Genomic DNA, 144,179 nt, shown 5'->3' with positions numbered 1-144,179 from the left:
GACTGGATGGCAGCGTTCTGCTGCGGTCCAGCCAGTCATCTCGATGTAGCAGAGCTGAAGCTGTCGTGGGAACCATGGAAAGGTAAGGATGAGGTTGGTTTATTATTTTTCTTTTATTGCAGGAGATCGTTGGCTTCAGCTGGAATGGGTGTGATGGTAAGTATGGTTTAATTTAGAACAATAAAGAATTGTGTCTTTATTTCAATTAAAGGACTTTATTCTGGGTGTTGTGTTTTTTTTAAATACTTTACTAGAAATTCATGGCGGTCATGTCTAATACTGGCGTGACCCCATGAATTTTGGGCTTGGGGCCAGCTGATAATACCAAGCTGGCCCTAACCCCTTTATTACCCAGTGAGCCACCGCACCAGGGCCCTGGATGAGTTGGGTACAGCGCCAGAAGATGGCGCTTCTATGAACGCGCCATTTTCCGGGGTGGCTGCGGACTGCAATTTGTAGCGGGGGGGGGCCAGAAAGCTTGGGCCTCCCTGCGCTGCCGATTCCAGCCCCCAGCTGCCTAGTTGTACCTGGCTGGACACAAAAATAGGGCGAAGCCCCACGTACTTTTTTTTTAATTATTTCATGAATTTCATGAAATAATTAAGAAAAAAAGGGCTTCCCTATATTGTTGTGTCCGGCCAGGTACAAATAGGCAGCTGGTGGATGGGGGCAGCCCGTTCCTGCCTGCTGTACCTGGCTGGACACAAATATAGTGCGAAGCCCCACTTCAATTTTTTTAAATTATTTCAGGAAATTCATGAAATAATTTAAAAAAAATTGACGTGGGGCTTCGCACTATATTTGTGTCCAGCCAGGTACAGCAGGCAGGAACGGGCTGCCCCCAACCACCAGCTGCCTATTTGTACCTGGCCGGACACAACAATATAGGGAAGCCCTTTTTTTCTTAATTATTTCATGAAATAATTTAAAGAAAATTGACGTGGGGCTTCGCCCTATTTTTGTGTCCAGCCAGGTACAACTAGGCAGCTGGGGGCTGGAATCCGCAGCGCAGGGAGGCCCAAGCTTTCTGGGCCACCCCCGCTGCAAATTGCAGTCCGCAGCCACCCCGGAAAATGGCGCGTTCATAGAAGCGCCATCTTCTGGCGCTGTACCCAACTCATCCAGGGCCCTGATGCGGTGGCTCACTGGGTAATAAAGGGGTTAGGGCCAGCTTGGCATTATCAGCTGGCCCTAAGCCCGAAATTCATGGGGTCACGCCAATATTAGACATGACCACCATGAATTTCTAGTAAAGTATTTAAAAAAAACACAAACACCCAGAAAAAAGTCCTTTAATTGAAATAAACACACAATTCTTTATTGTTCTAAATTAAACCATACTTACCGTCACGCCCATTCCAGCTGAAGCCAACGATCTCCTGAAATAAAAGAAAAATAATAAAGCAACATCATCCTTACCTTTCCATGGTTCCCATGACAGCTTCAGCTCTGCTACATCGAGATGACAGGCTGGACCGCAGCAGAACGCTGCCATCCAGCCTGTCATCCCGCAGACACTGAGAAGCGCAGGCTTGCTTGCGCTCCACAGTGTCTCTCTGTGAGGGCATCCAGATGAGCCGAGTTAATGTCCAATGAACTCGGCTCACCTCATGCACGTCACTGACAGCGTGGGAAAATTCTCCTGCACTCAGCGCTTCAGCGTGGGAGAATTCTCACACTGAAGCGCTGAGTGCAGGAGAATTCTCCCACGCTGTCAGTGACGTGCAGGAGGTGAGCTGAGTTCATTGGACATGAGCTCACCTTATGCACGTCACTGACAGCGTGGGAAAATTCTCCTGCACTCAGCGCTTCAGCGTGGGAGAATTCTCACGCTGAAGCGCTGAGTGCAGGAGAATTCTCCCACGCTGTCAGTGACGTGCATGAGGTGAGCCGAGTTCATTGGACATGAACTCGGCTCATCTGGATGTCGTCACAGAGAGACGCTGAGCAGCGCAAGCAAGCCTGCGCTTCTCAGTGTCTGCGGGATGAGAGGCTGGATGGCAGCGTTCTGCTGCGGTCCAGCCTGTCATCTCGATGTAGCAGAGCTGAAGCTGTCGTGGGAACCATGGAAAGGTAAGGATGAGGTTGCTTTATTATTTTTCTTTTATTGCAGGAGATTGTTGGCTTCAGCTGGAATGGGCGTGACGGTAAGTATGGTTTAATTTAGAACAATAAAGGATTGTGTCTTTATTTCAATTAAAGGACTTTATTCTGGGTGTTTGTGTTTTTTTTAACTTTGACTATGGGGTTAGTAATGGGGGTGTCTTATAGACGCCTCTCCATTACTAACCTGGGCTTGATGTCAGCTGGCATTATAAGCTGACATCAACCCCAACCCTATTACCCCCTGCCACCGCACCAGGGCAGCGTGGAAGAGCGAGGCTAAGTGCCAGAATTGGCGCATCCTATGAATGCGCCATTTCTGGGGCGGCTGACGGCTGGTGTTTCTAGCCTGGGAGGGGGCCAATATTCATGGCTCCCTTCCTGGGCTATTAATATCAGCCCCCAGCTGTCTGCCTAGCCTTTGCTAGCTATTAAATTAGGGGGGACCCCACGTCATTTTTTTTGGGGGGTCCCCCATTTTAATAGCTAGTAAAGGCTATGTATTCAGCTGGGGGCTGATATTAGTAGCCTGGGAAGCTCCGTGGGTATTACCCCCTTCCCAGGCTTCAAACATCTGCCCCAGCCGTCTGCTTAACCTCCGCTAGAGCCTAAAATTAAGGGGAACCCCACGCCAATTTTTTTAATAATAAATCCTTTGTTTTAATACTAAATGACAAGTACAGTAACCAACACTATCACTGTACTTCATATATATGTGACTGACATGTTTCTATCTATCTAATCTATGTGTGAAGCTCTATTCTGTCTGTTATAAATTGTTGGGTACAGATGCTGAATTGCCGGCCGGCTTTTTTAAAGAGACGGTGCATGAAAACACTATTATTTTTTTTGATAAATCCTTTACGCTAAATGACAAGTACAGTAAGCAGCACTGTCACTGTACTTCATATATATGTGACTGACATGTTTCTATCTATCTAATCTATGTGTGATTCTCTATTCTTTCTATTCTAAATTGTCGGGTACCGCTGCTGAATTGCCGGCCGGCTTTTTTTAAAGAGACGGTGCATGAAAACACTATTATTTTTTTTGATAAATCCTTTACGCTAAATGACAAGTACAGTAAGCAGCACTTTCACTGTACTTCGTATATATGTGGCTGACATGTTTATATCTATCTAATCTATGTGTGAAGCTCTATTCTTTCGGTTCTAAATTGTCGGGTACAGGTGTATGCCGCTGCTGAATTGCCGGCTTTTCATGTTTCACTGTTGGCACTGTTCCCATCGATTTGGGCAATCACTGTAATGCCACAACCACCATGGCTGTGGCATTACAGTGAGTGGCAGACAATCCCTGCATGATTGGTGCTCTAAATAGCGCCAGACATGCAGGACACGCTTTTGGTGCACGAACAGTTATCGAACATAACCTCGAACAGCCGAATTTTTTGCAAATCGTTCGGGTTCGTCGGACAACTCGAACACCGCCCAAAACAGCTCGAATTTGAGATTGGCGAACAGTTCTAGTCGAACACCGCTCATCTCTAGTAAGGATGAGGTTGCTTTATTATTTTTCTTTTATTGCAGGAGATCGTTGGCTTCAGCTGGAATGGGCGTGACGGTAAGTATGGTTTAATTTAGAACAATAAAGGATTGTGTCTTTATTTCAATTAAAGGACTTTATTCTGGGTGTTTGTGTTTTTTTTAACTTTGACTATGGGGTTAGTAATGGGGGTGTCTTATAGACGCCTCTCCATTACTAACCTGGGCTTGATGTCAGCTGGCATTATAAGCTGACATCAACCCCAACCCTATTACCCCCTGCCACCGCACCAGGGCAGCGTGGAAGAGCGAGGCTAAGTGCCAGAATTGGCGCATCCTATGAATGCGCCATTTCTGGGGCGGCTGACGGCTGGTGTTTCTAGCCTGGGAGGGGGCCAATATTCATGGCTCCCTTCCTGGGCTATTAATATCAGCCCCCAGCTGTCTGCCTAGCCTTTGCTAGCTATTAAATTAGGGGGGACCCCACGTCATTTTTTTTGGGGGGTCCCCCATTTTAATAGCTAGTAAAGGCTATGTATTCAGCTGGGGGCTGATATTAGTAGCCTGGGAAGCTCCGTGGGTATTACCCCCTTCCCAGGCTTCAAACATCTGCCCCAGCCGTCTGCTTAACCTCCGCTAGAGCCTAAAATTAAGGGGAACCCCACGCCAATTTTTTTAATAATAAATCCTTTGTTTTAATACTAAATGACAAGTACAGTAACCAACACTATCACTGTACTTCATATATATGTGACTGACATGTTTCTATCTATCTAATCTATGTGTGAAGCTCTATTCTGTCTGTTATAAATTGTTGGGTACAGATGCTGAATTGCCGGCCGGCTTTTTTAAAGAGACGGTGCATGAAAACACTATTATTTTTTTTGATAAATCCTTTACGCTAAATGACAAGTACAGTAAGCAGCACTGTCACTGTACTTCATATATATGTGACTGACATGTTTCTATCTATCTAATCTATGTGTGATTCTCTATTCTTTCTATTCTAAATTGTCGGGTACCGCTGCTGAATTGCCGGCCGGCTTTTTTAAAGAGACGGTGCATGAAAACACTATTATTTTTTTTGATAAATCCTTTACGCTAAATGACAAGTACAGTAAGCAGCACTTTCACTGTACTTCGTATATATGTGGCTGACATGTTTATATCTATCTAATCTATGTGTGAAGCTCTATTCTTTCGGTTCTAAATTGTCGGGTACAGGTGTATGCCGCTGCTGAATTGCCGGCTTTTCATGTTTCACTGTTGGCACTGTTCCCATCGATTTGGGCAATCACTGTAATGCCACAACCACCATGGCTGTGGCATTACAGTGAGTGGCAGACAATCCCTGCATGATTGGTGCTCTAAATAGCGCCAGACATGCAGGACACGCTTTTGGTGCACGAACAGTTATCGAACATAACCTCGAACAGCCGAATTTTTTGCAAATCGTTCGGGTTCGTCGGACAACTCGAACACTGCCCAAAACAGCTCGAATTTGAGATTGGCGAACAGTTCTAGTCGAACACCGCTCATCTCTACTGAAGAGCAAACAAATCTCCATTAAAACACAAATGATGAGATCGATGGAACCGATGCTCTGTGCTGGGAAAGTCTGCATCCCTTAGAGCCGTGAACTCCGCTCATTGGTCTAATAGTCTTTAGTAAGTGGCCAGCTCCTCACAGATACGATTTTGCTGTACATTAGATGTTTTGATTTCGTCTGTTACATTTGTTTTTGCAGGGGTGCACTGCTCAATAAAAAAAACTCTGGCAGGTAGAATTCTTTTTTGATTTACAGCATTTACGGTACGGGTTAAATAAATTTAGATTTTTGTAGATCGGATACTGCGATATTTTGTGTGTTCATTTTTTAATATCTTTATTTTTAGATGGGGAAAAGGCGGGTGATTCAATTTGTATTTTTTTTTCTTTTTTCCTACTTTTTTTTCTTGAACTTCCAATCTGATTGCTTGTTCTATATGGTGCAATACAACTGTATTGCAGTGTACAGATAAATATACAGACTACAGGCTGGACTTCACAATAATACCAATCTGGCAGTTATGGGAGCCATTCGCAGGCCCCCTGACTCATGGCAACACACTGGCACCCAGCATGCCTCCTGGACTGCACAATTTAAATGCCATTGTCAGAGATTTAGGGGTTAACAGCAGCAACTGGTGCTCAGCTCCAATAGATGCCGTTACAGGCAGGTAGTTGTATAACGCATTTCCTGGGTACATGTAAGGAGGAAATAGGGAAGGTAAATGCACTGCTCAAAAAAATAAAGGGAACACTCAAATAACACATCCTAGATCTGAATGAATGAAATATTCTCATTGAATACTTTGTTCTGTACAAAGTTGAATGTGCTGACAACAAAATCACACAAAAATCATCAATGGAAATCAAATTTATTAACCAATGGAGGCCTGGATTTGGAGTCACCCCCAAAATTAAAGTGGAAAAACACACTACAGGCTGATACAACTTTGATGTAATGTTCTTTAAAACAAGTCAAAATGAGGCTCAGTATTGTGTGTGGCCTCCACGTGCCTGTATGACCTCCCTACAACGCCTGGGCATGCTCCTGATGAGGTTGCGGATGGTCTCCTGTGGGATCTCCTCCCAGACCTGGACTAAAGCATCCGCCAACTCCTGGACAGTCTGTGGTGTAACGTTATGTTGGTGGATGGAGCGAGACATGTTGTTCCAGATGTGCTCAATCGGATTCAGGTCTGGGGAACGGACTGGCCAGTCCATAGCTTCAATGCCTTCATCTTGCAGGAACTGCTGACACACTCCAGCCACATGAGGTCTGGCATTGTCCTGCATTAGGAGGAACCCAGGGCCAACCGCACCAGCATATGGTCTCACAAGGGTTTTGAGGATCTCACCTCGGTAACTAGTCAGGCTACCTCTGGCGAGCACATGGAGGGCTGTGCGGCCCCCCCCAAAGAAATGCCACCCTACATCATAACTAACCCACTGTCAAACCGGTCATGCTGAAGGATGTTGCAGGCAGCAGATTGCTCTCCACGGCATCTCCAGATTCTGTCACATGCGCTCAGTGTGAATCTGCTTTCATCTGTGAAGAGCACGGGGCGACTTTGCCAATCCTGGTGTTCTGTGGCTAATGCCAAGCATCCTGCACGGTGTTGGGCTGTGAGCACAACCCCCATCTGTGGACGTCGGGCCGTCATACCACCCTCATGGAGTCGGTTTCTAATCATTTGTGCACATTTGTGGCCTGCTGGAGGTCATTTTACAGGGCTCTGGCAGTGATCCTCCTGTTCTTCCTTGCACAAAGGCAGAGGTAGCAGTCCTGCTGCTGGGTTGTTGCCCTCCTACGGCCCCCTCCACGTCTCCTGGTGTACTGGCCTGTCTCCTGGTAGCGCCTCCTGCCTCTGGACACTATGCTGACAGACATAGCAAACCATCTTGCCACAGCTTGCATTGATGTGCCCTCCTGGATGAGCTGCACTATCTGAGCAACTTCTGTGGGTTGTAGAGTCCGTCTCATGCTACCACGAGTGTGAAAGCCCAACCAACATTCAAAAGTGACCAAAACATCAGCCAGAAAGCATTGGTACTGAGATGTGGTCTGTGGTCCCCACCTGCAGAACCACTCCTTTATTGAGGGTGTCTTGATAATTGCCAATAATTTCCATCTATTGTCTATTGCATTTGCAAAACAGCATGTGAAATTGATTGTCAATCAGTGTTGCTTCCTAAGTGGACAGTTTGATTTCACAGAACTTTGATCTACTTGGAGTTATATTCTGTTTAAGTGTTCCCTTTATTTTTTTGAGCAGTGTATATAGCAGCATAGAGTGAAAATTAAAATATAACCTTTACTTCAACGGTTAAAATACAATTAGTAACCTAAACACACACTATAAAATATAAAACCATACAAAAAGTGCCCTTGTCCCTGTATGGGATATACAAAAATGGTAGTCAATTGATTAATTGATTAGAGGTACTGGGTGAAGTTATATGATAACATCAATATTGCACAGCAGTTATCAAGTAGAGTTAGTATTACCCCTCATAACTGATCAATAAAGTGCAATGCAGTATCATTCCTTTCAATCTTTGAAGAACAGGCGGGTGACCTAAAGAAAAGGTTTTGTGAAAGGGGGTACCCTAAGAAAGTTTTGCAAGAGGCGTATAATGTCAGCAAGTCCAGAAGAGCGAGCCTCCTATCCACACAGAAGAAAGACAATAAGGAGGAGATAGTGAGGATTATAACAACCTTCAGTAATGGTGCAAAGGGGGCGAGAGAGATATTTAATAAATATTGGCCACTTTTGGAAATAGATAATGATATTGCCCCATTCCTGGGAAGCTACCCATACATAACTTATAGAAGGGGTTGTTCCCTCTGCGACAGACTAGTTCATAGTAATTTTTCTGCCCCGAAACATGACTCTTGGTTAAAGTCAGATGTAAAGGGCTACTACAGATGTGGCAAGTGTATTGCATGTCCCCCTATCCAGTGTGGAAAGATATTTAGGGGGGACAAACCTTGACAGGGAATTTGTGATATTGGACTTCATCAACTGCCTCACACAGGGAGTCGTCTATAAAGGTACTTGCAGATGTGCTTTGGAATACATCGGCAAGACAAAACGGGAGCTTAGACGTAGGATTGGGGAGCATCTCTCTGATATTGGACACAAAAGAGAGACCCACATTGCGAGGCACATTAATGAAGTCCATAAAAGTGATAAGATGGCAATAAAATTTATGGGCATCGAAAAAAATCACCAGACCCCAGAGGGGCGGTGACTGGGACTGTCGGATACTACAAAAAGAGGAGAGGTGGATATTTAGATTGAATACTGTATCCCCGCATGGCCTCAATGAACAGCTGACTTTTGGCTGTTTTGTGAGAGGCCCGATTTCGGGCTCGTTACTACCTTCCCTTATGTGAATGAAGTTCTGTTGAATATCTCTCTTCTTTCTAAAAAAATGTTTTTTAATAAATTAATCTTATGGCCTTTTGCTGAATCCTAATAAATACCAATGATCTCTACTTCACATCATGTTGTAATAATGATAGAGCCTATTAGAGTACTTAATGGAGTATGGGGGCCTCCCTTTCCTCTTTTTATTCTATATATATTTGTAAAATATCTTATTGTTAAAATAGCTTATAATAACTAGGAGTGCAATGAAAGTCTAAAGATATCCCCCTTCTTTAATTTAGTATAATAATGACAAAATATTTTATGCAATCCATCCCACTGGATGTGGTATGCTATGTTGTGTGGTTGTTTGCTAATTGAGAGCGCAAATAGGCCTGGGTAATCCATCCCACTGGATGTGTTATGCTGTGTTATTTGTTAATTGAGAGCGAAAATAGGCCTGGATAGATGATGGAGGAGCGCAGTTCTTCGTTCTACAGAATTGAAGTTAGAAGGTTGAATGTGCTAGCGTTCCACAGAACAGGACACGATGTGGCACAGTTTGGAGATATTTGTAGCGCAGGTTGTGCTCCATAGGATTGAATATGACGTATAGTTCCGGGTTGATACCGGATGTGACGTCACTTGGAGAGCATGTTAGTGTTCCATTGTGCCGGAAGTGACGTTGACTTCCGGTTAACTACCGAATGTGACGTCATTTAGAGCGCACGCTTGCGTTCCGGCTCGTACTCCAAGACACATGGTAAGCATTGATCTTAATCGAGGGTTTTTTTTCCCAAGTAAGGAGATGGCCCTACTTATTTCCATTGGCTCTTGAGTAGGATAGGCTCGCTCGATAGTGGGTGGCACCGTTTTACCCCTGACATGCATGTGACCCTGGGGTAATTACTCCAGGTGTATAAATAGATTGACCCATGTTGTTGAGGTTTGCTGCCCTCATTGCATCCTGATGGAGGAGTGTTAAACCCTGTATTTATGAATCTCTGTGCCATTTCCCCTGAGGAATCATCAAATTATGAAGAGGCACGTCTTCGGGTCGATCCAAGGCTGACTAGCAAATAGGGTCAGCTGTGGACTATCCTTCTAAGGGCAGGAGTCTTGAGGTCCTAGGGTCAGTCATCTGGATAGGGACTGACCGGATCAAGAAACATATTATCCTGAGATTTATGATGCACCGAAAATAGGATGACCCATGCTACAGGACGGGTGAGACTGTTCCAATTCTTTCTTTATGTTAAAAGAAATGATACTGCATTGCACTTTATTGATCAGTTATGAGGGGTAATACTAACTCGACTTGATAACTGCTGTGCAATATTGATATTATCATATAACTTCGCCCAGTAGCTCTAATCAATTGACTACCATTTTTGTATATCCCATACAGGGACAAGGGCACTTTTTGAATGGTTTTATATTTTATAGTGTGTGTCTAGGTTTCTAATTGTATTTTAACCGTTGAAGTAAAGGTTATATTTTAATTTTCACTCTATGCTGCTATATATTGGTAAACTAGCGAAATAGATTCTGGTACTATACTTTTCTAATCTGTGAAGTAAATCTTTGCTTTTGCACAGAAGTAGGGAAGGGGTTAAAGTAAGGCTGTGCAACTCTGCAAAAAAACAAACAAAAAAAAACAACACAATTTTTTCCAAACTTAAGGATGATAGAATTTACTATAATCGACACCAAATTTCTGATCATGCTGATGCCATACTATTTTTTTGAAGAATTGAAAGGACTGGTCAATGCAAGAAAGGGGGGTTAAGTGACAGGCAAAGGGTCAGAAAAGTCTTAGTTACTTACCGGTAACGTGATTTTTCTGAGCCCATGACAGCACCACGAGAGAGAGAACCCACCAAGGACAGGAAACCTACAGGCTTAAAAGGGGGCGGTTCTCTCATGCTCTGTTAACCAAACTGAGGTGAGAGGGAGGACCGCCAAGGTTAGTAAGAGCAAAACATCACAAGATACACAGAACAAAACGACACCTACTCGCTTTTTTTTTTTTTCTTTTATTGGCAAAAAAAAAAAAAGAGGCAACAACCAAATACCTATATATCCATAAAAACACCCACTCCAAAACACCTTATAAGAGTGAGTGAATACCCAACTAAAAGGGAGTGCTCCCACAAACGTGAAGGGAGGGAATATAAGGGTGCTGTTATGGGCTCCGAAAAATCAGGTAAGTAACCAAGACTTTATTCGTTCTCCCATGACAGCACCATGAGAGAATTACAGAGAATGGAGAAACTAGGGGAAAAACCACACCCTGGAGAACCCTTCTCCCAAAGGTAAGGTCGGAAGAGTCATCCATGTGCAACCTGTAGTGTTTGAAAAAGGTATTTGGAGAGGACCAGGTAACAGCCTTACATATCTCCTCTATGGAGACGCCCGTTTTCTCTGCCCAGGAGGTCGCCATGCCTGAGTAGAATGGGCCCTCAGACCCTCTGGTACTTCCTTCTCACTTGATGAATAGGCCAGAGCAATAGCGCCCCTGATCCAACGAGCAATGGTGGGTTTCGAGGCCCTACAACCTTTTTTAATCCCCTGGTTACAAACAAAGAGGGATCTCTCCTTCCTAAACCCTTCAGTGACAGACAGGTATCTGATTATGCACCGCCTAACATCTAGAGTGTGTAGCTTGTCCTCTACCGGATTTTGGGGGTTGGGACAAAAGGAAGGTAGAATAATCTCCTGGGTTCTGTGGAAGCGGGTAGCTACCTTAGGGAGGTACGCCGGATCTGGTTTGAAGACTATCCTATCCTCCAGGATCTGAATGTAGGGTGGAACCGAGGAGAGACTCTGGATATCACTTACTCTCCTAGCCGAAGTCAGTGCTACCAGAAGAGCTGTCTTAAATGAATTGTCTATTAGGTAGGCCAAATCTAAAAGCTCGAAGGGAGCGCCAGTTAATGCTGTTAAGACCAAATTCAAGTCGCAAAGCATTATGTTGAAACTTGAGATGGGTCTAGATCTAAAAGATGCCCTAATAAACCGAGAAACCCACAAATTTTTTGCTAGATCACAGCTACAGTAAATAAGGCTCCCAGTGAAGATACCTGTACCTTTAGGGTACTTGTAGACAAACCCGGCTCTAGCCCCTTCTGATGAAATTCCAGAATCTGTCCCACAGGGGCCTCATCCTCCACCTTAGCCCCTGAGAAAGTTAAGATTTTTTTTCCAGATTCTCACATAAATGCACGTGGTGATAACTTTCCTGCTACGTAAGAGGGTGTCCACTAGATATGATGAGAAATCCCTTTTTCTCAATAACGCCCTCTCAAATTCTACGCCGTCAGGTGTAAATTCGGAGCGTGAGGATGGAAAACCGGCCCCTGAGAGAGGAGATCCGGAATCTCCGGAAGGACCCACGGATCTGAAACTGACATCTCCCTCAGGCAGGAGAACCAAGGCTTCTTGGGCCAGAAGGGGGCTATCAGTATCACTCTGGCCTTGATTTTCCTGATGACAGCTGGAAGAAGGGATAACGGAGGGAAGGCATAACCCATGCTGAAGTCCCAGGGGATTAGGAGGGAGTCTACTACTAGAGGATCTTCCCTCGGGTTCAGGGAACAGAAAACTTCCAGTTTCCGATTCTGTTTTGTGGCGAACAGATCCACCACAGGGAGTCCCCAACTCTGAGTAATCTGAGAAAAGACTCTTTGATTGAGAACTCATTCTCCTCCTTTTAGCGTCTTTTGACTTAGAAAGTCTGCCTTGGCATTCTCTTTCCCCTTTATATGCAAGGCAGTAAGGGAGAGGAGATGTTTTTCTGCCAACTGAAGCAACCGGTCTGAAACCTTCAAAGTTTTTGATTTGGTGCCCCCGGTTGTCCGACAAAATCTTGACATACTGGCCCTGTAGGGACACAAGGAAGCAGTTTACAGCTCATTCCACAGCTAACAACTCTTTAACATTAGAGGAAAGATTTCTTTCCTTCCTAGACCAGACACCCTGGATTATATCTTCCTCTAGATGGGCTTCCCAACCTGTGGGACTTGCATCCGTGGTGACTACACAAGATGGATATCTCACCCATTGGACACCTCTGGACAGGTTCCGAATATCTATCCACCACCGAAGAGATAAAACTGATGGGGGGACATGTCAAAAAACCCTCCAGATGCTCCTTGAGGATAAACTCATTGTGCAGAACTTCCCACTGCAGGGTCCTGGAATGGTACTGTGTGCATAAAACTGCTGGGAAACATGAGGTTAAGGTTCCCAACAGGGACATTGCTCTTCTGAGAGACATGGAGGGGTTCTGAATAGCCGCCTCCACCAGGAGCTGTATCTTACTAATCTTTGAGTCTGGAAGATGGGACTCCTGCAGTTCTTAGTCCAGCACGACACCCAAATACTGCCGGGTCTTCATGGGCTTAAGTCTAGATTTTTCTAAGTTTAGTAACCAACCAAGGTCTTTCAGAGCGACCATTACTTGCTCTAAAAGTGTACTACAATGAAGGAAGGAATTTCTCACCACCAGGAGATCGTCCAGGTAGGGAATGTTAAGCACATCTTTCTCTCGAAGATGAGCCATAACCTTGGTAAAAATTCTAGGAGCCACCGCCAGACCAAAAGGAAGGGCCGCGTACTGAAAGTGTCTTACCACCCCCTGTAATTTAACTGCCACCCTGAAGTATTTTTGATATCCCTCATGAATGGGTATGTGATAATACGCATCCTTAAGGTCCAGGACCGCCATGTAACACTCAGGAAACAGAAGTTTTATTGTGGAACTTAAAGACTCCATTTTAAACGAAGGCACTCTCAAATACTTATTTAGGGCTTTCAAGTTTATAATCGTTCTGAGGGAACCATCAGGCATTGGGATCAGAAAGAGAGGGTAATAGAACCCTTTCTCCTTTTCTGGACCCGGAACCTCCAGCAAGACAGACCTCTGTATGAGTTCCTGGATTTCCGATTCCAGAGCTAATTGCTGCACATGGGAAGAACGAGAGGAGGTTACCATAAATTTCTGTGGGGGTGCATATTGGAAATCCAACCTTAACCCCGAACTGACCAGACCTAGGATCCAACTGTTGTTGGAAATACGTTCCCAGGCGGGAAGAAAGGATGACAGCCCCCCCCCCACCTGGGGAACGAGTCATTGTCCTTTCTTCCGGGGTCCTTGGGAGGAGGAACCAAATAATAGCCCTCTACCTTTCCCCCTGTGGGGCTCGTATCTATCCTGTTCTTTAGTTGATTTTCTCTGGATGAACTTTTTCTTCTGGAAAGAACGCTTATATGATGGTAGGGAAACTGACGGAAAGCCTTTAGTGTCCCCTGCCTTCTACAGTATCTCGTCCATTGACTAACAAAAAGGTAACCTCCCTCACAAGGGATGGAGCAAAGTCTCGCTTTAGCTTGGAGATCCCCGGGCCAACATTTTAGCCATAAGGCCCTGCGAGCTGTGTTGGACAAGGCCGCTGACCGGGCCGCTAACCTCACCACATCTGCAGAGGCATCTGCCAAGAAGGTCACTGCCTGGATTAATGGGAAATTAGACAGGATGTCCTTTATAGAAACCTTAGACTTTAGCTGGGACTCCAATTGCTGCAGCCAGACCATGAGAGATCTGGAGGTACATGTTGATGCTACTGCCGACCTTAGGGTTCCTGCTGCCGTCTCCCAAGCCCCCTTGAGGAAGGCATCTGCCTTTCTATCAAGTGGGTCCTATAGAGCCCCTATATCATCAAATGGTAAAGAGGATGACTTAGAGGCCTTGGCAATGGCAGCATCCAGTTTTGGGGCTTTATCCCATGAAGAGGAAGAGGACTCGTCGAAGTGATACTTGCACCGACCTCTCCGCCCTTGTATCCACAATTCCCATTGTAGAGCGGACTGCTTTTACTAAGACATCCACCTCATTCAGGGGAAAGCAATGGCGACTTGAGCCTTTGTCTGAAGAGGATGCTGACTCAGATGAGGCCCCTGAGCTAACTTTACCCTCCGAAAATGGGGAACTGTCTGAAGGGTAGTCCACCGGACTTTTCCTGCTTGCCAGGGCTATGGAGTTTTCTGTTTTAACCAGGGATTTTAACTCAGCTGAGAGGTTGGGGGTCTCTTCAATCACCATTTCTCTAATACATGACTGACAGAGCCTCTTAGGGCAGGCGTCTGGTAATGGGGCTCTACATAAAACGCATTCCTTGTGTTTTACTTTAGAGGCACACTTCTTCCCCTGAAAGACAGGAAAAAAGAAGGGGACGCTATTACCCTAGTGAACTTTCACAAAGCAACAGGTTAGTACCGGGATGGACGAAGGATCTCTCGCAGCCGAGGGTTCTTCCCTAGAGGCTGCCGAATCATCACGTCTGCCGCAGCTCCGATGACTGCCCCCAGGCATGACTCCAGACTGGTCACTCCTACTGCTAGAGCGAGGGCGATTGTTTTTAACCATGGATTTTACCGAGCCCTCATGGTGCTTCCCAGAAAGCAGCTGATGCCAAAGCTGCTCTTGTGGCTCGTGCTCCTGCTGCATGTGCTCTGCCTGCACTTCCATCATGCAGACCAACAGGAAGCAATCTTTCAGTAAATCCGGTTCATACATATACCGGGCACTAAAGATTTCCGCGTCACGTGACCGCGACCCAAGCCCCATCCCTCTGCCCCTGCTGACGCGCTCCCCCTCGCCGGCATTCTGCCGCTGCAACACATGTGAGGGCACAGGAGGATGCAGACCCAGAAGTGCGTCAGCCGAGGACACGACCCCGGATCTGCGTCCCTCGATACCGGCCCGTAACCACGCCACACCACGTGGGGGGGGGGGGGTCCGGAGAACATCAGCGAGCTCCAGGGCAGCAGGGGATGATGGGCTGCGCCGGAGTTTCTCATCCCAGGCAGGGAGAGCTGCTCCCAGGCGCGCGCACATGGTGCAGACCCCCTAGAGTCCACCGTGGCACCATAAACTGAGCCAGCCGGAGTGGAGAAGGCATCCCCACTAAAACCCGGCCAGTCAGACAAGGCATCTGCAGGTAAGCCTGAAGTGTCCCATCAAGGAGAGGAAACCAAACTGAGGCAAGAGGGAGGACCGTCCCCTTTTAAGCTTGTAGGTTTCCTGTCCTTGGTGGGCGGATTCCCTCTCTTGTGGTGATGTCATGGGAGAACGAATAAATCTTTATTGCAGTTTTTGGAGCTCATAGCTCAGAGGTGAGAATCCACAGGGAACCAATAAAGAAGAGGGCACACAATGGGGTTAACCCTTACGGTCTCTTCTGCACAGGACAGACAACAGAAGAAAACAAGCTTGATACAGGAGGGAAGGAAAGGGTCAATCCTCTTACATACTGGAGTTACTAATAATACAATTAAGCACTTAGCAACAGTGGAGGCAGGTAGACACGGTTTTATGGAGAAGCAGCAACTACTTATTTGCTTCTCTCCTGACACTGAAGCAGCATTCTAAGTGGTACTTTGGATGTTAGGGGGGATAAATACAGGCAGTATACTTGCAGAAAAAAAAAAGGCCAGGGCAGAATTCACCACCTGATAGTTTATCGGCTTGTACTCGCTGCTCTCCAACACAGTAGCCGCTTATCATGTTTAAAGAGGTTGTCCACCACTTTTTGATTGATGACCTATCATTAGGATACAGTGCATTGTGAAAGTATTCGGCCCTCTTGAACTTTTCTACCTTTTGCCACATTTCTGGCTTCAAACATAAAGATATAAAATTCTATTTTTTTGAGGAAGAATCAACAATAAGTGGGACACAATCGTGAAGTGGAACAAAATTTATTGGATATTTTAAACTTTTTTAACAAATTAAAAACTGAAAAGTGGGGCGTGCAATATTATTCAGCCCCTTTACTTTCAGTGCAGCAAACTCACTCCAGAAGTTCAGTGAGGATCTCTGAATGATCCAATGTTGTCCTAAATGACTGGTAATGATAAATAGAATCCACCTGTGTGTAATCAAGTCTCCGTATAAATGCACCTGCTTTGTGATAGTCTCAGGGTTCTGTTTCAAGTGCAGAGAGCATCATGAAGACCAAGGAACACCAGGCAGGTCCGAGATACTGTTGTGGCAAAGTTTAAAGCCGGATCTGGATACAAAAAGTTTTCCCAAGTTTTAAACATCTCAAGGAGCAGTGTGCAAGCGATCATATCGAAATGGAAGGAGTATCAGACCACTGCAAATCTACCAAGACCCGGCCGCCCCTCTAAGCTTTCATCTCGAACAAGGAGAAGACTGATCAGAGATGCAGCCAAAAGGCCCATGATCACTTTGGATGAATTGCAGAGATCTACAACTGAGGTGGGAGAGTCTGTCCATAGGACAACAATCAGTCGTCCACTGCACAAATCTGGAAGAATGGCAAGAAGCAAGCCATTTCTCAAAGATATCCATAAAAAGTCTCGTTTGAAGTTTGCCACAAGCCACCTGGGAGACACACCAAACATGTGGAATAAGGTGCTCTGGTCAGATGAAACCAAAATCGAACTGTTTGTCCACAATGCAAAACGATATGTTTGGCGTAAAAGCAACACAGTTCATCACCCTCAAAACACCATCCCCATTGTCAAACATGGTGGTGGCAGCATCATGGTTTGAGCCTGTTTTTCTTCAGCAGGGACAGGGAAGATGGTTAAAATTGATGGGAAGATGGACGGAGCCAAATACAGGACCATTCTGGAAGAAAACCTGTTGGAGTCCGCAAAAGACCTGAGACTGGGATGGAGATTTATCTTCCAATAAGACAATGATCCCAAACATAAAGCAAAATCTACAATGGAATGGTTAAAAAGTAAACGTATCCAGGTGCTAGAATGGCCAAGCCAAAGTCCAGACCTGAGTTCAATCGAGAATCTGTGGAAAGAGCTGAAAACTACTGTTCACAAATGCCCTCCATCCAACCTCAATGAGCTCGAGCTGTTTTGCAAGGAAGAATGGGCAAGAATTTCAGCCTCTCGATGTGCAAAACAGAGAGACATACCCCAAGCGACTTGCTGCTGTAATCGCAGCAAAAGGTGGCGCTACAAAGTATTAACTCAAGGGGGCCGAATAATATTGCACGCCCCACTTTTCAGTTTTTAATTTGTTAAAAAAAAGTTTAAAACATCCAATAAATTTCGTTCCACTTCACGATTGTGTTCCACTTGTTGCTGATTCTTCCCCAAAAAGATCCTAGTTACTTACCGGTAACGGGATTTTACAGAGCCCATGACAGCACCACCTGAGAGAGGGTATCCGCCCACCAAGGACAGGAACCTACTGAATAAAAAGGCGGTACCTCTCTTCCACATCAGTTTTTGTTTCAGAGCATGAGAGGGCCTCCGAAAAATAGGTTAACACATAACTGCCACCTCAACATTTGTAATAAAACACCTTAAAAAGTGCACAACATAGTGATAAAGGGGAGGGAATTAATAGGGTGCTGTCATGGGCTCTGTAAAATCCCGTTACCGGTAAGTAGCTAGGATCTTTTCCCCTTCTCCCATAACAGCACCACCTGAGAGATTTATAGAGATCAGACACCAGAGGGAGGGATCACCGCTTGCAACACCTTCCTTCCAAAGGACAGATCAGAAGAAGAAGAAAGGTCAAGACGGTAATGTTTGTAGAATGTAGCGGGGGATTACCAAGTTGCCGCCTTACATATAATGTCGATGGGAACATCCGCCTTCTCAGTCCAGGAGGCAGCTACCGCTCTGGTGGAGTGGGCCTTCAGGTTCTCTGGAACCGGCAGATGGCTAGAAGAGTATGCTAAGGTAATGGTATCCCTGACCCATCTTGTAACTTTAAGCCCTTTCCTAGCCCCCTGAAAGGAGATACAGTTATATGAAAAAGTTTGGACACCTCTATTAATCTTAAGCTTAATGTTTTATAAAAATTGGTGTTTTTGCAACAGCTATTTCAGTTTGATATATGTCATAACTGTTGGACACAGTAATGTTTCTGCCTTGAAATGAGGTTTATTGTACCAACAGAAAATGTGCAATCTGCATTCAAACAAAATTTGACAGGTGCATAAGTATGGGCACCTTATTATTTTCTTGTTTTAAATACTCCTACCTACTTTTTACTGACTTACTAAAGCACTTTTTTTGGTTTTGTAACCTTATTGAGCTTTGAACTTCATAGCCAGGTGTATGCAATCATGAGAAAAGCTACTTAAAGTGGCCACTTTCAAGTTGTTCTCCTGTTTGAATCTCCTCTGAAGAGTGGCATCATGGGCTCCTCAAAACAACTGAATTTTCCCTGAAACTTCCTCTAAGGGCTCAAAGGGAGGTTTGGTTAATGCCTCTAGAACCAAATTAAGGTCCCAAGGAGGCATCCTTGGAGTAGGAATAGGCCAGGATCTACCACAAGCTTTAATGAACTGGATGATCCACCTAGTCATAATTATATAGTGCCCCCAGAGCTGACACTTGAACCTTAAGAGTACTGGTGGCCCCAATAGGAACCCTCCCTTTGGCGGACTGACCCGAGGTAGACAGAAACTTAGCCCAGGTTCTACCATAGATCCTAGTCGTAACTGGCTTCCTACTCGCCAGTAGAGTAGTTACCAGACCCGGAGAAAACCCCTCTTGCGTCAGTAGTGACCTTTCAAAATCCAGGCCGTCAAATGCGGGCCCGATCTTTGGGGATGGCAGACTGGGCCCTGTCTGAGGAGATCTGGGATGTCCGGAAGAACCCATGGGTCCGCTTGGGACATTCTCCTCATCCAAGTGAACCATGGTGTTTTGGGCCGGAACGGGGCGATCAATATAACCCTCGCCTGCTCTTCTCGGATCTTCCTTAGGATGGTAGGAATCAGCATCAGAGGGGGAAAGGCATAGGCCAGAGTAAAATGCCAAGGAATCCGCAGCGGGTCCACCGCAAAAGGCCTCTCCTTCGGATTCAGGGAGCAAAAGATTTCGGTCTTTCGATTGTGTCTGTTTGCAAACAGATCTATTTGGGGCTGTCCCCATCGGCCCACAATCTGCTGAAATACGGCTGGATTCAACTCCCATTATCCCTGTTTTAAGATGTGACGACTTAGGAAATCGGCCTTTATGTTCTCTTCTCCTCTTATGTGCAGTGCCGAGAGCGTGAACAGCTGACTCTTGGCAAAACGAAAGATCTGATCCGCTACTAACATCAGAGGGAGAGATCTGGTACCCCCCTGATGATTGATGATTGATGTAGGCTACTGTCGTTCGGTTGTCCAACATTATCCGGATGTGATGACCCAGGAAAAAAGAATGAATTTTACTAGAGCTTTTTTGGCTGCCAACAGCTCCCTCATGTTGGAGGAGATGCCCGTCTCGCTGTCCGACCAGAGGCCCTGTACAGAATGATCTCTTAGGTGAGCACCCCAGCCTTCTGCGCTTGCCTCTGTCGTGATTGTATCCGACACCCGGAAGGACCAGGGAACTCCCAAAGATAGACTGACCGGAGATCTCCACCAGTCCAGCGAGTTGATTACTCCCTCCGGAAGAGACATCCTTCCATCCAGGCAACCTCTGAGCCGCCTGTCTGCTCTTAGGATCTCCTGCTGAAGACGTCTGGAATGGAACTGGGCCCACTGCACTGCTGGGATACAGGATGTCATTGTACCCAATAGAGACATTGCGCTCCTCAAGGTCATGGTTGGATTGCTGATAACCCGTGATATTAGGGATCTGATCTTCAGCTTCTTGTCCTCTGGTAGAACACAGGTTTGATTTTTTGAGTCCAAAATGAGACCCAAGAAAGATTGAACCCTCCTTGGCTCCAGTCTTGACTTTTCTAAATTTAACAGCCAACCCAGGCCCTTCAGACTGGTCATGACGTCCGCCAGGGCCAGAGCACAGAGTTGTTTTGATCTGCCTACTACTAAGAAATCGTCCAGATAAGGGATGACCAGGATATCTTTTTCCCTTAAATGTGCTGTGATTTCCAAGATAATCTTTGCGAAAACTCTTGGAGCCATGGAGATGCCAAAGGGAAGAGCTGCAAACTGAAAATGCCTTACGTGCTTGCCGAACTGTACAGCTACTCTCAGAAATTGTTGATGTGCCGCAAAGATTGGGACGTGGTAATAAGCGTCCTTCAGATCGAGGACGCACATATAACAGTCCTGGAATAACATCTTTATGGCTGACTTTATTGACTCCATCTTGAACGGCCTGTAGATCAAATGGTCGTTCAGCTTTTTCAAGTTGGCAATGGTTCTGAAGGAGCCATCCGGCTTCTTTATTAGGAAGAGAGTCGAGTAAAACCCTCTTCCTTGCTCGGGTACCGGTGTTTCCACTAGGACCCCCTTCATAACCAGAGAGAGAACTTCTTGCTGCAAGGCCATCTGTTCCGTTAGGCCTCTGGGGGCTGAAATCCTGACGCTGTTCCTGGGCATGTACTTGAACTCCAATTTGAGCGCCCTCCTGATTATCCCTAAAATCCAAGTACTGGGCGAGATTTTTTCCCAAGCGGGCAGGAAGTGGGACAACCTTCCTCCCACCTGGGGAGGACTGTCACTTAGGGGCTTTCTTACTCTCGGAGGATGGACCCCCGAACATGAAGCCTCTGTTATACGGCTTCCTATCTCTCCAGCTATGCTGGTCTCTGGGAGCTTTGCTGCGGCTGTACTTTCTCTTCCAAAAGGAGCTTTTAAATCGGGGAACAGACACAGTGGGAAACCCATGCTTCTTGTCTGCGGCCTTATCCAGGATATCATCTAGGCCCTTGCCGAAAAGGAAGTACCCCTCACAAGGGATCGAGCACAGTTTGGACTTTGACTGCACATCCCCCGGCCAGCTCTTGAGCCATAATGCCCTACGGGCTGCATTGGAGAGATTTGCGGACCGGGCAGCCAGCCTAACAATCTGCCGATGCATCTGCCAGGAATGCCGCCGCCCCCTGCACAAGGGGAAGGTCTGCCAGAATCTTCTCCCTCGAGACATTCCCCTTAATCTGGTCTTCCAACTGTTGAAGTCAGATCATCATAGACCTGGCGGTGCAGGTTGCTGCCACTGCTGGTTTAAGAGCCCCTGCTGACGACTCCCAGGCCGGTTTAAGGAAAGACTACGCCTTTTTATCCAGAGGGTCTTTTAAGGCCCCCAAATCCTCAAAGGGCAGTGTGGATTTTTTTGAGGACTTTGCGATGGCCACATCGATCTTAGGGGCTTTGTCCCATCTAGCTGCATCCTCTTCTTCAAAGGGGTATCTCCGCTTAGAGGAAGAAGGCAGCTGACCCTTCCTCTCCGTTTTTTTCCATTCTCTCTCTATAAGGGATTGAATTCTTTCATTAACCGGGAATGTGCGCCTCCTTTTCTGGTCCAAGCCCCCGAACATGACATCCTGAACTGTTCTGGGAGCTTTGGTATCAGTAATACCCATAGTCACTCTAATGGCCTTCACCTGCCTTTCAGTATTATCTACCGAAAAACAAGGCCTACCTCTCCCATCATCACCCGAAGACTCCGATGACGATGATGAGGACAGATCAGAGGAGGAAGGGAGTTCTTTAGTAAAACGGGACTCTACTGATTCCTCAGAGTCCGAGGAAACCTGCTTCTGCTTCCTCTTCCTGCGTGAGGTTAAGCCTCTTAAAGAATCCCTGACCTCCGTTTGGATTAGATTTTTTAATTCCAAAGAAAACCTGGGGGACTCCTCTGCTATGGTTCTCTGAATACAGTCCGAGCAAAGGTTCTTGGCGTAGGAGGTGGGAAGGCTGACTTTACATAACGCACACTCGTTTTTACTTTTAGAACTACACTTCTTTGCCTCCTAACACCCCAAAGAATTGAAAGGAGAGAAAGAGAAAAAAACAGAGAAGAGCACATTACTTAGGGTGAGACTTTCACGTAGATCACTCACCACTCTGTCGTTCAGACTAGGGTACCAGAGGCGGTGGTTGCCGATCATATGAAGGCTCCCAACTGGCGGAGGTGGATGGACGAGGTTTTTTCTGACTGGTTCTGCTGGCACTCGTACGACCCCCACTGCTGTGGCTCTGACGATGGGAAGACTATCGGCGTTCCGGCTGCTTGAGCTGCTTACGCTACTTTGGCGGCTGTGGCTGCTGCTGTTCCTCCTGCGGCGGTGACAGCTGCTGCCCAGGTGACTGCGGCTCCTCACTCATGATGATGGGAATGCAGACACCGCCATCTTGACTGCTTCCCATCCTTTTAAAGCGTAAGGGTTCCATCTTCTTTTAGGCTCCTCCCCTTCCGGCAGCGTGCTCTCTCCTTCTCTCATCTTTTTTTTTTTTCTTTTTTCACCGGTGGCGCACTACGCCGCAGGACCGCCCCTGCGAATGCGCAGCCCAGCGGCTCCCTTGCAGCGGGAATGACCCGGCATCGCACCCCGCGCATGCGCAGACCCGGTGCGCTACGTAATAGGGTGCATCGCGACCCCGCACGTGCGCAGCCCGGACTTCCGGCGCGCTACGTCACAGAGTGCGACGCTACCCCCACGTGCGCAGCCCGGAAGACCTGCCGGCTGGCGCGCTCAATCACCGTTCCATGTGAGCGCAGACCCGACTGCAGGACCCAGCGCTCGCGGGAGAGGACCCCAGAAGGCAGCCCCCCCCCCCCCAGCACGCAGACCCAGGTAGCAGCCAGATGGGGCTGAGAACAGAGGGCCATCTGCTGCATCTTAACGGCCTCCAGGCCGCACCGATCCCGGGATCCCAGGTAGGCGAGGTACCACCTAGCGAGGCTCCCATCAAGGACAGGAACCAAAACTGATGCGGAAGAGAGGTACCGCCTTTTTATTCAGTAGGTTCCTGTCCTTGGTGGGCGGATACCCTCTCTCAGGTGGTGCTGTCATGGGAGAAGGGGAAAAATTGGAATTTTATATCTTTATGTTTGAAGCCAGAAATGTGGTAAAAGGTAGAAAAGTTCAAGGGGGCCAAATAGTTTCACAATGCACTGTAAGTCATCAATGTCTGATAGTCTCGGGTCCGACACCCCCCGCTGATCAGGTGTAATCGGTGTCGCTGGCCGGAAGTACTCACTTGTTGAGTTGGCAATCTTCTGATAGTGGCAGCTGCATGGTACTACACAGCCACCTGCTACTGATTTGAATAGGATGCGGATGTGTGGTACCCAGCGGCAGGCACTACCAGAAGAGGGTCCCTTACATGCGGAGATCAATCGATCCAAACTCAAATGGCAAATTAATCTGTTAAAAAAAAAAACATGTAAGGGAAAAAAAAAAAAAAAAACATGTAAGGAAAAAAAAAAAAATGTTTTCCCCTTGCAGCTTCTTTATTATGTCATAAAAAAATTGTATATAACTGGTATGCCAGTTTGTTATAACCCCAGTTATAAAAATGTAAAGTTATTTAACTTGAACAGTGACTGAAAAGTTTTTTGTAACAAATCAATCTGTAAAAAAAGCACTCACACGGGTCATAGCATAGGGTGACAAAAAAAGAAGAAAAAAAAACAATGATCGTAGGAAAACAAATTTTTTAAATAAATTTGAAATCACTATAATCCGAGTGAAACGCAGTTAACATGTCACTTCATGCACACAGCGAACATTGTTTTACATATACTACAGAATGGCTGTTTTCTACACCCAGATATAACAAATAAAAGTATATCACATTTTATCTAGCCTAAAAGAGCACAATTAAAAAATACAAATCCTACAGCATAGAACAAAAAAACCCCCAAAAAACTGTCCTCATATGGCTACGCCGAGTGAAAAATTAAACCACTATGGCGGCATCTTTAAGGGGTTAAAAAAAAAGATTGAACACACAGGTCAAGAGAAATAACACAATTTCTTTGCGATGGAAACTGAAACCAAATTGTCATTCATTTATTCGGTTATAATGTTCAAGGAAGTTGTGACCTGCAGAAAGATGGAAACTATACAAGTGCGTAGGGTCTTGTTTTTTTTCTCACAGCTTTTTTCAAAATGTGCCTAGCTGATGATGAAACACAGGATATAAAAACTAAAATAGAATTCATTGGGATCATAAAATGTTATTATGGCTTGTATACAAATCCAGTTCTTTAAGCCTCACGTGCTAGGGTGTTAACGACGGCGCTTCTCAAAAGGAGGAGAGACTAAAACTTATATATTAGAAAATGTCACAAAATCATATTCCTGACACATTTGTTAATATAAAGATAAAAGTAAACAACCCTTTTAAGTGGGCTTGTGATGCAGTGACCCATTGTAAACGATAAATGAAGGCTCCTAGACTTTTACACCCATTTCCTGGCATGGCACTTGACTTCTAGATGTGGTGAACTTGGCTCCTCTGCACACCTGTGATCGCCATGCATGCAACTTATGCTTGGGTCCACAATTGGTTGCACTTCAAGACACTTAGGGAATCTGTCACCCCCTGGGAGATATCAGACCTCTACTACGGGCATACAGTAATATGGGCACGCTTTGCTTCCTCTCGGCTCTGTCTCTATGTGCACTGCGCCGCAGGGCTCTATTACGCAGGCATCGGGTGGGGGTGGGTCGCTGTCACGGAGTGCACAGAGACGGGGCCGGGATGAAGCAAAGCGAGCTCTATGTGAGCGGCGCTTTGTGCATGTCCGGCAAGCGAGGGAGCACAGTGCACGTCACAGGGCCCTGTGACTTGCAGGGGAGGGGGGGGGGAATATGGTAACTAAGCACATAGGCGGGGATTTCGGGGAATAATAAACACATAGGCGGGGATTTCGGGGAATAATAAACACATAGGCGGGGATTTCTTGGTGTCCAGGAGACGCCAAGCCTGTGCATAACGGAGTTTATAAAAACAGATTTCTCTGCAATCAAACCTCTACTATAGGCCATACAGGTATGTATAGATTTACATTTCTATCACCTGTATGTCCATAGTAGAGGTCTGATATCACCCAGGGGGTGACAGATTCCCTTTAAAACAACCTCCTATGAGGAGCGACAGATGCTTGCTGATCTCATCTTCAATGGCTTGCTGCGCCTACACCAGAGATGTGATTCTACATCTTCAAATTAGTCTAAGGCTACGTTCCCACAATGAGCTTTTGGTGAGTTTTTGTTTTTTTTGATGATGCATTTTCTGCACCCATTAAGTATAATAGGTTACTTGCATTTTTTCAAATACAGGCAGTGTAAAAAAAAAAAACTCATCAAAATTTAATTGTGGGAGCATAGCCTTACAGTGCACAGCTCCTATTCTTAGCCCATATAAGCTGTGATATTTTACTCTCTACCCCAACATATCAGACTGTCGCCTAACGTGGATACGTTCAAAAGGAACCTGAAGACTCACCTCTTCCAACAAGCCTACAACCTGCAGTAACCCTCGCTCCACCATGCAGCTGCACGACCAACAGTACCCTCACCTACTGTATCCTCACCCATCCCTTGTAGACTGTGAGCCCTCGTGGGCAGGGTCATCTCTCCTCCTGTACCAGTCATTTACTTGTATTGTTCAAAATTATTGTAATTGTTTGTGCTATGTATATACCTTTGCATATGTAAAGCGCGCCATGGAATAAATGGCGCTATAATAATAAATAATAATTTGTCTGTCTTCCATTGCTTATAATTTATTAACTTTTGGCCAGATTCAAAGTTTTTACGCCGGAATGCTGGGTAAAAATCGTTAAAGTTGAAAAACTCTGGATACACTCAAGCATGCGCTAAAATTTATCATCGTTTCAAAGTGGGTGGAGCCGTGGCAGGATGGAGGTATAGCTACATCTCAAATCTGACTCTAGCAGGGACTGGGGTAACATTTGTGGCAAGGGACAAACTTTGCGCCTTGTCTGATTTATGAGTCAGGAACCTCACACTTCAACCCTCCACCTCATCGAAACTGGAGAGAAGATTGTTGGTCTTGAAATCAGGGCCAATGTCAGTACCTGCACTGGAGTGTTCTGTGGATCCATTTTCTCCAGTACCCATCATATGTGCTATATTTCAGATACTGAGCCTAGACCTCTAGCATTCTTGAAAGTAAATTTTGTAAATTAGAAAATTGTATGCTTTTTTTATTCTAGTAAGTATTAAAATATGAACACAGCAGCACACTTAATATTAGATTACAAAAGTGATAACTTAATAAATCTTACCATTTCCGTTACCATGTCCTTTCTTTATTCTTTGATGGCTCTGTTGCCATACTGAGCATGCCGTCCTAAGAAAAGTCTTTACCTAGTCTGCATTACTCTACTGTGCTCAGCGCAATTTTTATACTCTAGTAACTTACCGTACTCATTTTTAGAAAGGTGATTACAGGTAGTGTTATATTGATCGTTACTTTCACCCCTTCAGCACCAAAGCCTGTTTTCACCTTCATGACCAGGCACAATTTTACATTTCTGACCAGCGTCACTTTATGTGGTAACTCTGAAAACGATTCAACGGATCCCACTGATTCTGAGACTGTTTTTTCGTGACATATTGTACTTCATGATAGCGGTAAAATTTCTCTGATATTACTGGTATTTGTGAAAAAAACCCAGAAATTTGGCGAAAATGTTGAAAACTTTCAAACTTAGAATTTTTATGCCCTTAAATTAGAGAGATCTGTCACACAAAATAGTTAATAAATAACATTGCCACATGTCTACTTTACATCAGCTGCATTTTGAAATCAAAGTGTTTTTTTTTGTTTTGTTAGGAAACTATAATTTCTAATTTTTCCACCAAAATCATTTTTTTTTTTTAGGGACCACATCACATTTGAAATCACTTTAAGGGGTCTATATGAAAGAAAATACCCAAAAGTGACACCATTCTAAAAACTGCACCCTTCAAGGTGCTCAAAACCACATTCAAGAAGTTTATTAACCCTTCAGGTGCTTCACAGGAATTTTTTGAATGTGGAACAAAACAATGAATGTTTAACTTTTTCACAAAAATTTTACTTTAGCCCCAAATTTTGTATTTTCATAAGGGTAACAGGAGAAATTTCCTACTTCTTCTCTGCTAGATTTCAAAAACTTAACACGGATAAAACAGAATTCATCATCTTTTCCCCATCTCATTTAACCCCCCCCAACTGACCTATCCATCATAGTCAATGGCTGTTCACTCTCCCCAGTCCCGCAAGCTCGCTGCCTTGGGGTAACCCTGGACTCTGATCTCTCCTTCAAACCACATATCAAAGCCCTTTCCACTTCCTGCCGACTCCAACTCAAAAATATCTCCCGGATTTGTACATTCCTCAACCACGAGTCTGCAAAAACACTAGTGCACGCCCTTATCATCTCCCGCCTCGACTGCTGCAACCTCCTGCTCTGTGGCCTTCCTTCCAACACTCTCACACCCCTCCAACCTATCCTAAACTCTGCTGCCTGCCTAATCCACCTATCACCCGCCAATCCCTGGCCTCTCCTCTCTGGCAATCCCTTCACTGACTCCCCATTACAAGATTTCTCCCCTGCATCCCCCCTACTCTGGAAGTCTCTACCCCAACATATCAGACTCTCGCCTACCGTGGAAACCTTCAAAAGGAACCTGAAGACCCACCTCTTCAAACAAGCCTACAACCTGCAGTAACCGCTGCACGACTAGCTCTACCCTCACCTACTGTATCCTCACCCATCCCTTGTAGTATGTGAGCCCTCGCGGGCAGGGTCCTCGCTCCTCCTGTACCATTCGCCGTCATGTTTTGTTCAAGATTATTGTAATTGTTTTCGCTATGCATACCCCTTTCTCACATGTAAGGCACCATGGAATAAATGGCGCTATAATAATAAATAATAAAATTGCACCATACAAATTGTTGTGCAATTTCTCCCGAGTACATTGATACCCCATATGTGGGGAAAAACAACTGTGCAAAACAAAGCTCAGAAGGGAAGAAGAGCCATATTCGAGTTCAGATTTTGCTGGACTAGTGTGAGGGTCCATTAACCTATCGTAAGCTTTCCTTGGGCAGTATTTGTTGTAGCAGTTTTGCCACACTGACAATGCTACGCCCCAAAATGACACTTTCTTTAACGCAGATCATTTTTCTAGTCTTGGATAACCCTTAAAAGGAGTTTTCCACAACGAAAGCTCATATCTTGACTGCAGGAAATCAAGGAGCTCAGTGGCTCTGCCAATGTCGATCTCGCAAAACACAGCCAAAACACAGAGCCGCGATGAAGAGCCGCTAATATTTTGCTATTTTACACATTTTCTATCATTTGTGGACCACTTGAAAAAAAAAAAAAAAAAAGTGCAAAACCTCTTTAAAGTAAAATCAAGCAGTGCATTTATAGAAACATGAAATATGATGCTAATATTTAGTTTTCACATCATCCGTCCTTTTTTGCCATAGCAAGGCAAAGATCAAAGATATGCACTGCTCAAAAAGATTTAATGCTGGCCATATATAAAATAGCAGTCAGCATGCAGCTCTTTTCCCCAGTAGGCAGAACAAACTTGTTATGTCTATGAAGGAAGAGATGAGCTGCTGCACTATGGGCATCTCAAGGGGTATTTAAACTGCAAGTTCATGAATGACTGTTTTAACACTCGTTTCACGATTATCTTGCTGTGTTATCCGGTCGCTGATCGCTTGACAAACAAGCAAAACACTCATCCGGTGAAATTATCTTTTGTGCAGTGCAAAAGATCATTGTTCTTAGTGGTGCATTGTTCTGTGTAAACAGGACTAGTTGCATCGAGATCAGTTTCAGCCTATGCACACTGATCGATCTAGTATTGCTCAAAGCGCATTTTTTTTTCCTTTGGTCTGCCTGTGTGGACAGGCATTTAAATGACTGCTGATCGATTTTACTGGGAATACCAAAAATATTTATCGTTCTTGTAGCTTTCATTGGAGGGCACAGGAACCATAGGTTTATATGCTGCCACCTAGAGGTTGACCCTCAGAATACATCTTCTGGGATGGGAAAACATACCAGCACTGCAGAAGGAAGAATAGTAATCCTTCATGTTTCTACCAGAGCAACTGCCTTTTGATGTACCTTTCTACTAAAACTTGCATCCCTAGAAGCAAAGATGAGAGCTCCACAAAAAAGTAGACAGAAGACTAAGTAACGACACTATGAAACAGAAGAACAGTCGCATTGAGGCATCCTAGATTAGCCAGAGCTATGATGTGTCACGTGACATGTCACATGATCCCCTTTGAGAAATCATGTGATAGGTCATGTGAGCAACACACAGGTGGTTTGGTGCATATCTGTAGATGGAAAAAAAAAAGCAGATAGCGCAAATTTTTCCCTTGTGTACAGCATTATACATAACATAGCGTTATACAAAATAGAGCCGGGTGGGAGATCAATTTTCCCAAGGGGCCACATTAGAGACCATGACTGTTGTGGAGGCCGAACCAATAGGCTGAAATTAATTATGCTCAATATTAATATTAACATATTATAATTATTTGTTTACATTAATTGTATGACTTAATATACAGCAGAATTAAGTATGCTGACATCCCCCTATATACAGTATGAACCCCCCATAGCTGGTTATATACAGTGTGAGCCCCCCATAGCTGGTTGTAGAGTGAGCCCCCCCCCCCTTCATAGCTGGTTAGACACAGTGTGAGCCCCCCCATAGCTAGCTGGTTATATACAGTATGACCCCCCCATAGCTAACTGGTTATATACAGTAAGAGCCCCCCCCCCCCCCCCCCATAGCTGGTTATATACAGTATGAGCCCCCATGGCTGCCTATATATGGTATGAACACCCATAGCTGGAGAGAGATATATATATATTTAAAAAAATAAAACAACACATACTCACCTCGCTCCCGTACCCCCGACACTGCGCTCCAGACGGTACCCGGGGCCATTCCCGCTCTGCCTGACGTCATGAGGCAGGGCGGGCCCAGCATCTGCGCACGATGGTGACAACATGCGGCCGGCTAGGAGCGGCTGTGTCGTGACGTGAGTGGGCACTTAACTGTTAAATAGACGCGTCAGGCCACCTGCGCTGTGTATGCTGGGTCCGCTCTGCCTGACATCATGCGGTGCGGCAGGGCGGGCTCAGCATCATTCAAGCAGCCTGCGGTTGCGAGCCCGCGGCGGTGACTTAAATAACACATGGGATTGCGAATTATAATGGGGGAAATTCATGGGCCCCCCTGGAGCCTCGGGCAGGAGCCCAGATTGCCCTCATTATAATCCACCAATGGTTGAGGGGATGGTAGATAGCAGTATACAGGGGAATGCAAAGGGAGTGGTGATTCTCAAACAGAAGGAAATATAGGGACGTAGAGAACATCAAATATATAAACAGCACTGAAACAATAATATTAGCAGATTCAAAATGGTAGAGAGTGAACAAAAAGGGTAAGATCTCAAATACACAAGGAAAGGATAATGTACAAAATAATAAAATGGAGAATACATGGCCAAATAGAGCAATAAAATAAATCATGGCCTGAGCGCATCGGCTCAATAGCATACCTGTGCCCGGCTTGTGGAGGAGGTAGAGGGTAGTAGGCGCTCTGCAGGCTGAGATGTGTGGGGAGCACAAGGAGAGCGCGCTGATGTGGGGAGAAGAGGAGGGAACTTCAGGCTCAGGTGAATGCTGGTCAGGAAGTGTGTCATAGCTGGGGAGCACGTCGCTACGGGGCGTGTTGTAAACCGCCCTGTAGTAACCAGGGAGCGTGCCGAACCAGAAGTGCGGGATTTGTAGTATTAGCGGTGCAGTGCAAGCGTTGTTTTCCTGCGGGCCAGCTCTAGTAGATATTTGTTAATTTCTCATGGGCTAGATAGGATTACACTGCAGGCCAGAATTGGTCCGCAGGATTGAGTGACATATATGGTCTAAGATATAACCAGATTGAAAACACAAAAAAGAGGTGGTTAGTGCCTACCCTATCAAGGCTAAGACCCATGTCTGCCTCTAATTGACACTGAGCTAAACTGAATAACTGGGTGTTGGCTGCCCAGGTGCAGTCTGGTGGGAAGGAATCAGCTTTTTTTTTTCTCCAAGATGTATTCTTAATGTCAGCCTCCAGGTGGCATCATTTTAACCCATGGTTTTGGTGTCCCCCAAAGAGAAAAGTTTATTGATCGATGTACACATCATGCCACTGGTTGCTCATATACAGTGGGCAAAAGAAGTATTTGATACACTGACGATTTTGCATGTTTTCCCACCTACAAAGAATGGAGAGGTCTGTAACGTTTATCGTACATACACTTCAATTGTGAAAGACAAAATCTAAAAAAAAAAACAAAACCAGAAAATCAAATTGTATAATTTTAACATAATTAATTTGCATTGTATTGCATAAAATAAGTGTTTGATACAATAAAAAGATGGAATTTAATATATGGTAGTGAAACCTTTGTTTGCAATTTCAGAGGTCAGACATTTCCTGTAGTTCTTGACCAGGTTTGCACACACTACAGCTGGGATTTTGGCCAACTTCTCCATACAGATCTTCTCCAGATCTTTCAGGTTTCAGGACTGTTGCTGGTCAACATTGAGTTTCAGCTCCCTCCAAAGATTTTCTATTGGATTCAGGTCTGGAGACTGGCTAGACCACTCCAGGACCTTGAAATGCTTCTTACGGGGCCACTTCTTAGTTGCCCTGGCTGTGTTTCGGGTCATTGTCATGCTGGGAGACCCAGCCACGACCCATCTTCAATACTCTTACTGAGGGTAGGAGGTTGTTGGCTAAAATCTTGCAATACATGACCCCATTCATCCTCCCTTCAATATCGTGCAGTCATCCTGCACAGGATGACAGGTGAGGGATATTACTTTTTTTTTTATTTTTGGTTTGTTTTCAGGAGACAATGGCTTCAGGGAATTAGGTGTAAACGTATGTGTTTTTTATTTTATTCTTATTTTTACACTTGTTGGACACAGCGGGGGCAGAATACTACTCTCAACATTGTCCCTTGCTCACACTGATCACAGCACAAGCAGGGGACAATTATGGGAGATTCCTTCAGCACCCAGTGCTTTGGAACAGCACAAACTGTACCGCGGATTCCCAGGCACCTGTACGTGTCACACTGATGACACACGGATGTTATCTGTGTGCACATGTGTAGGATGTTTTGTGGCCCATGCACAAAACGGACATGTCAGCAAGTCTTGCCCATGGACACATGGTCCGTGGAAACACAATTATACAGTTGCGCTCAAAAGTTTACATACCCCCGGCAGGATTTTTGCTACCATCTAAGAAAATAAAGAACCTCATCCACAACTACCACAAAAGACTTCAAGCTGTCATTGATGTTAGAGGGGGCAATATATGGTATTAAGAACTGGGGTATGTGAACTTTTGATCAGGGTCATTTGGATGTTTTTGGTTGTCATTAAGATTTAAAAAGAGAAAACACAGTAGTTTGACAATAAATTGCTCCACCCGACCAGTAACCATGAGTGGAGGAAAAGTTTATTTGTTATCATTCATACTCTCTGAAACAAGGCCAAGAAAGCAAAAATTCTGCCGGGGTGTATGGAAACTTTTGAGCACACCTATTGGGGGGGTGTGTGTGTGTGTGTGTGTGTGTGTGTGTGTAAGTGTCTCCAGTGCGTGTGAAAACTATCACCACACGTACTGGAGACACTGACGTGTGAAAGCGCCCTTAGGCTGAGTGCCCACTATGTATTTTTCAAGCGTTTTTGCCGCCGAATTTCCGCAGCGAAAACGCTTGGTAATACGTGCCCGAGCTGCCCTTGGTAATAAAAAAGAAAGATTATACTTACCTTCCGATGGCCCCCGGTCTCCTCAGCGATGTGTCTGGTGTGTTGGGCGGCTCGCGATTGTCTAAAAGGACCTTCCATGACGTCATTTAGTCATGTGACAGGTCATGCGACCAAATGACGTCATGAAAGGTCCGTGGACCATCAGAAGGGAAGTATAATCTTTATTTTTTACCATTCTTTTTTTTTAACTATTACTTGTTCACACTATATAAATCCATGCCGGTTGCATGGATTTACATAGTGTGACCAAGTTGTCAAGCACTTTTCTAAGTGATGATAAAATCGCTTGGAAAAGAGCTTGATAACCCGCATGCAAAAATGCATGCAAAAACGCTTGACAAACGCTTCTACCTGGCAGGAAAAACACATGTAAAAACCGCATGCCTTTTTCCTGCCAGGGAGATGCGGAAAAAATATGAAGCATTTCTGCATCGTGGGCACTAAGCCTTAGACTGCTTGGTAATTTACTATTGAAAGAAATCTCCTGTTTATTGCTGAATTTGCTGTCTGCATACTTGGTAGAGTGGGACTATATTTGCCTGCAATCTCCTCTTTGCGATCTACTGAATGTGCACATGTATGCACCCACATACATACAAATCAAAATGTATGACCCATTCTCCTGCTAATAGTGGTCTATTGAGATAATACGGTGGCACAAATGAGTCAACAAAATAAAAACATTTATTTTTTTGGAATGGGGAGATAACAGAAATATATATATATATATATATATATATATATATATTTACATACAGTAGATTATATACTCAATACATTAAAGTGTGTTTTATGCAACAATCAAAACACTCGAAAAGAGCAACGTAAAACAGTCCAAAGTTGTAGCAAGCAACCGTGTCTCTTCAAAAACATTTCTAGAAAGCTTGTCATATTCAAGTGCTGTTTTGACACCACAGGTACTTAAATGTGAAAACTACTTTTTATTTTAAATTGCTTCCAGGATGGCAGAATGTTACTATTTCCAAACATGCCCGCTACCCCACAAGTGCAATTTCTTTAGCTTTATAAATAATCTATACATGACAATATGCAGATTTATAGCAGGAAACACAATCCATAGGTGCACACAGTTGGGAGAATTTATTTACGCTGGCCTTAAAAACGCACACTGGAGTAACATCCACTTCACTTATTAAGAGGCCCATGCATCTTAATAAATGAGGTGCATCTCTAGTCTTGGATGGCATAGATCTGCAGTAAAATCTATGCCGCTTTCAGCCTTTAATTACAGTAAATCAATTGGGCTGCACATGATCCGGCTCCTTATCCTAAGTTCTGTCCACTTAGAAAAGTACCGTGAGCAGTGAAATTATACTTTTACAAAAATGGTGTTTACAACAAGCAATTAAGAAAATATAATAAACTATATTAGGTATTCTACATAAACTATGCAAACTCCTACATACAACAAAAAAAAACAAAAAACCTCCACTGTCTGTTACATATAGGTAGTGTGAACTGAGTCCGTGTTCTCCAAGATAAAAGGTACAAGTTGTAAGAACACTTAATGCGTAAAAGAGCGATACTGACAAGAATCAATAAAATAGTCAGTAGAATTCTTACAAATTGTACCTTTCTTTTGCTTTTACATACTGGCTGCATTCATACTAATTGGCATTATCCACCATATTTTTTTTCTTTTCAATTAATCTTAATTTAAAAATGTTCTCAACAGAGGAAAAATGAATGGAAGTGTGAGTGTGTGTGTAAGTGAGTGTGAGAGAGAGTGCGAGAGAGAGAGTGAGAGAGAGAGTGAAAGAGTGAGAGAGTGTGGCGGGGAAAGGTTGATACCTGACTTTTTCCACCATATGGTACTTTGAATACTTGATAGTGTTAGTCAGTGTTAGTCGGCATTATCAAGGACTTTGAAAAGATCACGGTCTCAGTACACATAACCTCTATGTGACCAATAGTTGATTGCTTGCGGTTTTGAATGTTTTTATCCGTATAAGGGAGTTTGCGTAGTAATGCTTGGTGTGCACACAATTTTTCTATTGGATTTTTTCCAGTATCGGTCCTGGTAGAAATGCTGATGTATCAATCTGCATAATATTCAGGGCTGTGCACATAGGTCTTTTTTCTAGTCTACATAAAAAAAAAAGTTACAAAATGATAGCATAAATTTGGCATGCTCAATAATTTTCTACTTAATTACATCATAAAACTGGCGTGCGGTCAATGATAAATTTCCCCAGTATGTTAGGCTGCATTTACACTGACAGATCATCATGAACGAATGAGTGTTCCTATGATTACTCATGATAATTTTTCTGTGTAAACAGGCTGCCAATCACCTGATGAATGAGCAAAACACTCCCTGGGGTGAAATAATCTTTAGTCCTGCACAAAAGATAATTGTCCTTAACAGCTCATCTTCCTGTATAAACAGGACTCTCACTGCCAAGAACAATGGCAGCCTATGCGCACTGAGCGATCCATTACCGATTGCCCAGTGCGCATCATTTGCAGCGGTCTGCATGTGTAATCAGGGCAGTTGTTTAGATCCACCAGTCGGTCCATGTAAACGTATGCTTTCCAAACTCCAGTCCTCACAGCCCCCGACAGATCATGTTTTCAGGATTTCCTTTGTATAGCCAATTTCTGATGTTTTGACGATAATTCCATCACCTTTGCAATACTGAAGAAATCATAAAAACAAGACATTTTTGGGGGCCGTGAGGACTGGCGTTTCGGAAACACTGGTGTAAATGGATCATGACATAAACCACCATTAAAGGGAAAAGGCAAAGTCATTTTGCTTTTAACTCACTATAATCAAAAGCATTTTCTACTATACTTGCTTTAAAAATTCCTTACCGTTCCCCTACTATATTATCTAACAGCTATTATTTTTCTTTCCCCCTACTTCTTGTGTGATGACGATTCGTTCGAGTATCCCAGTGCATGCTGGGATACTTAAAAGAAGCATCATCAGAGCAGGGGGCAGAGGCTGGGGTCACTGGGGCAGAGGCTGGGGTCACTGCTGCAGCCCTTGCCCCCTTCCTGAAACAAAGCATCAGGGACGCTCATTTCAGGGGCGGTGCTGTCCCTGCTGTGCAGAATCTGCTTAGATTAATTGTAATAAGCCGAAAACTATACCTGGCAGAGACCAGTGACGTCACTTGCGGGGGCGGTATAGCGACACCACTCAGTTCCCAGCTTATTCATCTAAGCAGGCAACATAGCGCACACAAGGGAGAAAGAGCGCTGCGAACATCTCACGGGGAGGGGCGGGGGGGAACACAGCGCGCGGGGGAGACAGCAGAAGTAGCACTTCCCCTAAAACAAGCGTCACGCTTCATTTTAGGGAGGTGGCAGGGGCCGTGACAGTGACTGCAGCCTCTGCCCCCTGCTATGATGACTCTTGGCTTGAGTATCCCAGCATCACACAGGAAATAGAAAAAAAAATACAATAGATGTTAGATAGTGTAGAGAGGGAATAGTAGGGAATTTTTAATGCAAGCATATTAGAAAATAGCTTAGATTATAGCATCAAATAGGGAGTTAGGAGCAAAATGACTTTGCCTTCGGACCACCTCTTTAAAGCATAGTGATAATGTATGTAAATAAATGCAACACAATTGCTGTGTTTAGAGCATGCATGGCACATACAGTTCTTGGTGTTTTTATCTGGAGTACTATATGGACATACCTTGTGGACTTTACTTTCTACTTGCTGAAAAGGCAGCTGCACTTTTTACATATGTTGAGCAATCATTTCTGGTTCCAGAAAAGCTTTTCCATCAATAAGTTATTGGAGGTATTTCCAACTGCATGCATGCAAGTGTCTATCAATGAATGAAACTAAAGGGTTGATGATTAGTGTAAAGGTTCCTGGCTACGTACTAGCAATAGGAAGGTGAAATTCTTTGTTGTCAAAGATGAGTGGTCTCTTGGGTGGATTAGGATCCTTGTCTGCCCTGTGCAGAAGCTTAAAGAGCCCAGTGCCGATGTTCATAGGGATGCCCATTATTATGCATTCTGACACTCCTAGGAGAGAAGCAGAAGGTGAAGACAAGGTTTCCGGAATGAGGTGTTCAGATCACACTGGAATGAACTGTGTTTATTCATAGAACAATCTCACACTGAATTTTTACAGCTAAAGCTGTAAAAGGATAGCTTTCAGAAATCTCTCTCAGTACAACGCACAAGTGTTTAGATGCATCTCACTACATCTATTAAATATGTAATTTCCACATATATATGCAGTAATCCAATGCCAAACATTGTATGATTGTTACCTTGTTTTCAGAATGTGCTAATAAATCTGGACTACTCTATCAACTTAAAGGGTACTTGCTGTTTCCATACACTCTTGACAAGTTGTAATGACATATCAGTTTTGATGGGATTGTTGAAACCAGAACAATCTCTGGACCAAAAGGACAGAAATGCAGAATGAGCAGTGTTCATGGTCATAGACAATCTATGGCCTATACAGCACCTTTTCCCCAAATCAACCACACAAACCTGCTTTACTCAAGCAAACTGCCACCGATATAACCTTCTGCATGATAGTAAGACACTTAGCTGATTAAACATTGTAACACAAATTTACTCACCACAGACTGAATCTTTTTGCCCAAAATATGCTGCATCAAAGAGGTGGTCAGCAGTCTTTTCAAAAGAAGCCAACATTAGGACACTTTCTTTCATCTTTGCCAGCCCAAATCGAGTAATACCAAGCACCTCTCCCTGTAGCAGTAGGGAAGGGTAAATATGAAAGGTGATCGGCATAAATGGTTAGGAGGATGGGGACCTTTAATGAAACGCAGGATTAGAACTTACCTTGTAAGTCATGAGGTCTGCAAGAAGCATTACATGTCGCCGATCAATACTCATTCCGTGGTTCACCATTGTGTATTGGATTTCATTTATAATGGTTGAGCGAGCTGCTTCAATACCAATAGTCTTTTCCACCTAATTTAATGAGAAATTAAAAATGTCTAATAAAAAGGTGTATAAACAAAAAAATAATTGAGAGATTAAAAAAAGTCAATTCTAAACATCACATTTACATTTTGCATTGGAAACAGCTTTTTAATCGTATCTAGCATGTAGTATTTTTTGAATATCCGGATTTTATTGACTTGACTCCTCGTCATGCCCAATTTTCATTTCTGTGATTTCATTGTTTCTTCCTTTTCTACTGAGCATCCTAACTTTTTTATTTTTCCATGATACTAGCTGTATGAAAGATTGTTTTGCGGGATGAATCGAAGTTATGAATGAGTCCACTAATTTTACCATATAATACACTGAGAAATAGAGAAAAATAAGCAAGTACAGGGAAAGGGTAAAAAAACCATCCACCCTGCTTTATTTTTTAGTTTCCTTAAAGGACTTGAATCTGCTGTTGGTTGATTGCTTTTTTATACACTGCAATACTTCTATATTGCAGTATACAGAGAAAATAGCATTCAACTATGAAGCCCAAATACAGGATAGCTCCAGGTAGCGCAGCCAGTTTTTACCATGTATGATGTGGGCGCAACTCGGAGAATGTGTGATAAAATTATCTATTATTTAAATCAAGTTTTTGTGTTACATGTATCTTTCTGTACCTTTTGGCAAATTGTAATATGGAAAAAAACGAATTTGACAGTTTTCACAGTGGCCACTGGGACTATTATAGACTAGACTAACAGAGTTTTCAGCATGCTCATTATCATCAGATACTGGAATAAAGTTACAGATAACAACTCCATACACAGCCGAGTCAGTCTGCTAATGTGCATGTATGCTTCCTGGAACAGGAAAAAGCTCCAGTAACCAGTGTGAAAATTGCAAGACTTCTAATTGTTATTTTTAATATAGATTATGATATGGGAAAAGACCACTTGCAAACATTTAACACAAAAAAACTAATTTAAAACAGGTAATTCTCTCATGACACACATCCTTTAACCCCTTCTTCCTAACATCTGCCATACATGTGCGGGATTTATCGGCTATAGTTATATTCGTTCTTTTAAAGCAGATTTAATTCCAGGGCACTGTACAAGTGGGGAGGTGGGGGTCACATACATATAAAACGCAAGTACAATTAAACTAACAGTGACAAAGTGGTAAAGAGGGGGAGAGGACTCTGTCTCAGGGGCTTACAATCTATTATGTTTTAGGGAAGGGGACAATAGGTCAGGGGGTGAGAGGTGGACAGCTCCAGTGATAGAGAGGGTGGCAGTGAGGTCATTGCAGGCTTTACTTGAAGAGATGCGTTTTCGGGATACTTCTGAAGGCTTAGGCTATGTTCACACATGTTGTGTTTTGCACCAGATTTTTATGAAAATTTTCAGCTGTGTCTTTCAGTACCAGCAAAGTGTATGAGAAACCAGAATTCTCTGTTCACACATGTTGCTGTTTGTTTGCTGCGTATTTTCTGCCTTGCTTGCGTTTTTGGAAAATAGAGCATGTCACTTCTTTCAGCGTTTTTTCACCCATAGGAAGTAATGGGTAGTGAAAAAACCACTGAAAAAAAAGAATCAAAAAATGCAGCTAAGGGTATGAGTCCACGTAGCGTTTTAGGTAATCCGCCCCCCATGGTCCCCAATGAGAATCTGCAATTTCAAAGCCCATGCTGCGGATTTTTCCGCAGCGCTTCTGATGCGCTCAAAAATAAGCAGCAAGTCCATTAATTTTGCGTTTACGCATGCGGAATTGCCTTGTCAATGCAATAAAAAACGCAAGGCAATTCCACATGTCCCAAAAGCATCATAAACGCGCGAAAAACGCTTGCCAAATTCCGCAAGCGTTTTTCCGGGAGAGGACATGCGGAAATGAAGCAGACATTTTCTGCAACGTGGGCACATAGCCTAAATTTTTTTCAGCGTTTTTGATGGCAAAATATGGTTTCTATATTGTGATTAACCATCTTGTCTTGGTCACCCACATGGTTGTTTGTTTTTGGAGAATTTAAATAAATTAGTGAGGCGTACAGTGTAAATATTAGCTGAGCCATGTGTGAGATTGAACAATACCTGTGGCCCAGTGATGTGTGAAATTTAAGAATGCCTGTGCAAACTAAATGGCAAACCCCTTAGTGTGAAAGTAAATAGTGTTATACAAACTCAATGCATTGCCAGTGTCTAAACTATTCTTGAACAATTCACCTCCCCCACTATGCCAAAAACAGAATGAGATTTTTTCTTCTACAGAACCTTATGTACATGCATGAATAGAGCCAGAAGGACAGTGAAAAAAAAACGCTGAAAAATGCATAAAAAACGCAGCAAAACCTGCATTTTTGACGCAACTGTTTTCCTGCCAGAGAAAAGTTGTCAGCAGCTTTAGCTACAGAAAAAAACACAACCTGTGTGAACATAGCCTTAGTTTGTGGAAGACAATCTGATGGGCTGTGCTTGTGAAAATGTGTTTGTAAAAATCAGAGATTGTGTGTGGAGAACTATCAGAAGATAAGTTCGGAAATATATGGGGGACACAGATTAGACATTCTTGTAAGTCATTGTAATATGTACTGGATTTGTTAGGCAACTGAAAGCCAGGAAAGAGATTGGCAGCGAAGAGAGGCATATGATTAGCAAAAGTATAGGGGGGAGGTGGAGGTAAGGGTAGATCAGGGAAGTGAGAAATTTTCAGATGGGAGACTAATTAGGAGGCTGTTGAAGTAATCAAGGCAAAAAAATAAGGGAATGTAGTACATGTTTGTTGATTCAAGGTTGAGGAGACAGAGAATTCTGGAAATATTTTTGAGTTTAAGGCAGAAGGAGGTGGTAAGAGCTTGGATGTGTGGTGTGAAGGACAAAGAGTCAAGGGTTACTCAGAACTGTGGACTTCCGATACAGGGGAAAGTGTGAGGCCATTTATTGTGATACATAGATCAAGTAGGGAAGTTGAGTGAGATGAAGGAAAGCTGATCGGTACATTTTTGTCCACAAAGCTTTAGGAAGTGTGTTGAGAAAGAGGAGTATATGGCTGATAGACACGGAGGAATTCTTGACAGCAAAGAGGTGACGTCTGGGCCAGAGAGGTAGATCTGAGTATCATTAGTATATAGATGGTACTGGAAGCTATGGGTATTTAGCTGTCCCAGGCCAAAAGGTATAGATGTAGAAGAGTAGGAGTCCCAGGACAGAGCCTGAAGGAATACTGAGAGAGCAGGCAAGATGAGAAGGTAGTATGAGAATGGGAGATACTAAATATATGGTTAAGTGAGATATGAGGAGGTCCAGGAGAGGGCGAGGTATGTGATGCCAAGGGAAGAGGAGATCTGGTAGGATGGAGTGATCAACTATGTCAAAGTCAAAAGACAGCAGGGGAAAGTAATATCATTTAGCTTTGGCAGTTAGTATGCTGTTTGTTACTTTGGCTAGGGCAGGTCAATAAAGTAGAGCAAAAACTTTAAGGGCAGATGTGAAAATATCTTCATAGAATGCTGATGAGAAAACAAAGTGAAGTTATTTGGAAATTGTTCTCACCTTCTGTTCACGTCTGTGTATGGAGCGAGTATAGGAGCTGAACTCGTAACTTACTCCAGCAAATGCTGGGTATGTAACTAAACCAGCATCTGAGTGTAATAGCAGTAATTGGGGCTAAGCCTAGATCGCTGCGGTTAACACCTTGACGTTTTTATTATTATTTATTTATATAGCGCCCTTGATTCCATGGTGCTGTACATAAGAAGGGGTTACATACAAATAAGAATATCACTACAGTAAACAAACTAACAATGATAGACTGGTACGGAGGGAAGAGGACCCTGCCCTTGCGGGCTTACATTCTACAGGAATGGGGAAGGAGACAGTTGGTTGAGGGGTTGCAGTAGCTCCGGTGTTGTTGAGTTGGCAGCAAGGTCATGGCAGGCTGTAAGACTGTTTGAAGAGATGGGGTTTTCTGGTTCCGTCTGAAGGATCGAAATGTGGCGGATAATATGACGTGTTGGGGCACAGAATTCCATAGGACGGGGGATATTCGGGATAAGTCTTGGAGGCGATTGGGTGAGGAATGAATAAGTGTGGAGGAGAGGAGGTGGTCTTGGGAGGACCGGAGATTACGTAAGGGAATGTATCAGATTAGTTCAGAGATGTACAGAGGAGAGAGGTTATGGATGGCTTTGTAGGTCAGTGTTAGTAGTTTGAACTGAATAAGCTGGGCAATTGGGAGCCAGTGAAGGGATTTGCAAAGGGGGGTAGCAGAGGAGTATGCACCTGTCAATCTCTGACACCATCATTTAAAGTGCACAGTCCAAAGGGCGGGCTTTGCCTCAGAGGGTGCCGATGGGCTGCCATAACCCCTAGGGTCCTGATGAAGGCCACAATGTTGGTACTCCTGTAAAACCCAGCCAGAGGTTGGTTTAGCCATATGCTGCAATACAGAGGCTGCTGTCATTTGCAATGTAAAATATGCAGAACATGGACACATGAACTTGCCTCATAGGTGTTGTTTGATGTGGTATGAGAGCCCTTCACTCCATGGGTAGCCATTACAGCACGCAGATTATCTCCTTCCACCAAAAGTTTATACTTTTCCTTGCCACTCTGTTCATCAATGTGTATAACAGCACGTGCTACTTCAGGGATGCCTTGTACCACCACCTAAACCGGGAAAGAAAGAGGAGACCATAAAGAAAATGTTTGTAGTAGTCCATCAAACATGGAGCTATATCTAGGCCAAAACTAGAACTTGACATTTTCCTTTTAACAAAATGATTGTAGATATGTTAGAGCTTTATTTTGTGCAGAGCAGTAAAGAGAAACTCCAGAATGAAAATGGATTCATCATTTAGTTTTGGTCATACTTTTTATTTCATGCATGTGTTTGATGTTCAGTGTATTAGCATTTTTTAATCTACTAGAAGATCTTAAGAAGGTCATTCATCACTTCATATGTTTTACTATACTAGTATTTGATTGAGGGTGTCCATAGGGATACTGTAAAGGCAAACAATCCCCAGTGGTGACGTTAGTCATTGTCAACGTTGCCTTGGAAAGACCAAGAAAATCAACCATCCAAAGGGAAACTGGCAATCAAGTGGATCAATCATTTGATCAGCAGGTTCAATAGAGGCAGCAGCTTACAGCGGAAAAATCTGCTTTTGCTACATATACACTGTAAAAGGCATATGGCTAAAAATTCAGAAGCGAAATCACAAGGTATGTCAGGGATTTGGGTTAAAATCACATCATGTTACATTCTGATTGCTCCGATGCTGAAGGAAAATGCAGTTTTCCCAGTAATAACATGCCTTGATCATGGGGATCCATGCAATAGTGCCCCAGTAAAATGTCTTTAGAAGCAGGTTTCTTTCATGGAAGGAATTTTTGACGATTTTGGGGTGGAAAATAATATTTTTTATAAGACGGTGGTCCGTCTTATAGTCCAAATTGGGGGCGGTGGAGAGGGGGTCACAGGAGGCATGGACCCTCAGAAGACCAGCAGTGGTATTAGTGGAGCAATGCTGTGGGCCCAGGGTGGGTGAAGGGGGTGCCCTAACAGCAGGGGGTTGCGGCGGTGGTGGAGTGGGATCACAGGAAGAAGGGTCCCTACCTCAGGAACCTAGGGGCAGCAGAAACTGGTGAGATGCTGCGGGGCCGGTGTTGATGGTGAGGCAGAGCAGAGTGCATGGCTTTTCCGGTGGCCATCTTCCTGAAGCTGTGGTCTACAGGGAAATAGCTGCCCAAGCTGGCGCATGCGCAGACAGGGATCTCGGAGGCCATTTCCCTGAGACCCACAGCTTCAGGAAGATGGTGGCTGGAAGCTGTGCATGTGCGGTTGATATCTCAGCTGGGCCGAGAACCCAGTCTGTGCATGCGCCCCACAGCTTCAGGAAAATGGCCGCCAGGAAAGTTTGGCCTGACCGCTGATACTGGACCCGCAGCATCACACCGCTGCTGCCGCCGAGTTCCTCAGGGAGGAACCCTGCTTCCTGCGATCTCGCTCCACCACCACCGCAACTCCCCGGTAAGCTACATTCGGGCCATAAGACGCACCCCCCATTTTCCTCTCAAGTTTTGGGGGAAAAAATTTGTCTTATAGTCAGAAACATAAGGTACATATACACACTGCTCAAAAAAAATAAAGGGAACACTTAAACAACACAAAGTAACTCCATGTCAATCACACTTCTGTGAAATCAACCTGCTCAGTTATGAAGCAACACTGATTGTGAATCAATTTCTCCTGCTGTTTTGCAAATGGAACAGACAACAGGTAGAAATTATTGACCATCCCTATAAAGGAGTGGTTCTACAATTGGTGACGACAAACCATTTCCCTGTTCTCATGGTCAATTTTGCATTTTGTCATAGCTCTCATCCCTAGAGGTACAGTAGCATGAGGCAGTGACTACAGTACAACCCACAGAAGTTGCTCAGGTAGTGCAGCTCATCCAGGATGGCACATCAATGCAAGCTATGGGAAGAAAGGTAGCTGTGTCTATCAGCACAGTGTCCAGAGCATGGAGCAGATACCAGGTGACGTGGAGGGGGCAGTAAGGATGGAACAACCCAGCAGCAGTACCGCTACCTCCTCCTTTGTGCAAGGAGGAACAGGAGGAGCAGTGTCAGAGCCCTGCAAAATGACCTCCAACAGGCCACTAACATCCATGTGTCGGCTCAAACTGTCAGAAACAGTGAGTGGTATTAGGGCCCGACGTCCACAAGCGGGTGTTGTGCTTACGGCCCAACACCGTGCAGGTCGATGGGCATTTTCCAGAGAACACCAAGACTGGCAGATTCGACATTAGCGCCCTGTGCTATTCACGGATGAGAGCAGGTTCACACTGAGCACATGTGACAGACATGACAGAGTCTGGAGACCCCGTGTAGAATGTTCTGCTGCCTGCAACATCCTTCGGCATGTCCGGTTTGGCAGTGGGTCAGTAATGGTCTGGGGAGGCATTTCTTTGGAGGGCCGCACAGCCCTCCATGTGCTAGCCAGAGGTACCCTCACTGCCATTAGGTACCGGGATGAGATCCTTTGACACATTGAGAGACCATATGGAGTTGCAGTGGGCCCTGGGTTCCTTCTGATGCATGACAATGCTAGGCCTCATGTGGCTGAAATGTGTCAGCAGTTCCTGCATGATGAAAGCATTGATGCTTTGCACTGGCCTGCCCGTTCCCCAGACCCGAATCCAATCGAGAACATCAGGGACATCATTTGTCGGTCTATCCACCAATGCCTTGTTGCACCACAGACAGTCTAGGAGATGACCGATGCTTTAATCAAGGTCTGGGGGAAGATCCCGCAAGAGAATATCCGCCGCCTCATCAGGAGCATGCCCACGCATTGTTGGGAGGTCATACAGGCACGTGGAGGCCATACACACTACTGAGCACCATTTCCTTGTCTTGAGGCATTTCCACTGAAGTTGGATCAGCCTGTAATTTGATTTTCCACTTTGAATTTGAGTATCATTCCAAATTCAGACCTCCATGGGATATTAAAAATGATCAATGTAAATCAAAATTATGTTTTATTGTTCTCAACTCATTCCACTATGTAATGAATAAAGATCTGCAACTGGAATATATTATATTCAGTGATATTTAGGATGTGGTATTTTAGTGCTTCCTTTATTTTTTTGTGCAGCGATATATAGAGATATCTATATAGCTACATCTATCTATCGCTCTGTATATCTCTCTGTCTATCGCTCTGTATATCTCTCTATCTCTATCTATCTATCTCTCTATCTGTATATCTCTATCTATCTCTATACCTATCCATCTCTCTCTATCTCTATTATATATACACCATACAGACCTTAAGTTTGGACACACCTTCTCATTTAAAGATTTTTCTGTATTTTCACGACTATGAAAATTGTACATTCACACTGAAGGCATCAAAACTATGAATTAACACATGTGGAATTATATACTTAACAAAAAAGTGTGAAACAACTGAAAATATGTCTTACATTCTAGGTTCTTCAAAGTAGCCACCTTTTGCTTTGATGACTGCTTTGCACACTCTTGGCATTCTCTTGATGAGCTTCAAGAGGTAGTCACCAGAAATGGTTTTCACTTCACAGGTGTTCCCTGTCAGGTTTAATAAGTGGGATTTCTTGCCTTATAAATGGGGTTGGGACCATCAGTTGTGTTGTGTAGAAGTCTGGTAGATGCACAGCTGATAGTCCTACTGAATAGACTGTTAGAATTTGTATTACGGCAAGAAAAAAGCAGCTAAGTAAACAAAATCGAGTGGCCATCATTACTTTAAGAAATGAAGGTCAGTCAGTCCGAAAAATTGGGCAAACTTTGAAAGTGTCCCCAAGTGCAGTTGCAAATACCATCAAGCGCTACAAAGAAACTGGCTCACATGAGGACCGCCCGAGGAAAGGAAGACCAAGAGTCACCTCTGCTTCTGAGGATAAGTTTATCCGAGTCACCAGCCTCAGAAATCGCAGGTTAACAGCAGCTCAGATTAGAAACCAGGTCAATGCCACACAGTTCTAGCAGCAGACACATCTCTTCAACAACTGTTAAGAGGAGACTTTGTGCAGCAGGCCTTCATGGTAAAATAGCTGCTAGGAAACCACTGCTAAGAACACGCAACAAGCAGAAGAGACTTGTTTGGGCTAAAGAACACAAGGAATGGACATTGGACCAGTGGAAATCTGTGCTTTGGTCTGATGAGTCCAAATTTGAGATCTTTGGTTCCAACCACCGTGTCTTCGTGCGACGCAGAAAAGGTGAACGGATGGACTCTACATGCCTGGTTCCCACCGTGAAGCATGGAGGAGGAGGTGTCATGGTGTGGGGTGCTTTGCTGGTGACACTGTTGGGGATTTATTCAAAATTGAAGGCATACTGAACCAGCATGGCTATCACAGCACCTTGCAGAGGCATGCTATTCCATCCGGTTTGCGTTTAGTTGGACCATCATTTATTTTTCAACAGGACAATGACCCCAAACACAGCTCCAGGCTGTGTAAGGGCTATTTGGCCAAGGAGAGTGATGGGGTGCTACGCCAGATGACCTGGCCTCCACAGTCACCAGACCTGAACCCAATCGAGATGGTTTGGGGTGAGCAGGACCGCAGAGTGAAGGCAAAAGGGCCAACAAGTGCTAAGCATCTCTGGGAACTCCTTCAAGATTGTTGGAAGACCATTTCCGGGGACTCTCTCTTGAAGCTCATCAAGAGAATGCCAAGAGTGTGCAAAGCAGTCATCAAAGCAAAAGGTGGCTACTTTGAAGAACCTAGAATATAAGACATATTTTCAGTTGTTTCACACTTTTTTGTTAAGTATATAATTCCACATGTGTTAATTCATAGTCTTGATGCCTTCAGTGTGAATGTACAATTTTCATAGTCAAGAAAATACAAAAAAAATCTTTAAATGAGAAGGTGTGTCCAAACGTTTGGTCTGTACTAATATATATATATATATATATATATATATATATATATATATATATATATATATATATATATATCTATCTATCTCTATGGAGAGGGATATATATCTATCTATGGCAGCAGTTACTTTATCTGTTTCGCAGATACATTCAGCTTCTTTAGTTAATGAGAAAATTGAGACATGAACCAGTAAAGCAGACAAGCTGTCACACTGACCTTTGGGAGCTCCTCTTTAAGTGACTGTAAGACATAGTACATTGAGCTTTTGTTGTTCTCTCTTGGTGTGACACAAACCACAGCCTCGCCATGAACCGCAATGTCTCCAGGCTTCACACGAAGTTTTGACATGCAAATTGAGTATCTCACAGTCTCTGCATTCACCTGAAATACAGCCAATTACATGTGTAATTCACCTGAAATATAGCCAATTACATGTGGACAATGGTCAATGAGAAGCATAGGCAGCCACTCAGAGCATGGGATTTATCTCACCTCAAGCCTCAACAAGCGGATACGTTCTAGTGAGAGCTTCACCAGCAGGAAACAGTCATCAGGAAGAAAGACCTCTTCTATGTACTCTGATATCTGTGTATAGATGTCAAGAGATATAGTTACTAGCAAAATTGTGGTTAATGTGTGATATGCACTACAGATATGCCACCTCAAAATATTGTCAATTCCTATAGCAAACAGTCCAGGACGAAGATCCTACAAGACACCATTATAACATAGTGCTTTGAACAGGATATCAATGAGCTCTCTAATCAATGACCATTATTGACAATTATTAATGACAATGTTACTTACACATTTTAAATGTTTCTAAGGTGCTATTCCAGATTTCACTGATTCAAAGCAATTCACATAACATTAAAGGTTTTTTTTTTTTTTTTTTTTTTTAAGAATACCCTCCCCCCCCCAGTTGCAGTTTTCTGTTATTAAACAAAAATAATTTGTGAAACCTCACCTTACTCACCTTCCCTGTGTCCTGTGCAGAGTTCTTTGCGGCTGGTGTGTTATTGTCTTCAGCCCTGACATCACATTAACAGCGCTCAGTGGCTCAGCACGAATTGATGGCACGAGCCGCTCTGTTCACTGATTGGCTGTATTGCCGTTAACATGAGGTCAGGACTGAAGACAACAACATATGCCGGGAGCAGCGACAGGGACTCACTCATGCTGGTCCTGGGGATGGTGGGTAAAGCAGAGTTTTATGTATTTTTTTTAAACAATTTGCAGCCGGGCTGAGTCCAGATTAGTCAGGAACGCTGTCTTGAAGTTCTTAGGGAAAGCCGATCTCTCCAACACAGTCCTTAGAGATAGGCTAGGCCACGTGAGGCCTTAAGATGCTGCATACTCTGTTGTCCTCACTGAGTCGGCTCATGTCACGGCGAACAACGCGTTACAAAGTCACCAACAACAGTTCCAGAGTCGCGCCGCAGGGTCCAAGGACTCAGCTTCTCTCATCCTTTGTAGTTGCAGCTCTGGTTTGGATGCCAGAGCTGCACTGTCTGTTAAACTCTGCGTAGAGTCCGCCATTCGTCATCATCATAATCTTCCACCAGCGGTCTTTTGTTCTTGCTGGACTCAGGCCGAGGTTCTCTCGGGATGCGAGGGTTGTCGATGGAACGACAGGGGCGAAGCATGTTCCGATGTACGCCGGACTGGAACAGTCTTCTCGCTTCACATCGTACACTGGTCCATTCGGAATTACTTGAGTCAACACCTTGTAGTGTTCCGACTCCAAGCGAACATCCAACTTTCCTACGGTAGTCTTTACACAGACTAGCAATCTGTACCCAGGTGTGAACGATTCAGTTTGGATTGAACCATGGTCTCAGGGTAACTGATAATACTGCATCTCTCCTACCAACTGGTGAATTAGTTTTCACTTTGATTTGGTGCTCCTGCACCCATGTGTCTGGAGTGCTGTGTTTTTCTTCAGTTGGAGTACTCAAGTTAACTTCGGACACTTCTTTTCCCGACTATTTGAATAGTAACATGTAGGGAGTGTAACCAGTGGTGCTATGCATTTATTGCAGGTCCAGAGCAGTTCAGGCAAATAATTAATCTAGCCACCATAATTTCTTGTCTCCCTCCAGGGTTCGAAGCATCTGCAGCAGTGATTGATTAAATTGCTCACAGGTGCCATTTTCCTCTGGGTGATACCTCAGAATCCCATAGATCTCACAGCTTTTCCATGACTGCCTTGAAAGCATGCTCCTTGGACAGAGTGAATCATCTTTGGACATCCATATACTTGAATGAAGTGTCTACAGGACTCTAGCCGCCATCTGTGCAGTTTGGTCGCGGGTTGATACAACCACCTCAAACTTTGAAAAGTAATCCGTCATTACTAAAAACAGTACTGTAGCCCTCCTGCGGCAAGCCAGACCAGTAGATAATTGATCATCAAGATCTCCACGAGTGCAGTTGGCCGGATGACTTGAGAAGACGCCCTCTGCTCCAGTGTCTCCGCCAGCTCGCAAGCTCTGCATTGCTGGCAGACTTCTGAAAATCTGCTCCAGCTGAAGACAGTACACAAATCGTTGAATCCATTTGTAAGTTTTCTCTGGACCGAAATAGGGACTTTTCTCATGGTACATGGAGTAATTAAACTTCGCCATTCGGGCGACCCACCTATGTTCCAGGGCCCCCAGTTTCGAACGTTTCAGATGAGCCAATGGATTATTGTCAGTCCGGACCAAGACTTGTGCTCCAGTGAGGTATTCGGCGAACTTGTTGGTCAGAGCCCAGACAAGCAACAACAGCTCCAGCTTAAACGAACTGTAGATATCTGGGTTTTGTATGGAGTTTCTCAAAGACAGACTGCCGTAAGCCATTACTTGTTCCTGGTCCCCGGCTCCTGGGCAAGCACTGCTCCCAATCCGTGAAGATTTCCGCTCGTATATAGAATGAATGGACAATCATATTGAGCGTATGCCAACACCAGGGCATTGGTCAAGGATTCTTTCCGCTGATCCAGGGTTCATTATTCCGAGGGTCCCCAGGCAATGGACTGTTTCTTTGGGCATTTTATGATCCACTTCAGTAACTTGTGAAGAGGCTTGACTATCTTAGCGAAGTTCGAGATGAAACCTCAATATCATCCTGTTAGTCCCAAGAAGGCTCACAGATCTCAAAGTTTGTGGTGGAGGCCAGTTCCTTACAGCTTCCACTTTGCTTCCAGCCAGGCTGACTCCACCTGAAGATACCACGTGCCCTAGATATTCGATTTCTATCTGAAACAAATGACATTTTCGAGGCTTCAACTTCAGACCGTGGGCCTGTAAATGGGTCAGCCCTTGTTGCAGTCTTCATAGATGTGGCTCGAAGATGGGTACATGAACGATGACGTTGTCCAGATAGATCAATATGGATTCAATATTCAGCTCTCCCAAAAAGCGCTCCATTAACCGCTGAAATGTCCCAGGTGCAATGGTGAGATCGAAAGACATTCTATTGAACTCGTACAGGCCCATTGGTAAAATGAAAGCTGACTTGGGCTTGTCCCATTCAGCCACCGGAACCAGCCAGTACCCACTTGCCAGATCTAAGTTGGAGAAATACTTGGCCTGTTGAAGCACCGTCAGGGACTCTTCCACTCTAAGCAAAGGGTAAGCGTCTCGTACGGTAGCACTATTCAACTTGCGATAGTCGACACAGAATCGAAAGCTTCCGTCCTTCTTTTGGACGATCACTATCAGTTTAACCCATGGACACTGGCTCTCTCGCACTACACCACTACTCAGCATCTGTGATAGCATGACTTTTACCTCCTGGTACAGGTGAGGGGGAATTTGTCGACATCGCACACGCATCGGAGGCGTGTCTCCTGTCGGAATCTCGTGTTCAATGCGGGTTGTACATCCAAAATCATCCTAATTTCTGGTGAAAGCACCTTTAAACTCCCATAACAGGTCTTGTCCGGTTCCTGTTGGCTTCTGGGGCTCTATAATCACTTCTATTCCATTGAGTCTTCGGTGGCTACCCACATCCATCTGTACGATTTGCTCCTGACGAGGTGAGATAATATTTTGACGCCCAGGTGGGACGGTCGCAATCCCCACCACTTCATCTTCGGGAACACAGTAGCAAATCCCAAATAGTCAGCTCAGTCTGTGGAACGCCTCCTGTGTAGGCCACTGTTTGGTTACTCTCTCTGCCAGTATCCCGGGCCATCTATGTGGAACATCAACCGGTCTAGATCACACAGGATAGTCATTCCTAACATAATCGAGGTTCTTGACCGTGAATCACCATCCACCAGCACGACCCTTTTTCATCCACATCCACGCTATCTGGGGGACTGGAATCTTAGTCTGGTTAATAGCCAGCTTAATCAGTTTTCCTTGCTCGGGTTTGATAAAGTGACCAAAATGGGTCTCGAAGTACTCCAGTGGTATTGTGGAGACTTCAGCTATAGTATCTACTAGGCTGCACACGGTCTTGTCTTCAATCAGTACGCCCATCATTGGACTTAGGGACATGAGATTCTTAGGGCATTTTAGGCCTTGCCTACATGGGATATTTCCTCTATTGCACCCTACCACTGGAGGTGATCCTCGTTTAAATGTCCTGGCTCGCACTCTACCATGCGTTGTCTGAACTGAGGGCAGTTCCGGGAGACATGTCCTCTTTCTCGGCATCTTCAGCATATTGGGCCCCGGGGTACAGTGCTCAGGTGTTTTCAGGTTTGGACGAGGTTGTCCTTGGAAACGGGTCAGGCCGTGCTGGGGCCGTCCGGTTCCGAGTCTCTTCAGGTGATCTATACGAAATGAAGTTTGTCGGATGTCTCAGTTTTACCCCCACCCCATCTGTCGGGGCGACGGGTCATACGCCAAATGGACTGGCTTCCCCCATCCCACTTGATGGGGTCAGTTCCTGGATTGCCCTCATCTCAGCCAAGGAGTCGGACTGCTGATTTTCAGCTGGAACTCCCTGCCCTGTGGGGCCATACATCCGCACAGTGCTGGAGTCCATATCATCCTCCCCTTCACGAGCCAAAGCTTCTGCGGCATACTGGGCAAACTGAAGTGTCTCAGTTGCCCGTATCTGATCCCGCAATGTCTACCTCAGTGATGAATCTATCAGTCCCTGAACAAACTGTTCTTTCACGATGGTGTCAGGATCGGTTTAAATAGAGGCTCCAGCCTTGCAATTTTTTTTTTTTTTTTTTGGCAGGTCTGTAACATTCTCTGTAAAGCATTTATATACTGTGAGATGCTTTCGTCCTCTTGCTGACACTGATTAAAGAAGTGCATCTGGAAACTAGTGGCCGAGCCTCTCTCTCCATAAACCTCCTCTTATATGGCCACAATGTCTTCTAGAATTTTTCATGTTTATGCGGGACACTACGTTACCATTTCTCGGGCTTCTTCCTCTAGAGCGGGCAGTGTGACATCAGAGTGCAGCTCCTCAGCTAGGTTGTACAGTCTGTATATACTTCGCATACGATCAGCCCATTCTTTGATTAGCATGTCAAATTTTGCAATTTATCTTCGCATGGACCCTGCTGAGAAGCTCGGGCTCGGAGCGTTTAGAGTCAACAGGAAAACGACTGGGACAGGTGCTCCCGCGGACCCTGCGGCCTGTATAGCACTACAATCCCCAGTTGCTTTCTGCATGGTGTTGCTGTACCCCGCTCGCAGCGCCAAATGAAACGTGGATGAGGGACAGCCACTGGACGTGGGGTACAGAAACAATCAGCAGACACGCACAAAGATTAGATAATGTAGTATGAATATCTACTAATCAGTTTATAAAACAAAGGAAAGAATGGTAGGTAAGCAGTGTATAAGTAACATACAATGACAGTAGTTACTCTCAATAACACCAAAAAAGAGCATAAGCAGGTACACAAACAGAATTAACAGTTATATGTGAGCAAAATACAACATGATAAACCCTTTCTATGCATAAATCAATAAAACAGTGTTGCGCCAGCACTTTAGTAATCTCCTAGTCGGAGCAGTTTTCCAAGTGTCTCTTACAGAAGAGGCATTTTCTCCTAACTACCTGGACCTCAATAAGGTTATTTATATAAGCGCATATATATTCAGATATAAGATAGTACTGGTATGTCCTGAGACTGAAGTAGAAGGGTCCTTGTTGGGAGGCGTCCCGAATAATCAGAAACAAGTTCTTTAACTTCTCAGTGAATGCCGATCTCTCCAACGCAGGGATTTCCTAAGTCCTTAGAGATGGGGCCTCATGTGGCCTAGCCTAAGATGCTGTGTACTTGGTTGTCCTCACTGAGTTGGCTCATGTCAAGCCGAACAACGCGTTACAGAGTAACTAACAGATCCAGACTTTCTCCAAGGATGCGCAGCTTCACTTCCACCGGGACTCCTCCCAACCACTAAACCCCTGTGCTCCAACTCCGGCCTCTCGCTGCCAGATTATATAATTACATCACAAATCTCCAACAATACAGTAAACGGAGATCAACCCCTTACAGGGTGACCAGGTCTGACTGTAAAAGATTTAAAGCAGCAATCTTTGGTTGTGAGAGACTGCATCAGGTCTGGGTGCAAGTATATTTGGTGGGCTGCAACAGACTTGTTCTGACTTTTTTTCCCTATCTCTTAATTCTGTTCCATTTTGCCTGTATTACAAGCGTCTCAAAAGCAGCTGGGTAAATGGGCTATGAGTATGAAGGGCTGTGTTCTTTGAGGGAGATTACTTTTTCAGTGACACTATTATTTTTTCGACATGAGTTTTTGATGATTTTTTAAAAAAAAAATTTTGGCATGTTTTTTTATTTTTTTAATGGTGTTTATCATATGGGTTATGGTACAAGTCTTCTATTTTACTTCAGTTTTTACATAAAACAGCATTTTTAGTGGTCAAATATTTTTCTGCTATTTTTTCATTCTTTATTTTGAATATTTTTACAAAAAAAAGGTTTTTCTTTTTTTGGTCTCCCAATTTAGCCCCTTATAGTAATAATGTCCCCTGTCCTGCAATAGTGTCCCTCAACCTGTAGTCATGGTCCCCATCTTGTAGTAATGTCCCCATCCTGGTTGCCATCATATAGTAATGTCCCCATCTTGTACTTTTAACAATGTCCCACATTCTGTTGCTCTTTACACACAAAAAATTTCGAACCTGACCTCGCTCCCTTGGAGAACAGTGTCCTCTTCCTCCTCCACAGCCGGGGCGGCCGTTGGCAGTGACGGCATGCGGCCTTTGAGTGGTCGGTGGATGGTACTTGCTCTGCGGTGCAGAGAGCTGGTCTCTGCACTGCAATACATTCAGTTTAAAAAAAAAAAAAAAAAAAAAAAAAAACAACAACAAAAAAAGCTGACATCTGCGGCCCCTGGACTGGGCCGTGACTTGTTTCAGGGGCCCGAGGACAGCACAATGGAGCCTTGAGGGGCGCATGCGCCGGCGTGTTTCAGATTCCTGCCATACAGGATATACCACACATAACCAGCAGATAAAAAAGTAAAGTAGTTAAAGCACTAAGGGCTGTCCTTCGAGACTTTGGCGTTTTGTGTTTCAGAGTACATGGAGAGCACTTCCCCCTAAAAAAAGAAACTTCTTCCATAATGCTTCAGGAAATGAACTTCTCCAAAAAAGGACCAAAGAAGGAGCGTTTCCTGAAGCAGTTTCCACTTGAAAAGCCTGTCAGCACAGAGCCCAATAGGCTGAATGACATAGGGCTTAAAAGATGCGAACAAGACCGAAAATTATTAGACTGGTCCTTGTTGAAACCACTATTAGTTTTTCAAATATGCATGTTACATTAATGCAGCTTTTTAAAACCAAAGAAAATGTTGTTACTTCCAATACTTTGCTTACCTCACCTAACAGGGTCTTCTCAATTCTGCCTTTTACCAGACGAGCAAAGTCTGAGTCATCATCTCTGTCCAGGTGGGCAGTAATGATTGGAGTACTGAAGGGAGAAATAAGAACGGTTTCATGCACTGGTTCATATCACTTATATTGGTTTAGAGTGGTGTACAATGCATCTTTTATAATTATGCCAAGCAGTACTCAGCTGATTCATTCAGTTTGCAGAAACTCCCAATAACCAGCAGTTACCAATGGGTGAATTTGCAGCCATTCATACATTTCTCCTGCAATGGATGCTTCTGGGAAATGTAGTATTATATGGAGGCCATGACATTATGTGCCTCCCATCTCTAAAGCATAGAGGGGATCTTGAGAGGCTATCACTGACATGCATAAGGCATGCGGAATGGGATCTTAGTGAAACAGCATCCTTTCACCCATGGCAAACATCACACAAACAATTTAGTTATCACAAGCCTGGTAACAATTTTTTAGTTTAATGCCTGTATTTGGGGCTAAAATCTTTTTTTCTCATTGGCGTCCGTTAAAAATTTTGCCGAGTTTGGCTTTTGCAGGCTCTTTGTTTCTCTCAACATTCAACTCGAATGTAGTGTGTGCCATAAATCAGCTAAGAGGAGTTCAGAAAAAGACAGATAAAAGAGTTACAAACTCCCCATGAGACTGTCACAGCGGGCTGACTGATGGAATCTCATCTGCTTCTGTGGCCAGCAACAGACCGTGCAACATAAGTGCTATAGAAGGCAAGTGGTGCACGATTTTTTATGCATATCAGTTGCAAAAATTATTTTTGTCTCAAATTCAAGCATTTAGGAAAATAAAATGTTTCCCAAGGTGGACAACCCTATATTACAATAATTATTACAATGATATAATACTAACTACACACCGTCGCTCAGCTTCCCACCAGCCTCTAGAATTTCTGACAACGCTCATACTCATCACATACCTGATGTTCTTTGAAGCATTAATAATTTCTTTGATACGAGGCACACCCAAAGTGATGTTCATGGAGGCGACACCAGCAAAATGGAAGGTCTTCAGAGTCATCTGTGTTCCTGGTTCCCCGATACTTTGAGCACACAGGGCTCCTACTGCGGACCCTGGTTCCATCTGAGCTCTGGGAAAGTTGTAAAAAATAAAGCAGGAAATTAAATCACAAAAAAAAGATGATCAAACATTTTACCCCTCTAGAGCAGGGGTTCTCAAACTTTTTATTTTGGGACCTCCTCATTCAGACCAAGATTTTGTTTTTAGAGTGCTTGTAGATGTAAGCAGTGGAAGAACAGGAAAAATATTTAATATATTAAATACACATAACTATTGAATTTCTAAAATACAAGTTACAAGAGATTTATAACTTTCACATGGAATTTAGAATTTATTTTCTGTTTCCAAGTGGATTTGCACCCATAAGGTTAGTGCAAACATTTAACAATATTTGGTATTCGGCGGCTTCTACTCCAAGGGTGGGGAATTTTATCTGCCAAGGGCTATTTGGACATTTACACCATCCTTTGTGGGGAAGTACAAATCATATGCGAACTACATCCACAAAATAAGTGTGGACGCTGGCACTGGTGTCAGGATGTAATTTGTCATTGCACACGCCTCAGCATTTAGTACTGAACACAGCGTGTGCGTGCTCACAAAGCAAGCAGAAATTAATGGGCCAGCGGCCGTCAAAAAACAGCTGCCGGCCCAAGCACTGTGGCCCCCGGTAATCGGCCTGGGGGCCGGATAAAAGGTCATTGAGGGCTGTAAACGGCCCATGGCTCTGAGGTTCCCCACCTGTGTTCTACTCAGATACTGGCATTTTGCTGCTACACTTAAACAGGACACAGGAGGTTGTCCTTTAAATTACTTTAAAGAAATTGAACACAGATGATATAGTAATTTGCAATAAAGGAATGAATTAATGACTGCATTCCCATAAATGAGAGTGATAGTAATTTCATGGAGACAGATCATATTGTTCCACTTCTGCAAACACAGTTGCCTTAACAGATTGTCTTATTTAGCTGCAGACATAATATTAAACGTTGCTGCAGCTTTAATTTCCGATTTACTAAAACAGCCAAGTTTGTTTTGGGTGGAAATTCAGTTAAAAGGTACTAATACAGCATGTTTTTGCCATTTAATATGAGAGCAGCATAAAATAATCACTTAAGCCTAATTACAGGGATGTGTCACTTATTAGGCTGTGTGCTATAGTTTTACTACAATCAAGCAAAACCAGGAGCAAGGAAAAAGTACAGAAGTGGTGACGTGTTTCTATTATACTTTTCCTCTGATTGTGCCACTTCTGATTTTGGCTTATAAATACTGAGGTAAAATACTGACCATGTGAACGTGGCCTTAAAGGGAATCTATCGGCAGGTTTTTGCTACGCTATGTAATCTGGCAGGAGCATGAGGCAGAGATTGAGAACCCGATTCCGGAGCTGTATCACTTAGTTTACTGGGTGCAGCAGTTCCGATGGAGCCACAGTTTTCTCTGCTGCAGATCTAGCAGAGCATAGTTGTTAAGCTGCGTATAACCTTAAACACAGAGAGACAGAGAGCTGCTAATCAATGCTGGGGGCATGATTAGAGTAAAGGCCCCGTCACACTTAGAGACGCTGCAACGATCCCGACAACGATACGACCTGTCTGGGATCGTTGCTGCGTCGCTATGTGGTCGCTGGTGAGATCTTCCCAAAGATGCAGCAGCGATGCAGTGACCCGTAACGATCTGTATAACGATGCACGCCTATGTGTTTCTGTGTCCGAGTTGCCAACGAGGTCGTTTGTAAGGTGTCAAACACACCGATGCATGCTACCCAGTGGGACCTCAACGATCAAAGAAATGTCCAGACCATTCCGACACGACCAGCGATCTCACAGCAAGGGCCTGGTGACTCAGCAGCGATCTTGCTAGCGATCTCGCTTAGTGTGACGGGGCCTTAAAAAGCACAAGGAAACTTGTCCTATAGTGATTATCTCCTGCTGATAAAACAAGGATTGGATTTAAACAGCCTAGTAAGTGACACATAGCTGGAAACAGGCTCTCAGCCCGTCCATCATGGTGCTCTCAGATTTAATAAACTGCTGACAGATTCCCTTTAAAAAAAAAAATCAGCCCAGTGACCAGGTCCTGTCAATTTCTATGGAAGAAATCCCAAAAAGTAAGCTCATTACACCTCATGTACTTATCACGACACGTCTCCAAAAACTTTTCCAGCTGAGTTGGTGTAATCCTGTCCAGCTGGTACAAAACGCGTGGCTGTTAATAAAGTAAAAAAAAAAATAAGTCAGGGGTTATTCAGTATTTTACTTGTAATCAAGAAACAATTTTCTTACTCCCCTTCTGTTGACCTGAGGTCTCAAAAGTGACGCAATCATACAGTGTACAAATAGCTGGATTTTCTGGTATATGTGGAGTAAAGGTGTGTATTCTTTTGTTGTTTGGAAAACATTTTTGTTGGAAATACAATTTTTATAGGCTTTTTAAAGAGAGTCACCCTCAAAATGTCTATTAAACCAGCTTTACAGTAACTTTACAGTGGACGGAGCTCCAAGAATAAACATACTATTCCTGTATAACATGGTGGTACAGTGCCTAAGAAAATTACTTTAACTCTAATGTAAATGAGGTGGCTTAGGTGCGCTCTTGGTGTAACCAAGAGCTCAGTGCACCATTTCGCCCCCTTAATTTGCATTTTTTTGGTACTTCTGCTTCTGATTCACAGTACTCACTTACCAAGCACAAGCACTGAATGACCTCAGCCCACCTATCTGCGCAAGTGCACTGACACGTGTTCTCCTCCCTGGCATCTCTCTGGTGCTCACTACACCAATACAGCCAAAGTGTAGCAAGCAAGCAACTTCAGAGCAAAAGAGGGAGTAGAGGAAATGTTATACTTCATTCCATCTGCCCTCTCCTCCTCTCTGAAGCTGTAGGGTGTATCGGTGTATAGAGTTGTGGCAGCTCAAGCAGTGTCCGTGGAGCACTCGCAAGCGTTTTCATTCAAAAGTGGGGAAAGTCCCCAAAATGAAAACTTTAGATTCCTTAGAGTACAATGAGCCTTTGGCCACACCAAAGGTAAAAAGAAGACCCCTCATTTGCATTTGAATTAAAAGTAATTTTCTCAGGCAGGGTATCACTAAAGTGTACAGTGCTAGTATGAATTTTGACCCCTTTTCCCCCCCAGAGGGTGGTTTGCACGTTAATGACCAGGCCAATTTTTACAATTCAGACCACTGTCACTTTATGAGGTAATTACTCTGGAACGCTTCAACGGATCCCGCTGATTCAGAGATTGTTTTTTTATGACATATTGTACTTCATGATAGTGGTAAAATTTCTTCGATATCACTTGCGTTTATTTGTGAAAAAATTGGAAATTTGGCGAAAATTTTGAAAATTTAACAATTTTCAAAATTTGAATTTTTATTCCGCTAAATCAGAGAGATATGTTACACAAAATAGTTAATAAATAACATTTCACACATGTCTACTTTACATCAGCACAATTTTGGAACCAAAATTTTTTTTTTTATTAGTGCGCTATAAGGGTTAAAAGTTGACCAGCGATTTCTCATTTTTACAACAAAATTTACAAAAACATTATTTTTAGGGACCACATCACATTTGAAGTCACTTTGAGGGGCCTTTATGACAGCAAATACCCAAAAGTGACACCATTCTAAAAACTGCACCCCTCAAGGTGCTCAAAACCACATTCAAGAAGTTTATTAACCCTCCAGGTGCTTCAAAGGAATTTTTGGAATGGGGAAGAAAAAAAATGAACATTTAACTTTTTTCACAAAAATGTTACTTTAGACCCCAATTTTTTTATTTTTGCAGGGGTAACAGGAAAAAATGGACCCCAAAATTTGTTATGCAATTTCCCCTGAGTACGCAGATACCCTATACGTGGAGAAAAAACACTGTTTGGGCACACAGCAGGGAAGGAGCCATTTGACTTTTTGAATGTAAAAGTTGCTTGAATAATTAGCAGATGTGCCCATGATGTGCCTAAACAGTGGAAAACCACCACAAGTGACACCATTTTGGAAACTAGACCCCTGAGGTAACTTATCTAGATGTGTGGTAAGCACCCTTAACCCCCAGGTGCTTCACAGAAGTTTAGAATATGAAGCCGTGAAAATAAAAAAATCAAACTTTTTCCACAAAAATGATCTTTTTGCCCCAATTTTTTTAGTTTCACAAGGGTAAGAGGAGAAAATGGAACCTAAAAACTGTTGTGCAATTTCTCCTGAGTACGCCAATACCCCATATGTGGGGAAAATACACTGTTTGGGCACACGTCTTGGTTCAGAAAGGAAGGAGCACTGTGTGACTTTTTGAACACAAAATTGCCTGGAATCAAGAGCGGACACCATGTCGCATTTCGGGAGCCCCTGATGTGCCGAAATAGTGGAAACCCCCCACAAGTGACCCCATTTTGGACCCCTCAAGAATTTTATCAAGGGGTATAGTGTACATTTTGAACTCAAAGGTACGACAGAATTTGATAACATTAGGTCAACATATTGAATAAGTTGTCATTAGTCTTGAGCGCAAGTGCTCGCTACTTGAGTTTGCATCGGGTACTCGGGTATGCACCAAGTATCGCGGGTGCTCGAATGACATGCTCGAGTCCCCGCCCCGCATGTTTCACAGTTGTTAGACACCCAAAGAAAAAACATGCGGGGATCGCTCGTGCATGGCAGGCGATCCCAGCAACGTTTTTTTTCGCCGCAAAGCATATGGGGCAGAGACTCGAGCATGTCACTCGAGCACCCGCAAAACTCAGTGCATACCCGAGTACCCAATGCAAACTCAAGTAGCGAGCATTTGCCCTCAACACTGGTCGCCATATCGTCATCATTTTTTTTTTTCCTTACTTTTGAAAAAAACCCAACCCTAGCCCCAACCCTAATACAACCTCAACCCTAACCCTAACCCAACCCTAACCCTAGCCCAACCCTACAGTTTATTTTTTTACACCATTCCTCGCGTGGTATAAGTGATTAGACTACTTTATTCTTCGGGTCGATGTGATTACAGCAATATCAGATTCATATCGGGTTTTTATGATTGACAGCTGTCACACACTAAAAGACGCTTTTTTTGCAAAGACTAGCATCTGCATCACCATATTTTGAGAGCTATAATTTTTCCATATCTTGTGCGACGTTTTTCTTGGTACCATTTTCAGGCACGTGACATTTTTTGATCGCTTTCTATTCTGATTTTTGGGAGGCAGAATAAACAAAAACCAACAATTCAGGAATTGTTTGTTTGCGTTTTTTTTTATGCCGTTCCTAGTGTGGTAAAATTGATAAGGTAGCTTTATTCTTCGGGTCAGTACGTTTACAGCGGTACCGCATTTATATAGTTTTTTTTTTATGTTTTGCCGCTTTTACACAATAAAAACGATTTTCTAAAAAAAATTTTTTTGTACCGCTTTATTCTGAGAGCTTTAACTTTTTTTTTTCCGGACAATGGAGCTGTGTGGTGGCTTGTTTTTTGCGGGACAAGATGACGTTTTCAGCGGTACCATTTTTATTTACATTCGTCTTTTCGATTGCGTGTTATTCCATTTTTTGCTTGGCGGTATGATGATAAAGCATTTTTTTTTGCTTCGTTTTTTTTTTTTTTTTTTTACCGTGTTCACTAAAGGGGTTAACTAGTAGGACAGTTTTATAGGTCAGGTCGTTCCGGACACGGCGATACCAAATATGTGTACTTTTATTGGTTTATTTTATTTTTTTCATAATAAATAAATATTATGGGTTAAATATATTTTTATTTTTTGGGGATTGTTTTTTTCTTTTTTTTAATATATTTTTACAATTTTATTTTTTTCACTTTTCTACTTTTTTTTTTGTTTTTTTTTTACTTTTACACATTGTCCCACTATGGGACTTTCACTTTTTGCAGCCTGACCGGCTGCATGGCATAGAGAGCAGCAGCTCCCTTTGTCATGCAGCCTGTCAGCGCTTCACACAGGGGAGACATTACTTTGGTCGTGTACTGCACATGACCAAAGGAACGTCCTGCCTCCTGGTGACCCGGATGTTGTCATGACGACATCGGGTCGTCATGGCAACATCCGGAAGCCGCCGCAGACATCGCTGGACGCCGGCAGGAGAGGTGAGTATACATATCACCTCCCCTCTTGCCACCGCAATGCTGCGATCGACTTAGATCGCAGCATTGCGGGGGTTAATGTGCCGGGAGCGATGCGGGACCACTCCCAGCACATAGTCACAGCTGACACCCGGCGGCGATCGCCCCGCACCGCTTGTGTGCGGGCGCGATCGCAGCGCGTGTAATAATAAGTAGCTGGTCCAAAAGGCCCAGGGCGCAGCTACGTACTATTACTGATATGGTCGGAAAGGGTTTAAAAGGTCAAAGTTGACTATCACTGTAAAACTAGTTTAATATTCACTATGGGAGTGACAAACTACCTTTATGCCATTTCTTCATTCTAAGATGGACACAGGGAGAACATAGAAGCTCCAAAAATCAATCTAATGTTCCCATGTTGTGTTTTTGCCTATAAAAATGCAGCATTTTTCTGCCCCAGCAAAGAGAATGAGATTTCTCAAATCTCAATCACATGTTGCTTAATTTTTCCTTGCAGATTTGAAGCAGCTTCAGATCTACATCATGTCAATTCTTTCAGCATTTTTCAATCATTGTAGTGAATGGAGAAAAAATAAAAAAAATAAAAAAAACACGCAAAATGTGCATTTTTTTATGCAGCTTTCTTCCTGCCAAGAGAAACATTCTTGATGCAGAAATGCTTACTGTATTTTTCAAACTACAAGATGCACTTTTCCCCCAAAATTTTTTGCTGGAAAGTGGGGGGGGTGTCTTATTGTCCGGACGTACGGTCCTGTTGTGGATGGTGGCGGGTGTTGGGGGGAGGGGGGAGAGCAGCGGCGGAGGAGCGGGTCAGAGGAGGCAGGAGCCGCCGGCTGCAGCTAACACTCGATCCCCGCTGTTAAAGAAAATGAATATTCACTGCTGCCCACGACCACGGGCGTGCGGAGCACTGAATATTCATTTTCCTTAATAGCGCGCACAATGTCAGCCGCTGGGTGATTATGTGTGCCTGCCATTAAAGAGAATGAATATTTATAGCTCTCCACGCTCATGGGAGTGGGGGAAAATTAATATTCACTCGCTTTAATAGCGGGAACACGTAATCGCCCAGCAGCTTCCGGCGTCTGTGGCTGACACTGTGAGCGCTATTAATTAGAATGAATGTTCACTGCTCCCCATGCCCCAGTAGTCCGGGCGTGGGGAGCAGTGAATACTTCGACAGCTGATCTCGGCAGTGATGTCATGCGCTGCTTACACGCTGAAATCAGCTGCTGGGATCAGAATAGGACACAGCGCTGGAAAAGAGGGAAAGTCTCCATCCGTGCGTGCCAGGGATGGAGACGGTGGTGCCAAGCGTGCCAGGGATGGAGACGGTGGTGCCAAGCGTGCCAGGGATGGAGACGGTGGTGCCAAGCGTGCCAGGGATGGAGACGGTGGTGCCAAGCGTGCCAGGGATGGAGACGGTGGTGCCAAGCGTGCCAGGGATGGAGACGGTGGTGCCAAGCGTGCCAGGGATGGAGACGGTGGTGCCAAGCGTGCCAGGGAAAGAGACGGTGGTGCCAAGCGTGCCAGGGAAAGAGACGGTGGTGCCAAGCATACCAGGGAAAGAGACGGTGGTGCCAAGCATACCAGGGAAAGAGACGGTGGTGTCAAGCATACCAGGGAAAGAGATGGTGGTGTCAAGCATACCAGGGAAAGAGATGGTGGTGTCAAGCATACCAGGGAAAGAGATGGTGGTGTCAAGCATACCAGGGAAAGAGATGGTGGTGTCAAGCATACCAGGGAAAGAGATGGTGGTGTCAAGCATACCAGGGAAAGAGATGGTGGTGTCAAGCATACCAGGGAAAGAGATGGTGGTGTCAAGCATACCAGGGAAAGAGATGGTGGTGTCAAGCATACCAGGGAAAGAGATGGTGGTGTCAAGCATACCAGGGAAAGAGATGGTGGTGTCAAGCATACCAGGGAAAGAGATGGTGGTGTCAAGCATACCAGGGAAAGAGATGGTGGTGTCAAGCATACCAGGGAAAGAGATGGTGGTGTCAAGCATACCAGGGAAAGAGATGGTGGTGTCAAGCATACCAGGGAAAGAGATGGTGGTGTCAAGCATACCAGGGAAAGAGATGGTGGTGTCAAGCATACCAGGGAAAGAGATGGTGGTGTCAAGCATACCAGGGAAAGAGATGGTGGTGTCAAGCATACCAGGGAAAGAGATGGTGGTGTCAAGCATACCAGGGAAAGAGATGGTGGTGTCAAGCATACCAGGGAAAGAGATGGTGGTGTCAAGCATACCAGGGAAAGAGATGGTGGTGTCAAGCATACCAGGGAAAGAGATGGTGGTGTCAAGCATACCAGGGAAAGAGATGGTGGTGTCAAGCATACCAGGGAAAGAGATGGTGGTGTCAAGCATACCAGGGAAAGAGATGGTGGTGTCAAGCATACCAGGGAAAGGTATGGTGGTGTCAAGCATACCAGGGAAAGAGATGGTGGTGCCATGAATACCAGGGAAAGAGATGGTGGTGCCATGAATACCAGGGAAAGAGATGGTGGTGCCATGAATACCAGGGAAAGAGATGGTGGTGCCATGAATACCAGGGAAAGAGATGGTGGTGCCATGAATACCAGGGAAAGAGATGGTGGTGCCATGAATACCAGGGAAAGAGATGGTGGTGCCATGAATACCAGGGAAAGAGATGGTGGTGCCATGAATACCAGGGAAAGAGATGGTGGTGCCATGAATACCAGGGATGGAGATGGTGGTGCCATGAATACCAGGGATGGAGATGGTGGTGCCATGCGTGCCAGGGATGGAGATGGTGGTGCCATGCGTACCAGGATGGAGGACCTTGTATACCAGGATGGAGAGCCATGTATACCAGGATGGGGACATATATATACCAGGATGAGGATATTCGTACAGAATTGGGGGACATTACCCCTATATCAGTATCAGCACCAGACCCCTTCTCACATAACAGTGCATCATGACCACATTTTTCTATTTTCCTTCTCTAAAACCTAGGTGCGTCTGATGGTCCGGTGCGTCTTATCAGAAAAATACGGTAATCTGTGCACAAAACCTAAGCATGTTTCCTCCCACACTCCAATAACAAAGATAGGATAAATGTATTCCTAAGCAGGTAAGATTGAGCATGCTATATGAAATTAGATTGGGACCAGCGATTGATGTGAGAGCAGATGACGTCTGTACAGTGAGCAGGAAACAATGGTTCTATTTGAGCAGTAGGAAAAATGGCTAAGCCAACATAGAAAAGCAAAAAAAACAAGCAATGTCACTTGTTGGTCAGTGCATCTAAAGATGGTCATATACATAAGATAGCTCTTGGCTCAAAGTCTTTTCATCTGACAGCTGGCTTGGCCAACATCAAAAGTATACTCAGCCATGATGTAAATGCAGGCAAGACAGATACCAACCAGTGCCAGTCCCATTTTGTCAATTGTGCTGACAGATCACAATGTACCCTGCTACCAGTCAATCACAGCTGCTCAGTTTTCGGCTCTAGGGTAAAGAGCTTAGAAAGGAAAGGTTACCCACCCAGGATTTCTTCTGAAACAGTATCCCAGTGTTTCCAATCTCTAATACAGCGGTTCTCTTTGAATACTCAGGACTGCTCAGTATGCTAAGTTTACCCATAATGGACTTTAATCAGTAGTTTCTAAAATCTCTAAATATGGCTACAAGGCATTATACCTCCGTAGTTCCATTGTCATTGATCCCATATTTATCTCTGGTCTTCTTGATGCGATCTGAAACGGACTGTACAAACTTCCTAATTTCCTGTAAGAAAAGAAAAAAGATCAAAAAAGAAACTCAGTTTGAAATGAAAGTATAGTAAGATATTACAATTGTGCAAAGCATTGAACTCTTGGTGATTAAAGGACTGTCAGCACAGAATGACTGCTCTGTTTCCCTTAATATCCCCTATCCCTCCTCAGCTTTAATTGACAGCTCTGGCTTCATAGAGTCAGAGAATGGTGGAGATAGATGGAAAACATGCAGGTGGGAAGGTGTAGTTAAAGGTTTGGCTGCGCCACGATGCACAAAGCGTCTGTACTTGGCTTACACAGTTATTCTGTGCTGACAGAGTCCTTTTAACTAAATTAAAGCAGTAACATATTAAATAGTTTATAATTTCGGGAGACCACCATATTTAAAGTGGTTGTCCTCTTTCAGTTAAGTTTTGTCCCTGAGCACAGTATGGTATAAAATAACAAACCGTGCAATACTCCCCTTCCCCGGGTCCACCAGTGAGTCTCAGTCACGGATTCCATTGTGTGGCAGTGGCTGCGGCGCTGATGTCACGTTCACAGCATGGAAGCCAATCAGTGAGCTTAGCAGCTCTGTCAGTGTAGATGGCATGCCCTGCTTAGAGCCACTGATCAGCTGCAGTGCTATTGACGTGATGTCAGCGCTGCAGCCAATGACAGACAATGGGTGCAACAGCAATAGTGGACATGGGAAAGGAGATTGCAGCGTGGTATGTTTTTTTTATACCAAACTGTGCTCCGCAACTAAATTTAACTGTGAACAAGATGAGAGCGAGTGAAACAGCTCAGGAGATTTAGCTAACCCTCTGTCAGCGGTCTAAATGAATTCCAACACTGATTAGAAAGCAATGACTATATAAAGGATTCCCAATAATCCAAGGGTTATTCCCATGTCCTGAAGTAGGAGAGCGCCATTCCTCAACCAATCCTTCCTGGGAATCGGGCACTCCTGCTTGAGTGACAGTTCAGGCCAGTGGCACCATTGTGGCTTCCAATGCTGCCATATGAGGCAGCTCTACTTCTGCAACATTAGAAGTGCAGTGGCATTGAAGCTGACAAGGATCGGGAGCCAACAGTGCACTCCAGTGATCCTGGTCAGCTTCAGTGAAGAGCTTACAAGCTCTATAGAAAAGAGCTTGTAAGTACTGCACATATTCAGCCACCTCTGCTAGACAGCGGATGTTGCCTGTCTTCTAGGCAACCATTTCTAAACTGAAGAAATCAGAGAATATCTCAAAAATTTTAATAAACTGAAACTCTGAGTATAGTAATCTCTGAAGAATAAGACTTTAAGTTTGATTTTTGGTCCTTGACCTGTAGTACTTTTAAACTGAAGGGCACTGAACATATGAAATAAAGGGCTTTAAATATAAAACGTGAATAAACTATAAAAAAATATTGTAAAACATAGGGAGCAATAAGTAATGAGAGAGGGGACTGGTAAATCTGTCATGAAAATGTGAAGGAAACACAAGGCAACAATAGCATTGCACCCATAAGGCAGAACAAAGTCTGCATAGTATGCACTTGCAGCCTCTACTATGCAAACACATGTAAGATTTGAAAAAAAAATCATGCTTTATGAGTTGGACTTTTTTGCTGAGTATAGATTCAAAATCGGTCTTTTGGCAACTTCTGCATCTAAAAGCATTAGGTGCATTTATGTAGCCATCTCCCCTAATATGTCATCAACAGTAGACAACAGTATACAGTCAGTAGACCAAGGGAATGCTACAAAAATGTTTAAAGCGCACCTGTCAGCAGGATTGTGCTCAGTAAACTACATACACTGTCAGGTGGGCGACATTACACTGATTAATAGGATAGTTGGTTGATGAAATCAGTCCTGTGGTTCTTGTGTAATCATTACTTTCAGTTTGGAGAGAATGATATGCTTGTGCTTTGGGGCGGCCTGTGGCTATAGAGATCGAGGGCCATCAGAAGGTGAGTATAATGTATTTTTTTTTATTTAATTTTTTTTTTTTAACAGGTACTATGGTACCCGGGTCTGGATTATTATTGTGGAAAAATCCGCAGCACTACCAAATATCTTGCATAATCGCGGCGTTTTTCGCCGCCATAGACTTGCATTGAATTGCATAATATCCGCATCACTACATGTGCACATGCGGATATTATGCGATTCTATGTGCGGATGTTACCCGGGTTTGGAGAAGAGGAGACTCTCCTCCAGACCCGGGTACCATAGTATCTGTTAAAAAAAAAATGTAAATAAAAAAAAATACATTATACTTACCTTCTGATGGCCCTCGGTCTCTATAGCGATTTGTCCTGGCTTCCCGGCAGCTCGCGATTATCTAAAAGGACCTTCCATGACGTCATTTAGTCATGTGATGTATCAAGAGACCACTGACGTTGGCGGTCGCGTGACCCGTCACATGACTAAATGACGTCATGGAAGGTCCTTTCACACCACCGCGAGCCGCCGAAGACACCGGACGTGAGACCGAACGCAGCGGAGAAAAGACCCAGGGCCATCAGAAGGTAAGTATAATGTTTTTTTTTTTTTTTACCATTTTTAATCTTTTTGGTCACACTATATAAATCCATGCCGGTTGCATGGATTTATATAGTGTGACCAAGTTGTCAAGCACTTTTCCAAGTGATGCTAAAATCGCCTGGAAAGCGCTTGACAACCCGCATGCGGAAATGCAAGTGAGGAACGCTTCACATCCGCATGTCCCTGGCAGAAAAAAACGCATGTAAAAATCCAGAGCATTTCTGCATCGTGGGCACTTAGCCTAAAGATTACACAATAACCACTGACGGATTTCACCAACCATTGTATCACTTTAATCTTTGTAATGTCGTCCACTTGACAGTGTATGTGGTTTACTGAACGCAATCCTGCTGACAGTTGTGCTTTAAAAAACTCTGTTAAGATTATTTTGAAGCGACACAAAAACACAGTGTAGACAAACGTGGCCATGTTACAGAATGTGCGCACAGCATCCCCACAGTAGAGATTTCATTCCATGCTTCATTTACCTCATAAAAGTGAGTGAACCCTGTATCTGTAAGGGACTTCAAATAAAGGGTTTCATAAGTCTCATGGATCAAAAGAAAAATAACACCACCTTAAAAATGTTCATATTTTACCACAGGTTTGCACTGACCAAAGAAATAATAATAATAAAAAAAAAAGCTTGCAGGGGTTAACTTACATACAGGATGGGTGACAAGTTGATAATTTCTGGGAGTCCCAATGCAGAGACACACACTGATCTAGAGAGTCCCATGTTTGTATGTCACATGTACCAGATATGACCAAAGAAGTCTATTTGACACCTAGCGATCGGCAACAATTTTGTCAATCCATAATGGCTGCATGATGAAAAGTTCTGCAACTTTGATATATTGGGGCTGAATAAGCTGTGGCTTTACTTCTGCCAAAAAACTGTCTTTCATGCCTTGCATTACATTTATTATGCGTTTAGACATGTTTTTTCAACACGTGCGGCCTGCCTGAGAGTGGTTGGAGAAATGGTGTGGCCCACATGGTGATCCCCTGCATCAAAACGGAGCTGAAATTGGATCACAATTTGCTTATTAACTTTGCGGACCAAAGTAAGCCAACCAATGTCAGACTGGGGACATTAAGCCCACCAGAGCAATTGATATGATGGGCCCATCTTCCATCTATTGGTTGCAAACGCAAACCTTTTTCTTGCAAGATTGTCTTAAATCAGGATGGTCCCAATGTTCTCCACAGTGCTACATTCCTGCACTGCTAACATTTATCATAACACAGGATTACAGAACAAGAGCTGCAGATAATGGTCTGCATGTATTCGTATAAGATCAGCCGCACTCATAAATTTGTTTTAAATGATTATTTTTATTTCAAAATTAATTCACCACGGTGCCGGATATATTGTCAAATAACGAGGGGTAATGCGATAGGTGTTATATTTTGACCCAGGCAGGGTCTTTTTCAAGAATCGCTATGTCCAAAGAGCCAGGTACATGTGGGATAACGCGCTCTCAGCAATGGTATATAGCATCTGTAAGGGCGTAACGTATAACGCCAGGAGGAGACCGTGTATAAGCACAGCCAGCGCTATAGGAGTGACTGACTCTCATATTACGCCCCTACAGATGCTATACCATTGCTAGCAGCGCTGAGAGCGCGCTATCCCACATGTATCTGGCTCTTTGGACATAGCGATGTTTGAAAAAGACCCTGCCTGGGTCAAAACATAACACCTATCGCATTACCCATCGCTATTTGATAATATATCCAGCACTGTGGTGAATTAATTTTGAAATAAAAATAAGCAACATTTGAAACAAATTTGTTAGTGCAACTGATTATCTATATTGACTATTTGGATTTTCCAGTCCAGCCGACACCCATATACAGGTGCATCTCACTAAATTAGAATATCATCAAAAAGTTAATTTATTTCAGTTCTTCAATGCAAAAAGTGAAACTCATATATTATATAGAGTCATTACAAACAGAGTGATCCATTTCAAGTGTTTATTTCTGTTAATGTTGATGATTATGGCTTACAGCCAATGAAAACACAAAAGTCATTATCTCAGTAAATTAAAAGCATTAACAAAAACCACCTGCAAAGGCTTCCTAAGCATTTAAAAAGGTCCCTTAGTCTGTTTCAGTAGGCTCCACAATCATGGGGAAGACTGCTGACTTGACAGATGTTCAGAAGGCAGTCATTGACACACTCCACAAGGTCACAGAGTTCCAATTTTCATTTGGAAATTAAGGTCCCAGAGTCTGGAGGAAGAGTGGAGAGGCCACAATCCAAGCTGCTTGAGGTCTAGTGTGAAGTCTCCACAATCTGTGATGGTTTGGGGAGCAATGTCATCTGTTGGTGTAGGTCCACTGTGTTTTATCAAGACCAAAGTCAGCGCAGCCGTCTAACAGGAAATTGTAGAGCACTTCATGCTTCCCTCTGCCAACAAGCTTTTTGGAGATGGAAATTTCATTCTCCAGCAGGACTTGGCACCTGTCCACACTGCCAAAAGTACCAATACCTGGTTTACAAACAACAGTATCACTGTGCTTGATTGGCCAGCAAACTCGCCTGACCTTAACCCCATAGAGAATCTATGGGGTATTGTCAAGAGGAAGATGAGAGACACCAGACCCAACAATGCAGACGAGCTGAAGGCTGCTATCAAAGCAACCCGGGCTTCCATAACACCTCAGCAGTGCCACAGGCTGATCGCCTCCATGCCGCGCCGCATTGATGCAGTAATTGATGCAAAAGGAGCCCCGACCAAGTATTGAGTGCATTTACTGAACATACATTTCAGTAGGCCAACATTTCGGATTTTTAAAAACATTTTAAAGCTGTTGTTATAAAGTATTCTAATTTACTGAGATAATGACTTGTGTTTTCATTGGCTGTAAGCCATTATCATCAACATTAACACAAATAAACACTTGAAATAGATCACTCTGAAATGACTCTATATAATATGAGTTTCACTTTTTGTATTGAAGAACGGAAGTAAATTAACTTTTTGATGATATTCTAATTTAGTGAGATGCACCTGTACTTACCCTGAGTGCGCATCTTATTTTCTACATACTGTATTAGTATATGGACTCCGGCTAACCTACCTACATGCACTGTGATTGGTTTACTGGAGAGGGAAGGAAGCTAAGAGAAAGCTGAGACTACTTGGATTAGGCTCAACGCAAATTATTATTTTTAGACACCAAAAGGTTCCTATTTCTATTGGGGTTTTAGACCCTACACCACCAGTTCTAGTTTAAACAGTTAGTCTCATTTTCAAGGCATTCTCTGGGCAAATTATATTGTTACCCATCTTTAGGGTAGGTCATCAATATATTAGATTGGTGGAAGTCCAACACCTAGTACCCCTCACGTTGTTAGCCCCAGAAACCTTCCTGGCATACTCATCCACAGAGGGAGACTGAATTTGAGGGTTTTACACAGGGGACTTGAGGAAGGTACCCTGGAAAGTCCAAAAAGGTACAGTAACTACTGGTTAATTTGGCCAGTTAGACAAGTACCACCAAAGGGAAAAAAATATCTGCCTGGGGGTTTTAACTGGAGAAAAAGTTCAAGCGTTTGGAAAGAACTTAAGAAGTGTAGGGTAGGGTAGCCTCAGCAATGGAGAATCTCAAGCAGTGACCAGGTAAGCTCCCATATGAAAATCAACCGAGAGCGCTCTGATATCAGCATCTGAGTCAATGTACTGTCCTTTTACTTGCCAGGTATCTGCGCATCATCTGGAAGTAGCTGGTTGGAGACCAATGGAGGAAGACTCCAATCTGACCCTTTGTATGCTAAATGCCCTGAAAACTGCCTTTCTTGGTTGGCTAGATGTTTCAGGTTGCCCTTGACCTCTAAAGAGACCTTTCAAAGCTGTCCTCAGATCATACATGGAGGTGGTGTGAACTACCATTCTGGCATACCCAGACATTAGATCATTCACTATTCCTGACTAGTGACTGACTGGCCTCAAAACTGTTTAGTGTGATGCACCAATATAATTACCCCCCCCCAGCTAAAAAAAAATAAATAAAAAGGAAATGTGGCTGCAAGGCAAATGTAAGTAACAATATCAGTTACATTATCTTGAAAGATGGGATATTCTGCATAGGACAATTACTCTAATAATAAAGGGGCTGTGTGTGTAGCAGTATCAGTAACTGGACAGTGTAGACATTGCAGTTACCTGTTGGAAGGAAAAGTTGACTGCTGAAACCAAGAGGGAAGTGGACTGTTACATTTTGGCATCTGTGCCAAAAAACAGCTGGCCCACAATGGTACTATTACAGAGCCCCCAAAAAGGTGATATTTGTAGAAACTGTGTAGTCACCTAAGGAAGATGGTCCAGTAATTCTACACTAACCAGAAAGGATACATGGTTGCCTGAAGGGTTAAATAACTGTGTTAGAAAGACAATACAAGGAGTTGACAATTGTTTTTCACCAGGTAACTGAGTAATTTGGTTGATGCTTGCTAGAGTTAGTGCGAATCGAGTTGCCCGACCTGGTCCATCTGCCACAACAGTAAACTCTTGACATTGGACAGAAACCTCAAGGACAACCACTTACCATACATACGTTGCTCTTCATTTCATTAGCAGCCTGGTGCAACGCCACATGAGTGTAATGCCACAGTGATGAAGTCATGCCAAGCTAGCTAATCAACAGAGATGTGGATCTTAAGGCTCTCGTCCAACAGGAAGAATACTGTCATGGCAGATGGACCAGGTCAGGCAACTCAATAGCTCACGATATCTATGTAGCCACATCAGGCTCCTGATCCGGTGATCAAACAATTACTTCTCCCATAGACCTGCGCAATATGGCTGACCTCTGCCTTGTGCGTGCAATTACTGTGCAGATGTGTTCAATACAGACTCTAGCTATCTCTTGCTTGCAATAGCAGCACAGATGTGTTGGATATAGTGTCTGGCCACCTCGTGGTTGCAGTAGCAGCCGCCTTCCCCGGTTACAAAAGTAAGCACTTTTGTTAGATCACTTTATTTAACGTGAGATTTAATCACAGAAAAGGGTGAGGGTCTGTACCTGAGGACCCCAACAAATGACACAATCATTACCTGCAGATAAGAATCTTGACAGGATAAAAATTCCGTTTTCTTCAGTATTGACTCAGTTGTCAGAACAAGTTCATTTTTACTTAAGGCTGGTTCATCTGAGCAGGGAAACACTGCCTATGAGAGAAATAGGTCCCATGAACACAACAGTATGAGGCAGGGTTAGGATGAGAACATGGTTCTTAAATTCACACTCCGATTAAACCCAATGCAGCAGGATAGCAAACCTATTTAGCCGACTACCACATTCATTATGCCTAAAGGTGAACTTTACGTTCATGCAACTTTTCACAAAATAAGGACTGAAGACTAGCGCTATATCTGGCCATTGTGTGACTTGTATCCTGCATTCTCACCTGTTTTCACCCTGCAGGCTTTATTTCTTAAAGGGAATGTGTCACAATTCATATGTTTGTATAATTATTATGTAATCAATTATTTGTCATGTTTTAACATTGATTTACTATTATTCTTCTGCAGCCACTGGGGGCTGCCCTTTCATCTGCCGGTCTGAAAGTGTCTGAGCACGACACATACACAGCTAAAATACAGGGCATAGGAGACCGCGCTCGGTGTCCGACTGCATCTCCTATACTGTAACTGGCTGAGCTGTGAACTGGACACACTCCTGGGCCGTCCAGTTCTCAGCAGTGGGGGGAGCCAGCCGCCATTTTGTTGTTGTCTGAAGCGGTGCTCTGAGCTACAATTACCAAGTCACTGCTCACAGTGGTCTGCAGCTAGAGGTGATGGGAGGTCCAGGCTGCAGTGTTGACCAGAGCATCAGGGCGACGAGCAGCAAGCACAGGTCGGCACCCTGGGATAAGTAGTACAATGCCAGGCTTAGCGACCTGTACGCACTGCCACTGTCACCAGTGTTCAGAGTATAGCCTAGAAATCCTCATGGTACTGTAATCTGATCACTGACTCATATCTGCTATGTCCGCATAAAGCCTCATTCAGATATCTGTAATGCAGGCTTTATGATGACATAGCTGGGCCCTGTATCTAATCCCATCTTGTGTGACAGTCCGCTGAGCCCTGTATCTAATCCTATTCTGTGCGATACAATGAGCATCACACACATGGAGCAGATCCCACCCACTGTATGCGGAATGCGAGCTAGCGCTCCGCTGGGTTTTCATGGCAAATTTCAGCAACTGTTTCCCCTAGTGTTTAATCCCTTCACCCCGGGGCCATTTTCGGTTTTTGTTTTTTCCTCCCCTTCTTCCAAGAGCCATAACATTTTTATATTTCAGTCAACAAAGCCATATGAGGGCTTGTTTTTTGTGGGACGAGTTGGATTTGTTAATTATACTATTGATTTTTCCACATAGTATAGTGGAAAACGGGGAAAAAAATTCCAAGTGCGGTGAAATTGCAAAACAAGTGCAATTCCACAATTGTTTTTGGGGTTTTTTAATTTACCATATTCACGGATAAGGTAAAACTGACCTGGCAATGATTCCCCAGGTCAGTACAAGTATGCATATACAAAATAGGTATAGTTTATTTTTTGTTTAAGTGGTGAAAAAAAATTACAAAATTTGTAAGAAAAAGTGATGGGTGATGGCTTATTTTTTGTGCTCTGAGCTGACGATAGATATGACGTTTTGATTGCCTCTTATTGCAGTTTATTGACATGTTGAGGCAACCAAAAAAACGTAATTCTGGGGTTTCTATTTTTTCTCGTTTCGCCATTCACTAATCTGATTAATTTACTTTATATTTTGATAGACAGAACATTTCTGAATGCAGTGAAACTTTTTTTTTTCACTTTTTATTTAATAGTCCCTTTAGAAGACTTGAAGCTGCTATCGTCTGTGCTACGCAGAAATCACGATGTCCTATGAACGCAGGCCACGAGCCGGTATTTACAGGAGTATGATAATGACAAGCATCAGAAGATTCTCGGTGTCATGACAACTCATGAGGGGCACTCCGATGGGAGCGTGTAATGCCGCGAGCCACGGCACGTGTTTAATCTCGCTGTCAGATTCACAACGGGATTTAACAGGTTCACCCGCGGCTGTTAAAGTCACATGACAGCTGACTTGAATCAGCTGTCATGTGCGGGGAAAGATGCAAGGTCAGTGTCGGAGCCCACATTTGTCATATGTCGTGAAGGGGTTAAAAGTGAAAAATTTCAAACCTTTTTAAATTTTTTCAGATTTTATACAACTAAACAAATTTGTTTAAAAATGAATCAATTGTTTTAAAAAAAAAATTTTTTGATGACACATTCCCTTTAAAGGGAACCTGACAGCTCATACATGCAGCCTGAACCGTGGACTGCATGAATCAGGCCCTGGCTGTATAACCTCAGCCAAATATGTTTGACTCAAACTCTGCAACGTTTCAGAGAAAAACACTGTTTAAAAGTTATCAGGGACCGAGCCACGCTGGAGACTAGTCCAGCTTCTCACAGCCCACAGCCCTGGAGGGACAGGTCTCTCCTTACACGCACACACAGAGAGAGACCTGTAAGTTACTGGCAGCAGACGGGGAGAAGCTGTTGGAGACCCACATGTCCATTTCTCATGCGGCTTGGTCCCCGGCAGCTTTTAGACAATGTTTTTCTTTCAATCATACAGGCAGTGCCCGATACATGCTGCCCGTGGTTCAGCTATCAGGTTCACTTAAATGTGCAGATGACTGATCCGGAAGTAGGAGACTAGCTGCTCTGAACTCCCCATACACATCACAGCACACAGGGATGGATTCCTGCTTTTCGTTTCTTAGCAGACAGACAGACAGAAGCAGCAAGTAGAAAGTTATACAGCAGTGCTGATGGGTGTAAATATGGATCCAGCTCTGGGGGTGAGATAAGAAACTTGGTAGAATGCTCAACACAACCTTTCTGTGTCTTCCTCTGCTCCTGACTCCTTCTCCCCCATTCAGCAGGCAAGAGAAGAAGTGGCTCATGAATGGAGAAAAAAAGCGGAATTCTCTGATGAGATATATTACAATTTTTTTTTTTTTACATTCGCTTGTTCTATCGATTTATGCAAAGTTTGTTGAAAGTACAAATTAAAGGCTATGTCCATCTTTGCAACTTTCATTACTCAAATTAATTCAAAACTAAAAGCACCATTCAAGCATTTTTTTTTTATTGCAGAACTGGAGTGGTGCTTCTAATCCAATTTCCCTGCTCCTAGTCTTACCCACCGCTGTTTCCACCTTTCATCCCCACAGCTCCCCAGCAGTTTGTGACCTGCCGGATCGTTCGAGTGTTTGCTGGAGCGAGCCGGAAGTCACTTCTCATTGCAAGTCTATAAGAGTCTCGTTCTGGCTTTCATAGACGTACATGGAGAGCTTGTCACGGTTACCTCTGAACAGAAATTGCGGTCACAAGATGGCGCCGATAATGAGTTAAGACGGCGCTGATGAGTATAAAATAGGTGCAGGGACGTTAGATTAGAAGCACCACTCCAGTGTTACAATAAAAAAAAAAAAACCCTGGAGTGGTGCTTTCAAAAGAAGGCAACTAGTAAAAAGTTATAAACAAAATCTCTTGCTCTTCTTCTGTGGGTTGACCTGTGTATTTCCATGGCAAGGCTACAAACACACACAATGAAGCCTGATCCTGCAGTCTCACCCCAACGTAATGCTTAAATGCTATCAGTAGGTAACAAGAAGAAGGTGTCAGATTGAAGGTGGTTTAAATGCTAGATCAGACTTCAAAGTGGTTGTTTACCATGGAATAAAAAGTTATTAAGTAAACGTATGTGTGCAGAAGAGCTGAATAATAACACGCTATGGTATCTGTATTTAAGACTAGCTGATAAATTCAAGACTCAGATGAAAAACTTCTCCCACCTTTACATTGTCCAAGACCCTTTTAAATTCAAGAGGTTCATCCTTCCCTTCCATAGCTGCAGGGTCTAACCCATCTCCTCCATATATGAACTGAATGATATCACCAGTAGAGCTTCGGACTGTCAGGTCATACTGAGAGCAGAGGTCTTCAAGAGATTTCACAAGACGCCTCTGCAAAGTAGAAATCAATTTTAAAGTATCGTCCCAACAGCACCCCCCCCCCCCTTTTTTTTTTTTTTAAACTCTAAGACCCATGGGAATATTGCAACTGGAGAGTGCACAATCCTGTGCCCACAACTATATTTTCCTCATTTACAAATTGTAACCCTCCTAGCTCAGTTTAAAAGGAATGATTGCACAATGGGTGATCCAGCACATTAATGCCCACTTCTCCATTAACCCTTTCACAATATGATTCTGCTCATCAGTACAATTACGGCGATAACAAACATATCCAGCTTTTTAAATTATTTTAGTGGTGAATAAAAAAAACCCTGAAGTTTGCAAAAATGAAAGAAGAAAAATTTGGGGGAGGGGAGGAGGTGTTGTGTCGCAATTCTTCGAGTCCAGTAACGTTTTTATTTTTCGGTATATAGAGATGAGAGGCAGTTTATTTATTACGGGGTGAGACAAAGTTTTTATTGATACCATTTTGGGATAGATATAACGTTTTGATCACTTGTTACAGCATTTTTTTGTGGTATTACAGCGACCAAAAAAGAAAAAAAAAGTAATTTTGCTGTTCTTGATTTTTTTTTGGTTTACGTTGCTTACATATCGGGTTAATTACTTTAATATTTTGAAAGATCCGACTTTTCTGAACGTGGCAATTCCAAATATGTATATTTTTTTTACTATCTATTTTTAATGGGGGGAAAAGGGGCTTGATTTGAACTTATGTTTTTTTTTTTTTCATATTTTTAAAAACTTTTTCACTGTACTTGTTAGTCCCCTTAGGGGACTTAAAGCTGCGATCATCTGATCGCTTGTGCAATATATAGCGATGCCACAGCATCGCTGCATATAGCAAAAATCATGGTCTCCTCTGAAGCCCGGTCAGAGGCAGGGTTTCAAAGGAGCTCCGTATTGTCAAGCATGGGGGTCTTCAGCAGACCCATGGCTGTCATAGGAACCCATCGTCGACCTGCGATAACGTTACGGGCGCGATGATGGATGCATGGAATGACGCACCTGTGCTGATGCATGTTAAACGCCACTGTCAGCATATGGCAGTGGCATTTAACAGGTTAACAATCGCGGGTGGAGCGGATTGTTGGAGGCAGGTCTTGGCTCTAACACACAGCTCCACATAGCATAACACATAGCAACAAGCATGTATGCCAGAAGTCTAGTACACTTGGCTTGGTAAATTTCCCTCATTAAGTTTGAATTAATAAGACCTTATTCACACATCAGCGTTTTTGGTCAGTTTTTCAAGCTAAAACAAGTAGTGGCTGTGAAACGCAGAACAGGGGTGAATTATAATTTAGAAGTATAGTTTGGTTCCACTCCTGATTTTGGCTTTAAAACAATCACGAAACACTGATCTTGTTCATATAAATCCCCGCTCTTTCATACACTGATGAGACTGCCCACTGGACTCTTATACGTAAAAAACAGGAATTAAATTAAAGGGGATACGGAGTCTTTTCCCACAAATCTATATATCAATCTGCACTACAAAACCCCACGATCAGAAAAGCCCAAACCGGACGCCATGTTCAATGTGACAGGTTCTCTTGACGTCACCTGAAGAGGGGATATAGAATTGAGAATATCCAGACTATACCTGCATATAACCAGTCTCTGCTGTCTTCACAGCTGTGTCTACAAGACCTTCGCGTCCAGCCATGGTGTGGAAGAAGAATTCTGTGGGAGTCAGTCCAGAATAAAAGCTGTTTGCAACAAATCCTTTGGCGGCTGGTAGCTGTGAATATGTTGTAAAATGCAACTTAAAAATTCCAGTAATGCGCACAGTTAAATATTAGATATTATTCCATCATAGAATTTATAAATCATTATTGTCACACACTTTTTAGATGACCGCTCAACTGAGCAGTAAAATTGATGTAAAAAAAATGTATATTCTTTACTCATCACATTCATTAAGGACAAGAACTTGGGCTATAGCGGCTGCCACCATGAGTCTGACACTAAGTAGCTTAGTGTTTGCTCTGACGACGAGCTACACCCATCCTACAGGCACTAAGCTGAATAAGTTTTGTAGCTTGCAGTAAAAGTAGAGAAATACTAAGATAGTCGCCACAAATAAAAAAACAGATCATCCCAGATCTATTGGGAAAAATTCCCTGCTTGAGGACAGCGGATACAGCATGCAACAGGTACAAAATTGTGTGGCTGCTCTGTCCCCAAAGGAACGTCATCAGAAAAGGATTTTACAGCAGGTAACAAAAAAATAGTCATTTTTCTTGTCCGTGTCACTGTGTGGATACAGAGACCTTGAGATTTTCAAAAGCACTTCCCAGGGATGGGCAGAGAATGAAAGATCATGGACATAGCACCGCAGTCCCCGAGCCATATAATCTGGAGAGGCACTGCTGGATGGAAAGGAGAGTTCAACACCTGTACAGGCCATTTAACCTGATTAAAGAGAAATTAATGAATTAAAATGTAAATAAATAAAACAGTTGCAAAAATGAATACTTTTTTTGTGTTCTTTTAATTGGCAGGTGATTGGTGGAGTTCCGGATACTGCGACCCATGACGTTCACGCACAAAGCTCCTGAGAAGTGCACAACCCTGCCTAAGCGAGCACAGCGAGAGGAGTATGGATCTGATAAGAAGCATAGACTTGAAGTCGAGACGAGAAAGAATTAATTGGATTCTATTGGGTCAAAACTGCTATACACCCATGTGGAACAAAACCTTAGGAAATGCTGTGGCATGCCCAAGTTGCTTATTCAATCAAGCTCTGACTAGGCAAACGGATCAGAAGGGGAGCTATTCCCTGTATGCTATAGGAGAGCTAGTCCCTGCATGCCAAGGGAAAATGGGCTACAGAGGGCTTATGATATGAACCAGCAGGTTTTATGTGACACTTCCAAATCTGAAGCAGAACCACCATGGTTTCGGTAGAATAGAGTGGCCTGTGTCACCCTTGGGAGGAAGAGATCATTGCTGAAGAGTAACGAAAAGACTAGAGCAGAATATCCATACTTCTGAAAGAAAGGTGTTGCAAACTGGAAGACCATTAGGCTGTTTAAATGGTCCCCTTGCATAACAAATATTTAAGCTTTGTGGAGAGGTCATATTTGGTTTGACTTCAAGCAGAACTCCAACATTGCAAAGCAACATCCTAACCCAGCCTGGAGAATAAAACTTCATGGTGTCTACAGCTAGAGGACCCAAGAGTATATTGGTCTGGTGAGCAGCCTTACCTACCAGGAACTTTATCTGTAACTTTGTTAAGGTGTATGACATCCATCTTCTATCACGTGACAGAGGTTCACTTACTTGCCACCTTGGAGATATTAAGTGAATAGACGAATAGATTGACATTGGGACAGACCATGCCGATTCTATGCAATTTTACTATGGGACAGTATTGTCATAGTGGGCTGGACATACAAATTCTGTTCTATGGTGGAGAAAACATACATATTTTGTGCAAATTTTGTCTCCCGGCTACATGATTCGCTAGTGGGCACAATGTACAGAATCTATTCCTATGTTTCGACGAGCAATTTGCCATGATGCAATAATCATCCCTCTTTTATCCCCTTCATGTTGGCTCACCTGATGTACCGGCAGAGTCTTCCCCCTCAGCACAGAACGCTGGGGTAGTGAGGGAGGCAGAGGAGCTAGGCGGCTCTGGTCCACTGTGCCTCCTTGGAGGAGGGAGTAGCCATATGATTATTCAGCCCTGTGCTCTGCCTACTTGGGGATAAGCTGGGAGATTATGTCATCCTTGTATCCCAGCTACAGAATAAGAAAATAAAGTAAACTAAAATAATGAAACCAGAGAAGCCGTGCAAAAGTAGGAAGGTCTGCTTCCCACAGGAACTAAACTAAACTGATCTAGCTCAGCACTTGCTTCCTAGTGACAGCAGCTATAACCCAAGGTCTCTGGGTCCCAAATAACACGGACAAGAATACATGTTCGCAAATCTTTAGGCAAGAAAGTGAACTTGTACCTGACAATTTTTAGATCATATTGATAAAAGAAAGCCTGCAAAAGTACTCATCAATAGAGCCGGGATTGGAAATTCACCTTTGAATGTTTCTCGAAATGTGGAAGAGATCGGTTCTCAAAGCCATCGGGAACACGAGAGCCGCTGATAGCCTGCTGACCCACACAAGCAATCATCTGGGAGATGTTAATAAACGAGCCTAAGGAAAAATGTAATAATTACATGTACTCAGATGTAACTCTCCCATTACCATAAGCACAGGTCAGATCTGCATATCGGTTATTTATGAAGTCAGACTACAGATTATGTGCAGGTTTTCATTCAGACAGATATTGTATCTACTAGGAACCTTTAAAGTCAAAATATATATGTTAAAATATAGGTTATAGAAATGAATAAGAATTAGCACTACTACCATAAACTGACACTGCAGCAGAATGAGGCATGTCAGTACACACCAGAAATAAAACTCATCAAAGAATGAGTATACATCCTGCGCTGGAGTCTATTAAAGTGCAAAATCATATAACAATAAAACAAAACGATAGACAACAACGTATGAACCCAGGGACGATAGGTACAAAGTTATGGCTGTGTGTGAGTGCTTGCAGAGTAAAGCATGCGAGTGTCAGTGTACACTGATCTTTGTGAATAATGATGGCGTGTAGATATTAAGCACACCAACCAGTCTATTCAATCTGGATAATAGCATCCCGAGTATCATAGTCCTTGATACATAGTAATGCAATGTTGTTAAGAATTCAATACCGTGAGAGCGCTTCGGCCTGTAGTGACTGTTCCAAGTTCACTAGAAGACAGCGTTTTTCGGTAGAAATATGGATTGATCGAACCAGCGTCCAACACGTTTTGAAAAGTAACACTTTTCTTCTTTGAGGATGAATCCCTATTCTTCCTCGGCGTCTTATATAGCTTTTAGCAGCTGTCTAATGATACACCTGCAGTGCTACTTATCAGCTGCACATTTTATCCCTACCCTCATAGTGTTGAAAAATATTACTAAATGAATGTGTGCATCTAATCTTATGGAAGCGACAAATAATATTTATTAGTAGTTCAATATAGAGTGCTCTTTTCATTTGTTACAAACACACTACTATAAAAAGAGCAAATTATTTTATTTCGCTATTTAACCCCTTAAACCCCGCGGGTGGTTTGCACGTTAATGACCGGGCCAATTTTTACAATTCTGACCACTGTCACTTTATGAGGTAATTACTCTGGAACGCTTCAACGGATCCCCCTGATTCTGAGATTGTTTTTTCGTGACATATTGTACTTCATGATTGTGGAAAAATTTCTTCGATATCACTTGCGTTTGTGAAAAAAATGGAAATTTGGCGAAAATTTTGAAAATTTTGCAATTTTCAAAATTTGAATTTTTAAGCCCTGAAATCAGAGCGATATGTCACACAAAAGAGTTAATAAATAACATTTCCCACATGTCTACTTTACATCAGCACAATTTTGGAACCAAAATTTTTTTTTGTTAGGGAGCTATAAGGGTTAAAAGTTGACCAGCGATTTCTCATTTTTCCAACAAAATTTACAAAACCATTTTTTTAGGGACCACATCACATTTGAAGTCACTTGGGGAGGTCTTTATGACAGAAAATACCCAAAAGTGACACCATTCTAAAAACTGCACCCCTCAAGGTGCTCAAAACCACATTCAAGAACTTTATTAACCCTTCAGGTGCTTCATAGGAATTTTTTGAATGTGGAAGAAAAAAATGAACATTTAACTTTTTTCACAAAAATGTTACTTTAGACCCCAATTTTTTTTATTTTCACAGGGGTAACAAGAAAAAATGGACCGCAAAATTTGTTGTGCAATTTCCCCTGGGCACGCAGATACCCAATATTTGGGCGCACTGTAGGGCTCGGAAGGGAAGGAGCGCCATTTGACTTTTTGATTGTAAAATTTGCTTGAATAATTAGCGGACACCATGTTGCGTTTAGAGAGCCCTTGTGTGCCAAAACATTGGAGCTCCCCCACAAGTGACCCCATTTTGGAAACTAGACCCCCCAAGGCACCTTTCTAGATGCATAGTGAGCACTTGGAACCCCCAGGTGCTTCACAAATTGATTCGTAATAATGAAAAAGTGAAAAAAAAAAACACTTTTTCATTTTTACGAATCAATTTGTGAAGCACCTAGGGGTTCCAAGTGCTCACTATGCATCTAGATAGGTGCCTTGGGGGGTCTAGTTTCCAAAATGGGGTCACTTGTGAGGGAGCTCCAATGTTTGGGCACACAGGGACTCTCTAAATGCAACATGGTATCCGCTAACAAATTGAATGGAAAATCGGCTCAAATTGTTAGCGGACACCACATTGCGTTTGGAGAGCCCCTCTGTGCCCAAACTTTGGAGCTCCCCCACAAGTGACCCCATTTTGGAAACTAGACCCCCCAAGGCACCTTTCCAGATGCATAGTGAGCACTTGGAACCCCCAGGTGCTTCACAAATTGATTCGTAATAATGAAAAAGTGAAAAAAAAAACACTTTTTCATTTTTATGAATCAATTTGTGAAGCACCTGGGGTTCCAAGTGCTCACTATGAATCTAGATAGGTGCCTTGGGGGGTCTAGCTTCCAAAATGGGGTCACTTGTGGGGGAGCTCCAATGTTTGGGCACACAGGGACTCTCCAAATGCAACATGATATCCACTAACAATTTGAGCCGACAATTTGTTAGCGGACACCATGTCGCGTTTGGAGAGCCCGTGATGTGCCTAAACAGTGGAGCTCCCCCACAAGTGACCCCATTTTGGAAACTATACCCCTCAAGGATTTTATTAAGGTGTATAGTGAACATTTTGAACCCAGAGGTACGGCACAGAATTTGTTTACATTAGGTCATCATATTGAATAAGTTGTCATTATACTTGAGCGCAAGTGCTCGCTACTTGAGTTTGCATCGGGTACTCAGGTATGCACCATGTACAGCGTGTGCTCGAGTGACATGCTCGAGTCCCTGCTCCGCATGTTTCACGGTTATTAGACACCCAAAAAAAAACATGCAGGGATCGCTCGTGCATGGCAGGCAATCCCCGTAAAGTTTTTTGGCCGCGAAGCATATGGGGCAGGGACTCGAGCATGTCACTCAAATACCCACGATACTCAATGCATACCAGAGCACCCGATGCAAACTCAAGTAGCGAGCACTTGCTCTCAACACTAGTCGCCATATCGTCATCTTTTTTTCTTACTTTTGAAAAAAATACCAACCCCAGCCCTAACCCCAGCACAACCCTAGCCCCAGCACAACCCTAGCCCCAGCACAACCCTAGCCCCAGCACAACCCTAGCCCCAGCACAACCCTAGCCCCAGCACAACCCTAGCCCCAGCACAACCCTAGCCCCAGCACAACCCTAGCCCCAGCACAACCCTAGCCCCAGCACAACCCTAGCCCCAGCACAACCCTAGCCCCAGCACAACCCTAGCCCCAGCACAACCCTAGCTCCAGCACAACCCTAGCCCCAAACCCAGCCCTAACCCTAGCCCAATCCTAACCCAAGAGTTTATTTTTGACGCCGTTCCTTGTGCGGTATAAGTGATTAGACGACTTTATTCTTCGGGTCGGTGTGATTACAGCAATGCCAGAATCATATGGGGTTTTTATGACTGACAGCTGTCACACACTAAAAGACGCATTTTTTGTAAAATCTAGTTTTTGCATCGCCATATTTTGAGAGCTATAATTTTTCCAGATTTTGGCAGACAGTCATATGACGGCTCGTTTTTTTGCAGGATGACTTGACGTTGTTATTGGTGCCATTTTCAGGCACGTGACATTTTTTGATCGCTTTCTATTCCGATTTTTGGGAGGCAGAACAAACAAAAACCAACAATTCAGGAATTGTTTTTTTTTTTTTTATTCTGTTCCGCGTGTGGTAAAATTGATGAGGTAGCTTTATTCTTCGGGTCAGTACGTTTACAGCGGTACCACATTTGTATCATTTTTCTATGTTTTGGCGCTTATACACAAAAGCTATTTTATAGAAAAAAATATTTTTTAGTATCGCTTTATTCTGAGAGCTATAACTTTTTTATTTTTCGGCTGATGGAGCTGTATGGCGGCTTGTTTTTTGCGGGACGAGATGACGTTTTCAGCGGTAGCATTTTTATTTATATGCGTCTTTTTGATCGCGTGTTATTCCACTTTTTGTTTGGCGGTATGGTGATAAAGCATTGTTTTTTGCTTGTTTTTTTTTTTTTTTTTTTTACCGTGTTCACTGAAGGGGTTAACTAGTGGGACAGTTTTATAGGTCAGGTTTTTCCGGACGCGGCGATACCAAATATGTGTACTTTTATTGTTTTTTTTTTTAAATTTTTTTATAATAATATTTATTGATGGGTACATTATATTTTTATTTTTGGTGTATTATTTTTTTTTTTTTCCCACTTTCACACAGTTTATACACTTTATTACTTTGTCCCACTCTGGGACTTTCACTTTTTTTTTTCTGATCGCCTGCATGGCACAGGAATGGAGCACCATCCCTATGCCATGAAGGCTGTCAGAAATGCACAGTGTGAAGATTGCTTGGAGATGCACTGCGCATGTCCAAGCAATCTTCCTGCTCTCTGGTGACCCGGATGTTGTCATGACGACATCGGGTCGTCATGGCAACACCCGGGAAGCCTTTGCAGACTGCGCTGGAAGCCGGAAGAGGAGGTGAGTATCGCCGATCACCTCCCCAATCGACTTCGATCGCAGCATCGCGGGGGTTAATGTGCTGGGAGCGGTGCAGGACCGCTCCCTGCACATAGTACCGGGTGTCAGCTGTGACAATCAGCTGACACCCGGCGGCGATCGCGCCCGCACAGCCTGTGTGCGCGCGCGATCGCGATGACGTACTAATACGGGTCTGGCTCTTAAGTCCCAGGGCACAGACGCGTATTAGTACGTCAGATGTTATTAAGGGGTTAAACCTTCAAGGGCGAATGAATTTACATAATGTGCATTGTTATACTAAGGTCTTCAAACATGCGGATGGTCACAAAAGAAAATAGCACTATATCTGTAACTATTAGTAAACATTATTTATGTCACTTTCATAAGATTAGAGGCCCACATCGGTTATATTTGTAGCCGACTATGAAGGTAGGGATAAAATGTCAGCCAATGGGGAGCACTGCAGGTGTATCATTATACAGCTGCTAATAGCCAAGGAAGAATAAAAGGAAAAGGGTTACTTTTCAAAATGCATTGGACAGTGGTTGATCCATCTGGACTTGTGTACTTCCAGGTGACGTCTCTGTACAACGCGGTCTTTGAAATTAGTGGAATTCAGAGAATGACTACAGGCCGGAGCAATCTCACAGTATTGGATTCCTATGGATCAAGGACTACGATACCCGGGACGGTATTAGCCAGAATGGACAGACGGGTTGGTGCGGTTATTGCCTACACACCATCATTTTATACAAAGATCAGTGAACACTGACACCCTGCATGTGTTACTTCGCAAGCACGCTCTCCCAGCCAGGACTTTGTGCCTAACGTCCCCTGATTCACACATTGTTATCCATTGTTCTGTTTCATTGTTGCATTTATTATAGTTTAGTATTTTAATAGACATCAGGGAAGGAAGTATAGACCTGCATACTGATCCTTTATTAAGACATACAAATATTATCTAGGTTAAAAAAAACCCACAAAACTTAAAATAAGGAATCCACTTTAAATATTGGTGAAAGTAATTCTGCTCAGTTGATTATAATGCATTAGTAATAGCAAGTAAGGGTTCATCTGTGTCATGTCACATACCTTTGGAGCCACATAAAGCCATAATCAGGGGGCTGTTGCTCTTGTCCAGTTCTCTCAGACAGGCACTGCCAGCATGGTCTCTGATCACGGACAGTTCACGCAGGATCAAGGCCTTATGAAAAAAAAAAATATATATATATATATATATATATATATATATATATATATATATATATATAGAAAGAATTAGAAAACAACACTACAGAGAAAATGCCGCTAGTTTTAAATCTCAAGAAACTGCATTTTTTTGTATAGTATGGCAGAATAAAAAGCTTCCAAATAGTCTCAGATAATTTTATAAATGGAAAAAAATAAATAAAAGCAAAAAAAAAAAAAAAAAAGTTTTAGATACGAATATAAGGATTTCAAGTATTAGAAGCTTGTACCCATAGATATTGAATAAAGCAAGGTAAAAAGACTGGTAGCAATAGAACCTCAATTTAGTATAAAGGGAGAAATAAACCCTTTCTGATTATCTGACAAATGAGAATGGCATATCACAAAACAGCTGTGGTTTGCATGGATGTGTGTGTGAGACATCTCTTAGGAAATATCAGTAATCGCTTCTCTTCTTCTCTTTACATTTCTCCCTTCTTCTCTCCACATGGTTTTATTGTACAGCTCCTCCTCGCCTTTCTTTTATCCCCGACCTCTGTCTCCAACAGCTCACACCACTACTGCACTTAACACACATTTTACTCACTTACAAGTGCTTCTCACTAAATTATAATATCAAAAAGTTAATTTATTTCAGTTCTTCAATACAAAAAGTGAAACTCATATTATATAGTCATTACAAACAGAGTGATCTATTTCAAGTGTTTATTTCTGTTAATGTTGATGATTATGGCTTACAGCCAATGAAAACACAAAAGTCATTATCTCAGTAAATTAGAATACTTTATAACAACAGCTTGAAAAATGTTTTTAAAATCCAAAATGTTGGCCTACTGAAATGTATGTTCAGTAAATGCACTCATTACTTGGTCGGTGCTCCTTTTGCATCAATTACTGCATCAATGCGGCGTGGCATGGAGGCGATCAGCCTGTGGCACTGCTGAGGTGTTATGGAAGCCCGGGTTGCTTTGATAGCAGCCTTCAGCTCGTCTGCATTGTTGGGTCTGGTGTCTCTCATCTTCCTCTTGACAATACCCCATAGATTCTCTATATAGGTTAAGGTCAGTTTGCTGGCCAATCAACAACATTTTGCCTAATCGGCAACTAGAACCCCAAACTAAAGCCCTAAAACTTAACTTTTATTAAAGTATATTAAAGTTTATAACTCTTCCAAGGATCGTGAAATTAAAATGTTAGCATAGGTACAGGCAGCAGAGAAAGGTCAGATATTATAATCTGCAATATTGCTTTTCCACTATGTGATTATCCGACCAACTCTCATTATCATACATTAGTGGCCGCGGACCACTTATCTCATGTTCACACTGCCTATCCTGATCATAAAATATAAGGTTAAAGCCTCCCCGACATGTTTCGCCTAACTGGCGTCATCAGGGGACAGAGGCTTAATGGCACCCAAAAACGCCATTCAAAGGCTTTTATCAACTCTGTTGTGGCTTAAGATCCAATAGGAGTTTGCTGGCCAATCAAGCACAGTGATACTGTTGTGTGTAAACCAGGTATTGGTACTTTTGGCAGTGTGGACAGGTGCCAAGTCCTGCTGGAGAATGACATTCCCATCTCCAAAAAGCTTGTCGGCAGAGGGAAGCATGAAGTGCGCTAAAATTTCGGGGTAGATGGCTGCACTGACTTTCATCTGGATAAAACACAGTGGACCTACACCAATAGATGACATGGCTCCTCAAACCATCACAGATTGTGGAAACTTCACACTAGACCTCAAGCAGCTTGGATTGTGTGCCTCTCCACTCTTCCTCCAGACTCTGGGACCTTGATTTCCAAATGAAAATTGGAACTCGGACATTGTGGAGTGTGTCAATGACTGCCTTCTGGACATCTGTCAAGTCAGCAGTCTTCCCATGATTGTGGAGCCTACTGAAACAGACTAAGGGACCTTTTTAAAAGCTTAGGAAGCCTTTGCAGGTGTTTTTTGTTAATTCTTTTAATTTACTGAGATAATGACTTTTGTGTTTTCATTGGCTGTAAGCCATAATCATCAACATTAACAGAAATAAACACTTGAAATAGATCACTCTGTTTGTAATGACTCTATATAATATATGGAGTTTCACTTTTTGTATTGAAGAACTGAAATAAATTAACTTTTTGATGATATTCTAATTTAGTGAGATGCACCTGTATATAGCGCCATTAATTCCACAGCGCTTTAAAGGCATCATCGGCACTGTCCCCATTGGGGTTCACAATCTAAACTCCCTATCAGTCTTTGGAGTGTGGGAGGGAAACCAGAGAACCCGGAGGAAACCTGCGCAAACACGGGGAGAACATACAAACTCCTTGCAACATTCCAACTTCTTAAGAAAGAGTTTGATTCCACTCTTCTTTACACATAACAAAAACTTTAAATTTTGTATTTTTTTAAAAATGATACATACATATATTTAATTTTTCATCTTTATGTATCTGTTTCAATTACATGCACTTTGATTATTGTTATGATTGTATAATGCTGAGTGCCCACTATGCGTTTTTCAAGCGTTTTTTCCGCGGAATTTCCATAGCGAAAACGCTTAAAAAACGCTTAGTAATACGTGCCCCATGGCCCCCCAATGATAATCTGCATGTGCTGTGCACATGCCGCAGAAATTTCCACTGCGGAATATCATTGCGGAAAAATACGCAGCATGTCCATTAATTTTGCGGACACGCAGCGTAATCGCCACCATTGACTTGCACTGGATCGCGTGACATCCGCATCCGCATGTACAGATGCAGTGATATCACAAGGTTCAATGTGCGGATGGTACCCAGGTCTGGAGGAGAGGAGACTCTCATCCAGACCTGGGTACCATAGAAACTGTAAAAAAAAAAAAAAGAATTTAAAATAAAAAATAAAGATTATACTTACCTTCTGATGTCCTCCCGGTGTTTTCTCCCCTCCGTCTGGTCTTCTGTATGGGTCGCGGTGTTGTGAAGTACCTGCCATGATGTCATTGAGTCATGTGACCTGACACATGACTCAATGACGTCACCGCAGGTCCTTCACACCACCGCGAGCCGCCCAAAACACCGGACGCAGCAGAGAAAACACCGGGAGGACATCGGAAGGTAAGTATAATCTTTTTTATTTTTTACCATTCTTATTCTTTTTTTTTTAAACTAACTTGGTCACACTACTATAAATCCATGCCGGTTGCATGGATTTATATAGTGTGAACAAATTGTCAAGCACTTTCCAAGTGATGCTAAAATCGCTTGGTTAAGCGCTTGATAACCCGCATGCAGAAATGCATGTGAAGAAAGCTTGACAAAAGCTTCTACCTGGCGGAAAAAACGCATGTAAAAATCGCATGCGTTTCTCCTGCCAGGGAGAAGCAGAAAAAATATGCAGCATTTCTGCATAGTGGGCACTTAGCCTTACTTTGCTTTCAACATTTCTATATCTGTTACAATGGTGTGGTATCATATGACCGCAAAGGTTTGTTACTGCATGCATTTTTTTTAATACATTGTCCATATATTCCCACACTTCTGAGTTGTATCTTATCACTGTGGTTTGGTCCTGATGAAGAGGTTTGAAAACCTTGAAAGGCATTGACATAATAAACCACATTCATGCTTCAACACCCAGTGTGGTTGTACTTTTGAACCTCAGGCAGCATGGATTCTGAACCACCATATTCCTCATTCATTGTCTGGTATTCCATTGGTGGTCCTGCAGCAGCCCTTACATGCTTCTATAGGAGTTGTGACTTTCACAACCCTAGCAGGTGACCGTACCTATAATAGTTTTCGCCTATTTTCACCACTTTGTTATCAGTTAAGACCCTAATTTGCACTTTTTGTCTCTTCAGTTTTACCTGTGCTTCAGTCAAGATTTCATACAGAGGAATAAAAGGAATGATCAGAAGAATTGTCCAAGAGCCAAAGACCACCTGTGATGAGCTAGAGAAAGACTTTGAAACAATTGTACCAGCTGATTCTAGGGAAACAATAAGTAATACACTTAATCTCCAAAAACCTAGATGGATGCTCTCCTCTCAAGATTCTATTGCTGAACAAAAAGCTTGTTCAAGTGCGTTTAAAATTAGATCAATAACATTTAGACAAGCGTGTGAAATACTGGGAGAATATAGTCTGGTCAGATGAGACCAAAATTGAACTCTTTGGATGCCATAATACACACTATGTTTGAAGCCAAAAGGCACTGCATATCACCCCAAAAACACCATACCAACAGTGAAGTTTGGAGATGGGAACATCATGGTGTGGGGCTGTGTTTCAGCATACAACACTGGCAAACGTCATATGATTGAAGGAAGGATGAATGGACAAATGTAGCGAAAAATTTTTGATAAAAAAAATCTGCCATCTACTCGGATGATGAATATGAAACAAAAGTGGACATTTCAGTAAGACAATGATCCCAAACACACAGCCAAGGAAATTCTCAATTTGTTTCCGAGAAAGAAAATAAAGCTGCTGGAATGGCCCAGCCAATCACCTGACATGAATCCAATAGAAAATTTCTGGAAGGAACTAAAGCTCATAGGAGGAGTCCACGGAACCTCCAGGATTTGATGAGTGTTTGTTTAGAACAATGGGCCAAAGTCGCACTTGAGCAATGCAAACGACTACTTTCTCCATACAGGAGGCGTCTTGAAGCAGTCATCACCAAGAAAGGCTTTTGAACGAAGTATTAAATGAATTTCAGTAAGCGTGTTCAATACTTTTTCCCTATGCCATTTCTCATTATTACACAAATTAATGTATGGTCATCTATAGTTTTATTTAATTGCCTGTGTGGATTGGATGGATTGTTACTGACATGTGGTAACAATTTCATGGCAATAGCACCTTTCGGAATATATTTAAAAAATTGGTGATTTCACTCACTGTGTATTTACTTACATACACATACATATATATGTATGTGTGTGTAGAGATAGATATACACAGACACACATTTTTTCTTATATTACCTCCAATGTCTCTTCTGCACTACACCCAGGTTGCTGCTGTAACTTTCCGGTATTTAGAGCTTCAATGTACTCATCGCACTTCTTGTACCCCGCATCCAACAGATCCTGTTTGGCCTTTAAGAGTCCTTGTCCTGGAGTGACATCTCCAATGCCAATGGAAAAACCTCTGTTTGCTGAATAAGGGAAGAGAATATGGGGGACATATTAAGAATGAATTCATAAGTCGTTAAAACAATCCACCATTAACCCCTTAATGACCAGGCCACTTTTTGAAATCTGACCAGTGTCACTTTATGTGTTAACAGCTCTGGAACACTTCAACGGATCCCAGTGATATGTAGCAGTAATTTTTTATTTTTTCAAGGAAATTTATAAAATAATTTTTTTTAAGGTACCTGTAAAGTTTTGAGGTGACTTTGGGGGACATATATTGGAAAACACCTAGAAACTAATACCATTTTAAGAACAGCACCCCGTAACATATTGAACTCTGCTGTCAAGTGGTTTATTAACCCTTCAGGCGATTTTCAGGAATGAATGCAAAGTGGCATGACAGGAAAGCAAACATTTCTTTTTGCCACCTAAATGTTGCTAACTTCTGAATAGGTCACTATATCTTGCAGAATCTAAGGCTGTTATTTGGCAGTGAACTGCCATCTGGATCACACAATCATGATGGCAAAGTGCCGATTGGATTAAAGAGGGAGCCCCCACACTCTGTTAACCATTTAGATGCTGTGTCTACGGGGTTTATTGGCTACAGTGTCAAACCCAATCGTGACGGATGCAGCAGTGTGTCAGCTATAGTGTACAGCTGCTGAATTGCCACCTGTCTGGGGATACTATTCTCTTATATTTCAGGTCAGCAAAAAGATGTATTGGTGGTCATTAAGGGGTTATACAAATACATCCTACAGGATTTACTTATTTCATATGAACAGGGCCTTAGGTTTACAGATACTCCATTCCGTAAAAATAAAAATCTTTACACATCTTTAAAGGGAATCTGCCGCCATGAAAATACAGTCCGATCTGCAGGCAGCATATCACAAAGTAGGGGGAGCTGAAGAGACTAATACATAGTTTTGTAAGGAAAAGATTATGCATAACCTGTGCTTTAATCATTTACACCTCTGCTCTTTCTGGGATATTGGGTCCAGTGGGCAGTCCTATCAGTGACTAACAGCGATCTCGCTATGCAGGATTCTTATACAAATGATAGCCCCGCCCACTTGACCCAAAATCCCAGAAAGAGCAGAGGTGTAAATGATTAAAACACGTTGTACTGAATCTTTTCTCACAAAACGATTTTAATCTACTCAGCTCCCCCTGTTCTAAATCATGATGTCTGCAGAATGGACTGCATTTTCATTGTGATATGTTCCTTAAAGGGAACCTGTTTCAATGAAATGTGCCATATATAACACTACATTTGAAAAAAAGTTATTCCTGAGTTATTGGGAAACATAGAAGACCGCGTATAGCTGCTGCCACTAGGAGACAAATACCAAGCCAAATTTGTATGCTACTCCAACAAAGGCTATACCCCGTCTGCAGACGCTCAGCTGAGCATTTTCTATATAAGCAATTGGCGATAATAGGAGAAACCAACAGAAGGTAATCTGGAAAACACAGTTGATGGGTAATCACAGAGAACAAATGACTGCATGAGAACAATGCTCCCCAATAAACTCAGCTCCAAAACAATTTTACAGGTAAGAAAAAAAAATCCTGTTTTCCTGCTCATGTTAATAAGGGAACACGGACGACTGTTGGATGTCCTAAAACAGAAGGGAACAAAGAGATAAGACAATTGGTCATCTGATCAAAAGCTGCTTGAAGAACCATGTAACCAAGAAAAACGTTTGAGGATGCAAAATTGCACTTTATGGGGATAAGTGTCAGCTATAGAGAGAAACAGGTAGCAGCCTTACATTGCTGTTTAACAAGCCCAATGGGGCACTGGCCAAAAAGGTCTTGACAGGTCTGCTGAAGTGTGATGTGAGTTGGAAAGAGGGAGCTCTATTTTGTGTGTAATATGTTGTGCAAATGTCTATCCTCATCCACGAAAAAGTAGTCATGGATGTTGTCTGGGAGGATGAGCAGGGTATTGGACCAGCAGAAAAAGATGCTTGACATAGCTAGGTACAAAGTTCTGCGAACATAAGCTGGAGAGAGCTTTCCCTAGGAGGGGAAAGACTGTCTTAAAGGGGTATTCTCAAGCTGTCTTTTGAGCAGCTAAGGCAAGTACAGTTTTCTTTCCTCCTGGTTTCTAGCAGTGCACAGATTGACACCTCCTTGAGTTACAGGTATGGTGAAGAGTTAAACTATAGTATTAGTAGAATTATAAAGTTCAGGACATCTTCTGCTATAACACAAACCAACCATCATAGGTTTGTTCTAAGTCTACACTACAATCACTGTTTACACAGATATAACAAGGCATTTGAACAAGCACAAAGCTCCAGACTGCTAGGCAGCCTGATTAGGTAACCTGCTCTCAAAGTCGTGGTCTGCTGATGTTCAAAGAAACTGAAAGAAAGAGAGAGGGAATGGAAGAGAGGCGAGTAGAAACTGCTGTTTAGAAATTAATGGGCTGGAGAGAGGTGACTGGGATGCTAAGAGTTAACCCCTCTGCTGGAAAATAACTACTGCACACTAGAGGCTGGGCTCCATGGAAACTAGCTCTACACTATAAAAGATAAAATCTCTCATTGCAGGAGAATGAGAGCAGGTAGAAAAAGCAAGTCAATTGCAAACTGCTTATTTCATTATGTCTAATACACCAAGGTTACTCACCGGTAGCCGGTTTTTCCAGAACCCATGACAGCACACCTGAGAAAGGATCCACCCATCGAGGACAGGAAACCTGAACTAAAAGGGCGGCATCTCTCCTCCTGCTTCAGTTGGTTTACAGAGCATTGAGAGGACCTCCATAAAGAGAGTTATACAAAAAATCAAACACCACATCATATAACACCCAACTAATGTGCACACCCATATGGTGAGAAAGAAAAAAAGGGGGAAAATACGGGTGCTGTCATGGCTTCTGGAAAAAACGGCTACCGGTATGTAACCTTGGTGTTTTCCCTTCACCCATGACAGCACACCTGAGAGACTTTTGGAGAAAGAAACACCTTAGAGAGGGACCACCGATTGCAGCACCCTTCTACCAAAGGTTAAGTCAGATAGGCAGGACAGATCCAACAGATAGTATTTGAAGAAGGTAGATGGTGATGACCAGGTAGTGGCCTTACAGATCTGATCTATCAACACCTCTGCCTTCTCCGCCCAGGAGGTAGCCTTGGCTCTGGTGGAGTGAGCTTTGATGCCGTCAGGGATCAGGATGTCACTGGCAGAATAGTTTAAGCAAATGGACTCCCTAATCCACCTGGCTATAGTCCCTTTTGTCACAATGTAAACCCTTCTACTCCCCTGGAAGGCTACAAACAGGGATTGGCCTCGTCTCCACTGGCTAGTCATATGTATGTACTGCAATAGAGCCCTTCTAACGTAAAGATTATGAAACTTTTGTTCCCCTGGGGTCTTCGGGTTGTCACAAAAGGAGGGCTGAACAATTTCCTGAGTTCTATGAAATCTCAGCGCTACCTTAGGGAGGTATGCTGGATCAGGCCTCAACACTACCCTATCCTCGAATATTTGTGTATATGGAGAATTTAAGGATAGGGCTTGTAAATCGCTTACTCTGCGGGCTGATGTTAAGGCCACCAAAATAATGTTTTGAGAGTAAGGTATTTCGCCGACAACTCTTGAACCGGTTCAAAAGGTCTCTTAGTTAAAGCCTCAAGTACCAGGTTCTAGTCCCATGGGGGAACCTTGGGTATTATGACCAGCCTGGACCTACCGCAGGATTTGGCGAACCTTGCAATCCACCTATCAGCCGTGAGGTTGCAGTTATATAATGCCCCCAGGGCCGATACTTGGACCTTATGGGAATTGGTAGCTAGTCCTAATTCAAAACTCTTCTGCAGGAACTCCAAGATTGAGCTGACAGGAGGCTTATGGCTTAAAGGCTCACCTAGCAAATTTAAGAATTTTTCCCACGTTCTACCGTAGATTTTGGTAGTTATGGGTTTCCTGCTCTTTAACAGTGTAGAAACTAAGCCTGGTGAAAACCCCTTGCTGGTCTATATCGCCCTCAAGTTCCACACTGCAAGGTGGAAACCCTTTACCTGAGAGTGAAATATCGGGCCCTGAACTAAAAGGTCCAGGTCTCCGGTAGGATCCATGGGTCTGATAGAGACCTCATTCTCAGGAGAGAAGAGAGAGAAAACCATGGTCTCTTTGGCCAAAAGGGTGCCACGAGGATAACTTTTGCCTGATCCTCCCTGATCTTCCTCACTACAAGAGGAATCATAGCTATCGGAGGGAGGCGTAGGCCAACTTGAAGTTCCAGGGTATCTGGAGAACATCTATCACCAATGGGTCTCCCCTTGTGTCCAGAGAACAGAACCTCTCTACTTTCCTGTGGGCAAATAAATTGATCTCTGGCAGCCCCCATAGCTTTACTATCTGCCGGAACACTCCAGGGTTCAGGGCCCATTCTACTTTCCTCAACTTGTTGCGGCTTAGAAAATCTGCCCTTGTGTTCTCTATACCCCGTATGTATAGTGCTGTGAGAGATAAGAGATTTTGTTCTGCTATCTGAGAGAGTCTGCTCACCGCTATCAGAAGGGAGTGGGACTTTGTTCCTCCCTGGTGATTTATATACGCTACGGTAGCACGGTTGTCTGACATTATCCGAACATGACGACCTCGTAGCAGAGGAAGGAAGGCCTCCAGGGTGTTCTTTGACTTTTGAGGAGAGATGTACCCTTCCTTAAACACCCTTTTAACAATTTCTGCGCTGCCAGGATCTCCCACTGAAGGTGTCTTGCGTGGAATTGGGCCCACCTGACTGCCGGAATGCATGACGTCAAGGTTCCTAGCAGGGACATAGACCTCCTCAGGGACATATATGGGTTCTCTATGGCTGCTGAGACTAAATCTATGATCTTGTCTACCTTGTTTTCGGGTAGAACACAATTCTGACTTTGAGTTGAGAATAAACCCCAGGTAGGTCTGACTCTTTGCGGGTTCTAGTCTTGACTTCTGGGTGTTCACCAACTAGCCTAGATTTTTCAAGATGACTGTGACTTGTTGTTGTTGTGTAGTACAATGTTTTTACGAATTCCCTACTATAAGGAAGTCGTCTAAATATGGTATGATGACTATGTTTCGAATGCATAGGAAAGATGTCATTTCGGCTATCAGCTTGGTGAACACCCTTGGGGATATAGACCGACCAAAGGGGAGGGTTTGAAACTGGAAATGTCTGCACTTCCCTTGAATGTAAAGAGCCACCCTCAGATATTTTTGGTAATATGGGTGTATTGAGATGTGATAATACGCATCTTTGAGATCGCTCACTGCCATAAAACAATAAGGATCGAGAAGTTTAATTGCAAAATTTACAGATTCCATCTTGAACGTATGGTTGCTTATAAGACGGTTGAGGCCCTTTAGATTTATAATTATCCTGTGTGAACCATCCGTGTTTTTTTTATCAAAAAGAGAAGGGAATAAAATTCCCCTTCGCTTTTGATCGTCTGGAATTTCGAGTAAGACTTGCTTCTCTAACAGGCTTGAAATCTCCATTTCCAGGGCCCGTTGTTCCTCCGGGTACTCCCTAACAGGGGTTAGCACAAAGGGAGGTTGCATCTGCTGAAGGAAATTAATCTTTAGTCCATCTCTCACTATGCTGAGGACCCAGGAACTGGAATGGACGCTTTCCCAGGTTTGAACAAAACGAGATAGCCTTCCTACTACTTGTGGCCTGGTGTCATTGTGGCGGTTTCTCGGAGGTGGAGGAGGGACCTCCTAACATCTATCCGGATTCTTTCTTGTTCTTGAAAGCCCACCTTCCCTTCTCTCCCGGGGGGCAACCTCTATTAAATTCCCCCCTCCGAAAATAGGTCTTCCTAGTGTCCACTGAAAACCCAGGAAATCTTCCTTTTTTTGTCATTCGCCTTTTCAAGGACATCGTCCAACTTCTTCCCAAAGAGAAATTGGCCATCACAGGGAATGGAACATAATCTAGATTTCGATTGTAAGTCCCCAGGGCATCCTTTAAGCCACAAAGCTCGTCTTGCCGCATTTGATAGACCTGCTGACCTAGCCGCCAGTTTTACAGAATCAGCTGAGGTATATGCTAGGAAGGCTGCTGCACTATGTATTGGGGGTGGGATGGATAGTATTTTCTCTCTTGAGGTCTTTTTATCTCTCAACTGATCCTCCAGCTGCTGTAACCACACCATAAGGGAACGAGCAGTACACATTCCTGCAATAGCCGGTTTTAGACCTCCCACTGCTGCTTCCCAAGTATGCTTTACAAAGGTATCTGCTTTCTTGTCTAAAGGCCCTGTCACACATAACGAGATCGCTAGCGAGATCTCCAAGTTATTAGAGATTAGGGATCTCCAAGTACCCTTCAGTCCTCAAAAGGGGAGTGCTGATCTCTTTGATGACCTAGATACCACATCGTCAATTTTTGGCACCTTATCCCAACTCTCGAGTCCTTTAGCTCAAAGGGATTTTTTTTCGAGGATGAAGGCAAGGCCCCTACTTTTTCTGGCTTCCTCCATTCTCTATTGATGAGAGCCTGGAGTTTGGCATTTACCGGGAAGGTGCGTTTTTTCTTCTCTTCTAACCCTCCAAACATAATGTCTTCTAGGGATTTAATGGATTTATCCTCCTTTAACCCCACAGTGGTTCTGACAGCTTTAACCAATCTATCGGTGTCCTCTATAGGGAAGCATGGTCTCCCTCCCCTATCGTTGTCTGAAGAGGATGAGGGTAAAGCCTCACTATGACACTGACCCTCCGACAACACAGAGGAGTCAGAATCAGAAGAAGAGTCAGATAGTATTTTTGTCCTTTTCTTCAAAATTGTTTTAAGGGACCCCTCTACCTCCGATCTGATAACAGACCTGAGGGTAGCTGCAAAATCCGGGGTACCCTCACAAATGGTTCTCTGAACGCAGTCCGAGCAGAGCTTCTTCTGCCAGTCAACTGCTAGAGGGCATTTGCTTAATACACATTCCTTATTCCGCTTCTTGGCGATAACTTTCCTGGGCTCCTCCTGGTGATTTAAACACATGATAGGAGGCCCATTAGCAAAATATCTATTGACATTCACAAAGATCACTCACCCCGCCACCGAGGATGCTGGAATTGAAGACTGTTTCAGGATACGCGACGCTTCCTTCCGGGAGACTGCTGAGTCCTGAGAAGCCTTGCTCCTCTGACTGGGCCGGTTGCCACTTTTATTGCTTGACCTCGACCGGTGAGCAGAGATGGTGAAGGACGCAGTGGCGACTGCTGCTGCTCTTTGTCTGACATACTGACAGAGCACGTTGCTATGCAGGCCGGCATTACACAGGGCAAAGCCATCTTTCTTCAGCTCCGCCTCCGACGTCAACGGGGAGGGCGGCGCGGCGGTGTACTGAAGCCCAGGACCTCTTCATCGCCTGCGCCCTCAACAGGTCCCCGGGGAACCTGTGAACAGCGCTTCCAGCACCTGAAGGCCGGCGTCACGGACCACAGCCCGCTCTTGCAGTGTCGGGACAGGCCTGGGTAAGATGAACTGCTGATCCCATGACAGCCGCCGATTTCTTCACAAGGATTCCCATTAAGGACAGGAAACTAACTGAAGAGGGGAGAGGTGCCGCCCTTTTATTTCAGAAGGTTTCCTGTCCTCGAAGGGCGGATCCTCTCTCAGGTGTGCTGTCATGGGTGAAGGGAAAAAAAGCAATTTAAGAACACCCCTTAAAGCCTGCTGGAGGGACCTGGATGGAGAAGATCTGCTTCACGTGGACACTGAGCTAAAACAGAGTAGCTTAGTGACTGCAGAAGGGCTATTAGCTTATGTAAGAACTAAGACTTTTTGACTACTGTTCATATCCTGGTGGCTGAAACTCTAACCACAGTCTTGTGTGTACCTCAATAACACTAGAGAGGAAGGGGAACCATACATTGCACACAAACTTATAACAAAATGTAGCAAATTAACAAACGTTTAAGAAGTAGTTATAGAAAGAATCATTAATTTCTTAATGAAGAATAGTACATGAAGCACAAGTGTAAAAAAGTCTTTAAAAAAAAACATTGAAAGAACATTTTTTTTTCTAATTTAAAGATGCCATGGTGACAGCTTTCACTTACACAGGTATACTGGTGCAAGTCTAGCCAGGCGGGACATCGCATCAGCAGCCTCAACTTGTCCCCAGTCCCTCAGAAGGATATAGAAAATGTTATTCTTCGAGCCAGAACCCAAGGTTCCCTTGTCCATGGTACCGCACATCAGATCACTGTTCTGAATAGTCACATCTGGAAAAAAGCAAGAGAGTAATGCAACTGGTAAAGTAAGTAAATAAAACCATTAGTTGGATGTCATTGATAATCAGTTTCCTCATAAGGATTAAGAAAATTATTTATTAAAATTATCCTTTTCTGAATTTGACTCCGTTTTTCATAACCTCAGAGTAGCAGAGAATGAATTAAAAGCAACCTCTGTCCATCACTTCACATTAACTTAAAGGGAACCTGGCAGCGGATATATGCTGCACGGTCTACAGGCAGCATGTAACTACAGTATATGATTTCATCCTTTTATGTTTGACTCTGCAACGCTGCAGCATTTCAGGGAAACACATACATTAAAAGCTGTCAGTGACTGAGCCGCACAGAAGAGTAGTCGGATAGGGGGGGGTCACTGGTGGCTTCCCCCCACCTGCTGACAGTGACTGACAGGTCTCCACCTACACACCTATAGAGAGGAGGGAGAGGCCTGTCACTCCAGGGAAGCGGGCGAGTAGAAACTGCTGGGGACCAGCCTGTGCAACCAGCCTCCAGTGTGGTCCCCGGTGGCTTTTAAAGTATGTTATTCTCTGAAATGCTGCAGCGTTCCAGAATCAAACATGCAAAGCTGAAATCATATAGTCAGAGTCTGATACATGATGCCTTTGTATCAGGTAGCATTTATAAGCTGTCAGGTTCACTTTAAAAGATATAGAAACCGTCGGAAGGCAATTTTTTTTAAACTTAAATGTATATATTTTGGGATAAAAGTAAATTTTGCAATGGAGTTTCTTTATAACTTTGCACTATTTCACTTTTACAGATATTTTTTTGTAGCAAAGTCCCACGAAACTAACGGTTTAATTGACTGACAGTGAGCTTGTTCTGACAAGCATTTCTATGCCAAAGTTTTTTTTTCTTCGGAGCTACTCTCAGCGGATTTATGACCAGGGCTGTGGAGTTGGTAAGCCAAACCTCCGACTCCACAGCACGGCCTCATTACTGAGCGTGTACATAAAGTGCAGCACAGATTCATCTCACCTAAAAGCCGAGATCCTTAGAACAGACATTTATAGGACATTTCTTAATGCTACCAAATTCTTATGAAAACATTTACCGCACATCCTGCATTGAACTACTGGAAAAATTTATTATATATTTTAGGAGTCAGAGTCAGTCCATTTTATACCGACTCCACCAAAATGGATACAGACTCCACAACTCCAACTCCACAGCCCTATTTATGACCAAACCAAATTTCAACTTAACCCTTTTAGCGGAAAAAAAAAACTGGTTTGTGTCACCACTTTATGAGACCGGTAACTTTTATTTTTGTGTGTCCATGAGACTGTGTGACAACTTTTTTCTGCACCGAGCTATACTTATTTATTGATACAATTTTAGGGTTCATACAACATTGTGATCACTTTTTGCTGTGTGTTTTTTTTTTTTTAACCCCTTCAACCTTGGGCCTGTTTTCACCTTCCTGACCAGGCCAAATTTTTGAAATCTGTCACTTTTAGTGATTCTGAGAATTTTTTTGTGACATTTGTACTTTATATGTTAGTAGTAATTTTTGGTCAATATGATGAGTTTATTTATGAAAATACCAAAAATGTAACAAAACGATGCAAAAATTTAGCAATTTTCTACTTAATTTTTCTGCCCTTAAACCAAATAGTTATATCACACAATTATATCATTTACCACATGTCTACTTTACATTTGCATTCTTTTTTAAACATTTTTGTTAGGAAGTTAGAAGGGTTAAAAGTTAATCAGCAATTTTTCATTTTTTCAACAAAATTTACAAAATCTATATATATATTTTTTTTTTTAGAGACCACAAATTTGAAGTGAGTTTGCGGGACCTATGTGACAGAAAATACCCAAAAGTGACAGAATTTTAAAAACTGCACCCCTCAAGGCGTTTTAAACCGCATTCGAGAAATTTATTAACCCTTCAAGCGCTTCACAGGAATTAAAACGGATTAAAAAATGTGGAAGGAAAAAATGAAAAGTTTACCTTTTCCCTTAAAAATGTTGCCTTATCCCCAAATTTTCCATTTTCACAAGGGTAACAGGAGAAAATAGACCAAACAATTTTTTGTGAGATTTCTCCCAAGTATGGCGATACCCCATGTATGGTGGAAAACTACTGTTTGGGAGCACGGCAGGGCTCGGAAAGGAAGGAGCAGCAATTGAATTTCGGAACGCAAAAAGCACTGAAATAAATAGAAGATGCCATGTCCTGTTTGAAGAGCCCCTGATGTGCCTAACTAGTGGAAACTCCTCACAAATGACCCCATTTTGGAAACTACAACCCTCAAGGAACTTATCTAGAGGTGTAGTGAGTACCTTGAACCAACAGGTGATTCACAAAATGTTATAATGTTAAGCTGTGAAAATGAAAACATTTTTTCCCCACAAAAAAAAGTATGCTTTAGCACCAAATTTTGCATTTTAACAAGGTTAACCAGAGAAAATAGACAGCAAAATTTACTGTGCAATTTCTATAGGAGAACGTAGAAACTTTGAGGACTTCATATACAGAGCCCCCAAGTGCCAGAAGAACAGAATCCCCCAAGTGACCCCATTTTGGAAATTATACCCCTCTGGGAATTTATCTACAGGTGTAGTGTCTATTTTTACTCCATGTGTGTTTTCCAGAAATGAGAATGTTGCCGAGTGAAAATTGCAAATTTGCCATTGTAGTGCCCGGTACATTGTAGTTCCCAGTACATTGTAGTGCCAGTGCATTATGCCCAGCTCCTGCTTCTGGAGACATGTACCCGGTAAATTAAGCAGGTTCTCATCGCTACAAAAATGCCAAACACGTAGATGCCAAATGTGGTTTTAGGCACATTGTGGGGCTCAGAAGGGAATTGGATTTGGGAGTGCAGAATTCGCTGAAATTCTTTTGGGGGGCGAGGAGCCATAGTGCTATTCCAGAGCCTTTGTGCTGCCAGTAATGTGGAAGCCCCCTATATTTCCGTTAACAGATGACGGACCTGAGTGAGGGCTTTTTTTGTGGATTGAGTTGAAGCTTTTTTTGGGAATATTTTACATAACATTTTGGATCATGTTTATCCTGTGCTGTACGCTGAGCACTTACATCAGGGTTTCTATCTAAATCTCCAAATGATGCAATTAAGATGAATCCCCTGGGAGATCCCTTCACTATAATGAGGCAGCAGAGTTATTCTGGACTCCGTCTGGTCTGTTCAGCGTTGTCCTTTTCAGAGGTGCACAAGTCTGTGGCCGACTGCCATTTTATGCTACCTAAAAAGGACACACACTGCTGGATCACAGGTCAGACAGCGTCCACAGTGTCCCATCTGCCTCATTACAGGTAATCTTCAGTTGGGGGTTCCGTCTGAATCACGTATTTCAGAGATTTATACGGAAACCCCAGAGTAAACGCTCAGCACAGGATTAATGTGAGCCGAGCTTTCCTGTGATCTTTGGAAGGCAGAATGAACAAATCAACAGCAGGTCATGAAATAGTTTTATTTATTTTTTACGCCGTTCACCGTGCGGTATAAATGTTTAGACAACTTTATTCTTCGGGTTGGTGCGATTACAGCAATAACTGATTTCTCTTGGGTTTTTATGTTTGGCACCTCTCACACACTGAAAGACGCTTTTCCTTTTGTAAAAACTAATTTTTGCATTGCCGTATTATGAGAGCTATAATTTTCCTATATATCTGCTGACAAAATCATGTGTGGGCTTATTTTTTGAGGGATAAGTTGAAGCTTTTATTGGTATCATTTTCGGGCACATATCTTTTGATCACTTCCAAATCCTATTATCGAGAAGTAGAATTAACAAAAACAAGCAATTCAGGATTTTTTTTAAGCCGTTCACGGTGTAGTAAAATTGATAAGGCAGCTTTATTCTTTGGGTCAGTACGATTACAGCGATACCATATTCATAAACTTTTTTTATGCTTTGCCGCTTTTACACAATATAAAAACTGTTTTATAGAAAAAAAGAAGAATTGTTATTGCTGTATTCTGAGAGCTATAGATTTTTTAATTTCTCTACTGATGGAGCTCTAAGGCGGCTTGTTTTTTTGCTGGACAAGATGACGTTTTCAGCTGTACCATTTTCATTTACATTCGACTTTTTGACTGATGAAAAACCATAGATTTTTATTTATTTTTATGGTGTTCACTGAAGGGGTTAACCAGTGTGACAGTTTTATAGATCAGGTGGTTCTAGATGTGGCGATGCCAAATATGAGTATGTTTTGTTTATTTTTGCTTTTACATAAATATACGTATTTACTGGTATAATATTTTTTCATTTTTTATTTATTTTGTGATATATTTAAAATATTTTTACAATTGTAACTTTTTTTTTTTTACTAAGTCCCTAACCTTTACTCTGATCACTGGTATAATGCATTGCAATTTATTACACCTGTAACAGTTACAATCAGGGCTGTGGAGTAGGAGCCCATTTTGGTGGAGTCGGTATACAATTGACCAACTACGACTCCTAAAATATATAATAAATTGGGTACAGTAGTTCAATGCAGTTTGTGGGGAATATTTTTTCATAAGAATTTGTGAAAGTTATGAAATGTCCTATAAATGTCTGTCCTATTCCTGATCTAAGGGTCTAGACTTTTAGCTGAGATGAATCTGTGCTACTGTAAATGTATCACTTAAACATGAGCCATGTATGAGGGAGTCGGAGTCGTGGAGTCGGTGTCAGGGAAATTGAGAAGTTGGAGGTTTGGCTTACCGACTCCACAGCCCTGGTTACAATGACAAAACGCCTTTTATATGATGCTCCTGGAATGGTTTACAGGCCACTATAGCTGGCAGACACGGAGGTCGTCATTTCACTTGATTGCCAAGACTACCATCAGCAGCTAGCGATTACGTCTCGGGGGTGCCAATTGCGTGGTAGAGGGAGCCCCACAGCCTTCTAAATGCTGCGATTGTTATTGCCATGGCATTCAGGGGGTTAAATAGCCAGAGCTCAGCTATCAGTTAAGCCAAGCTCCCACCGGTGATACTGCGGGCACAGCTCCTATGCGCGTTCGATTGTCATGACGTAACTGTACGTCATTGGGCAGGAATCCCTTACCGACCATGACATATAGGCATGAAGGGGTTAAAAGTGATCAAACAAGCACCTCAAAATAGTATCAATAATAACATCTGCTCGCAAAATAAAAACAAGCACCCATAAAGCTCAATGAACAAGGGTAGGGGGGAGGATAAGCTACAGGTTTGTTTTTTTTAAACAATTTTTTAATTTTGTTTTCACCACTAAAACAAAACAAAAAACAAAACAAAACTGGTATTGCTTTTTTTTCTACAATTTCATTGCACCTTTTTCCCTGCCTTCCAGTACGTTGAATGGTTAAACGAATGGTGTTATTCAAAACTACAACTCACCCCACAAAAAAATATGTTGACTTTAAAATAAAAATTGTATAGATTTTAGTAGAAGGGAAGGAAAAACAAAAGTACAAAAGTGAAAATGATCTGCAACAGGAAGGGTTTAAAATTTGAAGAAAAACACAAGACTTACAAGAGTCGTTCTGGCACAGATCCTCTCCTTTTCCACAGTACTGTTTGCCCTTAGTACGCAGGTTGGCACGGACAGGATTGTCCACACTTGGTTGCAGGATGATGCTGAATATCTGCTTTCCAGTCCACAAAGTTACAGGCTATGGAAGTGAAAAGAGAAGGATTGCACAAGCTACAAATCACAAAACCTACAATACCTACTCATGCGACTGATTCTGGACAAATACCTTTAAGATTACTGGATGGGGCAGACGGACTTTTATCTTCTCATCTTTACCGACTAAGACAGATGCAATAATTTGACAAGCTTTGGAACGGTCAAAAAATGTGTCCTTGAGAGTGAGGAGATAGGCCGCTGGTAAAGGTGGACAATATTAAAATGGTGTCATTGTACTTTCTACACAAAGCACATTTATTAACAGTAGATGAAAAGATAATAATCACACATATAGAAAACATCGTTCCATGCAGAGTGCAATAATTTCAAAGCGGGGTAATAATTCCGAAATTAAATAAACTCCAATGATCTGTCACTCATGATGTAATCTTCATCCTACTGACCAGTGCATATTGTTCTTTTTCTATACCTCTCCATCATGCAAAGAAAATAAGCAGCTGGTTCATACGGTCAAATGTTGCGCGCCACGCGTGTGAATATCGCCTAACGTGTTTCTCCTGTTTTTGGAGTAGTGCTGACCATTCTTTCTATTATGTGGTAATATTCATCCTTCTCGTCAGTAGAAATATATTATTCTACGCTGGTTTCTGTCTGGGTTTACTTGCGTTTTCATCTTTTTTTTTTCCCCTCCCATGTTGGATGATGCATTTATACCGGCAGGGGCTGTGTCCTCATCTTTTGTACTTCTGAATTGTTGTGCAATGCTCACAACCATCTCTGCTGACAGGTTGTCCTTCTTAAAGGGAATCTGTCAGCACAATTTCACACCCCATGTTGAATTCTCAGTAATGGAGGAACTGATTGGCCATGGAAATGTATTGCTGGACTAGTATATGAAAGCTGCATAGGGTGTGAAATCCTGCTGACAAATTTCCTTTAAGCACAGCAACCTTTGGTAGCTTATCTTCGATATATCTGCCATCACTATTGCCTGATATCACTGGATGATCTTGTCAATTGGTGTCCATGTTTGGCCCTTCTTAAACTTTGTGGGCCTCACATAGGAAACGTGATTCCTTTCGCTCATAGCTTTATTGTCCATCGCTACAAGGTACAGTTTAAACTGCCCAGACATTACTTTATAGGAACATCACCTACCTGTAAGAAAGTCCTGAATAGCAGCAATAAGTGGCTCCCCATTACGTGGTGTGACCAGGTTAGCTTTAGTCTGAAAAACATGTTAAACATAAGTATTACTAGATGGTGGCCCAATTCTAACGCATCGGGTATTCTAGCATATGTCTCCCGACCCTCCTTTATAATGCCCCATGCAGGAAGTCACATCCCCCCTATATAATACCCCATGCAGGATGTCACTTGTTCCCCCATATAATGCCCCATGTAGGATGTCACCTCTCCCCCCATATAATGCCCGAAGCAGGCTGTCACATCCCCCCTATATAATACCCCATGCAGGATGTCACCTCTCCCCCATATAATGCCCCATGTAGGATGATACCTCTCCCCCCATATAATGGCTCATGCAGGATGTCACCTCTCCCCCCATATAATGCCCCATGCAGGCTGTCACATCCCCCCTAAATAATACCCCATGCAGGATGTCACCTCTCCCCCATATAATACCCCATGCAGGATGTCACCTCTCCCCCCCCATATAATGGCCCATGCAGGATGTCACCTCTCCCCCCCATATAATGGCCCATGCAGGATGTCACCTCTCCCCCCCATATAATGCCCCATGCAGGCTGTCACATCCCCCCTATATAATACCCCATGCAGGATGTCCCATCCCCCCATAGTGCCCCATGCAGGTCCCCTATGGCCCCATACAAAAAAAAAAAAATCCAATACTCACCTCACTGCTTCTCTGGACTCGAGTGCAGCCGGCATCTTCACGCTGTGCGCTGTGACCGCTCAGGAGAGAGCGCGGTGTATAGACGTCACCGCGCCCTCTGACCTGAGACGTCACAGAGCATCAGCGGAAGACACAGGAGCTGCTGCGGAGCACGGGGAGGGGTAAGTATGACGCCGGGTGCCGGGGTCCTGATGGAGGGGAGAGGAGGGGAAAGGAGGGGAAAGGAGGGGCGTCACACTTGTCCTCGGGAGATTAACGGCCGTAGCCGCTGATCTCCCGATGATAGCCGCATGTAGGTCAGCGGCGCCTGCGGTCGGGGGACTTATGCTGCGAGCAGCCGGCTGCATCGCCGCTGACCTCCATGCCGCACATGAGCCGCTAACGGCCGCCATGTTTTTCTGAAATGCCGCGTCGCTGATTGGCCGCGTCCGGACCAATCAGCGACCCGGGATTTCCAGGACAGACAGACAGATGGGATAAGACAATTATATAGATAGATAGATACACACAAAAAAAATTTATAACCCCTCCATGACCAGGAAATCTAGTATTTTGAGCTTTGATTTTTTTTCTCAGCTTCTTCCAAGAGTCATAACTTTTTTGCTTAACATAGCAGTACGAAGGCTTGTTTTCTGCAGGATAAATTGTAGTTTTGAAGGGCACCATTCACGCTACCATATAATGCAGTAAACAAAACGGGGGGATGAAACGGTGGCAAAGCAGTGAAAGAAAATGCAATTCAGCTATAGTTTTTTGGGTTTTCCTTTTACGAAATTCATTATGCAGTAAAAATTAGCTAGCAGTATGATTGTTCAGGTCAGTATGAGTGCAGCGATACCAAACTTATTTTAATTGTTATGTTTTAGAGGTCGAAAAAAATTCAGAACTTTTTTTATCCAAGTTTGGTTTGTGTTGCATTTTTTGAGACCTGTAACTTTTTAATTTACTGCGAGTTCCTAGGAACGCTCCATCCATACTTTTAAATTATGAAGTTACAAAGGGAAGGGTGTTTCAGATCAGACAATAAAATTATAAAACACAGAACTAGTCGATGTCTAGCATTTAGGCTCAAATAAGTTTTTTTTTTGTTTTTTTTATTTGTAGCAATGGTGCCATCAAATCAGTGAAGAGAACTCTATTAAGATGGGCTTCCGATGTGACAAAGTTTAGTCCAAATCTGCAGGAAAACCAGCATGTGTTCACGACAAATATTGCAGATTTTCCCCACTTTGCATTATGAAGGGTAAAATTCACAATGTGAATTCACAGCAATACAATGTTCTGCAAATGTGAACATTTGCTGTATCCTCTACTATGTGTGAATGGGATTTTATAAACTGAGCAGTAAACAACCATAAACTAAAAATCTTACATTTCTTGAGGCCTCTGAAGCAACATGCAACCATGGAAATCTTACATCAATACTTCACATTATTACATAAAAGCAGGATCTCTTATGCTGCGCTTGGATCTAGTTGGAAGCACTTACCCCCATCAGCACATATGCTTCTGCCTTGGCTTCTTCTGTCTGGGGGAGATGAAGGTTCATTTCGTCCCCATCAAAATCAGCATTGTATGGTGTGCAGACACATTCATTGAAGCGGAAAGTTCTATGTGGTTTCACTTTGGCCTACACAAGAAAAATATCCAGATGTTAGCAACCATATGGGCTCATTTATAACAAAACCTGGAAATGGTAGGAGCGATAACCATGCACAAAGCAGAAAATCAAAGAGCAGGATCCAAAAGGGATTAGGAATCACTGCAAAATCCACAGGGCGTGTGCCAACTGGTGGATAAGAATAGTGAAAGTCACACTGACCGGAAAAAATGGACCACAATAATGACATTAGATTGGCTTTATCTCTGTGTTTCAACACATCTAACAGAGAATATGCAAGGAAAGACTGGGCCATTTTCACAGCAGCGCAGATATGCTGCTCCATGGTAGAGCTCTGTTCTCACACAAGCAGGCAAACCTGACCAAACCTGAAACAAACACTATAGAGCAACACAAGTAATACTCCTCCCAAAAGACTATAGGAAAATACAATTGGCAATTAAACAAGGTTTCTGGGCAGGCTAACACAGAGCGTATATATGTGCTTCACTTTATGTGGGAACTCGGCCATATGTACTACATGGGCAACACTTATGATACTAGTAGGAACGTGTAGAAAGTTACTGGAGAGGAAAGTGGACTGAAGAGACGTGATGAAAGATATATAATGAACTCCTTCTGTAATGAAGGCACAGCTGGAGAAAACACAGGAACAGAGAAAATCAGACTAGTATTTGACTAATTCCCTGTATACCACTATGGGTGCAATGTCGGTGACCCCACATAGAGAGATGATCAGACGTCCAACATCATCCGTTTTCCAAACATCTCTTCTTATGTATTAAAAACACAAAACAAAAGCAACCGTTGTAATGAAGATGCAGACTAAAGGCAGAAAGACAGAGGGGACCCATGGTGATCCACCATTTCATTCTACAACACTCCCTTATGTCTAACAATTCATATAGAATTGTTAGCGATGTGAAGGAAACCATTTTGCCTTGTGTATCTTCCATCTTGTTCCCTGTATCAACAATGTGCATAGACTTCATCCATGTAGCCCCCAACCTTGAAGAACAAGTTCCAGACTCAACCTGCATGACTGCAGGCTATATCTATAGTACGTCACCTGTCTATATATAAACCTGAATTTACATTGAGTATACAACTGCTATATCTGTGTGTTGCTTCCTCCAAGACACTTGTACACATACATTTATATAGTCAATTCTTTTGGCACCACACTGTATTGCAAGGAGCATATTTCGGTCACAGCCATAAAACTCAGTAGCTCAGGTATTTCCTTGCAGTCTAACACACCCTTGTGAAGACCATAAAAATTAGCACTAAATAAAAAAAGCTCGTCTGGAACTGAATGTTATTTTTTTTTTAAAATAACCAAAACAAACAGCATACTCAAAGGAGCAGTAAGAATAAAAGAAGAGCAAAAACAGGCCATTTTTAATCTGGTGATAGGAGCTCTTTAAAAGACTGGCAACATTACATACCAGCTCCACATCATACCAGTGACAACACTCCGCAAGAAAAAAAATCCTGGCTGAATGCCCAACCATATCCTGAGACAATCAAACACCTGAATGAGATGTAAATTAACTGAATACGTTTTATTGTTAAATAAATATTTAATATTGTAAAATATTGCTTATAACTTATTGTTAAAAATAAGCTTCACTGATTTTTTTACAGCATAATTTACTTTCTGCAGAAAACATAAATCACCAATTTTTAAGTAAATATATTTCTAAAGGTGCTATTGACATGAAATTCTCAACAAATGTCGGTAACAACCTATCCAATCCACACAGGTAAATAAATCAAACCATAGATGTCCAGAAATTAAGTTATATGTAATAATGACAAATGACACAGAAAAAAAAGCATTGAACATGCTTAGGGCTCTTTCACACGTCAGTGTCTCCAGTACATGTGGCGAAAGTTTCCACACGTACTGGAGACACTGACACACACAGACCCATTCAAATGAATGAGTCTGTGCACAGACAGTGTCCATGGGCAAAATACATTTCTATGTTCTTTTCTTACCAGCTGCACAGGCCGCAAAATGTCCCATACTGATGACATCCGTGTGTCATCTGTGTGACACATACCAGCGCCTGGGAATCAGCAGTACAGTTAGAAATGTTCCCAAGCGCCGGCTGCTGAACGCTGCCCTCATTATTGTCCTCTGCCGGCGTTGCGATCAGCACCAGCAGGGGACAATGTTGAGAGTAGTAGTCTCCTCCCGCTGTCTCCAACTGTAAAATAAGAGTAAAATAAAAAAATCCATATACTCACCTGTCCTAATTGTTCCCCTCCGTAATCCACCTGACCGGACTGCTCACGCCGAGGAACCGGGGAGAATGAGTCGCTCCAGTGAGCATGCCATGGAGCTGAGCTCAGTAAATGACAGGACACCACTCGCTAAGAACAGCTTCAGGGCCCACTCGCTGGAGCGAGTCATTCTCCCCGGCGTGATCAATCAGCTGGATAACAGCAGGGGACACTTAGGACAGGTGAGTATATGTATTTTTTTTATTTTATTCTTATTTTTAGAGTTGGAGACAGCAGGAGGAGACCACTACTGTCAACATTGTCCACTGCTGGTGCTGATCGCAGCGCCGGCAGGTAACAATGATGAGGGCAGTGTTCAGCACCCGGGCACTTGGGAACATTGTGAACTGTACCGCTGATTCCCAAGTTCCGGTATGTGTGATCCTGATGCGGCACACGGACATGGATATCTCCGGTACTGGTTTTTCCAGTACTGGAAATATATGGACGTGTGAAACTGGCCTTACTGACATTTAATATTTCACACAAAAGTCTTTGTTCGTGATGACCGCTTCAAGAATCCTCCTGTATGGGAAACTAGTCACGTGCATTGCTCAGGTGTGATTTTGGCCCATTCTTCCACACAAACACTATTTAAATCGTGAAGGTTCCGTGGGCTCCTTCTATGAACTCTGAGCTTCAGTTCCTTCTATTAATTTTCTATTGGATTCAGGTCAGATGATTGGCTGGGCCATTCTAGCAGCAAATAAAATTCTTAATTGGTTTCAGAGAAAAAAAATAGAGCAGCTAGAATGGCCAAGCCAGAGTTTCATTGGTTTCTAGAATGGCCCAGCCAATCATCTGACCTGAAGCCGATGGAAAATTTATGGAAGGAACTGAAGCTCAGAGTTCATAGAAGGCAGCGACGGAACGTTCAGGATTTGAAGAGTGCATGTGTAGAGGAATGGGTCAAAATCGCATCTGAGCAATACATGTGACTAGCTTATCCATACGGGAGGCGTCTTGAAGCGGTCATCACCAACAAAGGCATGTGTACGAAGTATTAAATAGATTTCAGAAAGCATGTTCAATACTTTCTCCCAGTGTAATTTCCCATTATTACACATAACTTAAATTATGGACATCTATGGTTTGATTTCTTCATATGAGTGGATTGGATGGGTTATCACCGACATCTGGTGAAAATTTCATGTCAACAGCACCTTTAGAAATAGATTTACTTAGAAAATTGGTGATGCGTTCAATACGGATTTCACCCACTGTATATTTACACTGTTAGTAGTAATGAAAGGAACAAAAAAAAAAAGAAATAGAGAAAACTAAGCTAAATCCAGAAATGTCCTTAAATTCCTCTCCAATTTTGCAATTAAACCAGAGACCTACACAAACATTCCATGCATGCTCCAGATACACAGCTATGTGTTCCTCACATGTCCAGGTGGAGACAGGTGTTCTTCACACTGTCTGCGGGAGGAGACAAGCATCACTGAGCCCCATCACTCCAGCCTTATCTACACTACCGTTTTATGAACGTGCATACATTTCTGCAAAACTAACAGTGTGGGCAAATGTATCTCCAGTTCCCAGTGTTCTTCATTTCTAAGTTTAATGTTCTTTTAAGTATATATCTTCCATACACTAAACATCCTGATCCTGTGGTACTCACTATGTGAGCCATGATGCTGAGTTTGTGCAGGGATGGCTGTCGGTTGAAAAGAACTATGTCTCCGTCTATGAGATGCCTCTCCACTATGTCTCCATATCGCAGTTCTTGAGCCATCTTTTCACGATTACCATACTTAAGGAACCTGCAAAAGCAAGTTTTACACTAGAGACATACGGAAAGCAAATACAAATATATTTAGCTGTGAAAAATAAATTCTGCAAAAGCACATTTTCCCACTTGGGTGCTTTCATGCCCTTGACTTTGCACTACCGGGACAGGTTCAGTGCTGTTGCTCTCCATTGGGGACACATTTCCATTCATCAGATCTTGCCTACCCTGAACTGTGGCTGCTACATACAGTCATAAATAATGAAATATTTCCACAAAGGTTAAAAGGCAAGCCTCAAACAAAGGAAAAGCCAACCTCTTCATCTGGGTATGTCGCTGCTGGATGAAGTTTGCTCCTGGATGAACATCTGGCCCGTTCTGTACCAGCTTCCTCATAAAATGGATATTTGCCTTATTCACCTGCAAATAAAAAAAAAAGTAATGCATCGAAATGCAGCATTCAAGAAAAAAATTCCAGACATCTTCAGCATAGTTAACTGAAAAAGGGATTCCTGCCTAAATAAAGAGTGCCAATACAAAATACAAAACTACACAAGTCCATAAACTTTAATGCCGCTGTTAGAAATTTACAGCAGCATTTAAGTAGTTAACAGCTCAGCTCCACCTGCTACTGTTAGTGGTAGCTGCTGGCAGTGTTTCACAGCCAGCGTCTGCATACAATGAGGTAGGCTCAGCTTCTGAGCTTGCATCAAAGAAGGGGACCCGACATATGATGTAAATGTAGATCATATGTCAGGAAGGACTTACTGGTTGAAATCAACCTCAAAAGGGGTATTTCAAAGTTATTCAATTACCTTAATGAGCATGGAAATAAGCAAGATTACAATGGAATTGCTCATTCTATCAGCTGTCATTGTCTTGCTGAGAGAGCTTATTTCTCACACAGTGTAGGGCTTGTTTCTACGGAGCTGGGCCACAAGTGCCTTGCTCAGGCCGTGGCCCAGGGTGCACAGTGGTTTCATTCCAGGAGGGGAGTTAACTCCTAACATTCCAGTCAGCTCTCTAGCACAGTGATTTGTATACAGCATTTATGTACTCACCTACCTCCCTCTCAGCTCAAAATAACCAACTGCTTTCAAAGCAGTTCTCCTAATCACAGCCCTCACTGTCCAGAGTTCTGTGCTTCTTCAAATGCCATTTTATCTATGTGTAAATTTAGTGGTAACAGTGTAGACTCAGAACAAGCCACTGATAGCTGAATGCATTACAGCAGAACTTGTGTTGAGCTTTATATTTCTACTAATATCAAAATGGTCTCACAAGGAGGACAGCCCTCCCACCAGAAACCAGGAAGTAAGCTGACTGCAGAGCAGTGAGCCTCAAGAGACAACTTGAGAATAACCCTTTAAGGTCTTAACTATGTGGTACCTAACACCAGCTAGCACTGACCATGAAATTCCTGGGTATTCTTCTAATTGCTTTATAGGTTGCCCCACTATAGGCGATATGATACACATATGGTGGACATGACTGAAGGTCAAAAGATTGTAGATTAGAACCTACTCCTTAACAGATTAAAATACTCCCTCAAAAAAAATATAAAAAAAAGTATCAATAAAAGTATCGCCCACGTCCCTCGGTTTCCTTAAATATTTATTTTTTGTGGCAGTTAAGCAGATAATTGTTCGTGGTTAGAAGAGCATTTGCTTCCATTAGCAGAGGTCAAAAGACGCCTCTCTTGGTATAAAATAAATTAAAAACTAACATCTATTCTTCTAGAGCAGCGCTTCCCAAAATTCAGTCCTCACAGCCCCCAACTGATCATGTTTTCAGGATTCCATTAGCATTGTAGAGAGGAGACAACCTGTGGCAATTTCTGATAGTAAAATAGTAAAGAAATCCTGAAAACAAGATGTGTTGAGGGCCTTGAGGACTGGAGTTTGGGAAAACCTGTTACCTCAAGTGGTGGTGGTAATCACCTTAGCTATTTTCTGTGTTTTTTTCTGATTTCCTTGTCTTCAAATCAAGGTTTCCTTTGGAGCTTAAGGCTTAGTGCCCACGATGCAGAAATTTTCCTGAGCATTTCTGCATCTCCTTGGTAGAAAAACGCAAGCGGTTTTTCCATGCGTTTTTGCATGCATATTTGCCATGTGTTTTTCCAATGCATTGTATAGGCAAATACGCATGCAGAAACACACAAGAATTGGTCATGTCCGTATTTAAATCTGCTCAGAGAAAATCCTGATCATGTGCACAGAACTTGAAAATGTCATAGGAAGTCATGGGAGAAAGTATGCAATGTGTTTCTGGAGCGTGTACGCGCTGCAAATATGCACCAAAACCGCATCGTGGGCACACAGCCTAACTGTTACAGTTTATCAGTTCCCATGTCACATTGAATTTCCTATTGATTGCTACCACACACACACTTTAGGCAATGGGGCCTTAAATCATTCTTCCAAACAAAAATGGAAAGATTAAAAATAAATAAATACCCGGTTTCTCTGTAAGAATTCACAGAGATTGTTTTCGGATAAGGGTGGGAAACCTCCAGCCTCTGGGCCGAAATAATTTGGCTCAGACTTCAAGCTGATCCCTGATGAGACACAGAGCTTGGGCCACACACCTAATTTTCCTGACCACCAGCGCGTTATTTTTCTGTAGAGTGCGTGTACAACGCACATGCATGGTTCACTACTGAACACCACTGCGACACATACACTGGATAACGTCTGATACTGGCCACTGCCAAGATGTTCACTGTGGACAAAGTCAGCTCACTTTGCTCTCCTGTCCCATGCTTTCTTCTTTGGCAGCAGTCTCGGTGTCGCCTACGCCTTGAAAACACACAGCAGTCTCGGTGTTGCCTATGTGGTGAATACACACAGCAATCTCTGTATCTCCTACATGTAGAATATACAGCAGTCCCACTAATGTAAGCAACCAGTAACACTTTGCCATAAGAATCAACAGAATGAATGTAATTTAATAGTTAAAGCATTAAGGTTCATTGCAGGTTTACCTTTTCAGGAAAAGTAAGTATTCTGGCCACATGTACGGGAACAGCAACTTCATCTATACGGAGATTTGGATCAGGAGAGATCACTGTGCGGCCAGAGAAATCTACTCTCTTGCCAGAAAGATTCCCTCTAAACCGACCTGTAAAATGGAAAAATATAATAAGGTTAAATAAAAGTAAAATAAAGATATGTAACAAAGGTAAATTTTTTTATCAGACTGGAGCAGCTGTTGCTAAAACGAAAATTTACAATGGTTGACACTAAGAAAAAGCAAGCCTGAACTGCCACAAGTTATTCTTGGTACAAGAGATGTTCATAGTTCAACATTTTTCTTTACTGGAGATACGACCGTGGTTTCTTACATTTCCCAAAAACAAACAAACCGGTCATTCTGATGAACATGATGGACCATGATAATGCGGTAAGTAGTTGAGATAACAAAAAGCCGCAGATGATATTAGATTATAATTCCACCAAACGGGCAGTTGATACACGAGATCAACTAATAGCTGCGTACACAAGCAAACGCAAAAGCAATCGGTGGCCAATGGTTTTATTTTATAATATGTTGATGTACCCATCTACAATGCATTTGTTTTATTGCATGAAATAAACCCTGATCGGAACGCCAATAAACTGCATAAATGAAGACTCTTCCTGGAAGAATTAGGAAAGTCACTTGTTATGCCATTCATTTTAGGAAGAAAGGTAAAGGAGCAGCAGCCATAGTAAACCGTATCCAGCAGCATGCTCAACAAAGCACTGGAAAAAAGCCTAAAAAGGAAAATATGCAGCATTTGTCCATCTTCGTGTGATAAAAGCTCTGTAGGCGGGTGTATACTGCAGAGGAGGAGCGATTTGCTTTTTTTGCCTAGTGTCAACCTCCTAGCGACAGCAGCATACACCCCATGGTCCTGTGTCCCCCAATGAAGTGATAAAGAAAAGAAATATTACATGTTCTAGTCATAGTAAATATTTATGTAAAGCACATGTGAGTTATTTCTGTGCAGAATGTAAGAATGTCTGAATATAAGTGAACCTGTACAACCCTTTTCTAAAGAAAATAAATTGACTTTTATTATTCATTTTTTTTGACCACCATATTCACATACAGTTAAATAATGCAACTAGTACTCAAGTAATCCGCTTAGAGTAGCTAAATGTCAAAATTAACAGATTTTAATAAGTCACATTGACCCAAACAGTACAAGTGTATAGCAAATAGAACAGAACAGCAGGGTTACTAAAGTGACATTTAACAGTTGTGTGACTGGCACCAGGGAAGTTTAGATGTTAAGGTACATTTGTTTGCAATAGACTGTACCTTGCTTCCCCTTTAGTCTTTGAACAAAGCCACGTGTCCATTTTTTAGGGGCCATATTTAAAGGAATTCCAGACAGTTCACTATTTATGTAAAGTGCACACTGCAACTGAAGGAAATCCCAATCCTCAATGATCATCTGAGTTTTGGCTCCAGAGATTCTATGCTGTATATAAAAAAAAGCAAAACAAAGATTACAACATAATAACCAAATTTGGGAAATTATAGTCTAGCTATAAAAGAGAACCTGACACCTCTAGAAATGCCATTTACCTGTAGATATATGGATAATCTGTTGGTATATAGTGTAGTCAGCTTAACCCCTTTAACGACCTTGGGTCTTTGTGTTTTCATTTTTTGCTCCCCTTCTTCCCAGAGCCAGAACTTTTTAAATTTTCGTTCAATATCGCCATGTGAGGGCTTATTTTTTGCGGGACAAGTTGTAATTTTAAATGCCATCACTGGTTTTGCCATATCATGTGCTGGAAAACGGGAAAAAAATTCCAAGTGCGGTGAAATTGCAAAAAAAATGCAATAACAGTTGTTTTTTGGGTCCTTTTTTTACCACGTTCACTGACTGCTAAAACTGACCTGCTATCATTATTCTCCAGGTCATTACGAGTTCGTAGACACCAAACATGTATAGGTTCTTTTTTATTTAAGTGGTGAAAAAAAAAATGCAAAGTTTGCTAAAAAAAAAAGAAAAAAAAAATGGCGCCATTTTCCAAGACAAGTAGCGTCAACAATTTTCAGGATCTGGGGCCAGATGAGGGCTTATTTTTTGCGTGCCGGGCTGTCTTTTTTATTGATGCCATTTTGGGGTAGATCCGATGTTTTGATCGCGCGTTATTGCGACCAAAAAAACATAATTCTGGCGTTTAGAATTTTTTTCCTCGTTACGCCGTTTACCGATCGGATTAATTCTTTTATATTGATAGATCAGGAGATTCTGAACGCGCCGATACCAAATATGTGTATGTGTTTTTTTTTTTTTAATTATTTTATTTTGAATGGGGCGAAAGGGGGTGATTTAAACTTTTAGATATTTTTTATTTTTTTAATATTTTTTTTTTTTTTTTACACTTTCGCCATGCTTCAATAGTCTCCATAGGAGACTAGAAGCAGCAGTTGTCTAATTGCTTCTACTGCATACAAGGGATGAGCAGATCGCCTGTATGCAGGAGAAATGCTCCTGTGCTATGAGCGCCGACCACTAGGTGGCGCTCATAGCTAGCGAGACATGACAACCACAAGGGTCTGCTGCAGACCCTAGGTCGTCATGCCAACCCATCGGTGACCCGTGGGGCCTAGGACGAGGGGAGGGGCCTAGGACGTGCTTCCCAGAAGCGCGAGTTAAATGGCGCTGTTGCGGGCACATGTCAGCTGTAAGAATCAGCTGACATGTGCCCAGTTCAGTGCGGGCTCAGCGCCGGAGCCCCCGCTGAACCAGCCTTTCCAACCTGGTGCTTACTATTACTGACCAGGTCGGAAAGGGGTTAATATAGCATTGGATACACAGAGAAAATGCGGTGTTATTCTCCCTGCAGCCGCTAACTCCCAGTCATCCCTGACTATAAGGTGAGCTGCAGCTGTGGTCACTCTCCAGCACATTGATTGGCAGCTTCTCTGGACACACACACTGCAGACAAGCACGGCAGATATGGCTGGGAATCAATGTGCAGGGGGAGTGATTACAGCAGCTGCTCTCCGTATAGCGAGCCATGACTAACAGCTTCCTGTACTGCTGGGAAAATAAAACGTCATTATCTCATGGTAGATGCTGCTGCTCCAGTTAATTGGCTAAATAAAAATTTATAAGTAACCATAGTTTTAATTTTTATTTCATCAATCTTCACATGAAAATATGCAACTTTGTAATATATCTTATCAGACAAATCTGCTTGTTTCTACTTCTGGACTAATCTATTAACTTTCAATGCATGGATAAAATCTGAATAAAGTTTAGAACCATTTTCCCATTACTGAAATAGGAGATGACAGTTGGTGCTTGTAAAATTCGATTGAGGGGAGGAGCTGGCATAAGAGACAGACATTCTACTGTAAGTTCTCCTAAAACAGTTACAGTTCTAAATAAAACTTTATGAGCACTAACTGCCATCTCCTATCTCAGTAATGGGAAAATCTATATTCACCAAAGACAGACTTGAATGATAATTTTGAGAATGAAGCAGATTCTTTCTCCTCCAGTCCTGGAGGAGAAAGACCGGTAATGTAGAAACAAATCGGTTATTTCGGCACTGCTATGTTATTTCTGCACAAACCACGATTGTCCTGAGGAAGAAGTATGTATACTTCGAAAAGCGTTGACTAAATAAACCACTTACACCCCGATTGGCATCCCTCATCCTTCCTACATGGCAGCGCAGAAATAACCCATTTGTTTCTCCATTACCGGCATTTTCATCCCCTTGTGGGTCCGCAGCAGCCTAACCGTTATTAGTGGTTGTGTGCAGGTGAGCACTAACAAGTTAATTTTACCCAGATAAGACCCTATTTTTGCTCTGTGAGTCTTTCCAGTTCTCGGTTGACCTGGAGGAGAAAGAAGCAGATTTCTCTAATAAGATATAGTACAAAAGGTTCTTATTTTCATATGTGCTATTGATTAATGAAATAATTAAACCGGTTACTTTAAATGCTGTTTACCTGCAGATTATCCCTATATCTGCAAGCAAATAGTGTTTCTTCCTAAAAGTGACGTTTTCATTATATTAAAGAATTATACCCTTCACAAAAGGAAGAAATTGTGATAATTTCATTGGATGCCTCCCTGCTTAAAGGGGAATGCAAGGAGCAGAACACAGAGGTTGCTTTCACTCCATTGACCAAGACTGCAAGTAAAAAGAGTGACTTTTACATGCAGATACACAATTTGATATTCTGTTATACAGTATTTTTTTTTTTTGGGGGGTGGGGTGGAATTTTTATTTCTCACTTGAAAAGCAAAAAAATAAACTAGAGGTAAAAACAAAGACACCTCACCTTCTTAATGACGTCATTTAGGAAAATTATTTCTGTTAACTTCATAGTAAGGTCATCTTCATTAGTGCCAGATTTCAGGTCGCTCACTACTGAAGGCCGGATACAGAGGGGAGGCACGAGAAGCCTGGTGAGGATAAGGTCACATGGCTTAGCCGCTTCTGGATTCATGAGTAATAAAGGCACGTCTTCAGCTGGGATCCGTTTCAGAATATTTAATACGACTAATGGGTTTAAATTTTCCTGGAAAGAATCAGATATCAAGTTTGAGCACGAGACATTAGTCAGAATTTTGTCAAGCATGATTACCAACATTCATGGTATAAGATGATGTGGACTCTTAACACCCTTCCCGAAATATGACGTACCGTTAATGTCCCCTTGTATGATGTAAGCACCGGGGCTAAGCCTGCATTATTACCAGCAGACACTGGCCGTGTTGCACAGCCATTAACTGCCTCCAACAGCAGCAAATACACAGTGGTTTGCGAAAGTATTCACCAGTTTTGCATTTTTCGTATTTTGCTACCACCTCACAACCTGGAATTTCACAGTTTTTTTGAGGGTTTGCATTAGTTCATGTAAAGAACAACTGTGAACATTTGGCTTTCTTTTTATTGTGAAGCAGATAAAAAATTAACTGAAAACTTTAGTGTGAAAAAACTAGTCAGTTCTTTGTAGAGCCTCCTTTTGCAGCAATTACAGCTGCAAGTCGCTTTGTATAAGTCACTATGAGCTTTCCACAGCTTGCCACTGGGATTTTTTCCTATTCCTCAAGGCAAAACTGCTCCATCTCCTTTAAGTTAGATGGTTTCATCTGTTGAACAGAACTCCTCAAGTCTGACCACAGATTCTCAATTGGATTAAGGTCTGGGCTTTGACTACGCCTCTCCAAAACATTTACATGTTTCCCCTTAGACCACTCAAGTGTTACTTTAGCAGTATGCTTTGGGTCATTGTCTTGTTGGAAGGTGAACCTCCGTCCCAATCTCAAATCACTGACAGACTTAAACAGGTTTTGCTCAAGAATAACCCTGTATTTCACCTAATCCATCTTCCCCTCGACTCGGACCATTTTCCCTGTCCTTGCTGCCGAAAAACATTCCCAGAGCATGATGCTACCACAACCATGTTTCACTGTGGGTATGGTGTTGTAGGGGTGATGAGCTGGGTTGGTTTGGCACCAGACATAACATTTACGTTGGTAGCCAAAAAGTTCAATTTTGGTCTTATCTGACCACAGCATCTTCTTCTATACATTTAGGGAGCCTCCCACATGTGTTTTGGCAAACTAAAAATGAGCCTTTCAATTTGTGTGTGTAATTAAAGGCTTTTTTTTTTTTTTTTTCGGCCCACTCTTCCATAAAGGCCACCTCTAGAGAGTGTACGGCTTATTGTGGTCGTATGGACAGATACTCCAGTCTCTGCTTGGGAACACGGCAGCTCCTTCAGGGTTACCTTTGGTCTCTATGCTGCCTGTCTGATTAATGCCCTCCTTACCAGAGCTGAGAGTTTTGGTGGGCAGCCCTCTCTAAAGCCCCCGTCTCACATAGCGATATCGCTAGCGATATCGCTGCTGTGTCACGGTTTTGGTGACTCACCAGCGATGTCGCTGTGACACTTTGCAACGATCAGGCCCCTGCTGTGAGGTCGCTGATCGTTGCAAAGTGTCCTGGACCATTTTTTGGTCGTTGGCCTCCCGCTGGTCAGCACACATCGCTGTGTGTGACCAGCGGGACCAACGATCTGGCTGGTAACTATGGTAAACATCGGGTTACTAGGGGCACGCGCGCACTTAGTAACCCGCTGTTTACCATGGATACCACTCTGCTACGGTGCGCGGACAACCCCGCGCACCGTAGCAGAGTGGTATCCATGGTAAACAGCAGGTTACTAGGGGCACACGCGCACTTAGTAACCCGATGTTTACCATAGTTACCAGCCTGCTCCTGCTTGCAGCAGGCTGGTAACGGGAGCAGGACATCGTGGAACGATTCTTTCCACGATATCGCTGCTCCCCTTATCGCTGGTGAGCCTGCCTGTTTGACAGCTCACCAGCGATGTAGCAACGATCCCTGACAGGTCGTATCGTTGTCGGGATCGCTGCTGCATCGCTTAGTGTGACGGGGCCCTTAGAAGGTTTATTGTGCTACCATGTTCTTTCCTTTTGATAATGGATTTGATGGTTTTCCGGGGTCATGATAGATAGATAGATAGATATTTTTTTTTAAAAAAAACTTGTACTTCTTAACAACTTTGTCCCTGACTTGTCTGGAGATCTCCATGGTCTTCTTGGTGTTGTTTGGGTAGTGGTAACTCTTGCTTAAAGAGCCATACTCTTTTCAACTTCAGCTTTTTTACAGACAGTGTTATGTTTCCATCAATAATTTGTTGAAATTTGATTGAATCCATTATTCCCTCTATTCGTGAAATGTTCCCGGTGCCATTGGTTGCAACACAACCCCAAAGCACAATTAATCCTTCCCATGCTTAATGGTTGGAGACAGGGCTGTGGAGTCAGAGTCGGAGCCCATTTTGGTGGAGTGGGTATAAAATGGACCAACTCCGACTCCTAAAATATATGATAAATTGGGTACAGTAGTTCAATGCAGTTTGAGGAGAATATTTTTTCATAAGAATTTGGGAAAGTTATGAAATGTCCTATAAATGTCTGTCCTATTCCTGATCTAAGGGTCTAGACTTTTAGCTGAGATGAATCTGTGCTACAGTAAATTTATCACTTAAACATGAGCCATGTATGAGGGAGTCGGAGTTGGAGTCGGTGTCATGGAAATTGAGGAGTCGGAGGTTTGGCTTACCGACTCCACAGCCCTGGTTGGAGAGATGTTCCTTTCCTGAAATTCTGTGACTTTCTTGCTCCACACATACCTTTGATCATTGTGGCCAAAGAGTTCTATTTTATCCTCATCGGTCCACAGGACTGGTTTCCAAACTACATCTGGCTTCTTTAGATGTTCTTTTGCATATTTCGGATACTGAATCTTATGGTGAGGACACATAAGAGGTTTTCTTCTAATGACTTTTCCATGAAGGCCATATTTGTGCAGATGTCTTTTGCAGTAAAGCGGGGTTCTGATTTTCCTCTCTAGCAATCCTACCAGCAGCTCTCACTGAAATTTTGCTTTTTCTTACAGACCTTATCTTGACCTCCACTGTTCCTGTTAACTGCCATTTCTTAATTACATTTCGAACTGAGGAAAGGGCAACTTGAAAACACTTTGCCATCTTTTTATAGCCTTCCCCTGCTTTGTGGGCCTCCATTTTAATTTTCAGAGTGCTAGGCAGCTGCTTACAAGAACCCATGGCTACTGTTTTTTGGCACAAGGTTAGAGGAGGCTGAGTTTTTATGAAGCTGGGAAATTTGCATCACCTGGCCTTTTTTTTTTTAACGATCGTGAACAAGCCATAACCCTAACTGGCAAATTAAGGTCTGAAACCTTGGTCAAAGTTATCGGAGCACACAAATCTCCAAGGGTGCCCGAACTTTTGCATTGGCCTATTTTACTTTTTGTAATTTTTAAAATGTAAAAAATGACTTTTTTTGCCTAAAATACAAAGGAATTGTGTATTTTTTTAATTTTAGGCCTTTTAGAGATAATTTCATCTTTAACTTGCTTAACTGTTGATAACAGTAAATTTGTGTGCCCAATCTTTTACATGCCACTGTATATCTGATGTCACCAAATCTGTAAAAGTCCGATCAAAATACAAAACGAATTAACCCAATCAGTAAAAGCTGTAAAAGAGAAAAGAAAATCCGAAAACACCAGAATTTAGATTTTTGGTAGACGAAACACCGCAAAAAGTTCAAGCAACAGGGATCAAAACGTTGTACCTATCCCAAAATGGTATCACTAAAAACGTCAGCTCATCACTCAAGAACCAACCCCTCACACAACTCCAATGACAAATAAAAACGTTACAGGTCTCGTAAATTGGCCTACTTTAGTTTTTTTTTTCCACTATTAATATTAAAAAAATAAACACAAACTAAAAAAAACAACAACAAAAAAAAAAAAACACAAAACCCAAGTTTGGTATCAGCATCATCGTACTAACCTAGAGAATCATATTACCTGGTAATTTGTACTGTCCAATAGTAAGAAAAGAAAAAAAAAAAGAATTGCATAATTGTTTTTTCACAGCATTTTAGAGCTTTTATACAACCTCATCAGGAGCATGCATTGTAGGGAGGTCATACAGGCACGTGGAGGCCAAACACAATACTGAGCCTCATCAGGAGCATGCCCAGGCATTGTAGGGAGGTCATACAGGCACGTGGAGGCCAAACACAATACTGAGCCTCATCAGGAGCATGCCCAGCCGTTGTAGGGAGGTCATACAGGCACGTGGAGGCCAAACACAATACTGAGCCTCATTTTGACTTGTTTTAAGGACATTACATCAAAGTTGGATCAGCCTGTAGTGTGTTTTTCCACTTTAATTTTGGGGGTGACTCCAAATCCAGGCCTCCACTGGATAATAAATTTGATTTCCATTGATGATTTTTGTGTGATTTTGTTGTCAGCACATTCAACTTTGTACAGAACAAAGTATTCAATGAGAATATTTCATTCATTCAGATCTAGGATGTGTTATTTGAGTGTTCCCTTTATTTTTTTGAGCAGTGTAGTTATAATAAATACTTAAAGGGAATCTATCATGTAGAGACAGAGACCCTGATTCCAGCCATGTATCACTTCATGGTGTCATATAGATCGCCATACTCATGAGCTCTGTATAACCCAATCCCCACCACTGATTGGTAGGTTTTTGCCTATGCACAGGGTACAGAAATAGCTGCCAATCAGTGGTGTAGGCGGGGTTATACAGAGCTCAGCATTCCAGATCTGCCAGGTCTGCAGCGGAGAAAACAGGCGTTTTATCTAAATGACAACAGGCAGCTCAGTATGTGATACATTGCTGTAATCAGGGTCTGTGCCCTTACTTCATGCTGCTCTCAGATTACATAACAAAAACCTGATGACAGATTCCCTTTATAGAGGATCTGTCACTAGTACAAAATGGCCAGCTTCTGCTCTTATTCTCGCTGCACCTCTTCAGTTTTTTTTTTTTTAATCTGCAAGATGTATGTTTTTTTTTTTTTTTTTAAATGACAATTTCTATGGCTTTACCAAGTGAGGGTGTCTCTAGTCTGTTCTGTATTATTATCCTGTGAGACACGACCCCTTGGTAAAGACCATAATAGTTAGCACCAAATAATAATCCACATCTCTGGAAAGGATATGAACAAAGAAAAAAAAGAGGAAAGCTTAGGGGAGCCAGCAAGAATAAAATAAGGGCATGAGACCATGATTAAGACTTAAAGGGGTATTCCCATCTCCAATATCCTATCCCAATATTTGTAAATTTTTAATAATATTAGCAAATACCTCCAATTAGAAATGTAGTATAGTTTTTCTGATTCGATATGTCTCTTTCCTCATGTGCAGGGCATCCCAGGACCTTAGGTATCCATGGTTACGTCCACTGATATAGTCACAGTTAGTTATCTAGCTGCCAGTGGTCGTAACCGTGGATACCTAAGGTCCTGCAATACCTGCACATGAAGTAACATAGCGAACCAAAAATACTAGACTACATTTCTAATTGAAGGTATTTGCTAATATTATTATTATATTACTACAACTAGTACATATTGGGATAGGATCTTGGAGATGGGAATACCCCTTTAAAAGTCAAAATGCGTAGGTCCTGATCCTTGTAGTGCACCATATGGACAATTGGTGTGGAGCAATGTTTTAATGGGCACAATAAAAGCTATGTTTTATTTTAAGAAACTAGCCTGATACGCTGGATCATCTTCCCCCCACCCCACCTCTCCCAAGGACAAAATCTGTCCACTTTTCACCTGGCGACCATTACGCTTTAAATTAAACGTGTCAACAGATTCATACTGCCCGAACCACGGGCAATGAGAATCACAGCATGGTGACATTTCCTGTTTAACAGTAACCTGGCACCTGCAGAAGCTGAGCAGTGCTCAGAAACAGCAGGAATACTTTAGGATATAGCAAATGCACAAAATTATGTTTCACTTAAAAGTGCTCTCACCTGTGCTCGCCCTAAGAGAGCTTCCACCTCCTTGTTGTGCTCTATGGCGTTCTCAAAGGACTGTAAGAACTGAGACACCATGGGGTCTATCACTTTTTTAGTAGTCTTGTACTTCTCATGAATGATTTTAAGCAATCCACACTTCTTCACGGGGCCTACAATTGTAGAAAAATACAAACAATTCATCGGAGAACCTAGAACTCCATCTGTGACTCTACAGAAAGGTTTAACTTTTCTATTTTTGTAGCGCGAACAAATCATTTTATATTAGCAGAACTGATAATATTCTTATGCTACACAGGTGGTTCCAATGTACTGGCTGATTAAAAGGGGATGTTCACTTTCAATAAAGTGGTAACCAAAGTGTGTAACGTACTTAAACTCTTCAGGTCCTCAAACGTCCTGAGTCCAGCGCTGGCATACCACTGCTGCTCCGTTCCCGGTTCTGCACGAGCTCAGACACGGTCTAGAGCGGCGACACACGCTGTCGGTGTGACATCAGTGCTCTAGTCACCACACGTGGAGCAGAGCAGTGGTGAGGAGCAGGTGCAGGACCCAGGAAGGGCGAGTACCCGAGTAATTTGCTATTATAAATACTTTACATAATTTAGGAACCACTTTACTGAAATTGTACATCCCCTTTAATGTATGCCCTAATAATGCTCCTAGTCCCATCAAACATGGACTCCACAAAACCTCTGAAGGTTTCCCATAATTATCTGGTACAAACAAGTTAGCAACAGAATTGTTTAGTCCCATAAGTATAGAGGCGAAGACTGCGGGAATCAGGACTTGTTTCCAGCACATCCCACAAATGCTCAATCTGAGATCTGGATATTTGGAGGACAGTTAGCTATTTAAGCGGTGTTCATTTCCTCCTACCATTCCATACTTTATTACCCCATAATTGGCACTTTCGGTACATCAGTATTACCAGCATATATAATGCACAACATGAGTCAATTAGTTCAGCCAAGCTAACTTCGCTAAACTAATTGACTCATGCTGTGCATTATATATGCTGGTAATACCGATGTATAGTGAGATAATCTGTACAACATACTACTTTATGTCAATAAGATTGTGGTGGACCACACCACCCATGTGGTTTTATGGGATTTTTTTAGGGTCTGTTTTTAACTTTTATCTTGCCTGCTGTGTTAAAATAACCGAATAAAGTAATATCATGAAATAATAGATGACTAAATTTTATTATTTGTTATCATAGTAAGAGGAGGAAGTGTATATATGCTATAATAATTTGGTTACTCCTTATGTATTATCTATGGATCTATACATCCTTTATGTGGTAATTAACATCATACCCATAGCCTGTAGAGGTCATTTATATAAAGTGATAAGAGACGATTTCTCAACAACATGGCATCTGACATGAGGCATACAGGGATCACTCTCCTCAGCGGTCTATAACCTGTATGCCCATATTAATAGTTTAGATGGGTCAAATGTGGTGACAGATTCTCTTTAAACTCCATATCCCACATTAATGCAAATGATACACAACAAAATGAATGCAAGAAACCAAGTTTCCCAGCAAAATTTTGACCAGATTGACGACCAGCACTTCTTCTCACAGTGCATTCTGGTGCAAGCTGTGATGCAATGTGTGTTATTACACCTTCCAGAAATGTGTGCCATAGTGCTTTACTTTCTTTAATATCAGACCAGACGGGCTATCCCGCTCTTCCTAGCCCCATCAGTAACCTTGGGCACTTATGATCCTTGGCTGTCCTTCTGAACACCAATTTTGGGGAGTACTAACCACTACAGAGGGGGAAAATGCACAAGATCTGTCATGTTTATGTTTTGGCTCAGTCTTCTTGCCATCAAAATTTGGCCCGAGTCAAAGTTGCTTATATCCTTATATTATGGACCCTAACACATTAAGTTCAAGGAATGACAAAACTTTCTGCCCAATAAATCCCACCCTCTAAAAGTGTCATTGTCACAAGATAAGTTATTTACTTAATTTCTCAGTGTTAAAAGGTGGAAGGTGTATTATAATCTGCAAAAGACAGTGTCCTTTGACCCAGGAACCCTTTGCAACACAAGAAAAAAAATGCTTGAACCTCCAAAAATAGTATTTGCTTCATAAAAAACAAAATAAATCTAACCGTTAAAGGCACCACAGTACAAACAAGTTGTCTTTTTGCGACACTTCTCCGAGATTTTTTTTTTTAGTCCTCTTTTCTGCAAGTATGCAAGGCTTGGCCTCTTTAAGAAATCCAAGAACTGTTTCTTCTCTTCTGTGCTCAGCATAATATGGGAGCAGGTCTTACAAATCATCTGGAAGAGCCAATCAAAATTTACTTTTAATGTGCATACATAAAGGAAACGTTTCTGACTGTTGTACAACAAAAAATAATTTTAAGGAGTCCTTCACAGATCTGAGACTGATGCAACAGTTACCCTTTATTGAATCTTTTTTGTAATATGCACTAGTCACTTTACTTAAATAAGACCACACCACTTGGCATATAACATGAACTTAACAACTATGTATTAAAACCTATTATTTATTTACCTGATGCAAAGCGGTCTGGACTAATATATGACATTATCTCACATGGACTAAGTAGACACATATATACAATTTTAATATATAGGTTACACCCCCAGAATTACCACAATCTTGATTGACAATTTTTTGTTATAGGTTTTCAGTTGTTAAAGAGACAATGTGCAGCTTAAGACACACTTTGAGAAAAACTCTTTAATTTCGACATCAATTACTTTACAAGCGTTTTACATTCTTTTGCCAAGAGAGTAGCTACTGCGCACGCGCAGGTGCCATTTTGCTTTTGGACAAAGAATTTGGGTGCAGCAATATGGCGCCGCGCACGTGAAGTAGCATCTCTCGGCAAGCGAAACATGCTACTGCGGGCGCCATTTTGCTAGAGGAAAAAGAAAGTTTGCCTGCAGCAATATGGCCCCCGCCGCCCGCGCAGTAGCATTTCTCGATCGCCGAGAGATGCTACTGTGCATGTTCAGTGCCATATTGCTCCACCCAAATTAGTTTTCCAAAAGCAAAATGGCGCCCGCACAGTAGCAGCTCTTGGCAACCGAAAGATGCGACTGGGCATGCGCGGGCCACAGGGGCCGTTTTGGGGCATGTAAATTTCACGTAGGCCAACAAATAACAGGCAGTATGTAAAATAGTAGGCAGGTCACTGAAAGCACAGTGACCTGTCAGAAGCCAGAGATAGGAATACATAGTGAAAGCACCAGATAAAGCCCCTCCTCAAAGGCCGGCCCCGAAGCACGAGCATCTCATTATAGCAGAAATGAAAATAAAGATTATAAAAGAATCACTGGATGGATTTCAGCATCAAAGGTATCATTTTACTCAGTGTAATGTCGCCCACCTGTCAGTGTATGTAGTTTACTAAGCACAATCCTGCTGACAGGTGCACTTTAAATCCATTTGAGTGTTATCACAATTTTCACTGGGGATGTGTACTTGTGCCTCCTGTAACATTCTGACCAATTGTAAGCAGGCAGCAACACAGCAGAAAAAGTACACGTACCATAGCTATTAAATACAAAAATTGTTTTATTTCTTTCTGCAGCTACTATTATATCCTGTATAAGATTCAACCTGAAAAAGATTTAATATCACAGTTTGAGACCTAACCCAATTAAATTTACCTGAAAATGGCTGATTCAAAAGCTTAAGAAAAAAACATTTATTAAAATATTTTCAGGAAAAATAAATTAAAATGGAATAATGTTTTAATGCAAAAACAACTGACATAAGCTTGTTTCACTACTAAAGAGGTTGTCTGGGCCTAAGGTTTTGATTACCTATCCTTAAAGGGGTAGTTCAGGACTTTAACAATGGTAGCCAATCCTTAGGATAGGTCATCAGTATCTGATTGGAGGGGATGCAACACCTGGCACCCCCACCCATTAGCTGCTCTAAGGTGCCAGTAACTGCCGGAAGTGCTTAGTTGCGGAGCAGCACAGCTCAATCAACTGTATGGTGGCCGTGGCACCGCAATCTAACCCCTATTGATTCGAATAACAACCCCTTTATGTTAAGTCATCAATATTAGATTAGAGTGGATCAAACACCCCCCACCCACAACAATCAGCTTATATCTGCTTCAGCAGCTTCCAGATATAAGCAATGTATTGAGGGGAAAGCTGCCAGCTGATCAGAGGAGCCGGGTGTCTGACCTGATGATCTCATATTGATGACGTATCTGAAGGATAGGTCATCAAAATGTTAGTGACAGTCAACCCCTTTACACATATCTGTGTGAAGAAAATATGTTTAAAGAACTTGTATACATTTGTAACATCATCCTCTCAAACCAATGAAAACTACTCCAATTCTACATAATATTGCATCATTCAACTTACCTGTAAAATGCCAATGACAGCCTTGAAATACCCTACATGAAAACAAGGAAGCTCCAGATCTAGGTATCCATAATGACCTAAACAGTCAGCCAAGTTTTTCCCACAGGTCAGACAGGGACGATCCTTCTCACTAGTACCCTAAAAATGCACATCAAAATATTAAAGGGCTTATTTAGCTGAGAAAATACATTTTCACATACCCTGCTAGGGAATTACTCTTAATAGATGGGCGAATCCCACTCTACAGGATTATCATCTCTTGGCTTTTAACTCGGGAGGGACCTCAAATACATTGTATAGCTGGCCAATTGATTGAGAGGCCAGTCACTGCAGTGGCGCAAGCAGGGAGCAGCTGCCGGGGACCTGCCTGTCCAACTAGTTTCCAGTGCAGCTTTTAAAGTACATCTTTCTCTCAAACACCGCAGCATTTCAGAGTCAAAGTGTGCAATACGTGCTGCCCGTGGGTTGAGCAGCATGTATAAGCTGTCAGGATCCCTTTAATAACCAGAACAATAAAGAAAAAAAAAAAAATATATATATATATATATATATATATATATATATATATATATATATATATATATATATATATATATTTTCCTGTCATTTCACCTAATATAAGCAAGGACTCCTAGAAAAACTAATCATCCAATTCTAACTTACAAGAGAAATTTTATGGGAAACAAAATAAATATCAATTTAAAATAAGTCCAAAACACTAGGTGAAGTGGAATTCAAAGCGTTTAGATACCATGCGATGGTCCAAAACCCCAAAAGGAAGAGGTGAATGGTGGTTGTCTTGGCTGTACAGACTCTTGCTCACCACCTGGATGTGAGCCTGCTGCCTCATCTGCTCTGCCGACTTCACCCCGAAGCAGATATGGCTTCTAGAGACAAAAAGGAGAGGGAAAGAAAAAATTCAGGATTGCCAAGGTGAATATTTAATTCTGGTAGCGGGATGGAAAAGACTGGTCTTTCCTTTGGCACCAATAGAGACATTTTTTTTAAAAATGTTGTTGCCAATATAGGGCTTTTCCCATCAAATAAACGTTATGTATTCAAGGAATGAGTGTTAGGCCATGGCCCCACTATCAGTATTCGTTCAGTATTTTTTTCTCAGGAGTGGGAGCCAAAACCAGGTGAGGAACAATCAGAGAAAAGGTATAATAGAAACAAGTCACCAATTCTGCATTTATCACCCACTCCTGGTTTTGGCTCCCACTCCTGAGAAAAAATACTGACCAAATACTGATAGTGGGGCTGTGGCCTTAGTCTGGAGTCACACTAATATGAGATTATATATATATATATATATATATATATATATATATATATATATATATATATATATATATATATATATATATATATACACACACACACAGTACAGACCAAAAGTTTGGACACACCTCATTTAAAGATTTTTTATGTATTTTCATGACTTTGAAAATTGTACATTCACACTGAAGGCATCAAAACTATGAATTAACACATGTGGAATTATATACTTAACAAAAAAGTGTGAAACAACTGAAAATATGTCTTATATTCTAGGTTCTTCAAAGTAGCCCCCTTTTGCTTTGATGACTGCTTTGCACACTCTTGGCATTCTCTTGATGAGCTTCAAGAGGTAGTCACCGGAAATGGTTTTCACTTCACAGGTGTACCCTGTCAGGTTTAATAAGTGGGATTTCTTGCCTTATAAATGGGGTTGGGACCATCAGTTGTGTTGTGCAGAAGGTGGATACACAGCTGATAGTCCTACTGAATAGACTGTTAGAATTTGTATTATGGCAAGAAAAAAGCAGCTAAGTAATTGAAGGTCAGTCAGTTCAAAAAATTGGGCAAACTTTGAAAGTGTCCCCAAGTGCAGTTGCAAAAACCATCAAGCGCTACAAAGAAACTGGCTCACATGAGGACCACCCCAGGAAAGGAAGACCAAGAGTCACCTCTGCTTCTGAGGATAAGTTTATCCGAGTCACCAGCAGCTCAGATTAGAGACCAGGTCAATGCCACACAGAGTTCTAGCAGCAGACACATCTCTTCAACAACTGTTAAGAGGAGACTTTGTGCAGCAGGCCTTCATGGTAAAATAGCGGCTAGGAAACCACTGCTAAGGACAGGCAACAAGCAGAAGAGACTTGTTTGGGCTAAAGAACACAAGGAATGGACATTAGACCAGTGGAAATCGGTGCTTTGGTCTGATGAGTCCAAATTTGAGATCTTTGGTTCCAACCACCGTGTCTTTGTGCGACGCAGAAAAGGTGACGGATGGACTCTACATGCCTGGTTCCCACCGTGAAGCATGGAGGAGGAGGTGTGATGGTGTGGGGGTGCTTTGCTGGTGACACTGTTGGGGATTTATTCAAAATTGAAGGCATACTGAACCAGCATGGCTACCACAGCATCTTGCAGCGGCATGCTATTCCATCCGGTTTGCGTTTAGTTGAACCATCATTTATTTTTCAACAGGACAATGACCCCAAACACACCTCCAGGCTGTGTAAGGGCTATTTGACCAAGAAGGAGAGTGATGGGGTGCTACGCCAGATGACCTGGCCTCCACAGTCACCAGACCTGAACCCAATCGAGATGGTTTGGGGTGAGCTGGACTGCAGAGTGAAGGCAAAAGGGCCAACAAGTGCTAAGCATCTCTGGGAACTCCTTCAAGATTGTTGGAAGACCATTTCCGGTGACTACCTCTTGAAGCTCATCAAGAGAATGCCAAGAGTGTGCAAAGCAGTCATCAAAGCAAAAGGTGGCTACTTTGAAGAACCTACAATATAAGACATATTTTCAGTTGTTTCACACTTTTTTGTTAAGTATATAATTCCACATGTGTTAATTCATAGTTTTGATGCCTTCAGTGTGAATGTACAATTTTCAAAGTCATGAAAATACATAAAAAATCTTTTAATGAGGTGTGTCCAATCTTTCGGTCTGTACGGTGTATATATATATATATATATATATATATATAATATAATATAAAGGGAACACTCAAATAACACATCCTAGATCTGAATGAATGAAATATTCTCATTGAATACTTTGTTCTGTACAAAGTTGAATGTGCTGACAACAAAATCACACAAAAATCATCAATGGATATCAAATTTATTAACCAATGGAGGCCTGGATTTGGAGTCACCCCCGAAATTAAAGTGGAAAAACACACTACAGGCTGATCCAACTTTGATGTCATGTCCTTAAAACAAGTCAAAATGAGACTCATTTTGTTTAAAATGTGTTAAGTGTTCCATTTAATTTTTTTGAGCAGTGTATATATACACACACACACACACACACTGCTAAAAAAAATAATGGGAACACAAACAACACAATGTAACTCCAAGTCAATAACACTTCTGTGAAATCTACCTGTCCAGTTATGAAGCAACACTGATTGTGAATCTATTTCTCCTGCTGTTGTGCAAATGGAACAGACAACTGGTAGAAATGATAGGCAATTAGCAAGATACCCCCTATAAAGGAGTGGTTCTGCAGGTGGTGACCACAGACCATTTCTCTGTTCTCATCCTTTTTGGCTGTTGTCTTGGTCACTTTTTCATTTTGCCATTGCTCTCACGCCTAGAGGTACAGTAGCATGAGGCGGTGTCTACAGTACAACCCACAGAAGTTGCTCAGGTAGTGCAGTTCATCCAGGATGGCACATCAGTGCGAGCTGTGGCAAGAAGGGTAGCTGTGTCTGTCAGCACAGTGTCCAGAGCATGGAGCAGAGACCAGGAGATGTGGAGGGAGCCATAGGAGGACAACAACCCAACAGTCAGGGGTGTTACGCCGAAATGCGTGTCGGGGTAGGCGCCGCACAGCTCTGGTGGATCACATAGGTATGCACATGCCAGTGGAAGGCAGCACATTCTATAATGTATTTATAAAAACAATGATGTTTAATGTTACATATGTGCTATGAGATATAATACCAATATACAAGATATATAACATTTGATCGATTATGTGCCATGTTACTTATGCTGTCTGTTGATATTTATACACAGCACAGGTCACTTTGTCATATACAAATAGATATACTGGTTTACCTCCATCTTGGATTATTTAACTTGACAGTTATGAAGTTACATGGCACTGTATCGATCTGGTATATATTATAGTAAGGCATCGTTGCATCCTATGGATATTACGACTAACTGATCAATTGTTTGTGCTTTTGTACACATAGCAGGAAATGGCACTTCATTGTTTCAGTATTTATTGCACTAAGGCACTTTTTTAGCTTAGAGCTATTATAAATTAAATGAATTGGTGTACCGTTACAATTGTATTATGAAAGATGTGATTATTTTTGCTCAGATGATTATGTACCATGTTGCTTATACTTTGTATTGATTTACGTCAAGTTTATAACATACAGGGATAATGCATGTCCCCCAATGAACATCATTGTTGTGTGAGCGTCTCTCTATGCAGTGCCACCTAATGGCCTAACCATGATTCATTAAAGGTTTTTTAAGGAATATTGTCTACTTTTTGATCTTTGTTGTTCGGTTGCTCTCTGTTGGTTTGCTTGACCTTGTTGTAATGGACTGCCGTCTTCGAAATTTTAAGAATGGAGGCAACATGACGCTCACTGCTCTGCTAGTAAAGCCAGAATTGAGCCCTTCTTTTCCTCACTCAGGACTTTTCTTTTCAACTCCTTTGGTATGGTTAAAAGTTATTTTTTCATTCAAATTACTTTTGGGCTATTCCTAGCACTTGTTTTGCCATCCAGCTTGTCCTATTGCAAGAGGATTGTGTCTGTGAAAACCACTAGAACACATACTTGAGAAATGGACATGTGAATGAGCCCTCAACCTGAGGATTGGAAGGAGTACAACACCAGTGTGACCCACACAGATGCCAACAATGGGACTCTGAAATCCCGTCAGAATGAAGCAGTGGACACGTAAGCGCAAAAAAGCACCATTCATTCTCTATGGGACTGCCAGAAATAGAGTGTGGCTCCATTCCAATTGGGTTTATCAGAACCCGTTCTTGGGATTGGTGGGGTTCAAGTTGCATAATATTATCTATGTTTTAGATAAGTCATATATTATAATGTAAGGAAAACCCCTATAAATGAACATGAGCTGGTGAGGAGCTGATAACCAGCAGTTGAAATCACTGGGGATCAAATAACTTTGTTGGGGAGAAGCTGTCGGTGACTATACAATTGAATGGTCACCCTGTATTACAATAAGTCCTCCTATGTGCTGGACATCTCAGCATGACACCTATGTGCAAAGAGAAAACCTGCAGCAGCAGCAATCCGATAAGCTGCGGAAATTTCCACGATGAAAGCAATGGGCTACTATATGACATATCATATATCCAGTCTCTCAGCCAGAAATGGGGGTTTCCAACAGTAAAGCGCCTAATGATTAGACATATGGACAAAAGGCTCTCCCCGATGAGACAACCCCTTTAAGGATTAGACTTATGGACAAAAGGCTCTCCCCGATGAGACAACCCCTTTAAGGATTAGACATATGGACAAGAGACTCTCCCCAATGAGACAACCCCTTTAAGGATTAGACATATGGACAAGAGACTCTCCCCAATGAGACAACCCCTTTAAGGATTAGACATATGGACAAGAGACTCTCCCCAATGAGACAACCCCTTTAAGGATTAGACATATGGACAAGAGACTCTCCCCAATGAGACAACCCCTTTAAGGATTAGACATATGGACAAAAGTGCCCCGATGAGACAACCCCTTTAAGGATTAGACATATGGACAACTCTCCCCGATGAGACAACCCCTTTAAGGATTAGACATATGGACAAAAGACCCCCCCCCCATGATACAACCCCTTTAAGGATTAGACATATGGACAAAAGACTCCCCCCCGATGAGACAACCCCTTTAAGGATTAGACATATGGACAAAAGTGTCCCGATGAAACAACCCCTTTAAGGATTGGACATATGGACAAAAGTGCCCCGATGAGACAACCCCTTTAAGGATTAGACATATGGACAAGAGACTCTCCCCAATGAGACAACCCCTTTAAGGATTAGACATATGGACAAAAGTGCCCCGATGAGACAACCGCTTCAAGGATTAGACAGAGAAGTGCCATGAAGGGACACCTCCTTTAATGATTGGACATTTGGACAGAGAGTTGCCATGCTGTGACAGCCCCATTAAAAACTGTTCTCTCCGTTATGAAACGTTGGTGTCAACCAATGTGGTGCAACATAATCATCCCGCAATAAGTTGTCAGTAATGTCTGAACAAAAACAATACATGATTGGTACTACAAGTGCCAGCATGCCCTTCTTGCAGACCTCATAGCATGCTGGAAGTGTCATTTTACAGCACCTAGAGAACCGCAGGTGGCAAAACAAAGTGTTCCAAGTGAGAGGCAGCCATGTGTTATGGCTCAGTCCCCATCCATGCCCACGCAGCAGACCGCCTGTCACCCCTCAAGTTACACACGGCCACTCACATCTTCTTCGCCACATCGGTTTCCCTGAATTGCTCCTTCATCCTGACTCTCCCTCAATCCTCTCCGCCACGAGTGATCTGCCACTCAGTGCTCCATGCTGCATACACAACTTCCGGTAACCTTTCACCTCGCCATAGAGTTCAGTAGTGCAGGAAGAGAGGTGTCAGACAGGTACAGCGACACCGTCCGGCCTTTGTGTAGACTGCAGTTTTACAAAGCTGTCATTGGTTCCTCTGAGCAGTTCAGACTGGGCAAGCAATGATGCAGCTCATCTAGGTAATGGCAGTCAGTAACCACAACTTGGCCCCTCACAGAGGAAATCAGGGGGAGCCAAACAAGTTGTAGGGCCAATGGAGCCCAAATGTATTAGAAAGATGAAGAGGGGTCTCCTCTAGCACACTGGTTTGGGTATTGTCACGTATTTTTGGCTTTGAGCGGCAGCCGGCATTTTTCCTGAAGCGACTTCACTTGGGAACACTGGTGTCTTAAAGATGTGTGTGAGTGCATACTCTAATGGCGCACAGTGTGAGTGCATACTCTAATGGCGCACAGTGTGAGTGCATACTCTAATGGCGCACAGTGTGAGTGCATACTCTAATGGCGCACAGTGTGAGTGCATACTCTAATGGCGCACAGTGTGAGTGCATACTCTAATGGCGCACAGTGTGAGTGCATACTCTAATGTCGCACCGTGTGAGTGCACACCCCAATGTCGCACCGTGTAAGTGCATACCCCAATGTCGCACCCTGTGAGTGCATACCCCAATGTCGCACCGTGTGAGTGCATACCCCAATGTCGTCCGTGTGAGTGCATACCCCAATGTCGCACCGTGTAAGTGCATACCCCAATGTCGCACCCTGTGAGTGCATACCCCAATGTCGCACCCTGTGAGTGCATACCCCAATGTCGCACCGTGTGAGTGCATACCCCAATGTCGCACCGTGTGAGTGCATACCCCAATGTCGCACCGTGTGAGTGCATACCCCAATGTCGCACCGTGTGAGTGCATACCCCAATGTCGCACCGTGTAAGTGCATACCCCAATGTCGCACCCTGTGAGTGCATACCCCAATGTCGCACCCTGTGAGTGCATACCCCAATGTCGCACCGTGTGAGTGCATACCCCAATGTCGCACCGTGTGAGTGCATACCCCAATGTCGCACCGTGTAAGTGCATACCCCAATGTTGCACCCTGTGAGTGCATACCCCAATGTCGCACCCTGTGAGTGCATACCCCAATGTCGCACCGTGTGAGTGCATACCCCAATGTCGCACCCTGTGAGTGCATACCCCAATGTCGCACCGTGTAAGTGCATACCCCAATGTCGCACCCTGTGAGTGCATACCCCAATGTCGCACCCTGTGAGTGCATACCCCAATGTCGCACCCTGTGAGTGCATACCCCAATGTCGCACCGTGTGAGTGCATACCCCAATGTCGCACCGTGTGAGTGCATACCCCAATGTCGCACCGTGTAAGTGCATACCCCAATGTCGCACCCTGTGAGTGCATACCCCAATGTCGCACCCTGTGAGTGCATACCCCAATGTCGCACCCTGTGAGTGCATACCCCAATGTCGCACCCTGTGAGTGCATACCCCAATGTCGCACCGTGTGAGTGCATACCCCAATGTCGTCCGTGTGAGTGCATACTCTAATGGCGCACAGTGTGAGTGCATACTCTAATGTCGCACCGTGTGAGTGCATACTCTAATGTCGCACCGTGTGAGTGCATACTCTAATGTTGCACCGTGTGAGTGCACACCCCAATGTCGCACCGTGTAAGTGCATACCCCAATGTCGCACCCTGTGAGTGCATACCCCAATGTCGCACCCTGTGAGTGCATACCCCAATGTCGCACCATGTGAGTGCATACCCCAATGTCGCACCGTGTGAGTGCATACCCCAATGTCGCACCGTGTGAGTGCATACCCCAAAGTCGCACCGTGTGAGTGCATACCCCAATGTCGCATCGTGTGAGTGCATACCCCAAAGTCGCACCGTGTGAGTGCATACCCCAATGTCGCATTGTGTGAATGCATACCCCAATGTCGCACCATGAGTGCATACCCCAATGTCGCACCATGAGTGCATACCCCAATGTCGCACCATGAGTGCATACCCCAATGTCGCACCATGTGAGTGCATACCCCAATGTTGCACCGTGTGAGTGCATACCCCAATGTCGCACCATGTGAGTGCATACCCTAATGTCGCACCATGTGAGTGCATACCCTAATGTCGCACCGTGTGAGTGCATACCCTAATGTCGCACCTTGTGAGTGCATACCCCAATGTCGCACCATGTGAGTGCATACCCCAATGTCGCACCGTGTGAGTGCATACCCTAATGTCGCACCGTGTGAGTGCATACCCCAATGTCGCACCGTGTGAGTGCATACCCCAATGTCGCACCATGTGAGTGCATACCCCAATGTCGCACCGTGTGAGTGCATACCCAAATGTCACACCGTGTGAGTGCATACCCTAATGTCGCACCGTGTGAGTGCATACCCTAATGTCGCACACTCCTTGGAGATGCGGTGCCCTACACATCCTCCCTTAGTAATGACAGAATGACAGCAGGTTGTTGGGGGAGAACGGCTCAGCAGTAATATCACAGTGATGACATAACGCAGTCCTCTACTCACAACTAAGCAACAAAACCAATGGCCAAATCCTATAAATATGAGACTTGCCCAAAAGGGGCACAGAAATTGGGAGATAAAACAAAAATATATGAAATGCCTATTATTTTTATTAAATAATTCCACAATTACAAAATTGTCATTTATACTAATAATAAATAATAATACAGGAAAGACCAGAATAAAAGAATTAGGCCAGGGTCACACCATTTTTTCTCATCCACAAGAATCGGGCCAATATGCAAATAACACTCCGATCACAATCTCATCTGAGTTTGATCAGAGTGTCAGCATTGTGGGCTCCAATTCTCTGGGATAAGGAGAAGATGGAGAAAAAGATTTATGCATTCAGTCAGTGCATGGAAATTGAATTGAACTGCACTCAGATGTTATCCGAGTGCAGTCCGATGTTTCCCACTCACTCAGCGACTTGCATGGCCAAGAACGATGCAAATATCGGATCAAACATGCATGCAGCAGACATGTGCATGGTCCCATAGACTAACATTAGTCCGAGTGCGATCCAATGTTTAGTCGGATTGCACTTGGACCAAAAATATGATCATGTGCACGAGTCCTGACATAGGAAGACATATTGTGTTAAAACATAGCCTGAGAGGGCATTCCCCTTGTCTTACAGCAGTGCATTACGTTGCATAACTGAGACCATTCAAGTTTGAAGCCATATTCCACGAAATGCATTTATCATGTATCCACAGGTGATCATGAGGGGCCCCACTGTTTATGTGAAGGGGAATCTACATTCCAAGTTCCTCCCCACTGAGGTCAAGATTAAATGAAGCAGCATTGTCACTCATGCCCTCTGCTGATCTGTCTATGGGATTGACAGATATAGCGCTGCACTACGGGACTGAGCGCTGAACTACGGGACTGAGCGCTGAACTACGGGACTGAGCGCTGAACTACGGGACTGAGCGCTGAACTACGGAACTGAGAGCTGCACTACAAGACTGAGAGCTGCACTACAAGACTGAGAGCTGCACTACAAGACTGAGAGCTGCACTACGGGACTGAGTGCTGCATTACGGGCCTGAGCAATGCACTAAGGGTCTGAGCGCTGCACTACAGGTCTGAGAGCTGCACTACAGGACTGAGCGCTGAACTACGGAACTGTGCGCTGCACTACAGGACTGAGAGCTGCACTACAGGACTGAGCGCTGCACTATGGGACTGAGCACTGCACTACGGGACTGAGCATTGCACTACGGGACTGAGCGTTGCACTACGGGACTGAGCATTGCACTACGGGACTGAGCGCTGCACTAAGGGTCTGAGCGCTGCATTACGGGTCTGAGCGCTGAACTATGGGTCTGAGCGCTGCACTACGGGACTGAGTGCTGCATTATGGGTCTGAGCGCTGCACTACGGGACTGAGCGCTGAACTACGGGACTGAGCGCTGAACTACGGGACTGAGCGCTGAACTACGGGACTGAGTGCTGCATTACGGGTCTGAGCGCTGAACTACGGGACTGAGCGCTGCACTCGCCTGTCTCAGTCAGTCCCATAGACATGGAGTAGACCAGCACCACGAGTGATCATTTTGTGGATAGGTGATATGTGTCTTTTGTGCTAAAGTGATAATATTAATATAAAATAATAATTCATATGTTAATTGTATTATTGAGCAGAATTAATTTCAGCCTATTGGATCGGCCTCCACAACAGTCTCAATCCAATAGTCTTATCTCTGGAGTTCTAAGTCTGGGACCCCCAAATCACAGGAGCGGTGATTAACATTGTAATTGTCATTGGTTTATCATACGTCAAACTCACTGATGAAACTATTGTTAAAAAGTGACACACGGAGCAAACACTGAGGAAACTCGGCAGGTAAAAGCAGACACATGGAGCTACACTGATGGCAGCGGCGCATGTTACATAAGTGAGAAATCCCTGATGTCTGAATGAGGCATATGTCCGGGTTGTGAGCGTATTTCACAGTCCATATGTCTTATCCGCGGGCAGTCTGGGCAATGCGAATCACATACGGACGGTGAAATACGCCGGAGCTATAGGAAAGCAGCGTGGGCCGCCTCCATCAGCTCCATAGGCTGAACAGAACAGATTCATGAATACCCAGTGATGCTTCAGCCATTCTTGTGCTCGGCTGCGGTGCGTGCGGGGAGACACTTTCACCTACACTGACTTTACTAATATGTTCCGTCATGTTCAATGAGTTTCTCTTTCCATACGGCCCCTTTAAATGGGCGGACTATGGGTCGATGATTGACGGTTTTTCCAGCCAATGCTTGTCCGCACGCCGGCGATTGCGACCACTCCCACTTCCTGTGAATCCCACGATAGGATTGGCTGAAGAAACTTCGGTCTTTCTTTCCTTCCTCCCTGAGCGAGACGGTACCAAGATGGTGAGTGTCGGTGCGCCGTACGTGTACAATCCGTGGAATATCCGCGCCATCCTGCCTCAGGCACTGAGGAGCGTGGTGTGTGGGGCTCCTTCTGGAGTGGGGAGGCTGTTGGCAGGATATTTGTGAGGGCATGTTCAGAGAGCTCCGGATAACCCGCCCTGCTGTGGGCCCGTGTGGCAGCGGCTCTGGGTGTGCGCAGCCGGTGGTGTGCCGAGCTCCGGACTGTCTCGGAAGCAGGGTTACTCGGGGCAGTGGCCGCTCCTCTGCCCAGGCCTCCATGGCTGCCTTCTCCGGGGCAGCGCTGCAGGTGGCGGCATCTCCCACGGCTAGTGTGTACAGCGGCGAAGCTGCACGGTGTCCTGCCGCATCTCTGCCCCACGGCTAGTGTGTACAGCGGCGAAGCTGCACGGTGTCCTGCCGCATCTCTGCCCCACAGCTAGTGTGTACAGCGGGGAAGCTGCACGGTGTCCTGCCGCATCTCTGCCCCACAGCTAGTGTGTACAGCGGGGAAGCTGCAGGGTGTCCTCACCCCATAGAGGCCTCAGCACTGTGTCCTGCCGCATCTCTGCCCCACGGCTAGTGTGTACAGCGGGGAAGCTGCACGGTGTCCTGCCGCATCTCTGCCCCACAGCTAGTGTGTACAGCGGGGAAGCTGCAGGGTGTCCTCACCCCATAGAGGCCTCAGCACTGTGTCCTGCCGCATCTCTGCCCCACAGCTAGTGTGTACAGCGGCGAAGCTGCAGGGTG

General features: G+C 43.1%; 2 protein-coding genes across 4 annotated transcripts in view; one reads left to right on the top strand and one right to left on the bottom strand.

Moving 5' to 3' along the window:
• Window positions 1-33,865: 33,865 nt before the first annotated feature.
• On the bottom strand, window positions 33,866-138,547 carry POLR3A (RNA polymerase III subunit A). The gene is made up of 31 exons (XM_073686033.1): window positions 138,394-138,547; window positions 132,672-132,807; window positions 131,921-132,058; window positions 129,670-129,841; window positions 127,535-127,689; window positions 121,442-121,681; window positions 118,445-118,607; window positions 117,123-117,259; window positions 114,456-114,559; window positions 114,032-114,173; window positions 109,981-110,121; window positions 107,774-107,843; window positions 106,725-106,852; window positions 106,499-106,637; window positions 100,811-100,975; window positions 92,588-92,760; window positions 87,507-87,618; window positions 81,793-81,911; window positions 79,351-79,488; window positions 77,562-77,732; window positions 73,749-73,862; window positions 66,082-66,168; window positions 58,453-58,535; window positions 56,221-56,391; window positions 55,260-55,353; window positions 47,946-48,038; window positions 47,670-47,834; window positions 42,517-42,681; window positions 37,919-38,050; window positions 37,693-37,825; window positions 33,866-37,120 (listed from the first exon to the last, which is right to left on the bottom strand). Exons 1-31 carry the CDS (start codon window positions 138,432-138,434, stop codon window positions 36,969-36,971), a joined length of 4,173 nt encoding a protein of 1,390 aa, XP_073542134.1. The 5' UTR covers window positions 138,435-138,547; the 3' UTR covers window positions 33,866-36,968.
• Window positions 138,548-143,342: 4,795 nt separating this feature from the next.
• The window catches only part of RPS24 (ribosomal protein S24), a 12,008-nt gene continuing 11,171 nt past the window's right edge, over window positions 143,343-144,179 (top strand). For all 3 annotated transcript variants that reach the window (XM_073686029.1, XM_073686031.1, XM_073686030.1), the window contains exon 1: window positions 143,343-143,432. In XM_073686029.1, coding sequence (XP_073542130.1) covers window positions 143,430-143,432 — 3 coding nt within the window. In that variant the 5' untranslated portion in view covers window positions 143,343-143,429. The remainder of the gene's footprint in view (window positions 143,433-144,179) is intronic.

The sequence above is a fragment of the Phyllobates terribilis genome, unplaced genomic scaffold (genome assembly GCF_046119375.1).
Source record: "Phyllobates terribilis strain yellow unplaced genomic scaffold, ASM4611937v1 Scaffold_5__5_contigs__length_657084704, whole genome shotgun sequence".
In the NCBI taxonomy this organism is placed as follows: Eukaryota; Metazoa; Chordata; class Amphibia; order Anura; family Dendrobatidae; genus Phyllobates; species Phyllobates terribilis.
This window is presented reverse-complemented; position numbering and strand designations above follow the sequence as displayed.

Coding starts and splice junctions, on each gene's coding strand:
- POLR3A (XM_073686033.1), bottom strand. CDS start 138,434: ATGAAGGAGCAATTCAGGGAAACCGATGTGGCGAAGAAGAT. Junction 132,059..132,671: donor GGGTTTTGGACCATCGCATG/GTATCTAAACGC, acceptor GTGCATTTTTAG/GGTACTAGTGAGAAGGATCG. Junction 106,853..107,773: donor TATTCAGGACTTTCTTACAG/GTAGGTGATGTT, acceptor CACCTTTACCAG/CGGCCTATCTCCTCACTCTC.